This window comes from Podarcis vaucheri (genome assembly GCF_965113315.1).
Source record: "Podarcis vaucheri genome assembly, chromosome: 14".
NCBI lineage: Eukaryota > Metazoa > Chordata > Lepidosauria > Squamata > Lacertidae > Podarcis > Podarcis vaucheri.
Window position 1 is genome coordinate 6,545,094 of NC_138752.1, and position 125,596 is coordinate 6,670,689.

General features: G+C 44.6%; 1 protein-coding gene across 1 annotated transcript; it reads right to left on the reverse strand.

The window, feature by feature from the left end:
* Positions 1-53,507: 53,507 nt before the first annotated feature.
* Positions 53,508-120,149, reverse strand: MYZAP (myocardial zonula adherens protein). The gene is made up of 17 exons (XM_082199990.1): positions 119,953-120,149; positions 113,790-113,879; positions 106,250-106,408; positions 105,820-105,912; positions 104,359-104,472; positions 101,782-101,934; positions 100,836-100,961; positions 98,872-99,000; positions 95,074-95,159; positions 91,793-91,898; positions 78,167-78,250; positions 74,332-74,432; positions 71,591-71,759; positions 59,075-59,502; positions 56,885-57,556; positions 55,973-56,195; positions 53,508-54,124 (listed from the first exon to the last, which is right to left on the reverse strand). Exons 1-17 carry the CDS (start codon positions 120,034-120,036, stop codon positions 53,984-53,986), a joined length of 2,958 nt encoding a protein of 985 aa, XP_082056116.1. The 5' UTR covers positions 120,037-120,149; the 3' UTR covers positions 53,508-53,983.
* Between the last annotated feature and the right edge of the window lie 5,447 nt (positions 120,150-125,596).

Genomic DNA, 125,596 nt, shown 5'->3' on the forward strand with positions numbered 1-125,596 from the left:
GGGAGAAACGAGTCTGACCCCCCCCCCTTTGAATATTATTGCAGCTGCATTTCTTTCTTTTTAAAAAGAAAACTCTGAATTGTGGATCCAGGTCAGAGGCAAAGTTCATCCTCACCCACTGTGGCCATAAAGTTTAGCTATCAGCGAAAGTCTGAAATCATCGGCCTCTGCAGGGTGCTCAGGCAAACTCTTGCTTCTTGGAGGGAGTCCTGGATAAAGTTTTAAGAAGTGATGATTTTTATTTCCTCTCTAGATGAGTCACACAGATACGATGAAGTTAACACCCAGATCGCTTGCAGAAGAGACACCCGCCAGCTCTTTTGAGCCACAGATTCTAAGCGTGCTTGCCGGAAGGAAGCCTTAAAATCAACTGGCAGCTGCTTCCCAGAAAAGTGGCCATGGACTTCAAGTCCTGGGCTTGGTTTTCCAAGCCTACAGCCGGCTGATCAGCTTCTAAAGCCACAATGCCACAGATGTGACATAGGACTCATCCATCTTTGCTCCACATTTCCAGATCCATGTCTGACAGCTTTTTTGTTTTGTTTTTCCCAGCAAAAACCCGCTATTTACCACTGAATCAGAACAAACAGCAACCTCTGGGAAAAACCCAAACAGCCATCTGCTCTGATTTAGCAGTAAATATCGGGTTTTCCTGGAGAAACAGCAAAGCAAAAGAAAAAAAAGTGGTGGGGAGTGTTTATTTGAGTATCCCCTTGAGGGTGCAGTCCCCTTATGTGGCTCTTGCCTATTCCTATCCCTTCTTTGTAGTTGGGAGAATGCAGTTCTCCCCAATTTCCATTGCTAGGAAGGGCTTCATAAAGTGAAGCACCTGACACAAACAATCCTGCCCACTCTCCTCGACACACCATCTTCGTTCTGCCTCTGACTGTGGAATTGCATCTGCTCAGCTTCTTGGGCTGCTGTGCATGTCTTGCACCTCTTGGGCATGTTCAGGGAGGAGAAGGCTAATTATGATCGCTGTATGTGCTACCTCCAGAATCAGTGGCATTGGGCCTCTGCACATCAGCTTCTGGGTATCAGGAGTGAGGAGAGCGGTGCTGTTGCACCCAGGCCCTGCTTGCAGACTTCCTATAATGGCGGGCATCTGGTAGGGCATTGCAGGAATGGGACTTTGGACTAGAAGGGCCCCCTTGGGGCTGATCCAACTGCAAGGCTTATGTTCTTATGACTGAAAAGCATTCTGGTCCTACCTGCCATCCTCTGTTGACTTGGGAGGCCACCAAGTTAAGGGAGGGAGGTGGTGTTGTGGCTGAAGTTTTTCTTTGATTGGCTAAAATAAAAAGGGAAGGTGGGTGGGGGTTTTTTGGGGGGTTGGACACCAGTCTGCAGGGATTGCTCTTCTCATATGGGGGGTGGGAGGGCAGCCAAGGCCCCTGGAGCATTTGAAAAGGCACGTTGCGAAGCTTGAGGCGTGATTAGTCTTCCCAAAGCGGACACTTTGAAAACAAAGCCCTGGCCATTTGTTGGCGTCCCACCTAAGAACGCAGCTGAGAGAGCCAAACACCCATGAAAGAGCGTTCAAGATGTGCTGTGAGTGTTTTTAAACCCCATCCCACCCACATTTTATCATAGCTGGTCACTGGCCAGCCTGTTTCAAAACAAGAGCAGCGCTGGTGGCAGAGAGGACAGCCTCTCCCTCTTGGAAGGAGAAGTGGCAACAGAGAGGGGCCCAGCAGACTGGTCTGGACCTCCGGACCTGCCATCCCTCCCCCTGCCCAACCCCACCAGTTAGGAGCTAGAGGATCCTTTATTCCAAATTGCCAATTTCCCTTTTGCTTGTTAAAGGCGTCTTGCAACCCGGGTTCCTGTTGGCCTTCTTGGGTTCCGAGCTCTGAGCTCTCAATACCTCAGGTGACCTCCTCCAACTCTGGGCTTTCAGCTGCCGCCCAAGAGACACTCTGATCTCTGGCTGGTTTTGTCACAGACTTGATAGCCAGGCCAGCTATGAGACATGGTTCAAACAAACTAATATTTCTTATAATAGGAAATGCTGAATATAACCAAGTTCTTAGAGTGTTTGTTTTCAACAACAGTGTTTGCATAGCTTTGCATTTCAAAACATGTGCTTATAACTCCATTCCTATTCCTTACCTTATATCTGAGAAATATCTCCCTACGTAACATTTTACAGTATATCACTTAATATAAAAATCTTGTGCAGGTCAATAACAAAGACAGACACCGCAGGACCCTCCACAATGGGGAGAACTTCCCTTCACAAGGGAGTGACAGCTCCTGGTTTTGTTCGGAAAGACCCTCTCTATGGGCCTCCTTCCTCCCTGCCACACACTCTCCCTCATGGCTGCCAGCTGATCGCTTGCCAGGCAGAAATCCAACTGGGCAGGCAGGTGAGGCCAGGGCAGCTGCTCCTGTGGCCTCTCCTCCTACCCCATCGTTGGCTGAGCCAGAGGGAGGCACAGATGTACAAACTAGCAGAGCAGGGGACCATGGTGAAGAAGAGGAGGAACAGGTCCAGGGAGGTTCTTGTCTGTGGGCGCCTTGACGCCACCCTTGCTGTGCAATGTCAACACCGGAAGCAGCTGCCCCTGCTGCTGGCAGCATCCCTGGGAGCACCTTGTGGGATTTCAAGGAAAAGGATGCCTGGCAGGCTTCCCTGGGTTGAGAATTAAAGGGTCTGTGCCCCCACCCCCAGTGCTGCTTTTGTCTTATTGTTGCTATGTTGGGGAGAGGGGCACCGCTTGGCAGTGGAAAACCTGCTGTGCCTGCAGAAGGCATCACTTTCCCCCCATCCCTGGCATCTGAAGTTGGAAGAAGCAGGCTGAAGTGGCAAGGGAGCACTGTCAGCAGAGGCGGGGTAGAGCAATCTGTCCCAACTGGGCAATGCCGGATTTTAAGGTAAAGGTAAAGGGACTCCTGACCATTAGGTCCAGTCATGGCCGACTCTGGGGTTGCGGCGCTCATCTCGCTTTATTGGCCGAGGGAGCCAGCATACAGCTTCCTGGTTATGTGGCCAGCATGACTAAGTCGCTTCTGGTGAACCAGAGCAGCGCACAGAAACGCCGTTTACCTTCCCGCCAGAGCGGTATCTATTTATCTGCTTGCACTTTGACGTGCTTTCAAACTGCTAGGTTGGCAGGAGTAGGGACCGAGCAATGGGAGCTCACCCCGTCGTGGGGATTCGAACTGTCGACCTTCTGATCAGCAAGTCCTAGGCTCTCTGGTTTAACCCACAGCACCAAACGCGTCCCTTATGTGCCAGATTTACGTATAAACTAAACAAGCGATAGCTTAGGGCCCCACTCTCTTGCCCCCCCTAAATTCACTATTAATATACGTCTTCTTAATTGTATTTCAGTTCAACAACTAATTTGATAAAATACATATTTTGTTATGTGCAAATGGCTTTAGATACCTATTAGGTCCATAAATTACCATATAACACAAAAAACAGTGACAATTTGTTGTTGACAAAGGACAGCTGGACATATAAAGGGCCCCATTACCTTCAGGATCTTAGGGCCTCATCAAACCTAAATTCGGCCCTGCACCCGGGACGCATTTCCCCATGGGTAATCTGCTGGGGACCAGAGGCAGTGGGGGGGCTTTGTCTCTCTCCCCCTCCCCCTTTGTCACCTGCATGAAATCAGGCCAAGGTGTAGAAGAGGCCTCTCTGGTCTGGCAGCTCCATGCCCCCTCCATCGATAGTGTTGTCCCAGCTGCCTCTTGGCCCTTTGTGGCAGGCAAAGGCACCTTTTGGTTTGCTGACTTGACAGTGGCTTGAAAGCAAAGTGGGGGACCTCCCCTCCCCCCACAAGTTGTTGCTGGACTCCAACTGCCAGCAGCCCCAGCAGTCAGAGAGGGTGGATGTTGGGAGTCCAGCAAGATCTGGAGGGCACAGATCTCCCTCACTCTAGAATCTTAGAGGACCTAGATTCTAGAGGTCATCAGCACAGCTATCCCATGAGTGGTTCCACTATCAGGGACTGCACTTTGGAGAAGAGATCCAGGGCCCCATTCAGGAGCAGGAGGGTCCCCAAGCGCAGCAGGGCTGATATGTCACATTTTGAAGTAAGCCATTGGAAGAGGACCATGAGATCCAGAGCTTAAACCTGCTCAGAGCACCCCTGCTCAGAAGGAAGCATCTCCCACTAGGCTAAGGAGTACAAACCCCAGAGCCTATGGCTTGCTGATCAGAAGGTTGGTGGTTCGAATCCCCGTGAAGGGGTGAGCTCCCATTGCTCTGTCCCAGCTCCTGCCAACCTAGCAGTTCGAAAGCACAAAGTGCAAGTAGATAAATAGGTACCGCTCTGGCAGGAAGGTAAACAGTGTTTCTGGTTCGCCAGAAGCGGCTTAGTCATGCTGGCCACATGACCCAGAAGCTGAATGCCGGCTCCCTTGGCCAATAAAGTGAGATGAGCTCTGCAACCCCAGAGTTGGCCACAACTGGACCTAATGGTCAGGGGTCCCTTTACCTTTTTACCTTTTTTCATTAGGACTTATGTGCCACCGCCCCCCCCCCCCACCAGCCCAAGGACAAATGATCAAATATAGAAGCAGCAGAGGGGGACTCCACCACTCTGCCCCGATTCTTGCACGGCTGCCCCCACCAGTATTTTGCTGCTTGAGGCCAAGGACAAAATGGCGCCCCCTTGTTCCACCACATACAACGGAAGTGGCAGCAGAATCCAGATTCCACCCTCCTCCTGCAGCACACCTCCTCTGCCCTCAGGGCCAGCACCTGCAGCCTGAAGCAACTGTCTCCCTTGGTAGAATGGCAGAGCCGGCCCTGGATTCTTGCCAGGCCACCATGTTTGAATTGCGACAAGCCCCCTTAGTCCAGCAAGCGCTGGTCACCAAAGAGAAGCAGAGAAGACCATTCCTCTCCCCTCCGTGCAGCACAGCGCATGCAGGAATGGATCCAGGTTGAGGCCAGGCTTGGAGATATTTCCTCGGAGCACCTGGATACCTTTGAAAGGCTGTCTGGCTCAGACATGGCTTGCAGTTCCTGCTCAGCGACGGCAACATAGATAAATGGCCAAAGGAAACGTTATCCAAACATTATCTGCTTCAAAGGCTTGACTGCAAACTTGCAGAGCTTTGACTCTGTCCAATTGCCCAGCGAAAACTGTAAGCCGATCCCGACCCGGGACGGGGGACCCATGCCGCTCCCGGCCAGCCTTTCCCAGGCTCCCCTGCCAGCCCTGCGGCATTTGATGTGCTAATGGCCTGTGTGTGATCTCACTTGGCAGCAGCACATTGTGCAAGGGCTCGGCTGCTGGATCCCTCCCATCGGACAGGCGGACGCCCCTCTGGCGGCCTTGGCTGGCCATGGGAGAGTTTCTTGGAGAGCAGGCCGTGTTCCTGAAGCAGCAGCACCCGTCAACAGGAAGGGCGTGGGCAACCCACCCCGACTTCAAAACAACACAGGATTTTAAAATGTTGTTTTTGGGGGGGGAGGTGGATGTGGAGAGGGCAGAGGTTGCTTGCTGCTCTCTAGAACAGGGGTGGATAGATGCAATGTGGAGACTGTTGGGCACATTCCCTGCAGAAGGCAGCATGGTCCATGGCCTTGGGAGTTGTAGTCCAACAACATCTGAAGGGCACCAAGTTGGGGAAGGCTGTCCTGGAAGGCCACACTGGTGGCGGGGCGAGTGTCACAAGAGATGCCAGAATCTCCTCCTTCTTTTTTAAGCTTGTGATTGATAACACGGGACCTCCCATTTTTATTAAGCCTGATTAAACATTTCGGCTGGTGAGTCATTTCCTCCCCGTTAAGTACATTGGCGCATTACGGAAGTGTCAAGGCAGCACCTTTTGGGAGATGCTGAAATTGTAAAATGACTTACAGATTAATTAGCAAAAGCTGTCACTCTTTGACAGAAGGGGAGGCTGAATGGAGCTGCTATGCTCAGCCGCAGTCTATCTCTAAGTTCCAGTTGCTGGGGGCAGCAATAGAAGGAGTCAGAAAGGCTCTTGCTTTCCCACCAGGCAGCTGACTGACCTCTGTCTGAATGGTGACGCTGGGCTGCTTGGGCCTGATCCTCTTTCTCTTAAGCAAGCTGCCCTGGTCATCAAATGACGAAGAGAATGGCTCCAAGCAGAAGTACATCCTCAGTGCGCATCCTGGCCAATTAAGATCCACCCTTGCCCTATCAAACAAATAAAGTTTGAATCGGTGGAAATCAAGCCATTCAAGTTAGGGCTGGCAAACCCAGTGCGCTGTAGGTGTCATTGGATTTGAACTCTCATCAGCCCCAGCCAGGAAGGCCAGTGATGTGGGATGAAGAGAGCCGGAGCTCAGAAACATCTGGAGAGACACACGTTCGCCACTCTGGATCAAAGCAGATTGTCTTCCTACTCAGTGCAGAATAAATTGTCTTCCTTTAAGTATTGAACTGATGCAAAAGAAAGAGATCATCAGCTATATTATGCCCCAGGTCACCTTTACTCCCTGCCCTTATCCCTTACAACCTCCCCCCCCCCCGACTGCTGTTAACTGGCATGAATCTTACGTTGTGGAGGAGCTAAGGGGCCCAGATAAATCCACAATGGATGGGTCTATCAATGTCTATTAGCCATGATGGCTACATGGAACCTCCATGAACCGAGGCAGTGTACCCCTGAAGACTATTTTCTGGGGGGCAACAGCAGGAGAAGTCTCCTGCCTCCTGGATGTCCTGCCGCTCATTGGCTTCCTGGTTGCATCGGGTGGCCATTGTGAGAAGGAAGGGAGGTTGCTGGGCTCTTCAGGTGGCCTTAGGCCTCGTCTTTGGATGGGTCTCCTTGGGTTTTATTTTATAGCATGCCGCACGCATAAAGGCTACATGAGCTTTATTGAAACATTTGGTCTAATTCGACAGACACAAATTCATCCCCGGAGACTCCCCTCATGGGTTAAGCGATGGCTATCAAGAGGCGGCCAGTTATAGCTAGAAGATGAATAGATGTGCATTGCAGGGAAATGCCTCTTTTAAGGAAAAAAATATCTCTCATGGAAGGCAGTGCCATAAATCTTCTTGACTACCTTGCATGGGAGAGTGAGAAGTTAAAAGAGTGGCGTGGGGATTCAAGCTGAGTCCAGCAGGAATAACATTCACACCGGACGGAAACAGCCCCACACAGCACACTGCCTCTCTTCTTTTGAGGGCTGCGCCGTGTCCCTCGGCAAAACGGGCATAGGCCAGGTGGGCAGGGCTGGCCTAAAACATTTTGATGCCTGAGATGGAACATTGAAATGCATCTGCCCAGCCCTCACAGCTTCATGTTGGACATAAGCCACAGGGAGGTTCTCCTGCACAAGCCTCATTTCCACCAGGAGGATGTGCCGAAGACCAGCCCGCCAGATCGCGCTCTTTGTCGCTCAGAGTGGTCCAGCTCCCTCTCCCTCTCTGCAACCTTCAATGGCACCCAAAATACACGACCATTGGCAGGATTGACAGCAACAGCAGCAGGGTTTCGGACTTCCGGTTCCGGTCGCAACCAGCGAAGAAGCGCGGAAAACCCGTTCCTGGTTTTCTGGGCTCTGCAGAGGCTTGGGGAGACGTAAGGGCGAAACGTACCCCAAAAACCCTAAGGGGGGAACCCTTAGGGGAAAGATACCCAGCAGCGTGGAAGCGGTCGCGCCGTTCTCCTGAGTCCGGTACGAGGAGATAACGAAGGACCGCGAGCGCGAATTGGGGCGGTAACGACTCTGCAGGGCGACGCCTCGAGCTTCGGCTGAGAGAAGCGACGGACCGCCTAAGAAAGGAACGGAACCCCCCAGCGTTTTCAAGGCGTTTTTCTTTCTTTTATATAAAGGAAAAAAAAAGCAGTGTACAAGGCGAAAAGCTACTAATGAAGCTGGGCGGCGCCTGGAGGATTTTAGATTGTTTTTGGGAGTCCGCACGGTGGAGGATATAAGATGGCGCAGGCGGAAAGTCGATGGCGTAAGGAGCTTTTTTTTTCAGAAAGTTTGTTTGAGTAAGAATAATCTGTTGTGAGGATCAAAGAAAGGACAGTAGTGGACATAAAGGATTAACTGGACCCTGGTGTGTTTTTCAGTTCGTCTTTTTGGGGTTGTTTTTGTGGTTTTACAGGGAGAAGCACCTCCGGGTGTCCGTAGTTTACAATTGTACATTTAAGACCCGGAACGTTTAATTATCCGAGACACCTTCGGAAGGAGCTTAAGATTCATCCTGAAGGAGGAAAGACGGCGGTGGGTAAAGGTTAAGAAAGCGGCAGCAGGCACAGCAGGCGCAGGGCGAGAGGACTCTAAAGTTCCCGTATCTGCCGACATATTTTGTTACTCCTTTTTTCGCTTCCCCCCCCCCGTGCTTACCCATCCGCCCATGTGGAGGTTATTCCTGGGTGGAGGGAACTGGACAAGGGGTCTTAAAAATTAAAGAGATGACATGATGTTTAACGGGTTTCCATAATTTGACCTGGATTCCGACTGTGGAATTTGGAATTCGAATATTGGACTCTGATCATAATTTGGACTATAGTCATAATTCGAATCACATCTATAATTTACAACTACAACCTGGACTTGGACAATCAAAGGCCAAAAGCGGACTAAGCAGGACTAAACATTTTTAAGTTTCTCTACTAGACTTTTAATATTTTGCCTTTGTGACGTAGAGCGGGCTGAAGAAGCGGACTGGTAAGGAGTGAAGAAAGGGGCCCCCAGAAGTTGGGAAGGCCTGACCCCGCACTCCCCCTCCACACACCCCCCCCCCCCGCTGGACTGTACAACTTTTTGCGGTGGGCTGTTCATAGGATCTCTGCTCGGGTCACCTGAAGCTTAAGTTTGGACCCTTACCCGAGGCAGCTGCTTTATCCGGTCTGGAAACTGGTTCTCTTCTCTTTTTCCTTTCTTTTCCTTTCCTTTTCTCTTACCATTGACAAACTTCTTTTGTTTAAAATTGCGGTTAATTGGAAGGCGGAAAAGGGAAGGATACAAAGGATACAAGGGTGTGGTTGAAGCAAAATTTTAAGAGGTGATAGGAGGAAATGACGGGAAAGGACGGAAAGGATTGGAAGAGGGGGGGTGGAACCCCAGGAGAAAGAAAGCTGTCGAGACAGGAAGAAATTAAAGACTTAGACAATTTGTGGGCTAGAATAAAGGAGGAATTTAAGCAAAATACATTATATATGGAAAACAAATTGGGAGAGGTTCAGGAGAGGATTGACAAAAAAATAGAAGGAGCAGTTGGCGAACTCTCTACTAAAATTCAAGATCTTTCCGCAAAGTCCAAAATGATTGAGGAATCTAATAAAAAACTGCAGAAAGAGATGAGGGATCAAAAAAGGGAGACAATGAAGGTTAAAGAAGAGCTGGGGGAGCTGAGTAACTCCCAAGATAAGATTTGGGATAACCTAGCCATGGCAGATATGCGGTTAAAACAGCTTCATCTTAAATTTAGGGGAGTAGCGGAGGATAGGAATGAGGACATAAGAGGGAAGATGATTAAAGAACTTTCTAATTGGCTAGGTATAAGGGAGGAAGAGATGGCTGCTACTGTGGACAACGTGTTTAGAATGACTAGGCCCAAACACCTGAAAGCAAGCAAATTCCTGGGGGACTGCTTGGTGATTTTTAATTCTTTGGAAATGAAAAACTTAATTTTGAGAAAGAGCTATAATAACAGATTAAGAATTGATGGAAGGCCTATCATTATCTATAAGGAAATACCAGTGAGGCTGCTTCGTAAAAGAGAGGGTTATAAACAAGTAGCAGCAGCATTGAAAAGAAACGGGGTCCCATTTCGATGGGAATTCCCGGAAGGGATAAGCTTTTTTTACAAAGAGAAAAAGTTTAGATTGTTGGACACACAGGAGGCGGATAAGTTTCTGAGAAGATATGAAAAAGATTTGGGAAAGGTAGAGAGCAAAATAAAGAATAGGGTGGAAGAAGAGGAAGGGGAAATAAGGGGCAGACAGGGGGAAAGGGGTGGAGCGGGGAAGGGGGAAGGGGACTCAGAGGAAGATGATGATGAGGCCGTAGTGGGAGAGGAGACGGCAGAAGAGGGGGAAACCTCAGGAGACAAAGGCGTTTAGACTATAGCCCGCAAGCTCGGTTGAAGGTTTAGAAATAGACAAAGGCTAAAAATAACACATACACTAAAAATTTTATCCTGGAATGTTAATGGGTTGAACGATAAGGTTAAAAGAAATAAAGTTGAGAAAGTTGTAAAAAACAAAAAGTATGATGTAATTTGCTTTCAGGAAACACATATCGCTAAGAAACATAAACACATCCTGGTGAATAAAAGGTTAGGAGTAGACTTTATTAATTCTGATGAAGAAAAAAAAAGAGGTGTAGTAATATATGTTAAAGAGAAGTGGGAACCGACCCTGATATGCAAAGATGAGGAAGGAAGAATCCTAGGGGTTCAATTAAATTTCCGGGGGGAAAAAATCAATGTTGTGACGGTATACGCACCGAATTCAAACAGAGCAGAATTTTTCGAGAAACTAGAAAGCATGTTATTAGAGCTGGAAATTCACAAACTAGTCCTGCTTGGAGATATGAATGGCGTCCCGGCGCCGGATCTGGATAGGAGTGAAAAAAAAGGAAAATTGGCTAAGGGGAAATTGCCGAAATCTTTTGACGATATGGAAGGAAATTTAGATTTAATTGATATCTGGAGGTACAAAAATCCCTCCCTCAAACAATTTACTCACTACTCTGAACCCCATCAGAGCTGGGGTAGAATCGACCAGATCTGGACGACAAGAATACTCTCGCTAAGGGTGAAGAGTTGTAAAATTTACCCCAGGACAATATCTGATCACTGTGCCTTAGACATGGAAATAAAAAATGAAGCGAAGGGACAATACAAGTGGAGGATGAGTGAGAACCTATTGGATAATGAAGAGGTGAGGGAAAAAATTAAAGGTACCCTAAAAGAATATTTAGATTTAAATTTGAATAAAGAAACCCCTATAGACGTGGTGTGGGATGCCAGTAAGGCGGTGATGAGGGGTCTGCTAATACAACAAAACAGCTACAGAAGAAAGGTAAGGGAACGTAAGAAAGAGGATATCCTCTCCCAATTGAGAAATTACGAGAGAAAATTGGTCATAAACCCAACAGATGATGATGCTATCCGAGCCTCAAGGGTGCTTCAATCTCAATATTCGGCAATACTGAATCAGGAGATAGAATGGAAAATTAAATTTACAAAGCAAAGATATTTCGAATCGGCAAATAAAATGGGTAAACTATTAGCTTGGCAGTTAAGAAAAAGAAGGAAACAAAATGTGATAAATAAAATAATAATAGAGGATAATATCATAGAAGACCCAGAGGAGATAGAAAATAGGTTTACCCAATTTTTCGAAAAGTTGTATGAAAGAGGAAGAGAGAACAGTGTCGAAATTAAGAACTACCTGGATCAAAATGAGAGGAGATATATAACAGAGGAGGACAGGATACATCTGAATAAGGAGATCACAGTAAACGAGATAAAGGAGGCCATCGGTAGGATGAAGATGGGGAAATCCCCAGGCCCAGATGGCTTATCGGCAAAATATTATAAAACGTTAGGGGAGTACATAGCCCCAGTGCTTAAAGACGTGATCAATAATATCCTCCAGGGAGGGAAGATCCCGGACTCGTGGAAAACGGCTTATATAACCTTGATCCCAAAATCAGAGAAAGAAAAAACAGATGTAAAAAATTATAGACCAATCTCTTTACTTAATAACGATTATAAGATCTTCACCGATATCTTGGCTGGTAGACTTAAGAAGCTCTTAACAAAGTATATACACAAAGATCAAGCAGGATTTCTCCCTAACAGACACCAGAAAGAAAATGTTCGCCACATACTAAACATCATTGAATATTTAGATATGAGAATAGACGTCCCTGCAGCATTAATTTTCGTAGATGCCGAGAAGGCTTTTGATAATGTCTCCTGGGAATTTTTATTACAATGTCTGGAGAAAGCGGGTATTGAAGGCCCCTACATGAAAGGTATCAGGGCAATATATTCAGAACAGCAGGCCAGGTTGATCATAAATGATAATTTGACTAAACCCTTTAAGATTAAGAAAGGTACAAGGCAGGGCTGTCCTCTGTCCCCCTTGCTATTTATAATGATATTGGAAGTAATTGCAAATAGAATAAGAGAGGCTTTAAATGTAAGGGGGATAAAAATTGGAAAGAAAGAATTTAAGCTTAAAGCCTATGCCGACGACTTGGTCCTGTCTGTGGAGAATCCAGTAGACAGTACAAGCAGGATAATAGAACTTCTAGAGGAATTTGGTAGACTGTCGGGCTTTAGATTAAACAGGAAAAAGACAAAGATTCTAATAAAGAATATGACTGAACAGGATAAAACCCAACTAGAAGAAAAAAGTGGTATTAAAATTGTGAATAAAGTCAAATATTTGGGAATTTGGCTCTCACCAAAAAATATAAATTTGGTTGAGGATAATTATAGTAAGGCCTGGCAGGATATCAAAAAAGATATGGACACCTGGCACAGACTGAAATTATCATGGACAGGGAGAATGTCTGCTATTAAGATGTGTATCCTCCCGAGGCTATTATTTTTGTTTCAAAATATTCCGATTATTAAAGGTACCTCCTTCCTTAAGAACTGGCAAAAAACCCTGACCAAGTACATCTGGCAGGGTAAGAGAGCCAGAATAAAGTTTAAATACTTGACAGATTCAAGAGAGAGGTGTGGTTTTGCAGCCCCGAATATCAGGCTCTATTACGAAGCATCCTGCCTATGTTGGATAAAGGAGTGGGCCACCCTCCAAAATACAGATTTATTGGATTTGGAGGGTTTTAATATTAGATTCGGGTGGCACGCCTACCTTTGGCAAGAGAAAGGGGAAGCTCATAGAGGCTTCTCCAATCATATAATTAGAGGCCCATTACTAGAGGTGTGGAAGAGGTATAAAGATTTGATTGAAAAAGGCATCCCAGGGTGGCTGTCTCCAATTGATATTATTAAAAGTAAGAAAATAAATATGGATGAAGTAAAATGTACATATGAGGACCTCTTAGTGAAGACAGAAGCAGGATGGAAGGTGAAGCCCTATGAGCAGCTGAAAGACAGAATAAAAGAGTGGCTGCTTTTTCATCAGATTAATGCTCTATGGGGCGAACATAAGAGAGTGGGCTTTAGTGGAAAAAAATCAAGGTTTCAGGCGGAAATTTTGGAGAGTAATGAAAAACTTCTCTCCAAAATGTATAAACAACTATTGGAATGGGACACGAAGGAAGACCTGGTGAAGGGAGCGTTGGTAAAATGGGAAAAAGACCTTGGTCACAACATAGAGTATAAAAACTGGCAGATATTGTGGACAAAAGGTGTAAAATTCACAGCATGCGTAGCCCTTCGCGAAAATCTAGAGAAAATGATATACCGCTGGTATTTGACCCCAGTAAAGCTAGGAAAGATGTATAATAATGTTGATAACACCTGCTGGAGATGTAGGAACAAGGTCGGGACCTTTTTTCATATTTGGTGGACTTGTGATGTGGTGAAGGAATTCTGGAAGCAAATACATGATGAACTGAAAAAAATTCTGAGATATAATTTCCGTAAAACCCCTGAGTTGTTTCTTTTAGGAATGATTGGTAAAGAAATAAAGAAAATAGATCAAACCTTCGTTCAATATGCCATGGCGGCGGCGAGAATTCAAATTGCACAAAAATGGAAAACTCCTGATTTACCCACGGTTGGAGAATGGCAAATGAGGTTATACCAATATATGGAACTTGCGAGATTAACCCAAAAAATAAGACAAAACAAAACAGTTAAAATTAAAGACGAATGGAATAAATTTCTAATTTATTTTGAAAGCAGCCAGGGAATAAATAATTTATCAATTGACGATAACTAAAAGCATTGACGTATAACTTTTTAGTAATACTGCAAATTAATGTAAGATTATGTAATTCCAAAACTGAGCTGGACTGAAGTTTTGTTTTTGTATTATTGTATGATATCTGTCTTTCTCTTTTTTCCTTTTGTTATTCTTTTCTCTTTTTTATTCTTTTTCTTATTTCTTTCTATGATGGAAACTTTTATGGGTGTATATATCTGTATAGCGATGTAATGAGTGTATCTTTCTTAAATAAAAATAAAATTAATTTAAAAAAAAAAAAAACAAAATACACACCTTTAAGGGGTCGCCTTCCTTCCCCATGATAACAGAGCTGTGTGTCTGAACTCAGCTGAAGGACCACACAAGGTCTTGACATCACATGCGTCTCCGCATCAGGACTGGTTTGTTCTCAGACATTCCAGAGGAGTTCTTGGGCTGCTCCATGAACCAAGGAGCCTCCAGTCCAGTTATGACTTCTGCCATGAACTCCCCAGCTAGTCATAGCCCCCCTCCCCCACCTCTTTGGCATTCCCAGTTTCCAATCTGTAATCTGTCCTCCTTTATGAGGGCATTGCAAAAAAATCTCCATGTATGGAATTCCTTTCCACTGAACTGGCATCAAATTTCTACACTGCTGGCTTTTTGGAAGGCCCTGAAGAAGACCCCTCTCTTTTTCCATTGATCTTCTAGGTAGGATGTCTATTAGCTGGCTGGTGGGTGAATTATGGGTTTGCTGTTGTGTTTCTGGCTCTCTCTTTTTTTAAGGTGCAGTCAGTGTTCCTGTTTTCTGTAGTTTAAAGTTTTGCTTTTTTTTTTTTTGCATTACAGTGGTACCTCTGGTTGTGAATGGGATCCATTCTGGAGCCCCATTCGCAACCTGAAAGGAATGCAACCCGCGTCTGCGCACATGCGGGTCGTGATTTGCCGCTTCTGTGCATGCATATGACATCATTTTGTGCGTCTGCGCATGTGTGAGCGGCGAAACCCGGAAGTACCCCTTTCTGGTACTTCCGGGTTGCCGCAGGACGCAACCTGAAAAGACATAACCTGAACCAAATGTAACAAGAGGTATGACTGTAGTAGGTTTTTCCATCTCTCGTAGTTCTTGATTGTCAGCTGCTTTGGATGGGCAGGTGCTCAGAAAAGCCACCATTATTATTTTTATAATTTGGTGGGACTCTGAACAGTTTGTAAATGTTGTGTTGTTTTAAAGCTTTGAGCAATAACAACTGCACTAGTGGAAAGATTTTACGCTTCCACAAGTCACAGCACCCAATTTTCACTGGTTCTTCTGCTCCACTGTACTCTTCCAAAATCTGACCCTGAGATTTGGGAGACAATCTAGTACAGCACAGAGTATTTGCAGAAAGCTGAAGCAGGGTTATTGGGGATCTGAAAAATTGGGTTGCCTACATTGCAGGAGCACAAGCACTTTCAGCCCTTCGTTGGATACAAGCCAAAATGTTGACTCTGGTTACCTGTAAACTCACAAGCTTGAATCCCTGGTTCATGTTGCAGTGCAAGGTCTGAGAAGCCTGAGCTTTGCGATGACAACTAATTAAGGCGAAAGTTCATAGGCAACTAATTAAGCACTCGAGTGGTGGTGCAAATCCCCACCCTGGAGCTTAGTGTCAGCGAGAGAGAGTAACGCTGAAGAGCAGGTGTCGGAGGAGAATTCCCCTCGCCCCTTGGCAGGATGTAGATTTTTTTTTTAAAAAAAAAAGAAATTAAATTGTGCGATAGAAGGAAGAGGCATATCACCATGTTAATGTGTTTCTTCCCAAGATGAAGAGCGATTAGAAAGCACCTCTAGGAAATAATATTCTTTTTTTCCCCAGTCATGTATTTTGCAGTAAATATTGCCATTTGATTTATTTAGGTAAATCAACTTTCAACAGGAAAACCCTTAAGGAGGAAACAGAGAAGGCGAGAGAGCCGAGGTGTGGTAGGATCCAGGCCCCAGGCCTCACTGGGAGGAGGCCAGGATTCAGGTCACCTTTGGCCAAGCAGTTGGGAGTGTGCTGACTCTCGCTTGCTTGCTTGCCCTTCCCCCATCAGAGATTTAGAAACAAGTAACACGGCCAACACGCCATGCTCTCAGAGCCTCACATGGGAGGCTGGTGTTGGAGCCCCACATGGGAGGCAGGTTAATCCCAGCAAAACCACAGCTGGAACATGGATAGGTGCTGGGCAAACAAGTGCAGTTCACAAGTGTGTACAAACGCAACACAGACATCTGTCACAACAAGGATGGTTTGCACAATCTTTTTTTTTAAAAAAGCCCTAACCGTAACAGCACAATCAATGGGACTTACTCTCCAGGTAAATGTGTGTGCCCTTCTTCTCTTCCCCCATGGAACTACCATTGCCCACGGTCACCAAGTAACACTAGCATTTTATGAATTCTGTTTTGTACTGATACTTCATCACCCATTTTATCCTCACAATATCCCTGTGAGGTAGTCTAGGTGAAGGGATAGCAACTGGCCCAAGGTAAGTTTCATGGCTTGAGTGGGAGTCAAACTCAGGCCTTGCCACACTCTAAGCTGGGCTGTTAAACGGTGGGACTTGCTCCTAGAGGAGGCAGTGGCAGCTGCCAGCTTGAAGGGCTTTAGAAGACGATGACATAAATTCATGCAGGAAGAGCCTTCAGCTCCCAGCCACAGTGGCTCTGTTCTGCTTCCACTTTTGAAGGCAGTTTACCTCTGGACACCAGTTGCTAGGAAATCATAGGTAGGCAGATTACTCTTGCAGAATTCTCCCCCGACCTCCTCGTTGGCCCAAGTAGGACCAATTCAGCCAGCTAGCCCTGGGGATTATCTAATTGATTTTTGAATTTTATTGTTATTCATGTTTTTATACTGTATTTTATGCTGCTTTTATAATTGTTTCAAGGTGTTTTAAATTTGTTGTTAGCTGCCCTGAGCCTGGTTTTTGAACCGGGAAGGGTGGGGTATAAATAAAAATAATTTATTATTATTATTATTATCATTATTGTCGTCGTCGTCATCATTATCCAGCTTCTTGGTTTCTTGTTTGGGGCATCTTGCTGGCCACTGGACTAAATAGACTTCCTTGCATTCCTAGGAGGGGCAGCTTTTTCTCTGTTTTTCTCCTTTTGAATTTTGTCTCTCACCTGCCCCCCCCTTCTAATTTCCCAGTAACATTACTCTCTTTCCCTTCCTATGGACCCCAGTAGGAGGGAAATTTCCCAGTAGGAGGGAAATAGCTGGCCTCTAGAGTTGAGTTCAAAACATAACTCAAAAAGAAAAAGTATAGAGGCGACTGAGAGGAGATAGGATAAAAAGGTAAAGGGACCCCTGACCGTTAGGGTAGCCATATTCAAATAGCTAAAGGATGGAACAAGCTTGTTTTCTGCTGCTCTGGAGGATAGGAGTCAAACCAATGGCTTGAAGTTACAAGAAAGCAGATTCTGGCTGAACACCAGAAATAACGTTTGGAGAGTAAGAGCTGTTTGACAGTGGAACAGACTCCCACAAGAGGTGCTGGACTCTGCTTCTTTGGGGGTTTTTAAGCAGATGTTGGGTGTCCCTTTGTCATGTATGATCTAGTTAAGATTCCTGCATGAACCAGATGACTTCCAACTTTACAATTCTATGATTAGTCAATCAACACAAAATAGGACATGTTTTTAAATTGCTGGGTAAATATATTGCTCTACAAACAGCACTAGACCAAACTTTATTCCATGGATTCTTCATGTTAAAGTTTTTATTAATTGTATTAAAAAAAAGAAAATAAAAGTGGTCTTACTGAAAAGTCAGCCCATGTCATATAACTCTGTGGAAATTTTTTAAATTTTTTTTGGCGGGGGGGGGCGGTAATCAGGATGGTTAAGCAGGTTGCCTGGAAGAGCCTCTGTGCCCTCAATTTTGCAAAGACGCAGGCGAAGCTCACTCCTGGCCATCGTCAATACTCAGCCCAACCATGGCTGGAGACCTGGAGGAACGCATCCCAGAAAGCCCTCTAGGGGTCAAGCGGGGAAGTGCCTCGCCTGCGTGGAGGAAGAAACTAGCTGGGTGGCTGAGGAGGAATGCAGAAGGGCTGCAATCCAAGCCGCCTTACTTTACTTCGGAGGAGGAGTAAATATTGTTAGACTCGTCCCCCCTCCCAAATTCCCTCTTTGGGACCTTCAGAGTTTGCTGTTATTTATTCAGTTACAATGGTAAAATCTGTGATTTGTGATTGGAAGGCTATTCTTGCATGTGCGCACGTGCTAACCCTGACTTCTAAACACTCCCTGCAGGTGTCAACAGAGGGACTTCCTTAGCTAGGACACTTGTGGCATCCTAAACAGAAAGCATCATCGTTGTTGCTGCTTCAATTTATTTGTTGTTGTTTAGTCGTTTAGTCGTGTCCGACTCTTCGTGACCCCATGGACCAGAGCACGCCAGGTACTCCTGTCTTCCACTGCCTCCCGCAGTTTAGTCATGCTGGTAGCTTCGAGAACACTATCCAACCATCTTGTCCTCTGTTGTCCCCTTCTCCTTGCGCCCTCCATCTTTCCCAACATCAGGGTCTTTTCCAGGGAGTCTTCTCTTCTCATGAGGTGGCCAAAGTATTGGAGCCTCAGCTTCACGATCTGTCCTTCCAGTGAGCACTCAGGGCTGATTTCCTTAAGAATGGAGAGGTTTGATCTTCTTGCAGTCCATGGGACTCTCAAGAATCTCCTCCAGCACCAGAATTCAAAAGCATCCATTCTTCAGCGATCAGCCTTCTTTATGGTCCTGCTCTCACTTCCACACATCACTACTGGGAAAACCATAGCTTTTACTATATGGACCTTTGTTGGCAAGGTGATATCTCTGCTTCAATTTATATACCACCCTTTATCAAAAGACCTCAGGGTGATGTACAACATTAGAAACACATTACAAAACATTGATGATAAAACATAATAATAACATAGTAAAAAGCATGTCCAACATAGGCTGGATCTGGTCTAGAATCAGCACCTAGAGTTGTTCAGCAATTTGGTCTGCCGAGGAGAGCAGCATGGTTTGTTTACTTTGAATGTTGCGTTGGTGTGTGAACATCTGACAACCCACATCGCAACACGGCCTCCCTCAGCGGAAGGGCCATAGCTCTGTGGAAGCAGAGCACCTGTTTTTCATGGAGAAGACTCCAGTTTCATTCCCTGGCATCTCCATATACAGTGGTACCTCAGGTTAAGTACTTAATTTGTTCCGGAGGTCTGTTCTTAACCTGAAACTGTTCTTAACCTGAAGCACCAGTTTAGCTAATGGGGCCTTCTGCTGCCAGAGCACGATTTCTGTTCTCATCCTTTTCAGTGGTGGCCCCACGATTGTGGAACCAAAGACTATCACCATCTGCAATTTTCGGTATTTCATGTCCTTCTGAGCTGACTGTTTGTACTTCCCTCTCTCAAACCACACACAAACAGCATCTCAGGATAACACTGCATGCATCAGTTGCTTCTTCTTCTTTTTTGTTTTTCTTAAAGCTTTATTGAAATTTAAAAAAAAACAGCGAACAGAAATCCACCCAGAAAGAAAAAACAGTAGTAAATGATACATCAAATCACAGTAAATTCTTCTTGCTTTTATAACAACTTCCCGTCACCCCATCATGCATCTATCGCCTATTTCATCTAACGCACTATCCATTTCCTTAATTAATTTTCATTAATGACTTATTCTCCTATAAATATCCACGATATCACAGAAGTCATTCAAGGCCTGCCATTGACATCATATTATTACAATGTTGCTTAAGGTATTTTTTGTACATGTCCCATTCTTTAATAAATGTTTTTTCACTATGACCTCTCAGCTTCCCTGTCATTTTGGCCAACTCGGTGTATTCCAATAATTTACTTTGCCACTTCAGTTTAGTCGGGATTTTTTCCCCTTTCCAATTTGTAGCGATTAATATTCTTGCAGCTACCGTAGTGTACAAGAATATTTCCCTCGTTTTTTTAGGTATGCCTGTGCCTAGTACCCCCAGGAGGAAGGCTTCCGGTTTTTTAATAAAGGAAATCTTAAACATCTTTGAAAGCTCGTTATAGATAGATTACCTCCCAAAATTCCTTTGTTTTCTTACAGTTCCACCACATATGTAGCACTGAACCTTCTGCTACCCCATATCTCCAACATTTACTAGAGGTATTTTTTATACATTTTAGATAGTTTTAATGACATTAGGTACCAGCGGAATTGCATCTTCATAAATTTTCCTTCAAAGCATAACATGCGATGAACTTCGTATCTACCTTCCATAGTTTTTCCCAGGCATCCATGGTGATGTTGTAACCAAAGTCTTGAGCCCATTTAACCGTTACTGATTTTACCTCCTCCTTCTTGACTTCCCAGTCAAGGAGGAGCCGGTACATTTTAGAGAGTGTTTTCCCTTTGGAGTTGATCTGTTCTTTTTCCAGTCTGGAGGGTTCCGTTGGAAAGCCATTTCTTTTATCAAGTTTAAGTATCTCACGTAGTTGATGATATCATCATCCTCATCATCAGTTGCTTCTGCCTTCATTTCTCAGCCTTTAAGGTGCTACAAGAAACTTGATTGTTTCTTCCCAAAGAGGTTTTCTCAGCAGTACTGTATCTCTTTCATGTTTGTGTTCTTCAATAAGCTACGACTGACTATTATTGTTAACTAATGAAAGGGGAAATAAATTTTAAAAATTGTCCAATAGCACCTTGGAGACCACCTATGGTAAGTATGTTCTGGGCATGCACACTTCTTCAGATACCACTCAGGAGACAATAACTGTGCATGCACACAAAGGCTTATACTTACAGTAGTTGGTCTCTAAGATGCTACTGGACAATTTTTTTATTTATTTCGACTGCATCAGACCGACACAGCTACCTACCTGAATAATGAAAGGGGGACACGTTATGCTCCTTCTGGGGTAGCTTGTTCACCTTTGGTCCCCACCCTGCACTCAGTTCTCACCTGTGGCTCCTGAAAGCTGTCAGCAGGCAACAGCGGCTGATGGGTCTCAAACCCTTGGTGCGTTAGGGACCTCCTCTGCATGTGAAGATGGGCTCTGGTGGATTGAGCGAATGAGACCAAGAGCGGGTTCAATGGTCAAGAAGAAGGTTTCTGCATGTGCTGTAGAGGGAAGTAAGGAGCAGATGGGACTCGTCCGCCTGGCAAGGTAGCCCATCAAAGAGAAGGAAAACTCTGATCCGAAACCTCTGCTGCCATGTGAGATATCTTCAGGAGAAGAAAAGGCTAAGGAGCAAACCGTACATAAATCCAGAGTAGATTTCCTAATGAGGTTGAATGGCACACCTTGTATGCCTCCTTCTGGCAACTCCTACAGTCCATCTGGTGCCAAACACATTGCTCTGCTTTCCTTTGGGCCACATCAGTGAGGCCAAAGAGGATCTTGCCCAGGACCTCCATACACACTGCCCAGGTTTGCGACCCGGGGAGGTTACTTCAGTGCTGCTAATGCAGCAGATTGACATCATTCCTGGAGGCACACTTCATTGTCTCTTGAGACAAATGGATGCCAGCAAGAAATAAAGGGGGAGAGGTGGGCTGCAGGCGAGCATGCTACCCAGTTCACCCCAGTCCCCATATTCCTAACCCCCCCCCCCGGCCCTAATCTCTTCCCACTCCACATCCCTGTGGCCCAATTCATAAAAACATACATTTTGCTTTGAGCAGATAATACAGAATTCACTAAAGGCTGATGGGTAACATTCTTGCCTCTGAGTGTTCTGGGGTTGCAAAGATTATCTTCTTCAATCTCCATGTTGACACGTTTGACAGCTGCAATAAAAACAGTCAGCCCTCTCCATATTATTATTTTTTTTCTCCAAGTCAGCGCTCCCTCCCCCTAAAAATACATCTGTTCGGAAGTGTTAAGATCCTGCTGAAAAACCTCCACGCAGATATGGGCAGGGCGCCATATTGAAAAACAATGGAATATCCAAACATCCTCCCATGAGTTATTTCAGCATAATTCCCCAAAAAGGAATGAATCAAAAGGCACGTCACCAAATGCTCCCCCCAAGAGATGCTGATGTTGTGGGGAAGGAAGAGGTGATGCTGGGGAAGAAATGCTGGGGCTTATGGGGGGGTGGCCCATATGGGATCCCCAAATTGCACATGCAGACATGTAGATTTGAGAGGAAACAGGGCTGGCTCTTGGCATTTTGGCACCTGAGGTGAACCACAAAATTGTGCTCTGTCCCCACCACAGAAGAGGGGGTGCATGAATACCTACATCAGGAAGGTGTGTGTGTGTGAATATCTACATCAGGATCTGCTGCGCCTGTGGATCCTGCTGCCTGAGGCAGTTGCCTCACCTTGCCTCATGGGTAGGCAAGCCTTGAGTGGAACCTGCCAAGCTGCTCCACAGGGCAAATGTAGGGAGGAAGGGAGGCTTGTTTCCTGTTCTCCTCTCTCTCTCTCTCTCTCTCTCTCTCTCTCTCTCTCTCGAACCATGTAACTGACCAGATGCACGTCCAGATCAACTCCATGCCCAGACTCCATGCTTGAAGATACTTTTGTATTTTGTACTGAATAAGTTATTACCTGTGTTGCTTTTGCTGTAGCATTGAGCAATACATGAGTGAGACCTCTGATTACAGTAAGTAAAGCATTTAAACTTACTTAAATTCGTGGGCTATTTACTAGGAGAGGGGTAAAGGTGGGGGAGCACATTGTGAGTGGTTAATCCTGTGATATTCAAAAGTCTAGCAACCTATATCTCCCACATTTTGAAAATGCTGCATATATTTCAGTTTTAAACACTGCTGGGGGCTCTTTTGGCTAGCTAGCGAGTGAATCAAGCCTAGTGCTTTTTTGAATTCAGGCAGTCAGAGAGGAAGGGCTTCAGGAATTGGTGCCATTGGTTGCTAAACAGTGCTTACTATCAATAAACCTTTCCTAATGTTCTACCAAAATCTTCCCCACCCCCGGAAACTGCTAGCCCTGCTATGGGTGTACTGTAGCAGCAGCAGCAGCAGCAGCAGCAACAACAGTGAACAAGCCTCCTTGTTCATTCATACTGCTTTTTGAACTAGCATTTTCCCAACATGGTAGTGCCTTCCAGGAGTCTGTACCAGTTTTCCCATATATATCAGCCTTCACCAGCCAGGTGCCCCCCCCATCAGCCCCAGCATCATATGGCTGTGCCGGGTGTCACTGATGGGAGTTGTAACCCAGAACATGTGGAGGGTGCCATGTTGGGGAAGGCTGTCCTTGTTAATCTCCAATGATAGTCCGATATCCTCCTCGAATCAGCATAATCCGTGGTTGTGGCTGCCTCATGGCAGTGCCGCAACAATGCCCAGCATGTGACAAATAACCTCTGGCTATCAGCCTTCAGTGGGTCTCCTCGTGGGGGGGCTGCTTTGAAACAGCCACAGAAGTAGGAGAGGGAAAGGAAAGATGTAAAGGGATCCCAGTATGTCCCTGAATGGGAAAGCAGAGAAGCAGATTGCGGGAGGAAATGGCGCCACCTGCTCCCTCAGCCATGCTTGGCTGATAAAATGGTGTGAACACTGCTGCAACTGAGCTGCGGGGCCTGCAAGCCTTTGCGTCGCAACTCTGTCTTTTGGCAACAGGAAGGCCTCTCACATTTCCAAAGCACCCTCATAAAGAGACAGGAAGCTTGTGCCATGTGTGTGGCTCCAGCCCGTCTCTTGCCGTGCTCCCAGTTCGGAGCTCTGATGCAGATTCAGTGCCCACTACACTCCTCCTGACAATTTGTTGTTTAATCATTTAGTCGTGTCCGACTCTTCCTGACCCCCTGGACTAGAGCACGCCAGGCACTCCTGTCTTCCACTGCCTCCCACAGCTTGGTCAAACTCATGTTCATAGCTTCGAGAACACTGTCCAACCATCTCGTCCTCTGTCGTCCCCTTCTCCTTGTGCCCTCCATCTTTCCCAACATCAGGGTCTTTTCCTGACAATTACCTCTGTCTTTTTGGCTGAGGGTGCATTCTGCCAGTCACTTTTTGGGATGCCCAGCCTTGCCTGACCACTAGACATCCAAGAAGATACAGAAGAAAAATCAGTCAGAGATGCTGTTGCTGGACGTCCACTGCTGACAGATAAGAAGTGTTGCTGTGGAACCAGCCCATACAACTGATGACTCTCCAGCCAGGTCCTGCCAGCAGTTTCTGCTGCCCTAGAGTGATGGCAAAAGTAAGTGGTTCATGGAAGTCCCTCAATGGGCTGCCATCCAGGCCCAACTTGGGCACACAGAAGAAGAAGAAGAAGAAGAAGAGTTTGGATTTGATATCCCGCCTTTCACTCCCCTTCAGGAGTCTCAAAGCGGCTAACATTCTCCTTTCCCTTCCTCCCCCACAACAAACACTCTGTGAGGTGAGTGGGGCTGAGAGACTTCAAAGAAGTGTGACTAGCCCAAGGTCACCCAGCAGCTGCAGGTGGAGGAGCGGAGACGCGAACCCGGTTTCCCAGATTACATGACTACCGCTCTTAACCACTACACCACACAGCACCCTTGAACGGCTGGCAGGGACACAACAGGGATCCCGCTGAGCTGACACCGGCCCTACCCCCCATGTCAAGCATCTGGGTCTGGAAGCTGCCATTTTAATTCCCATGAAACATCTCTCTGCTTAAAGGTAAAGGGACCCCTGACCGTTAGGTTCAGTCGTGGATGACTCTGGGGTTCCAGCGCTCATCTTGCTCTATAGGCAGAGGAGCCGGCGTTTGTGCACAGACAGCTTCCGGGTCATGTGGCCAGCATGACTAAGCTGCTTCTGGAGAACCAGAGCAGCCCACGGAAACACCATTTACCTTCCCACCAGAGCGGTACCTATTTATCTACTTGCACTTTGACATGCTTTCAAACTGCTAGGTTGGCAGGAGCAGGGACCGAGCAACGGGAGCTCACCCCGTCGCAGGGATTCGAACCGCCGACCTTCTGATCGGCAAGCCCTACAGCAACACTGTGCCAAGAGCATTATGGGTTCAAATGAAAGTGTCAAGCTGCCCTGCTCCGATTTGCAATGCGACCTTGCCAAAGTGAGAGAATGAAGACCAGTGCACATGTTAACCAAAGAAGCACACGTAGATGATCAAGGATGTCAAGAAAGAAATTAAAAACTGGGTTGAAGATTCTGTCTAGGGCCAACAGTACCATTAGGCAAAGCACAGCAGCAGCATCTCGTGGCAGATGTTCGAGGGTGGAGTGGAGAAGAAGCAGAGCTGTGTGTGCAGCACTCTGACCTCAAGGGGTGTGCAATTGTGGGTGCATTGTCTTGTTGCCAGTGTGGAAGGTAAGCTTCAACTGCCTGCCTGTGGGTGGGGTGGGGTGGGCGGTTCTGCAGGTGAAATTGGTGGGAGGGAGTCAGGGTATCTTGTTTTCCACCTCCAGCACCAAAATGTCTTGGGCCAGCCCTAAGCATGTGGCTAGAAAAATGGAAGCTGGAAGCTGGTTAGCCGTTTGGTGGCCTGTATTCAGAGGAAGCACCTGTCGTGCACCACCCAGCATGAGGACTGGGAAAAGAGAAACCAGTGTGGTGTAGTGGTTAAGAGCAGTGGACTCGTAATCTGGGGAACCGGGTTCGCTTCCCTGCTCCTCCACATGCAGCTGCTGGGTGACCTTGGGCTAGTCACACTTCTCTGAAGTATCTCAGCCCCACTCACCTCACAGAGTGTTTGTTGCGGGGGAGGAAGGGAAAGGAGAATGTTAGCCGCTTTGAGACTCCTTCGAGTATATATAAAAGGATGTCACATAGAGGAGGGAGAAAGGTTGTTTTCTGCTGCTCCAGAGAAGCGGACACAGAGCAATGGATCCAAACTACAAGAAAGAAGATTCCACCTAAACATTAGGAAGAACTTCCTGACAGTAAGAGCTGTTCGACAGTGGAATTTGCTGCCAAGGTGTGTGGTGGAGTCTCCTACTTTGGAGGTCTTTAAGCAGAGGCTTGACAACCATATGTCAGGAGTGCTCTGATGGTGTTTCCTGCTTGGCAGGGGGTTGGACTCGATGGCCCTTGTGGTCTCTTCCAACTCTATTTCTATGATTCTATGATTCTATCATTCTATCATTCTATGATTCTATGAGTAGTGATAAAGCGGGATATCAAATCCAAACTCCTCTTCTTCTCTTCTTCTTATGGAGGAAAGGATGGCCGTCATTTTGGTCTGGTTGTTTCCACCACCCCTGCCCTGAGATGGGTTTCATGATGCCTCCTCCTCCTCGCCTTTCTGGCAAGCTCCCATCATGGACAGCCCCGGGGCAAGGACAAGTCAAGTGACAACACAGTCTATTGTGTTTTACGAACGTCAAGCCTTCCCTTGATTGTGAAGGGGACGTGGAGCCTGTTTCCTTGCACGTCACTCTCATCAGACGGTTGTGAAATCGGATTCCGGGCCTGGATGGGGGACCAACTCTGCCCCTCTTGCACTCCGGATGCTTTCCAGATGTTTCTCCATCACATAAATGCAGGTGATGAGAGCCACGGGCTGCGCATGGGCCTGCAACAGGTGGGGAATCGCTGCCACGGCAGCCTGTGGCAAATTGGAGGAGAGGGGCAAATGGATTTTTACGAAGAGGCAATGCCCAAGTCAAGGTGGACAGGGCAAAAGGGATGGTGCTTCCCTTGGCCTCCAGACAGCAAGAGGAGCAAAGAGGACAAGGCTGGCTGCACAAGACAGGATGCTAATTTTAGAGGCATCAGCAGTGATAGAAACATCCCAGCCTCCTGCGCAGGAAACCGGAGCAAACCTCTTGGCTAAGTCTTCTCCAACCTGGAAGTCATTGGACTACAACTCCCATCAGCCCGAGACAGCAAGGCTGTATCATGATGGGGCTGATGGGAGGTGTAGTCCAATACATCAGGAGGGCACCAGCTTCACAAAGGCTGTGTTAGTTCTAAGTGCTGCAGCTCCTTGAGGTAGCAAATATCTTAGGCGAGTCCCCAGACATGGAAAGGTGATGGAAAATGAGTGAGGAAAGAAGACTCAATGGACATTTCATGCTGCTGTATATTTGGTCAGATTATTGTCCACCTAGAAGGCCAACAGGCAGCATCTCTTCCGGAGTGGGGGGTTGTCTCCTGCAGAATGAAAGGTCTGCCGTCGTGAGCTAATTTTATTAAGAGGAGATGCTTCCAGGGTTGGCAAGAATTTTGGTTTTTGTAAATGCGATTTTCCTCAGAAGGGGAAATTCCAGATTGCATAGGAGGTGAGGAAAGAGACTGGCATTTTGATACCCGTGTTGTCATGTGGACACTGCAAAAAACTTGCCCATCTGGAAGCCGCCCGCTTCTCCCTTTTCACTTCAGACATTTTGGGCGCAAATTGGGAAGCAAGTAGGAGATGGGTGATTTCCAGTTCTTCTGCACAGCTCAGTGGAGTCTGTGCAGGGAGAGAGGGAGAGAGGGAGCACCCTCCCAGGATGACCGTGAGATGGAAGAAGTGGGTGTGATCTTGGGGAGGGGGTGCTGTGCAGTGTGTTGGTGCAGGCTGTTGCCGACTCCAGGGCACCCCCTCCCCGCCCCCCGCCCCTGTTAGCAGCAGCTGTCGGCTGTGAGGGGGAGGAGGACTGGAGGTGGGTGAAGCCAAGGAGATGCTGTGCAGATGTGAGGGGAGTGAAAGAGTGCAATAATATTTTTTAAAGACTGTCAGGGGGCAAAATCCCCAGCTGCACCAGATTAGCTCTTTCTCCTTTCCTCTGTTGCTGTCTTGGACTTGGAGGGGTTCGTGGTGAGGAAAATTATTTTCATTTTAAAAAGAGAGAGAAGCAAGCGCCCAGGACAGGACAGACCTCTGTACCCTGTTGCCAAAAAGCCAGTTTGTGCCCTCTCACATGAAGACTGAAATATACTCAGAGTCGAGAGTGGATTTCATGCTCTTTATTCAGCGCATAGTGGTGAGGAGGAATGGAAGTTTCCCCAAAGTATCTGCTTTATATACATTATTTACACAATGGGCCCCACGTGATTGGCTAATTCTGGAATTCTCCTGTAGGCCAATCAGGTTGTGGATTCACTTCCATCTGGAGCTGGACTGGGTGGTTCCTGCAGACCAATCATACTGCTGCATTGTTCTAGGACCAATCAGACTGCTGCATTCTGAGTCCTATTGTTCTAGGACCAATCAGACTGTTGCATTCTGAGTCCTATTGTTCTAGGACCAATCAGACTGCAGCATTTTGGATCCTATTGTTCCAGGACCAATCAGACTGCTGCATTTTGGATCATATTCAACTCAGTACATAACAAAGACGCACTTTGAGACATAGCCCTGAAAACACACAGGTGCAAACACAGGGAAACTAGCCAACGTTTGCATTAATGCCCTCATGTGGACCCAGCAGGAATGGCCTCCTCTAAGTGGCAGCTCCGCAGGCCTTTGCTCTGTAGGAGAGCCTGGGGTGTGTCCCTGCCAGCACCTAGAATACATTCCCCAAATCTCCATTTAAAACAATCTCAGGTAACAGAGCTTGAAGGACACTTGAAAGACACCTGTCTCAATCCAGTCAAAGTAGACCAGAGATGGGCAGGGGGCCTGTGACCCTCCAGATGTGGTTGGACTACAACTCCCATCACCCCTGATCGCTGGCCTGTCTGGTGGGGGCTGAGCTGGATGGACCAATGGGCTGGCTCAGAATAAGGCAGCCTGTTGTGACAGGCAAATCATTCAGAGGCCGACCCCTTCCCTCTTTGCTGATTGGCTGAGATACTAAGAGGTCATGGATTAAGCATTCTGAGCAATGAAAGAATGAGCCTTTTCAAGGGGAAATTCTCACACCCAGTTTGGATGGGGAAATCCTCCCACAAGCCACAGGGGCAGGAGGAGGAAACCCTGTCTGAAAAGTCCCTGGTGGAAATGGGCTCCAGGAAGGAGAGAAAGAAAGGGCCAAGGCTGAGCCAAAGTGCCTTTTCCAGCCCTCCTGTTGCTTCAGTTGGACTACAATGCCCATCATTCTCAGAGCATATGGCTTTGCTGGCTGGGGCTGGTGGGAATGGTAGTCCAAAACCTCTGGAGGGTACCAGGTTACACATGACTGATGCTGGAAGATGGTGGGCTTGACATATTGAAGAGAAGCTCATCAGGCCTCTACTAAGCCCCCCCCCCTTATCATTTTTTAACACACCGTTTGCTTGTGATCAACTTAAGGAGCTGTCATTGTATGAAGCAAAAGACAGATAGTCCTAGACTCCTTACCTGGAAAGCACAAATAAGTTTCTGGGGCCAAAATCTGAGCATTTAAGCCCAAAGAACTGAACCATTTAAAAAACTGCTTTAAAAACATTTTAGCAGCAAATGTGATAAAGGCATTCTTGGCAATGAAGCTGCACCGTGACCTTTCGTGAATAGTGAAGTGTGAGAGACACAGAGGAATGCGGCAAGTCTTTTGGTGTGTTCCTATGAAATTATTGCTGATTGCCAAGGCTTGCGGCTGAGCGGGGTGGGGGATGTGTGGTCGATCTTTTTTTCTTTGGGTCAGGACAGATTCTGCGCTCCCCCTTCTCCTGGGCAGTGAGTCTGGGCCACTTGTGCTGCTTTTGCAAAGGGGTTGCAGGGTGAACAAGTCTCTGGCCATGGGGTGGCAAAGCGCCTGAGACCCTGCTGCAGACGGAGTCAGTCCCAGGAGAAGTTTAGCAAAAGGTATCCTCAGAAGGCCAAAGTGGGGTCCTTGGTTTACAAGAGGGTCTAGTCCTCCGTCCTGCCAGGGCCTGTTGGCATTAGGAGATGACCCAAATTCGCCCCCCAAACCCTGATCTTCCACTTCAAAGGCTTAACCATCTATGCCATCCGCTTTCAATGGGAGGTTTGAGATGCACCACCAGGTCATGGCTTGATCTAAGGTGAGTTCAACAACAGTGCTATCACTATACAGACATCTAGGGTTACAAAAAAAAGTCAAGGATTGGTCCCCCAAGTGCATGCTTGGGTTAAAGGTGAGACGCAGTCCTGAAGAAGTTGAAGACTTCTGCGCCAGAAGATCACCTTGTCCTCCTCCCCCACCACACAGGCTGCGTAGCCTGTCAAAAGTGGTTTGTTGTTCCCAATTTGGTCAGAGGCACCAGCAGCCACATATTTTCCACCCATGTTTGACGCCTCCCAGGCATCTGTGTCGCCTGTGTTCCTGTGTCAAAATGGAATCCTCAGGAGACAAGTCACTCATTTTCACACAGTGGAGATGGATGGAGGCCTCACACCTTCTTCCATAACCATCTGATAGCTGCCAGTGTGGGAAGAAAAACCTCTCTGGATTACAGTCAAGGCCATTTGCTGTCTTAACAAGGTGCAAATGTTGTGAAGGGGTAACTGGGGGGAGGGGGCAATTCACAGCCTCCTGTACATGCCTGCCCTGAAAAGTGGAGGCAGAGTTCAAAAGAAACCCACCAGAAGTTGTTAAAAGAGACACCAGATATCAATCCCTCATTAGGCACCACTGAGGGGAAGGTTTTGGTATGAACATGGCTGTTTGCCTGATGCCCACAGAGTGTTGAGTTTGGCACCATTCAAGGCAGGATCCTGGGCCCTCAACGTCAAAGTGGCCTGAGGGGTCCCTATTTTGGTGTCCAAAGCACAGCAGGAGCTTTAACCATTTGATCCCTAGAAGACGGCTCTGCTCTATGTCCCTCATGAAAGTAGAACATTGCAATCTTGCACATGCCTACTCAGACGTATGTCCCATGTTGAGTAGAGATGTATAGGGTTGCACTGGAAATGTATTGCTGCCCCAAATGCTCACAGGGCAACTTACTGTCAAAATGAACAGGAAGATTGTAAGCTGTTGGCAGAGGTTTGGTTTTGTTCTTCATTTATTTGCACAGTATCTCTAGTGCCAGCAAAGTCAGGCACTTCAGAAATATCAAAGAGAAGCAAGTAAGTCATATTAAACTATCTCTTCAGCTCATCAGAATCCATCCTAAACTAAACCCTTTCATGTTCTATGGATGAATTCCTGATCCTGGTTTTGATAGGAGTTAACTACATGCTTAAAATTAAAATTTCTCCCCTTAGAAAGCAGTAAGGCCTGATCAAAAAGTTCTTTGAAAATGATTGTGAGAGGATTAATTGCTTGATTACTGCATTGACTCTGCACTAAACTGCAAATAAATAAACTAATCTCTTTGGAGGAGGAGGAGGAGGAGGAGGAGGAGGAGGAGGAGGAGGACACAACATTTTAACCGGGTGAAGTAATTCAACATTGCAGCTGCAAAATCAACGTGCCCAACTTCTCTAGAAAGGCTCCTATCTGATCAGTAAGAAAGAGCACAGTAGTCTGGCCAGTTAAAATCTTAGAAGAGGCATCCCAGACAGAAAGGTGATGAAAGTGATGCAACTGCCATTTTAATAAGACTATTAAAACTATTCTGCCCCTTTCAGCAGAGTTCTCATTGCCCTCGCATGAGGCAAAGCAATGCTGTCCTAGTCAAAGGAAGCTGAACCTGCCTGGTTGCTGGGAGGTTGGCAAAAACATTCCCATTTCCAAATACGTATTGCTGCCCCAATTTGGGAGAATCAACTAGCCTGGGATTGCTGGGTTTGGAGTGCTTTAGCTGGATGGTTTTGAGCAGTTGTTTCTTTGTATTGCGCTTTAGGTAAGCCACCTTCAAGATTGTTTTGGATCAAAAGACAGGGTGGAAATTAATTAAGGGACTCCACACAATGTTGCTGTCAGATCATAGCATTCCAGTTTCTTCTCTGTGGACCTTGTTTGCTTTTTTCTAGTCCTGATTTCTGGTGATTTTTAAACACAACTGAAGTACCAGCCTTTCCACTGTTGTCATGCAAATTCTTATTGAGGTTTTTAAGGAATTCTGTGTCCAAATCAGAGGCTTCCTGTTTGCAGATTCAGTCCATTTCATTGCTTTCTGTTCAACGTGACTGAAGAATTGTTTAGTTAGCTTCTGTTCCCCCGGGGAGGTCTGTGTGTAAAATTATCGTTTAACACACAAGGAACAGAAGCTGACAAAATAACAGAAAATTAAGCGACAATTCTTCATTAATCACTAGTCACACTAAACAGGAAGAACGAAAACCTGCACAACTTGCTTTTAATTAATATTGGAAAGGAGCTTTGCAGAATATGACTTATTTGTGAGTAACTATTAAAGAAGGAGCATGGCCACAGAGAAGAGCATTGGCCGTGTTATATTAGCGCTATATTAAGTGCTGTGTGAAAAATTCCACTGGTTGTAGAAAAGCTGGTTATGGAAGGATGTGGGTGGTGCTGTGGTCCAAACCACTGAGCCTTTGGGCTTGCCAATCAAAAGGTCAGCAGTTTGAATCCCCACAATGGGGTGAGCTCCTGTTGCTCGGTCCCAGCTCCTGCCAACCTAGCAGTTCAAACGCACACCAGTGCAAGTAGATAAATAGGTACTGCTCCGGCAGGAAGGTAAACGGCATTTCTGTGCGCTGCTCTGGTGTTGGTGTTCTGTTGCACCAGAAGCAACTTAGTCATGCTGGCCACATGATCCGGAAAAACTGTCTGCGGAGTGGACAAATGCCCGCTCTCTCAGCCAATAAAGCAAGATGAGTGCCACAACCCCAGAGTTGTTCTTGACTGGACTTAACTGTCAGGGGTCCTTTTAAGCTTTCACTAGCAGCAAAGAGACCCTTGTGTGGAAGTAGCCCAGGTGAGTCTTTTTTTAAAAAGTGCTTGGTTTTGTACATTTGTGGAAGACTTGAAATACGGGTCCTTCTGTTTGTTTATTTTTAAAGTACAGATTGTAATTCTGGTTTCTCTGTGTGATATTATATGCTTTATTTTCATATCTTTGTAATCTGAGGCTGCTAGGGGCGGGGTCTTCACGTAAAAATGGCATCCTGCTGGCCTCTCCTTTCTCTGGGACAGACCTGCTTCCTTGCTGTGTGTTAGCACTGCCAGCTCTGTCTGTTCAGCATAAAACTGGCCTGGGAATACAGAGTTTTCACACAGAACCGTCCCTGGTTATGTGTAGCCCTGAACGAGTTTCCTTTCTCATTTGTTAATCCAGAGCTTGTTTATTCTAGAAAACAGGAGAAGTGACAGGAGGCGATTGCTGGCATCAGAGGCTTCGGCAGTCCCTTCTATAACCGCCCCCCTCCACACACACACACACACACACACACACTGCAGCTTTTACTGTGAAGTGATAAATGATTCCTCGCCCCTCTTGGGTTAGAGGGCACCAAACTTCAAATAACTACAACATCCGATAACAAAGTTTTTTCTTCTTCCATCATTTACAATCAAAACACCGAGAACGCAGCCCTCTGGACCCTCATCCTTCTTGTTCAATTGTAAATCCCAGCAAAATGGCTTACAGGTGTCGGGATTAGAAAATATTCATTGGGAAACGAAACATCTCAGCAGCTGGATTCCTCGTTTGGGAGCTGGGCTTGCTGCTTTGTTTAGAGACTGTTGACGGGACAACTGCAAGTATTCCTTTGGGTAGAGACAGAGTTAAATAACAAGAGGGATGAGTAACCAAACAGCTGGTGAGTCTTCCTCCTCCTCCCCTTATCCACCCCCTCCCCATTAAACATACCTGTGTTTCTTGATTTATAGTAATTCTCCACCACTGCCACAATACAACTTGCATTCTGTGTATTCCACACCATTCTGCGTTTGGCGTCTGGGACTACAATAAAGAGCTCAAGCTCCAGAAATGAGGTTTGGCAGGACTTGATAGGGTCTGCATTTGCCAACTGGCTAGTCTTTATGTTTTGGGCCAAGGAAATCTGGATTGTCAGTTAACCGCACCTTTTGCGTACAAGCTACCGGAGATATTGATGTCAACACTTCATCAGTATCTGGCACATCAATATCCTGCTGGCAGTTCTTTGGGTCTCCCTCCCTCCAGGTTTCATACTTCTGGGGTTTGCAACCAGCACCAGTAGCAATACATAAAATATTGGGGGAGAGACGATGGAGCAAGTTCGGGGATGTGGGGCCAGCTCTGATGTGTCTGCACAAGCTGTTAAGGAAATGGTCTCTACACTGAGGGAAGGGGCTAGGAGTATTTTTGGAGGGGAGAGACATGCTCACACTTGACCTCTTATCTCAACCTCTATAATAACCCTACCCAGGGCTTTTTTCAGGGAGAACTCACAGGAACTCAGTTCCGGCATCTCTCAGTTGGGCAACATTGCCATTCTAAGAGAGCAGGTGTTCCGGCACCTTTTTTTTCTAGAAAAATAGCACTGGCTTAACCCTACCCTTAAATGCTCCCAACAGATATTAATGCTTCTTAAAATTTCATTTGCAGTGATTCCCAGAAACTTGTATTCAGAAGCACACCACCTCTGACTATGGAGGTGGTTCATAGCTATTGCGGCAGGTAGCCACTGACAGCAGCCTTTTTCTCCACTTACAGATCTCATTGCCTTTCAAAGCCTTCCATGGTGGTGGCTATTAGGCACTGTGGGTCAAACCACAGGGCCTAGGACTTGCCGATCAGAATCCCTGCGACGGGGTGTGCTGCCGTTGTTCGATCCCAGCTTCTGCCAACCTAGCAGTTCGAAAGCACATCAAAGTGCAAGTAGATAAATAGGTACCGCTCTGGCGGGAAGGTAAACGGTGTTTCCGTGCACTGCTCTGGTTCACCAGAAGCGACTTAGTCCTGCTGGCCACATGACCCGGAAGCTGTACGCCAGCTCCCTTGGCCAATAAAGCAAGATGAATGCCGCAACCCCAGAGTCGTCCGCGACTGGACCTAATGGCCAGGGGTCCCTTTACCTTTTTATGAGGTGTAAAGAAGAATCAACATGGAAATGCGAAAGGGGTTTCCAGGAAGTCTTCCATGCAGGTACTCAGCACACTCAGACTGGCATGGCTACAGCAACGTGGTACCCTCATGGGATGTAGAGAGGTACGTAGGCAGGAATGGGGAAGAAAATAGATTCAGTTTGCATTTCAAGGTGAACCTGCCTAATTCACTCTCCCCGAAAAATATGCAAGCTGAAACACAGATGCCCTTCAAAATTTGCACTTTTCTGAATTGCGCAATGTTGTTGGCCTGGTAACCTGTATAAAAAACATATATACTAGGATAAAGTCTGCATCATAAGCACACGACGAAAATGACATACAAGAATGATATTAGGGGAAACTGTGTTGTAAAAATATTTATATTAGGAAAAGTTGTATATAAAAAAATTATTAGAAGAAACCTGCACTAAAATGCTGATCAATTTTCATAAACTTTTTTTATTTTTATTTTATTTTTTTTAAAAAACCACTAACTGATTTGGAAATGTGAAGAACTGAACTTACAGCTGGAAAAATGAGAACCTGAAAGAAACCAGTTTGGACAGATTCGCCCATCTTTCCCACAATGTGGATCTTTATGCTTTCTCTCTTTTTGTGACCATTTTGTGTGCCCTTTGAGGGTTCACAATGTGGAAGACAGAATGGTCCTGCTCCATGAGCCTCCAGAAGACCAATGCAGCTTCATTCTCCTTCTGAATGAAGAACTAGGAGGCTTCCTCTTAAGACACAGTGATGGCAGTGCTCATCCTAATCTCTATCACAGGTTCCCTGTAGGGTTAAATAAAGAGGTGTTGAGATAATGGGCAGACAGTTGGACACTTGGAAGGGGCCTCCAAGGTCCTCTGACCCAACCCCATGCTGATGGGAGAAATCCACTGCTGCCGCCTCCCTGATAGTTGGGTCGTCCAGCCTCTGCTTAAAAACCTCCAATGAAGGAGAGTTAACCACTTCTGAGGCAAGTCTTCTCCACAGTCAAACAGCTCATCCCTTCAGTAAGTTCTTCCTTGAGTCTAAATCCTTTTTATTGTCATTTGAACCCCCTGGTTTGGGTCCTCTTGCCCTCTGGAGCAACAGAAAACCCATTTGCTCCATCATGTATGTGACAGCCATTCAAATATTTGAATAGGGGCAGGAATTTTCAAAGGCAAAATCATAGCCGGAGCCTTTCTCCCTCTTATTTTTCTCCTCCCCAGACTAAACCTGTTGTTTCACCATCATCATTCCAAGGTATGTCCTGATTGCCAGCTCTTTTATCATGCCTGTGGCATTCTTACTCACTAAACTGAAGGTTGGTAAAGCAAAACCTCTCTTCAGATTTTCTGTGTGTTTGATAAGCTCTGATACTCCAGGTAAGATAGAATTTTCACAAGGCACAGTGGCAGAAGAAGAAAAGCTCTCGGACCCAGGGGAATTAGTCAACACACAAGACAATCAACATATGGGTCAAGCAAAAGTGTGGACAAGCCTTTTGTTTCACTGCGGCCCCTTTTCACCTTCTTATTAAAAATAGACACGGCAGAAATTAAACAAAAAAGGGTATCTTGTGGATCCCAGATATTCAGTGCAAGAAAAGCTCAAGCCCAAGAAGAGGATGTTTTGGACATCTGTATTGGGCTAGAAAAGATTCTGCCAAATGGTCCCAGATTAATTTGCACAGTGGTGAGTATTCACTTGCTCGTGACAGATTGAACTTGCATTTCCTAGATCCAGGCCTTATGAAGAATTCAAAGTGCAGTGTAGGAGTGGAGCACTGGGGTCAGAGAATTCCTTACACTCATTTTGTTGGAATTCAGGTGGGTAGATTTGAATGAATGATTTGAATCCCATTTCCCAAAAGCCCCTTTCACTACCACTGACTGGGATGCGGCTGTTCCATGTCTCTTTCTGAGGTGGTTCAAAAAAGAAAAATAATACAGTGGTGCCTCAGGTTACAGACACTTCAGTTTACAGACGCTTCAAGTTACAGACTCCACTAACCCAGAAATAGTACCTCGGGTTGAGAACTTTGCTTCAGGATGAGAACAGAGGCCCCATTAGCTAAAGTGGTATCTCAGGTTAAGAACAGTTTTAGGTTAAGAACGGACCTCCGGAACGAATTAAGTTCTTAACCCGAGGTACCACTCTAATACTCCTCAGAAAATTCCAGTAGCCCAAATCATGACAGGACTTGTCTTGGAGGGGTTGGTTAAGCACATGTCATGTTCGAGAGCAGGAAACAGGGTGGCCACGAGCTCTACTTGACAGAGGACAGTCCTCTCTTCTGAAAAGCTGTCAGAGGATAGTCCTCTACTTAGAGCAGGGTTTCTCAAACTCCAGCTGTTTTTGGACTGCAACTCCCATCGACCCTAACTAGCAGGACAAGTGGCCAGGGATTATGGGAATTGTAGTCCAGAACAGCTGAAGACCCAAGCTTGGGAACCCCTGACTTCAAAGTCCACGCTGGGTTTCAAAGAGGAGGAGAACGCTTGAAGCTGCCCATCTGCAGCGCGGGGCACCTGGGTGGCAGGATGAGCAGGTGGCACATAGGCCACCTGGTGTCTTCCCCACTATGGTAGGGTGCATTGTATAGACAATAAATGCAATTTTTGCAAATTTACCATATGCAAATATTATGCAAATCGGTGCTCTCTTTTCTACAGTTTCCGCGGGCTTTCAGTGCACATCCAGCAGAATCCACTGTGGTGACTGCTGCCTCCCAGCTTACACTCCAGATTGCCTTCATTCCCTCTTCTCAGAGCCCCCGGAGCAGTTCCTTAAAATGTTTCTGAATGTTCCTTACCCTCTTTTTTTTTTTTTGTTAGCTGCAGCATGAAAACAAAACACACATATGTGGCCTAGGACCCTCGTACCTACGGGACCGCCTCTCCTGGTATGCCCTGTGGAGGACCTTAAGGTCCACAAATAACAACACTTTGGAGGTCCCAAGCCGCAAGGTGGTTAGATTGGTCTCAACTAGGGCCAGGGCCTTTTCAGTACTTTCCCCGAATTGGTGGAACGCTCTGTCACAAGAGACTAGGGCCCTGTGGGATTTGACATCCTTCCACAGGGCTTGCAAAACAGAGCCTAGCCTTTGGTTTGGACTCAGTCTGCCCCTTACGTTTCCCTCCCCTTATGGTTTTGACTTATGGGCTACTTTTAAAATGAGGCTGCATTTTAAATTGTATTTTAACCTGCATTCTAAGAAACCGGTTTCCCCGCGCCCCCATTATGTTTTATTGTAATTTTATTAGTGTAAGCCACTCTTTGAGCCCAGCTCTGGCCAGGGAGGGCGGGGTACAAATAAAAAAATTATTATTACTATTATTATTTTGTGCTTCCTTTTTCAGAAACAACAGCACTTTCAGAAAAGTGACCTGGCATCCCTCACTGACTTTCAAAATGTGCCATTGATCCAGCATTTAACTTGCTGCCGCGTACGTTTCTAACACCCATTGCAGAGTTGGGTTCACACCACGAGTGAAGAAAGAGCCCCCGCCCAATGATTACAGCTTCCTCCAGCGTCAGTGTCCTCTCATCTAGAATTTCTCCCCTTTCTGATGTGGCCCCTTTGGTTCTGGAGACATGAAGCCCTTTCTCTCTCTCCCCTCCCCCCTTTCCTCCTTCCTCTTCTTCTTCTTTTTCTGCATTTCCTTTCTGTTTGCTCACACGCTCATATTGTTTCTTAAAATAATTTGCATCTGCTGAGATCACACATCTGTAATCACTGCAAGCAACATCAGGTGGGGACTGCTTTGATTTTGACAAGGGACACTTGGTAGGGTGTTATTCTTACTTTCCATATATGCCAGGTTCTAAAGGACCGGCTCAGGCAGGAGAGTGATGGTGAAAATGGGAAGTGTTAAGCCAGGGGCCTCGGAGGCAGAAGGCAGGCGACTGGAGGCCCCTTTTGCAAGGGGACAAGGCCACACAAGGCCACCTGATCAGCAGCCCTTCTGTCAGGGGGGGGGGTTAGGGTCCCTCTTTCTTTCCAGTTTCTAGAATACACTATTTTGGCGGCGGCTGTTGTATAAAGAAAAAAGTTGTGTGTCTTCTTTGGTATCTCATCACCAGTTATAGCCAGTAAGAAGGCTTCAGGTGTTTTTTTTTGGGGGGGGGGATGTAAACTTGAAAATCTTTTTTTAACTCATTATACACCATCTCCCAATAATCTTTGGCATATTTACAGAACCACCACACGTGTATAAAAGTTCCCTCTACCTCTGAACACTTCTGGCACAATTTGGACCCTCTCTTATACATTTTGACAAGTTTACAGGGCATAAAGTACCACCTATAGAGCATCTTTTGCATGTTTTCCTTTATCAAATAACAAGCTGAAAAATTCATAGTTTTGTCCCCTTGCTTTTCCCATTCTGAAATTTCAATGTTATGTCCAATGTCTATTGGTTTCCCACTCTAATAAAATTATATATAATTTAGATATTAATTTTTTAAAAAATCTGATCCTCCTTCTACAAATGCTTTAATTTTCTGATGGACTGATGTTCACATTAATTGATAGACAATGCTAAGCAAAGTGTAAGGCATGTTCAGAGCAGCACTAATCCTGGCAACCACTTATGTTCTACACTGTGTTGTCCAACATGCATCTGAATTGCACCCCTGCATGCCATGGAAAGCCAGGCTGGTGCTGGGATCCGCCACAAGGGCTTTCTTGGCTCTGCCCATGGCATTCCCTCATTCAGCCATTACCAGCCAGCTTGGGCTGTGTTCCAGGGGAAGGGAGGCATTGTCTCCTTGAGCCTGCCCACACGGTCCCTGCAGTGTAGGAAGCATCCTCCATATTGCCTTGCTGACAGACAGAGCAGCTGCCTGCCAGTGGCTACACAGATGGGCCACTTGGGGATCAGCCAAGTGACAGGGAACGCAAACTCGCCACCAGGTGCCAACAGGCTCTGTGCATTGTCTCCCTTGCTGTCTAATGGACAGCAAAGAGCCTTGGCCAAATACTGGAGGTGTGTGTACTCCAGGCCCAAAGAACCTGCACTCTGCAACCTGCAGGATTCATGTCCTTCATAAGATCACTTGTGTTCTGCATACCTTGGTTCTCAAACGCCTTGTGACTTGAACCTTTTGGCTCCCAAACACTGCAAACCTGGAAGTACAGTGGTACCTCGCAAGATTCTCTTCTGTGATTCTCTTCGCTTAGCGGTTTTTTTGTCTTGCGAAGCAAGCCCATTGACGGATTAGAGGATTAGCGCTATTAGTGCTATTAGCGGCTATTAGCGGCTATTAGCGGCTATTAGCGGCTATTAGCGGCTTAGAAAAAGGGGGGGAAGGAGAAAAAAAACCCGCAGGAACTCGCAAGACATTTTCGTCTTGCGAAGCAAGCCCATAGGAGATTCGTTTTGCGAAGCACCTCCAAAATGGAAAACTCTTTCATCTAGCGAGTTTTCCATCTTGCGAGGCATTCGTCTTGCGGGGCACCACTGTAAGTGTTCCAGTTTGTGAACTTTTTTTGGAAGCCGAACATCCGACAGGGCTTCCACGGCTTCCAATTGAGTGCAGGAAGCTCCTGCAGCCGATCGGAAGTCGCACCTTGGTTTTTGAACGTTTTCGGAAACAGACTTCCGGATCGGATTCCGTTCAAGAACCAAGGTGTGACTGTATTTTACTTTGGTGCAAGACATGGGAGGGACTAGAAGAAGGCATTCCAAAGCCACCTTACGCCTCTGACATCCAGAAATCATATCTCCACCCTGCAGCCCTTTTGGCTTCAGAGATTTTGCTGTTGTGGCCCACATATTTAAGCACAGTAGTGCAGCCATGCGGACTAGCACTTTGCCTTTCTCAAAACCAGAAATCTGATATTATCAGAAAGCTAGAATCTTCCACATTGGGTTGTGCTTGCACTGGACCAAGACACACACACCCCTGCCCCCCCCCCAAGGTCTTGGGCGGGCCCTGCATCTTTGGGTTCTTTACTTTTAGGTCTGGGAGAGACAGCCATTCAAAGAGATGGGTGTGCTTTGTGAAATAGGATGTCCCACCAATCTGTGGCCTCACTATAGACTGCCCTCTACAGAGCCAGAGCATTGGTCCATCTGGCAGTCTTGGGCCCACCAGAGACTCTGAGAGTTTCACCTGGGAGCTTCTGTGTGCCTTTAAAGTGTGGGTTCTACCACTGATCTTCAGCCCCGCAGAGTCAATCCTATCAAGAGACATGACATTTTTCATCCGGCGAGTAAATATCAGCATCCACAGAAGCACTGCAGAGGCCACGCTGTTTTGAAAACCATTTTGCTTTTCTTCCTCTAAACCATCAATATCGCCAACTCCTGCATAAAACAAGCCTTCCATTCCAAGGGGACCGGTTGTCCCGAAACCACAAAAAGGGTGGAAATAAATTCCATAAGGCACCTTAAAATCTTCAGGCAATTATATAAACACAGCTGCATAAATGTTAGCTCCTTCTCTCTCTCTCTCTTTTTAAACCTTTGTTTTAAGCCAGGGGATTTAAAACAATTAGCACACTTCCCTGCTTTGAAAACGTCTCCTTGGCATTCTTTTCAGTTTGTTTTAGAGAAGGGGGGGGGGCATTTTGAATTGTAGGCCGGTTGGCCTTTCCCCTCCAGGACCATTTGCTCTTCTGGCACATGAATATAGATCTTTGCTGACATCCTAAAAGGTTGGAGGTATATACAGTCCCGAGCTTGCTTGGTACGGAATGCCTCGCATCAAAAGACATGAAGCTGTCACTCCTGTAATCCCGCCCACTTCCCCAGCACCGCCAAGGGGAAGAAAGCTCTTGCAGCCAAGGTCCACTTTACCGCTAATCCACACCAAGGATGAGAAAACTTTGATGGACACACAAACACTTCCACTGAGCTTATTTGATTTTACAAACTGCCCATCGTCATTATTATCCATGCCCAAGCCTCCCCTCACCCCGCTTTCTTTATTTTTGCAGGGGAGCACAATATTTCTTTCTGTTTAGACTAGTTATGTGTTGACATTCTTTTTACAAAGAAAACAATTTCACAGCAGCAGCAGTAAATGGGTTCTAGGATTTAACTGCCTTGTGCCAGGAACTGCCTCCCAAATCACCACCCGTCTCCCTTCCTCCTTAGGCCTCATGAAGCCATTGGTGCGACCGTTTCACCCCCATCGCCTGCCAAAAGGAAGCTAGACTGAGGGCACAGGCAACACACCTTGGCTCTTTGTCCCCGTCCCTGCTCCCATCTCCCTCCCCTTCCCCAGATATTCAGCACAGAAGCTTTTCTGGGCAGAGGAGGCAGGAAAGGAAGGCCTGTAGAATGAGATTGTAGACTGAAGGGCAGCGGTGCCATCTCACCCTCAGGATTGTGGGTGCCCACCGCCACAATGCGGATATGCGACATCACATGCACACACCTGCACGTAGTGTGTTTGACATCACAAGTACTACGTGCAGGCGTGTGCATGTGACATTGCACATCCGTGTTGCAGTGGCCAGCTGCAGCTCCTCTCCTCCTCTCCGCAGCCAGCAAGGCACCCTTTCCCATGGAAAGGGGCGTGGACTTGGAGGCAGAGACCCTACCTTCGCATGCAAGACCCCCCCTAAAAGGGAGCCTCACTGGCTGGCTGTGGAGGGCAGAGCTGAACTGCTTCTCTCTCGGAGGCAGCCCACCTGCCAGCTTTTCTCAATGACTTTGTGGGTGCCCAGCTCCCACAATAATATTATTGTGGATTCCCAAACACCTATGCCCCCCTGGAGTTGGCTCCTAAGGTGAGGGGTGGGGTGGGGTAGCTTCATTAGGCCCACCAGGCCATTTTTCTCAAATCACACTCACCTGCTCTACCACCTGACAACCAGCTGGGCACCAGAGCTTGTGGAGCACCTACTCAGCACAAGACCCAGCGATGAGCTGGTGCCATGTGGTGCCATGTGGGTGCACGTTTGCCTTCACAGTTGGAAATCAAACCCTGTGGGCAAAAACAGGTGACCAGTGATTGGCCAATGAACAGCCCTGCTTAGCTCTCAAACCTGGACCAGTAGGGGCAGGGGAGAGAATGGTCCTGCTTGAGGAGATTTCACCCCTCCCATACTCAGGAATCTCCTGATCATCTCCTGATGGTCTCTGCTGACTCTCCACAGAGGAGGAGGCGTGTCCTGCCTATCTACTTATTCTGCCCAGCAACATATCTGTGTGTGTGAGAGAGAGTCAGTCAGTCAGTGTATCGGAGAGAGTGAGAGTGTTGGAGATCCTAGAGATAAGATTGCTGCTAAGAGCAGCTGCAGACTCTCAGTGTAGCATTGATTTATGCTTAGAATATTCAGCTCTGTATATAGTTTTGTATCATAGTTGTAGTTACAGAATAAAAGGAAGATATTCTACAGAGCTGCTCTCCGAGTGGTTTATACTCTGCAAGACTCTGCAAAACTCTGCTGCGCAACGACTGTATTATTGAGACAGTGAATCCGGTGCTCTCAGCTCTAAGCTGTGAGTCCACAGCACTGTGACCTGTTCCTGTGAGAAAGGAGGTCTCTGGCGGTGCTACCCAGCTCGCCTAGCCCAGTCGGGGTTGAGGTACATGAGTCCAGTTGGCGCACTGGCTCTAGGGCGATGCTGACATCGCTCACCCACTGACCAAATCCCACCCCTTGCTCCTCCTGTTTTAGGGCCTTAGGGAGAAAATTAGCCTGGAAGACACAACCCATATCCCAAGAGAGGTTCTGAAGGAACAGGAGGCCACCTCCTTTCTGAAGATGAGCAGCTACCTGGATGGAAGACCTCCTGTGAAGCACCTGCATGCTGCCTTAGGTCTCATAATAGGAGAAGCAGACATTCTGAACCACTTTGAGGTTTTATTGCAAGCAGGCGATGCAGAAGGTTGTGAAATAATAATAATAGAAATGAACCACACAAGCACGTTGAGAGGCTCTTCTGATGTGTTGGGCCTTCCTCCAAGCCAATCAGATTTGTCTGTTGTGTCTTATACAATACCTCCCTTAAGGGTACCAAAAACTAGTCACTCGAAAGATCTTAACAACCGAAATCTGGTGAGGGGAAATGGGAGAGGGACAGAGAGAGGGATGGAGGGGACATGAACAAATGCAGTTGGACCTGCGTATTGGCTTTCCTGTTCAGTTTGGGGTGACACATAAAAGGCAAAGGAGCAGGGGCTTGATGGAGGAGGTGGCACTTGAGGCAGGATTTGTATATATAGTGACATGACAGCAAATGTTGACTTTGAGTGCCCTATGTGAAATATTGGCCTTGCTCTGGGATGTGGCAAAAGTCCTGCTAAGGATAGACTGATTGAAGTTAATGAACATGACTAACTTGAGTTCACTCATTTATATGGGGCTCCTCTGAGCAGGAGTAGCAGTGGACACAACCCCATGGTAGGAAAGGCAACACACATCCCCCAATGTGAGTCTTCTCTTTGGCAAACACCAAAACATGGAAAGAGAGGTGCCCCCTGCCATGAGATCTGGGGGGAGTGGGGGTAGAGCCATAGCATCTCAGCCACGGGGAGGGGGTGGAATGGGACAATCTGCTTGGAAGTTCTCCTGAGAAATCTCAGTGGAGAGTGCCCCAATATTAATTAGAAGGAAGAGGGGAGCATTGTTTGGGTTTTCCACCGCAAGCTCCAAAAAATCTCAGAGCAGTCTAGTGAGTGAATTGCAAAGTTGCCCTCCATCTCAACAAGCAGCAGGTTGTGCCTTGTTGTGGACACTGCTCCTGACTTAAAGCTGTAAAGAACCAAATCTGGGATGAGGAGATTGCAGGAGTTCTTCTGAAGGCAACTTTTTTGCACTCTCCCCTCCTCCTCCTCCTCCTCCTCCACAACCAGTTTTTGGCAAAGTTTTGACTTTACTTCCACCCCCACCCCCTCCGTTGCCTGGGAGTCTCCGTCTGCTTCCTTGCCAAAGGATTCTGCACCAGATTCTGCACCTGTTTGCTCTCTCTGTAACAACGCAGGCAGAAGAATCTTTGGGTCACAAGGCTTCTTAAAAGCACCAGCCTGCTTTAGCAGGCAGCTGGAACCTGGCAGCTACACAATGAGCACCCAAGGCTCTTCTTGAAGGGGGGAGCCGAGAGGAGCCCAGAAAAAGCACCTTGGAACCAGCTTCCTGCAGCCACAAGCAAAGGGGAACCTTCCCCTTCAACTGGGGGAGGGGGCGGCTGCACAGCTGCAGAGCCCAGTGGGGCTGAGGGAACTTCCTTCAGCCAGCAGCTGTGCAAGGAACTTTTGGCAGGCTCTGCACAGCCTTGCTGCGCCCCGCAAGGCAGGCGAGGCAGACTTCAGAAACTGTGCGTGTGCCAGCAAAGCCTGCTGGTTTGACTGTGCCTGCTCCATCCTGCGGCTGGCTGGATGTGGCCCCGGCTTCAGGAACACATAAAGGCCTTATGCCAAGACAGACCATGTCACTCCGTATTGTCTGCACTGACTGGCAGTGGGAATCTTTTCCAGGCGATGCTGTTAGGGACTGAACTGGGGGTCATCTAAGCCCAAAGTAGATGCTCCATCCCTGAGTTACAGCCTTTCCCATCACCTAGTATTCTGTCTCCTAGAGTGGGGTGCTGCGTGGCATTCTGCCATTTTAACAGCAGACTTCCTGTACTGTCTCTCCCAGGTTAAGGTGTTAAAGGTCTCCGTCTTCCCGGCAGCTCTTTACACAATGACCATGAGGGCAGAGTGTGTCCAAGACAGCACCACATGCCCATGGGATAGAACATGGGTAGGCAAACTAAGGCCCAGGGGCCGGATCCGGCCCAATCGCCTTCTAAATCTGGCCTGTGGACGGTCCAGGAATCAGCGTGTTTTTACATGAGTAGAATGTGTCCTTTTATTTAAAATGCATCTCTGGGTTATTTGTGGGGCATAGGAATTTGTTCCTTTTTTCCTTCTTCAAAATATAGTCCGGCCCCCCACAAGGTCTGAGGGACAGTGGACCGCCACCCTGCTGAAAAAGTTTGCTGGGATAGACGCTCCCCTGAGGCCACGGCCTCCTTGCTTTGCCTCTGGGAACGTTGCAGGAAGAGACAGAAGGAGAGGGGGGGATCCAGGGCTCAACGTTGTTATGCACCTGCTGAGGGAGGCCCACACCTGGGGCCGTGAGTCCCTGGTCCTGCCACAAAGCAAGCAAGCTGCCACAGAGGACTCTGAGCTGGTCTCTCAAGCAGCAAGGTCTGAGAAGAACAGCTGGATTTCTACCTCTATGGCTCTGACTTTGCTCTATGATTCAAATGCTGCCTGGCCTCCTCATACTCTCTAGTATCAGTGGGAATTAAAGATACGTGACTTAAAAAGAAGATGATGTTGTGTGTCCCAAAAGCGCAGCAGTATCACATAGGATAATAGGAAACTGAGTGAGACCCTTAGTCCACCTGGCTCAAGATTGTCAACTACCGTGGGCAGCTGTTGCTATGGAGTTTCAGGGCAGGTAACTCTCCCAGCCCTATCTGCAGATGTTGTTGTAGATTGAACTTTCAAAGGAGGTGCTCTAATGATGGAGCAGCTACTATGGCCCTTCCCCTAAAGTCTCTCTCAAGGAGAGCCAACAAAATGCATTGTGACACCTGGAAAGTTAGCAGAGTCATTGTCCTAGAAGGAGCCTTTATGGGCAAGAGTCTGCTTTGTCCAATGCATGAATGAGACAGTAAAATGGCGTGTGGCTGTGGGTACATACCTGTGGAAAAGACACACACTTTGCTTCTCTATATCTCTTCTTCTTGTTGTTGTTTAGTCATTTAGTCGTGTCTGACTCTTCCTGACCCCCTGGACCAGAGCACGCCAGGCACTCCTGTCTTCCACTGCCTCTCTCAGTTTGGTCAAACTCATGCTGGTAGCTTCGAGAACACTGTCCCACCATCTCGTCCTCTGTCGTCCCCTTCTCCTTGTGCCCTCCATCTTTCCCAACATCAGGGTCTTTTCCAGGGAGTCTTCTTTTCTCATGAGGTGGCCAAAGTATTGGAGCCTCAGCTTGAGGATCTGTCCTTCCAGGGAGCACTCATGGCTGATTTCCTTAAGAATGGATAGGTTTGATCTTCTTACAGTCCATGGGACTCTCAAGAGTCTCCTCCAACACCATAATTCAAAAGCATCCATTCTTCGGCGATCAGCCTTCTTTATGGTGCTGCTCTCACTTCCATACATCACTACTGGGAAAACTCTATCTCTCTATCTCTATCTCTATCTCTATCTCTATCTCTATCTCTATCTCTATCTATCTCTATCTCTATCTCTCTATCTCTATATCTATCTCTATATCTCTATATCTCCACACACACACAAACACACATGGCGCAATGAGGGGAAGCTGCACGGTGAGATTTTAAAGTAGCCAGGCGTCTGCTGAATGTTGAGGTGCAATATATGAGCCCCATCAATGGAAGTGAATGAGATTCACTCCTTGGGGTCATCAGTCTCACAGGCAGAGGAAGGCCTAGCCATTCTCAGGGGGCCTTCAGTGAGATTCGGTCATTGTAGGGAGAAGGGTGAGCTGTGCTGCAAAGATGGAGGAAGCCCCCCCTTGAGCCCCCCAGGTCTTCCTCCTCCCCCAGCCTGCCTTTGCAATGGATCCGTCCTTTGAATCCCACCAGAGTTTCTCTGCCGCTGACTTTTTGAAGGGTTAATTGGGTGCAATTCTAAATACATTCAAGTATATTGTAGGAGACAAGGATTAAATCCAATGATGTGAAAACATTCCCACGGTTTTGACTTACTAAAAAGAAATAAGCAAGATGTTGGCCATCGTCATATTGCATTACTTCATACTAGCCCGGAGGCAGACTTGACGGGAGGGAAATGAAGAGAGATGTAGCGAGAGGAAACCTTCAAGTCCATGTTTGCTTCAAACCCCGATTTTCTTAGGCTCAGAGATGAACGGGCACTGCAAGTGAAGCACACCACTTTATTCCTGCACGACCCCATCAAGTATCAAATGCGGGAAAAGTGTGTTGATGGGACCACATTGCAAACTCATACCTTTGCTGCCATCTTCTGGCTTAATAGGGGAAGGACAGGCTAGCCCTGCTCTTCGCGGCAGACTTCTGGAGCCAGGAGGACAGAACACCAAGTTTGCTTGTGTTATGTTCGGACCAGTTAGCTGCAAAACGGACTTCGACAGACTTGAGCAGGAGAACTTCTTATTGCTGTGCCCCATGTTAATTAGCTAGGCTAATTAGGCTTCGGGTGCTCATAGAAAGCACCAGAATTGGCCCATCTCTTGCACCAGATGCAGTTTGCCCCCATGGGATTATTGCGTTTTTAATTTAAATCACATGGCTTTAGGCACTTGGGGGAAATAGCCCTGCTCCCAGTTTGTGGATAATAGTAATTTTGTCATAATAGTGCCCTTCTCTGCCCCTCTAATCTCACCATCACATCAGCCACCTGTGTTCTCCTGAAGGTGTCCAAAATGAGGTGCCCTTGGCTCTAAGGATCACCAGTTGCTCATCTGCCATGGATGGATGCAAGCCTCCAGGTCTCGTAGCCACTGGGCTCTTTTTATTTTAATTTGAAGGTAACACATACAAGGGATTGTGTATGGGTTGTGTGTGTGTGTGTGTGTGTGTGTGTGTTTTCATTGCATCCAGTTGCAAACATTTAAAATATTAATTATCAGAGGAAAACAAAGTTGAAAGTGAAATGTTAATTGTGTTTCCAAGGGGGGTAAGCACATAGGCAGTTCAGGGGGTCGGGGGAGGGGACAGTTAAATGGCTGAACTTCGACTTAAGGTGATAACATTTGATTAAAGCAAATAAGAATCAGTATAAGTGCAACTGGAAGGAAGCTGGCTTGCTTAATCAATGACTGGATTTTAGCTTGGTTGTTACAGTCTATCAAGATGCACCAAAGAATTTGTTTCTCTGTTCTGTGCTTTTAATCTGCACTATCCTTAAAAGCTGCTACACATTTTATGGGAGTTTAAAAACAGCAGCAGCAACTGCTTGTGTTGCAAAGGCGAGGGTGGTAATTTGGTTCAATTTCAGTCACTGCACATGGGTGCTACTCTTGAGTAATAGGAACAGTGAGAGAACTTACTAACAGGAGACTGCTACAAATGTGATTTGTCAGTTGTACCCAGAAGAGCGATGCCTGCCTATTAAGAACAGATGTCAAATATATTGCAGGAAATACCCAAGCACTTAGCAAGTCTGAACATCATGCATACTGCACTGAAGGTGGGGCAGGGGAGCTTTTCCTAAGTAGTAGGGCGGCATTGTTGTCGAGCGGGTCCCTGGACCAGATGGCCGGGAGGTTGCCTGCTCTTGATGGGACAGGGATAGCCTAACGTCTGTTGTCTGTGCTCTGGTAACCTCAAGGTTAGATAACAGTAATATGTTATACTTAGGGCAGCCTCTGAAGATGGCTCAGAAACTTCAGCTGGTGAAGAATTCGGCAGCCTGGTTGCTCACTGGGACAAGACTGCTTGAGCATATTACACCTATCCTGGCCTGGCTGCACTGGCTTCCAGGCCCAATTCAAAGTGTTGGTTTTGACCTAGAAAGCCTTGAATAGCTCAGGACTGCAATACCCCAAGGACCACCTCTCTCCATATGAACTGACCTGGACCCTGCAGTCATCATGTGAGGCCCTTCTTTGTGTGCGTCCTCTGTGAGAAGTCTGGCAACATGAGAACAGGGCCTTTTCTGCAGTGGTTCCCCGTTCGTGGAATGCTCTTCATTACACACCTTTAGGCGCCAGGCAAAAATATCCTCTTCAGCCAGGTCTTTGGCTGACTAACAACCTATATCCTTTTAGATGTCAGTGTCAGCTTAGATGGAGCTCAAGGAGAAGAGGCCAGGGAGCTGCCCCCAGGAAGGCCCTTTCACAAATCACAGGACCACGAACCACAATAGCGCTTAGTCACTGCAAGAAGAGTGTGCGGCTAGATAGCCCTTTGGTCTGATCCAACAGCATGTTATATATAAAAGGTAAAGGACCGCCTGGACAGTTAAGTCCAGTAAAAGGCGACTATGGGGTTGCGTCGCTCATCTCGCTTTTCAGGCCGAGGGTGCCGGCGTTTGTCCACAGCTTTTCGGGTCATATGGCCAACAGGACTAAATCACTTCTGTTGCAACAGGACACTCTGATGGAAGCCAGAATACACAGAAAAGCCGTTTACCTTCCCACCGCAATGGTACCTATTTATCTACTAGCACCAGTGTGTTTTCGAACTGATGGATTGGCAGGAGCTGGGACAGAGCAACGGGAGCTCACCACCATTGCACAGATTTGAACCACTGACCTTCCGATCAGCAAGCCCAAGAGGCTGTTTTTCAGACGATATGTTATATGTTTATCCCTCAACTTGCAAGATATTTTAAAAACTCTCCCCTGAAGGGGTAGTGTTTCTAGAGGCGCCAGCCAATGGGACCCCTCCACTGCCAGCTTACAGTCTGCTTCATCCCATCATAGCAGGACAAAAAAACGACAAAGACCTTTTCCTGTTCTTCAAAACAGAGAAGTAATGGCACCATCCCACTGCCTCCAGTGCTTCAGAAAGTGGTTTTCCTTCACCCTTTTGCCCTAATGAGACTGGGCAAGTCACTGTAGCTATTGCTTTGGGGGCAAACAAAAGTAAATAGGATCCTATTAAAAATGGGAAGCTTAGCACAAAAGAGTGGGGGGAACCACACCAAACTCTGATTCAATAAACATCAGAAGAGGTTCTATCCATGGATAATTAACTCTGATGTCTTTCTAAAAACGAGAATAATTGAAAACAGGGGTTTAAAGTTGATTCATGGAGGCTTCCCCAAGATATTTATTATTGCAAGCTCAGAAGATCTGTCTGGGTTCTGTCACTGGGGATGGCTAAACTTGGTGTCCAGATGTTTGTTTAAGTTTCTCCCACATAGTTCTGAAGTCCGTTAGCAGGGGGTTATCAGGGAGCAGGCCCTGCGAATCTTCCTTGACTAATATTCTCATTTCTTCCGCAACTTTGATGTTTTCTTTCATTAAAATTCCTGGCCCTTTGCCACACACACCAAAAAAAAACCAGCTTGGCTTGCAAAAAGAGAGGCCTGCAGACATGACATACGACCGAAGAAAGCTAATATTTATCATCAGCTGTCATTAAAGCCTCGCTATAATTGGTGTGGTGACAATCAGAACAGCTTAAAATGGACCCCCAAAAAATTAAGGGAAAAAGAACCGAAGGTGGTGCTTAACGACACATGTCAGAAAAAGGTGTCCACCAAATTAATTGGGAGTTAGCAAATTCCTGCACTTTATTTTTTAAGGGGAAAAGAAAAAGCAAGACAAGAGTATAACTATGAAGCTGAGAGGGGGTGAATTCAGGGCGCCATTGATGGTGGATGGAGAAATCTCACTCTCAAAAACTGAGGCACAACCCGTCGTGACAACCTCCTAGGCAAGTCCCACATGAAAGAGCCTGGCTGTGGCAGGGCAGGAGTGTAGGGGTGTTGCACATGTGTGCATGCATGAGAAATGGACAGAGGTTCTCAAGCATTTTCATTGGCTAAAACATTCTTGGGGAGGGAGTTATCTGCAATTCGTAGAAACCAGCCTTATAACACAGCCTATTTCTTACTTATAAACTTTGTTATTAATTGAAAACTGTAATTCACCGAATTTGATCACAAATGCATCCATGTCGAACGGTACTGTACAGGGGGAAAGAGCCCCCATTGCAGACAGCAAACATCGTAGTCAAGAAGAGCACAAGGAGGAAACGCTGCAAAGTTAATGGGACTCCAGGAGGGTTCAGTGGAGAGCATGGAGGGCAGCAGGTAGGAAGAAGAAACAGGGTGAGGGGGGAATATGTAGGGGGTGGTGCAGCAGAATTACAGGGCAAAAGAAAGAAGGGTAAGAGGACTTATACGTCTCCCACTGTTTTGAACAGAGGTACACTTTGGGTAGGGACACTGGTGGCGCTGTGGGTTAAACCACAGAGCCTAGGACTTGCTGATCAGAAGGTCGGCGGTTCGAATCCCCGCGACAGGGTGAGCTCCCGTTGCTCGGTCCCTGCTCCTACCAACCTAGCAGTTCGAAAGCACATCAAAGTGCAAGTACATAAATAGGTACCACTCCAGCGGGAAGGTCAATGGCGTTTCCATGCCCTGCTCTGGTTCGCCAGAAGGGGCTTAGTCATGCTGGCCACATGACCCGGAAGCTGTACACCGGCTCCCTCGACCTATAGAGCGAGATGAGCGCGCAACCCCAGAGTCGGTCACGACTGGACCTAATAGTCAGGGGTCCCTTTACCTTTACACTTTGGGTGGACTAAGACGTGCCTCTCCCAAGATCCCCTGCTCTCTCAGCAGCCCAATGGCAACACTTTCACTGACTTTAAGGAGCCCAGAGTGCGCTTTTGTTGATGCATTTAAGATTTTAAACTATGTTACACCCAGAGCAGATTCCGCCACCATTAGAAAGCCTGCTAGCATTTAATATAAAGTATATCTTCAAAGGAGCGTAGTGCTACAAAATTAATCTGGTGTTCACCATTTTAGGCAAAGGTGGTGGGAAAGAAAGAACCATGTTTTCCATGTGTAATCTTTCTCTCTCACACACACACACACACATCAAGAATCTTCTCTGGACTAGATGGTGGGAAGTAGGCAGCTTTGAAGGCAACCGCATTTAAGATGTGATGAGGGTCACTCCCACAAGGCAGTGTCTCAAATGAGGCCCCTGACTGCCATTAAGACCTGACTGCCATTAAGAGGCTTGGGTGATGCAGAACAAGTCTAAGCAGAGGGCCATATCCTAACAAGTCCTACTCAGAGTAGATCCATGGGAATTAATGAGCCTAAATTACTCATGTCCATGAACTTCAATGGTTCTATTTGGAGTAGGATTAGCACTGGATTCCACTACACTGGGGACCACATGACAAACTGAGTATGTAGCTTATGCGTAAAGGGGGACAGGGACTTTTTTTTTGAAGGGCAAATGGTGGGGTGTCACAAAACCATTGTGGCATCATTGATACACAGTAGGGGGCCTGTGGGTGAGGCCAGTGAGTACAGGACTTTTAAAAATTAAATGGTCAATCCCGACCAGAGACGAATGGTTGATGAAGATGATGGGACTATGCCAGGGGTCAGCAAACTTTTTCAGCAGGGGGCTTGTCCACTGTCCCTCAGACCTTGTGGGGGGCCGGACTATTTTTTTTTGGGGGGGGGACGAATTCCTATGCCGCACAAATAACCCAGAGATGCATTTTAAATAAAAGGACACATTCTACTCATGTAAAAACACACTGATTCCCGGACCATCCGCGAGCCAGATTTAGAAGGTGATTGGGCCGCATCCAGCCCCCGGGCCTTAGTTTGCCTACCCATGGACTATGCTGAAATGGACACACACACACACATAATTAAAATTAAAAATTGGGAGTGGCTTGGGAGGTCACAAAAAACCTTTTGACCATGGTCTCACAGCAGGAGACTCAAAGCAGTAAAAAGACCTTTTAAAATTAACTTTTTTTAAAAGACAAATGGGGGTGAGGAGGTGCAAAATAACCTCTTCAGGGGGGTAGATGCACCCCATGGGCAGGTTAGCCAACCCCACACTTTAGCCAACACAGAGGAGGTTGCCTTCACTAGTGCATCTAGCTCATGACCTGCTATGCTGGCAAGCTGAGGTTCCCCAGGGCTTCAAACAGGGAGACTCACACAACCCCATGGAGATGCTGTGATTGAACCAGGATCTTCTGCATGCCAATCATGTGTACTAACACTGTGCTATGAGCCTTTGCCACAGTCCCAAGGGCTCTATCTAACCACCCCAACAGTTGCTCCATTAAAGTTTAATCAGGAGGCAGCAAAAGGAAACCTGCAGAACTGAACTGGACATACTCTGAGAAGGTGAAGGACTATGACTGATCTGCCTCTTGAGTCACTTCCTGCCTCTGAATGCCTTCATTCCACCCCAGCACGTGCGCTTCAAACCTGCAGCACTCCTAGAGACTATTGATCTGCAAAGGGTTGGATCTTCTCTTCCCCACAGCAAATATCTACAGATCAGAGATGTACACTTCTTCCCTCTTTTAACCCTGACATCACAAGGAGACACACACTGAAACATGCTGCTCCTGAATTTTAATGCCACATAGAAAAATATAGAAACACAACACTTGTATTTTTAAATAGAAAATATTTGTAATCTTTTACACAAGTTAACAAATCCTACATTTGTTTGGAATCAGTCAAAGACTAGAAGGCAGAGACTTGGCTGCTCTTGCATCCGCTGCCTCCCCCTTTTACATGGGGGGCACAGCAGACTCAGTATGCCCCTGCACAAACCCAACTGAGGCAGGCCACCGTGGACTGCTGCTTCTATGACTTCCAAGCTTTCAAAATGCACCAACTTCTTTGGCAAGCAACAGAAAAGGGAACAGGGAATCTGGAAACCTCTGCAGCACTCTGGTTAATCCAGGGCCTCCGCAGGTGAGCACTCCTAACTTCCTTGGGCAAAGATGTAGCAGCCCACAAGAGCAAAAAGCACTGCGATCCTTCTGAGTCTTCGCCCAGGCATCCGCTGCAGATTCTGCCTTGGACTCAGTCTTCAGCCGAGCTGTAGCATTCCTCGTCCCTCACTTCTCTGTAGTTGCCCAGCGTCTCCCCCTCTGGCTCATAGCTGGCCATCTGAGGGCCTAGTCTGCCTGCAAGCTTCTGGGCTGCAAGTTTGGCTAGCATTTCCTATAAAAACAGAGAAGAGAAACCATTTACTGAAAGTGAGTAAATGCTAGGGTGGTCCCTAGGCCCAACAGAAACACACCAGAGAAAGCCATATACTATGAGCTGCCCACAGAATCCCCTGGTGTCGAGGCGCAGTGCCATGCTAGAAAGAAAGGCAGTGGAGAAGAGGGGTGGGGGGAAACAAGACGGCCATTCACAGTGCTAAAGCAACTTTGACACATTGTGCTGAACACTGGGAAGTATTTGGACACACACACACACACACACACACACAGAGTTGCAGAACAAGATAGCAAAGGGGACCCTAAGGACAAAAAGCCCAGTGCAAGCAGGTAGGTGGAGAGGGAGATCCAGCCCTCTCTTTTCTCTGGCATCCTTAACCACTGAGTTTCAACACCAGTGTATTAATTCATGAACTTGAAGAAAGAAAGAGACATCATAGAGCAAACTAGCTGTTAAATGCTGGAAGTAATTGTCCTTTACAGGCGAACTGCACTTCAGGCGAAGGTGTTCAGAGAAAAAAATCAACTCTGACTGATGCTTATCTAGCTGAGTCTACAAATCCGAGATGGTTGGACCAGATATGACATTATTTGTAATTTAATTACAGACAAACCGTCCCAAGTTGTTTATTAACATCACAATAAGCAAAAGAAAACAAAGCAGAGTCTGACAAGACAGTATTAATTTAGTGCCCGATACTCTTCTGTATTCATTCCATTCTCACCTGCATTTCAATTAAATTAAGGCTTGCAAGTAAATTAAGTGGATGTGCATATGAAAAAGATTCATAACTCAAATTCAGCATGTAGAATTTCAAAGCTATGCAAAACTGGCTTATTTGCAATCTGTGTATTTTTACTTGTAAGTCAACATGAGTTAGATTGCAATCACAGACAAATGGGGAATAAATATCAAAATAAATAAGCTAAGTTTGCTCTGAACATTTCTATTCAGAACATTCCTATCCAAGTGTTTTTAGAAAGCAGCATCTTTTGGGTGAAGTTGAATACTGGTACTGCTGAGTCAGGCCACTGATCAAAGTATTGCCTCCTCTGACTGGCAATAGTTTTCCAATATCTCAGGCAGAAACAAGAACAGCCCTGAAGCAGCTGCATGAGGCCAAAAGGCGCTCATCTACTGCAGGATCCTCTCCTGAGAGTGGCCTGCCAGGCTCCCATCATGGGAAGCCACAAGAACGGAGCACAACAGCACTCGGCAGCTGGTTTGCAGAGCATACTGCCTCTAACGGGGTCTAAAACACAGCCATCTGGACTAGTAGCAATGGATAGTCTTATCCCACATGAATTAGTCTCTCTTATAGCCACCAAAATTGATAGCCACCATTACCTCTTGTGGGAGTGAATTCCATAATCTGACTGTATTTTGCATGTAGAAGTACTTTATTTTGCTTGTCTTCAACCTTCCACCCTCCAGCTACACCAGATGACCCCCACTGAGTTCTAGTATTATGGGAGAGAGAGAAGTTTCCTACCCACCTTTCCCACATGATGCACGGCACGTCTCTCCCACTTCCTCCTACCTTTCCACTGAGCCTGCACATTCTGCAGGATAAGCACCACCAAGCAATGCATTCTCCCTGATGTTGGTTTGGGGCTGGGACTGGACCTTGCGCCTCCTTTCTTTCCTCTGTCCTCCACAGTCCAAGGCAGAGCAAAAGTACTGAAGCCTCTTTGCCACCACAAGCGGTTCTAACTCTAGGGTCAAGGAGTTCCCTCCTTGGAACAAAATCCTAGCAGACACTTCTCCCCCTCCACCACCCCAATCTGCAGGTTCCCATAATATGGAACAGGAGCTCGCGCAAAGCACCAGTGCTTTCATCTATACCTCATAAGCTTCCTTTTGTTGGATCTGGATTGCTATTGAATCTTCTAGGGATAGCAGCTGCGTAGGCTCGTGATGCAGAGGGGGTAACCGAGCGGCTGTGATGTCATCCAAGTGCTTCTTATCTCTGTGGCGTCTTTCCTCTGCAGAAAGGGGAAAGGGGGGACCTCTAGGTGAAGGGATATCTGGGGAGCCACAAGACGATCCACTTGACTCAGCCAGCAATCTAGAAGAAACCAAGAGCACAGCTCATGAAATGCCTCCCGGCCCTCTGGCACATAAAGTTGCTCCTTCCCTCCACTCTTATTCCGCTCTGAAATTTCAGGTTTGGACGAGTTTGAGGCTAACATCTGATGCTCAGGGAAGCTTCCTCAGTTGTGCTTGCACAGAAGAGTGGGGCCATGAAGCAATCAAGGAATTAAAATGACCCCCATCTTGCTCTGTCCCAAGGATTATGGTTTATAAGAGGACTGAAACACTTTGTATTCTCATATAGGCCTCCACGGCAGAGAAAATGGCAGCTTTGGTCAGGTGGCAGCTGCTGCCTGGTTTCCTTCAAGTTCACCTGGCATTGGGCCAAGAGAGAATTTAGGGGTCTCTGAGTGGAAGAGACCCCTGTGGCTCTGCACTGCTTGGGCTAAGCTCCCCCTGCATTCGGGAAAGGGCCATAGCTTGGTGGTTTTGCATTGCATTGCAGGGGTTGGACTAGGCGATCCTCGGGAGTAGCTTCCACCTCTACAATTCTATGATTCTAATGTATCACAGCAAATAATAACTATTTTATAATCCTACCTTTAAAAAATATTTATTCCCCAAAATATGTATCATAAACTTCCCAGTATACATAAAAGATACCCACACTTGTGGTTATAGCAAAAGCTCTCTCTGCGAGAGCACGTTTCCTACAGTACTCACACATTAGCTTTAAATTTGCTTCTTTTTGCCACAGGGTTCTTCGCTCTCAGTTCCAGCACTTGCATGTAATGTGGAGTTTTGGGTGGTGTGTTTGGAAAGTTCTGAAAAGCGTGGCCTTTACAGTCAAAACTCTGCCCATTTTCAGAGTTCTCCCCACTCTCTCCCCCTCCAACTGAAATTCTTTCGAAGGCATCCACCAGTGCTTCACTGCTGCTGCTTGCAGATTGTGCTGGATTTTCAGCTTTGTCTAGAGAATTTCGCTTGGGAGCCTCCTGAGCATCTTTTGGAAGCCTGGCTACTGATACCTCCAAAACATTTTTGCCTCCTTGAGGAAAACTGGTGTCCTCAGGGGCTTGTCCTACTAATGCACTTCTGTTTGCTTTGCTTCTTTTCTTGGTCCAGACACTTTGCTTGTTCTGCAGAGATGATTCAATCTCATTGTAGTGACGTTCAGAAATAAGAGGTGGGTCTTGGCATGTTGACTTGTTGCTGACAACCCCTTTTTGTTTGCTAGATTTGATTGCCTCTTGTTTTTCCTGGAACTCTAATCTAACAGCAGATAGAAGCTCAGTTGTTCTCTGCAGCTCTTCCTCTTGTGCAATGGCAATCTTCAATTTCTCAACGAAGTTGGATATCTTTTTACCTTTATCCGGAAGCCTGGATACAAATTTCCTACAATAGATGTGATGAAGATACACACTAAGGTAAACAGAATTCAAGGATGAGTTCTAATTCACATTTTGAATTCCTCTAAAGCCCATTAGCAAACAGTCTGCTACTATCCCTTCTATTTGTTTGAGGTTGTCAAATGCAACAGCATGGTTTTTTCCAGAAGATTTTCTGGGGGTAATTGTTTGCGTAATAAAATCTTTTTATGTCCTAGAGAACAATCTAATTAAGCATGTTTATTTTACTTGTATTTAATAAAGAAAACTAAAAATGTTGAAACTACCAAGATTGCCATATTGTACAGTATTTGAAGTTGGCATCATAGGAACATAGGAAGCTACCTTATAGTGAATGAGACGATTCACCTATTTAGCTTGGTACTGTACTCACAGCAAGATTTCATGCTGGATTCTCACCTTCCTGCCAGGGACTGTTCTGTATGCAAAACAGATGCTTTTACCACTGAGCCACAGCCCAACCATTGATGCTGCTAATGAGATAAGGAAATGACGCCCACCCCCCAGCCTTGGCACATAAAACAGGGTAGAGGGGCACATGGGACCCTATGTGACATTTGGCCACCCTTACTTGGAGCTTTCATTTCTGGAGGGGGGGATCTTCTAACATTTCACAGGTGACAATAGGCATATCAGTGTGCCTGCGGTGTTTCTATGTTCATATCACATTCAACAACATTTAATTTTTAGATAAAACAGTTTTAGTTGAATTAAAAAACAGCAGCTCGCTGACAGTGTGCCTTTATGTGTGCAACTTATATGTGACAACCATTTCCATAGAAGCCTCTAGTGTTTCTTTTGTTATTGATGCTGCATAATTTCATTTAGTTTGTCATATCTGAGAAGGACCTAAAGCACCTGCTTCATATGCAAACATTTCAGTCCTCAGCATCTCCAACAAGGGCTGGCCCAGAATCCCACCTGAAATTCTGGAGAGCTGCTGCTCATCAGTGAAAAACACAGTGAGCCAGGCAGACCAATGGTTTTATGACTTAGCCTTTCTCCCACGTGCGTGTGTATGTGTTATTTATTGACTGTGAGGTGCTTTGAGGGGCACCAAGTAGCAGGAAACCAGCACGTAAATAACAGCTATTGATCTTCGTAGAAAAGCAGGCAAATGATACATTTCTGAAATACAATAACAGAAATGCTTTAAGAGTCCTCGTTCACGTTGGTACCAGAACAAAGGGCTGTGTAAGTTGTTTTAACTGTTCTTATAACTTATAATTGCGTTTCGATGCTGTAATCCGCCCTGGGGCTTTAGGGTGAAGGGCGGTATAATAATAATAATAATAATAATAATAATAATAATAATAATAATAATAATAATATCGTTAATACTACTACTGCCACTAATATTGTCCCGGGGTTGAAGGGGCGCCCCCGGAAGGCAAAAGCGGAGGGAGCGCCGCTCTCCAGGGGAAGGGGAGCTGCTCGCCCAGCCCCGCCCGAGCCGCGGAGGGGGGAGTCGGCCCGGCCCTCCTTCCCGTCCCCGGCCTCTCACCGGTCCCCCAGCAGCTTCTCCTGCCGACTCAGCATCTCCCGCAGCTCCGGCAGGCTCCGGCCTCGCAGCTGCTCCGGCGCCGCCGCCATGCCTCGCCCGGGGAGGGGAGGCCCGCATGGTCCCGGAGGCAGGAGGAGAGCGGGCGGGGACAGACACAGCAGCGGCACCTCCGCCGCTTCCGGCCCCCGGTGGGCGCCGCCATGTTTCCGGAAGCGCCCTACGGCTCCCCAGCCGGGCCAAAACACTTCGGTGGCGCCGTTACGCCTTCGCTCGCTTCCTAGGGAGCCGTTTCGGCAAGGAGCCAGAGAGGTGCTGCTGCAAACGCGTTCCGACGTTTTTAGGGTGCTTGGCTCCTCCTTCTTCTCCCTTATATATAAGTCGGTTCTATTTATAAAATTAATTGCAAAACGCTTTGAGCGCATGTGGAGCTAATCATTAAAACCAATTGTTAACTATACTAATTAATGCCCAATGATGGCCAATGAATCAACAGTGTGGTGCAGCAGCAGAAAGGGCTAATGCTACTCTACTCTGCATCAACAGAAGTATAGAGTCTCCGTCAAGGGAAAGAATAGTACCACTCCATTCTGCAGAATACACCTGGAGTCCTGTGTCCAGTTCTAGGCACCACAATTTAAGAAGGGTGTTGGCAAACTTACGCAGAGGAGGGCGACCAAGATGATCAAAGATCTGCAAACCAAGCCTTCTGAGGAACTGTTGAGAGGAGATATGATTGGCCACCTTCAAATATCTTAAGGGCTGTCCCATGGAGGATGGAGAAAGCTTGTTTTCTCCTGCTCTGGAGGGTAGGACTCAAACCAACTGATTCAAGTTACAAGAAAGGTGATTCTGGCTAAACATCAGGAAGAACTTTCTGAAAATAAGAGCTGTTTGACAGTGAAGCAGATTCCAACAAGAGGTGTTGGACTCTCCTTTGGAAGTTTTTAAGCAGAGGTTGGACGGCCATCTTTTACGGATGATTTACCTGTAAATCCTGCATTGCGGGGGTGGACTGGTTGACCCTTGGTGTCCCCTCCAACTCTAAAATTCTCCAAGTGGGAGCTAGAGTTTTAAGTTTTATAAGCGCATCAGAGCACATGGAGAACTATTTCCTTTGAGGTGAACTAGCATCTCCTTACTGCTGCTTTTTTAGAAAAGATACTGTTCATTAGACAGGGACGCGGGTAGCGCTGTGGGTAAAACCTCAGCACCTAGGACTTGTCGATCGCATGGTCAGTGGTTCGAATCCCCGCGGCAGGGTGAGCTCCCGCCGTTCGGTCCCAGCTCCTGCCCACCTAGCAGTTCGAAAGCACTCCTAAGTGCAAGTAGATAAATACCGTAGGTACCGCTTTCTAGCGGGAAGGTAAACGGCGTTTCCGTGTGCTGCGCTGGTGCCGGCTCGCCAGAGCAACTTCGTCACGCTAGCCACGTGACCCGGAAGTGTCTCCAGACAGCGCTGGCCCCCGGCCTCTTAAGTGAGATGGGCGCACAACCCTAGAGTCGGACACGACTGGCCTGTACGGGCAGGGGTATCTTTACCTTTACCTTTTTACTGTTCCTTAGAGCGAAGGCACAATGGTTCGCCCCCTTGGGAAGACTTAAAGGTAAAGGGACCCCTGACCATTAGGTCCGGTCGTGACCAACTCTGGGGTTGCGGGGCTCATCTCGCTTTATTTGCCAAGGGAGCCGGCGTACAGCTTCTGGGTCATGTGGCCAGAATGACTAAGCCGCTTCTGGTGAACCAGAGCAGCACACAGAAATGCCATTTACCTTCCTGCCGGAGTAGTACCTATTTATCTACTTGCACTTTGATGCGCTTTCGAACTGCTAGGTTGGCAGGAGCAGGGACTGAGTAACGGGAGCTCACCCCATCGCAGGGATTCGAACCGCCAACCTTCTGATCGGCAAGTCCTAGACTTAGGAAGCTGCTTTATACCAAGTCAGATTGTTGTCAACACTGACTGGCAGCAGCTCTCCAGTGATTCAGGCAGGGTTCCCTCCTAACCATACCTGGAGATGCTGAGGTTTGAACCTGGGACCATCTGCCTGCTGCAAAGTGGAGGCATTGCCACTGAGCTACAAGCCCTTCTATTTAGAAGGGGACATGGATGGCTTTAGATGAAGAAGTCTCAGCTCTCACAGAAATGCTGAACCCAGCCAGACTTACACCTCCCGTTTCTTCAAACACTCCCAGAGAGAGCTCACCACTTAGTGGATCTGCTTCCATCCTAAAGTCCAAGCTCCCGCTGAAATAGCCTTCCTTCCTTCCTTCCCTCTGGGATGAGGCCCATGCCACAGCCCATCCTGTTTATCAGATATTTGGCTGAACAGTAACTGCATCATCATATTTCCGTTTTCCAACTGATTGTACCGGTCTGGGCTTTCTTTTCTTTTTTCCTAAGAAGAAAAAGCCACCAAACTAGGAGGGTTTTCCTAATATTTCTTCTAAGTGAATGGGTTTCAAAAAGTTCAGATCAGCAAAAACAAAGCAGGCCACAGCCAAAAGTGTAAAATGTGCTCTGCAAAGGATATTTCTTCTTGAGAAGAAATTACAAGCACCTGATCAAAAGTGAATCCTTCTGAGTTCAGTGGACCTTACTTCTGACCTGAGCAAGCAAGCAAAATGTGAAATAGGGCATTACCACTTTGCGGTACTGTACAGTACTTGGCAAAAGTATTCTATGTGCACAGCTCCTGCGCGACAGACACATGATTTGTGGAACAGATACAGATATAGTATTTATTTATCCCACTTTTTTGAAATGTGGTAGTGTCTGAGGTTCCCACCACCCATAAATGCATGACAGTATCAAAATAGGCTCCCTAAAGTGAAAGTGGTAAGATCACTTGCCAACTACTTGATAGAACTGACGGAGCCCAATCTGAGAAGAGCGTTTACTATGGCCCGTTTCCATTCTATACCCACGGCCTTCCTCCAGGGGATTTACTCTAAGACCCCTATTACTCAGCGTCTATGTCCATGCACAATGAATGAAGTAGAGGACTTCACACATTTCTTTTTCTACTGCCCTATTTACGAGCCAATAAGATCTAAGCTCCTCCTCTTGATCCCGTCCACCATTACGTCTAAGGAAGACTGCTTGAAATCGGTTCTCGTGGACGCAAATCCCCAAATTTCACGTGGGGTGGCAATCTTCATAGTGCAGGCTCTGAAACTCAGGGCTACTCTGACAGGGTAGTGTGTCCTAGGCCTGGACCTGTTTTAATTCTTTTTATTACTTTTTATATACATCCGCATATTAGATTTCTGGCGCTGGCAACTAAATCTTTGCATTATTGTCTTAGGGTAATTTAAATGTCATTACGCCAGCAATATCGCCTTGTATTTTGCTTGGTTTTTGTCTCTAGCATTTTTGTATTGTCTTATTTTTCTATGGCTGTATGCTAATGCAATAAAGGTTTGATGATGAGTATCAAAATAAATTCTGCAAGACCAAGCCTAACAATATGAAGAATAGTAGGGGAACCCATCAAAACAAGAGAGCCAAAAGCTCCTTAAGAATTAACCCTAGTCAAACCAAAGTATTGCCTGAACAAAACGTTTTTCCCACTGTTATCCTTGCCAGGGCTAGATCAGGAGGAAGGGGGCCATCTAGTCCAGCAGCCTTGTTCTCACTGCGGCCACCCAGATGCCTTTGGGAAACAAACAAGTGGGACCCCAGCCCAAGAGCCCTCTCCCCTCCTGCAGCTGGGACTCAGAAGCATTACAGTCTCTGACTATGGAGGCAGAGCATAGCCACTGTGGCTAGTAGTCCTTGAAGGAAGGCCCACTATCTCCCCACCAGCCTCACTTTGGAACAGGGGTGCAAAACCAGTTTCAGCCCAAGAGCCACATTCCCTTTTGGACAACAGAGGTGGGGGCATTCTGGTGATGGGCAGAGCCAGATGCAAAAAAATGAATGGGGGGGTGACACTTTGTACCATAGGTATAGACTCCCCTCCCCATCTTCCATCTAGCCAAGCAAAAGCACACAATACAATAGGATAAAAACACTCAAGGGTGGGGGCATGCGGAAGGACTGGTGAGAGGCATGGCCTGGGAATGGGCCTGAGGTCCCCCCCCCCTTGCCTTTAGAAGTTGGTGGATAACATGTGAGTAAAGTGGCCTCATCAGGTGATCTCGGTAGACAAGGCAGTTTCATAGATGAGGTCTTTTTGGTGTCCTATAGGCTTGGCCTTGAGAGACACCAGCTCCATATCAAAGGGAGAAATGTTTTTTCTCTGTTGACTTACACCTAGCCAACAGTCCAAATTTGGATCATGAACTCTTTTGGGCAGGAACCTCTTTTGCTAACATTGCTCTGTAAAGTGCCATTTAAACCCTATACACAAATCTCAAAACTGAAATGCACTTAGAATCTAGTGGTTCGACTTTGGGGGAAGGTAGTTGAGTCTGCCTGGGGAAAACCCAGACTCTAGTCCTCTACTGCAGTTTCCCAAACTTGGGTCTTTAACTGTTGTTGGACTACAACTCCCATCATCCCTAGCTAGCAGGACCAGTGGTTAGAGATGGGAATTGTAGTCCAAAAACAGCTGGAGACCCAGGTTTGGGGAACCCTGCTCTATTGTATCAGGTGGTCTTTGTTTTGTATTGCTCTAAAGGTACTCAGAAGTTGAACTTATTTTAATTTAGCTAAGGACAAGATGTTGATGTGAGGGAAAAGATACAGAATTCTTAGAGAAAATAAAGCATACAGTGTATTTGTGTGACCATAACTTTAATTCAAAATCACGCGACAGACAGCATCAGCCATGTGAGGCAACCTCATTAGCACCTCCGTAGTGCCAGAGAAATTCTCTGCCCACACACTTCCAAGTTACAATTGAAGTAATTGCAGCAGTCATCATTCAGCTGCAAGAATGTGAACTACATTCCCCTCCTCGTTTCAAAGTCCACACTCATATCTGACTTGGCAAGTGTTTTCCAGTATATTTCGGGAGGTGCCCTACTTACAATATCAGTATTTAAATAGAAATAAAACTTCAGCAAAGTGAAGTCACAGAGCCAAGGTCATCTTCAGGGGTGACTTGCATATATAGCGTTGGGGTTCCCCCTGTCAAAATAGGAAGTTTCATTTCTGCCTTTGCTAAGGGGTAGCTTTTGTCCCGTTATATCCTGCTTGGTTTGCACAGTTGGAAGAGTGTTGTAGAAAATTTCCATATCCATTCATATTTCAACTCTTAACAAGTTTGTTCATCATTTTTAGGCAAGCTCACATTTATTCCTCTTCCATTGAATATGTAATGTGCAAGCTAATTTGCCAAATGTGCTATCTATCCAAGGAGATAGTACCATTTTCAATTGAATTGTTTTCATTTCATTTACAGTGGTACCTCGGGTTACACACGCTTCAGGTTACACACTCCGCTAACCCAGAAATAGTGCTTCAGCTTAAGAACTTTGCTTCAGGATAAGAACAGAAATTGGGCTCTGGCGGTGCGGCGGCAGCAGGAGGCCCATTAGCTAAAGTGGTGCTTCAGGTTAAGAACAGTTTCAGGTTAAGAACAGACCTCCAGAACGAATTAAGTACTTAACCCGAGGTACCACTGTATTTATTTCAGCCATTTATACAGTGCTTCACCCCTTAGGGTTCCATCCATTGCTAGTCCTAATCACAGTAGACCCTGAAATCTCTGAAATCTTCCTGGTAGAGCTGAACCTATGGCTCACAACACCTATGGCTTTCCCTGGACTGGGATAGCCCAGCCTTGGTCCATGCACTAGTGACCTCCCTCTTGGACAACTGCAGGACACTCTACATGAGACTGCCCTTCAATGTGTGTGTGTGTTTAGTCGTTTAGTCGTGTCCGACTCTTCGTGACCCCATGGACCAGAGCACGCCAGGCACTTCTGTCCTCCACTGCCTCCCGCAGTTTGATCAAACTCATGCTAGTAGCTTCAAGAACACCATCCAACCATCTCATTCTCTGTCGTCCCCTTCTCCTTGTGCCCTCCATCTTTCCCAACATCAGGGTCTTTTCCAGGGAGTCTTCTCTTCTCATGAGGTGGCCAAAGTATTGGAGCCTCAGCTTCACGATCTGTCCTTCCAGTGAGCGCTCAGGGCTGATTTCCTTCAGAATGGAGAGGTTTGATCTTCTTGCAGTCCATGGGACTCTCAAGAGTCTCCTCCAGCACCATAATTCAAAAGCATCAATTCTTCGGCGATCAGCCTTCTTTATGGTCCAGCTCTCACTTCCATACATCACTACTGGGAAGACCATGGCTTTTACTATACGGACCTTTGTTGGCAAGGTGATATCTCTGCTTTTTAAGATGTTGTCTAGGTTTGCCATCGCCTTTCTCCCAAGGAGCAGGCGTCTTTTAATTTCGTGACTGCTGTCACCATCTGCACTGATCATGGAGCCCAAGAAAGTAAAATCTCTCACTGCCTCCATTTCTTCCCCATCTATTTGCCAGGAGGTGATGGGCCCAGTGGCCATGATCTTCGTTTTTTTGATGTTGAGCTTCAGACCATATTTTGCGCTCTCCTCTTTCACCCTCATTAACAGGTTCTTTAATTCCTCTTCACTTTCTGCCATCAAGGTTGTGTCATCTGCATATCTGAGGTTGTTGATATTTCTTCCGGCAATCTTAATTCCGGCTTGGGATTCATCCAGCCCAGCCTTTCGCATGATGAATTCTGCATATAAGTTAAATAAGCAGGGAGACAATATACAGCCTTGCCGTACTCCTTTCCCAATTTGGAACCAATCAGTTGTTCCATATCCAGTTCTAACTGTAGCTTCTTGTCCCACATAGAGATTTCGCAGGAGACAGATGAGGTGATCAGGCACTCCCATTTCTTTAAGAACTTGCCATAGTTTGCTGTGGTCAACACAGTCAAAGGCTTTTGCATAGTCAATGAAGCAGAAGTAGATGTCTTTCTGGAACTCTCTAGCTTTCTCCATAATCCAGCGCATGTTTGCAATTTGGTCTCTGGTTCCTCTGCCTCTTCTAAATCCAGCTTGCACTTCTGGGAGTTCTCGGTCCACATACTGCTTGAGCCTTCCTTGTAGAATTTTAAGCATAACCTTGCTAGCATGTGAAATGAGTGAAATTGTGCGGTAGTTGGAGCATTCTTTGGCACTGCCTTTCTTTGGGATTGGGATGTAGACTGATCTTCTCCAATCCTCTGGCCACTGCTGAGTTTTCCAAACTTGCTGGCATATTGAGTGTAGCACCTTAACAGCATCATCTTTTAAAATTTTAAACAGTTCAGCTGGAATACCATCACTTCCACTGGCCTTGTTATTTGCAGTGCTTTCTAAGGCCCATTTGACTTCACTCTCCAGGATGTCTGGCTCAAGGTCAGCAACCACACTACCTGGGGTGTACGAGACATCCATATCTTTCTGGTATAATTCCTCTGTGTATTCTTGCCACCTCTTCTTGATGTCTTCTGCTTCAGTTAGATCTTTACCACTTTTGTCCTTTATTATGGTAATCTTTGTACGAAATGTTCCTTTCATATTTCCGATTTTCTTGAACAGATCTCTGGTTCTTCCCATTCTGTTGCTTTCCTCTATTTCTTTGCATTGCTCGTTTAAGAAGGCCTTCTTGTCTCTCCTTGCTATTCTTTGGAAATCTGCATTCAATTTCCTGTATCTTTCACTATCTCCCTCGCATTTTGCTTGCCTTCTCTCCCCCGCTATTTGTAAGGCCTCGTTGGACAGCCACTTTGCTTTCTTGCATTTCTTTTTCATTGGGATGGTTTTAGTTGCTGCCTCCTGTATAATGTTGCGAGCCTCCACCCATAGTTCTTCAGGCACTCTGTCCAGCAAATCTAAATCCTTAAACCTGTTCCTCACTTCCACTGTGTATTCATAAGGGATTTGGTTTAGATTGTATCTTACCTGTCCAGTGGTTTTTCCTACTTTCTTCAGTTTAAGCTTGAATTTTGCTATAAGGAGCTGATGATCTGAGCCACAGTCAGCTCCAGGTCTTGTTTTTGCTGACTGTATAGAGCTTCTCCATCTTTGGCTGCAGAGAATATAATCAATCTGATTTCGATGTTGCCCATCTGGGGATGTCCATGTGTAGAGTCGTCTCTTGTGTTGTTGGAAAAGCGTGTTTGTGATGACCAGCTTGTTCTCTTGACAGAACTCTATTAGCCTTTGCCCTGCTTCGTTTTGATCTCCAAGGCCAAACTTGCCAGTTGTTCCTTTTATCTCTTGATTCCCTACTTTAGCATTCCAATCCCCTATAATGAGCAGAACATCCTTCTTTGGTGTCACTTCTATAAGGTCTTGTAAGTCTTCATAGAATTGGTCAATTTCAGTTTCTTCAGCACCAGTAGTTGGTGCATAAACTTGGATTACTGTGATGTTAAAAGGTCTGCCTTGGATTCGTATCGAGATCATTCTATCATTTTTGAGACTGCATCCCAGTACAGCTTTCGCCACTCTTTTGTTGACTATGAGGGCCACTCCATTTCTCTTACGGGTTTCTTGCCCACAGTAGTAGATATGATAGTCATCCGAACTGAATTCGCCCATTCCCGTCCATTTTAGCTCACTGATGCCCAGGATGTCAATATTTATTCTTGCCATCTCATTTTTGACCACATCCAACTTACCCAGGTTCATGGTTCTTACATTCCAGGTTCCTATGCAATATTTTTCTTTACAGCATTGGACTTTCCTTTCGCTTCCATGCATATCCACAACTGAGCGTCCTTTCGGCTTTGGCCCAGCCGCTTCATCAGCTCTGGATCTACTTGTACTTGTCCTCCGCTCTTCCCCAGTAGCATGTTGGACACCTTCCGACCTGAGGGGCTCATCTTCCAGTGTCATAACTTTTATATGCCTGTTGTCTTTGTCCATGGAGTTTTCTTGGCAGGGATACTGGAGTGGCTTGCCGGTTCCTACTCCAGGTGGATCACGTTTGGTCAAAACTCTCCACTATGACCTGTTCATCTTGGGTGCCCTGCTCGGCGTAGTTCATAGCTTCTCTGAGTTCTTCAAGCCCCTTCGCCACGGCAAGGCAGTGATCCATGAAGGGGTGCCCTTCAATACTGTCCGGAAACCAGCTAGAGTAGAATGCAGTAGTTGGTGAGTGGGGCAGTCTGGTGGGATTATGTGTTTTTAGCACATAAAAACAGCCTCCTGAAATATGATTTTAACCAGGGACCTGAAACTCATCAGGGGTGGTGCCTGTCTGACTTCTAGAAGCAGGGAATTCCAAAGTTGGGCCCAGAACACTGAAGGCACAACTTCTCATTGACATAAGTCAAGCTTCTGCTCCATGGGGACCCTGTTCTCCCAGATGATCTCAGTGATCAACTTGGGATGTCTAGGGCAAGGCGGTTCTTAAGGTGTCCTGGGCTTGTACACTATTATTTATTTTTAATTTATTTATTAAATGTGTATACCACCCTTCATTCAAGGATCACAGGGCAGTTTTATATTGTAAAATGTGCAACATAGTAACAAAGAAAAATAATATCCACCCTGGCTCCTGTATAAAAGGTCATATGTTGTTTAATTAGCCAAAGGCCTAGGACAGGGGTCTGCAACCTTTAAGACAAAAAGAGCCACTTGGACCCTTTTCCGAAGGGAAAAAAAACTGGGAGCCGCAAAACTCGTCATTATAAAAATAACTTTTTTGTCACTTTTTATTATTATTTCTTCGTTTGACCCCTCAGAATTACTCCTCCTCATAGAAATAAACGTTAAATTAACAAGTTACCCTTTTTTGTGTGTGTGTTCTTCACTCCCCTTCGAAACAGTGACCAGCGTACATGCCCCCTTTCAATGCAGTGACCAGCGTACATGCCCCTTACAATGTAGCGGGCGGGCGGGAAGGTGACGTCGGGACGGTGCGTGACTAACGCATGCACCGCCCCCATGCGACGTCACAGCCAGTACAGCGCCTGCCACAGTGGGGAGTGTCGGGGCGCACAATGCGCCTCCTCCCCTTGCTAGTATCCGCCCAGGAGCCACAGCAAAGGTGTAAAAGAGCCACATGCGGCTCCGGAGCCGCGGGTTGCAGACCCCTGGCCTAGGAGAAGAGGATTTTTTTGCTTGGTGCCTAAAGGAGTCAATGTCCCCGCAGATGCAAGCAATTTTATTGTTAAAATTGCTTTGCAAACAAATCACAGCAACCTACCACCTTCTGTCACCTTCTTCTGGAGAGACTGTGAAATGTCCTGCACCACCTGGAAAAGCTCTGCTGGATGGTACAAAGAGGATGCAATGGAGATAGTAAAGTGTTCCTTCTTTGCTGCCTTCATTGCGACTAGGTAGGCTCAATGACAAGCCCTTGCCAGTGTTTGATTTCCTCCATTATGTTCAAAGAACCCTAGTGCAAGAACCCAGAATCTGGAGCAGTAGATCTAGTTCCATGGCCTGCAGAATTAGTGCATGAATTTGCTTTCCTCCCCCCCCCCTCCTGTTTCTTTTTTCTTTTGTGTCATGTCTTTTTAGATTGTGAGCTGCTCTGGGAGCTTGTTTGGGCAGAAGAGTGGGTGGAAATGCTTTAAACAAACATACTGGCACTTACTTCTGAGTAAACATGAGAGTGCTGTTTGCCGGATGTTGGACCAGAAGACCCTTTAGTCTGATTCCAGCAGCAAGACTCTGTTTCTGTTTGTAGGACTGCCCCACACATGACTCAAGATTTTTTGTCCAAAGTATATGAAGAAAAGGCAAAGCACTAAAAGAGACTGGGCCCTCAAGCCCCATATTTCTTGCCATTTTGAACCCAATCTACTTTGCTGCTATATATACCTACAGTACATATTGTCACATGGTCATTGGTTCCCCAAGTGATGAAGATTTCCAGGTGTGCAGGTGTTTCCCAAGTGCTTGCATTTTTTCGGAGGAGGGAACACTAGAGACTTGCGGCATTTTGTATTATCAGATTTATTTACAAATGGCAATAAATCAAATCTCCAGAAAGAGGCACACCCAGCTGCTTTCAACATTTCAGCTCCCTCAGCGCTGCGCTCTCTCCTTCTGTTATAGTTTGCTTCACTCAGAGACTTCAGCCTCCTCCCCATGACCGCAACAGGAACGCCACTCTTCTTCCTCAATCTCTGATGTCTCTCTCTCCATTCAGAACCTTCCAGAACAATCTCAAACTACTTCCTAGGCATTCACTCACACTGGAAACCATTAACATTACTTCATCAAATCCCAGACTCTGACCACGAATTGCCTTGGGAAGCCAAGGGCAAAGGCATGATAGTCCCACCCACAGTAACAATTTCATAACAATATAAATGGAATATATAACATCACAGGGAATATATACTTCATAGTTAGGTTTTCCCTCCATTTGTAAATGTAGAATATGTTGCCTTTGGTACAATTTGCAAAAAGTATTTATTCAAGCAGGCACACTAGAGCCAAGTGGGAAGGAACTGAGGTGGCTGGATGGTATCCTAAGCAATTAGTTCTCTTGTTGCAGTTATCCAAGTGACTCGTATGGCCTCAGACTTCCTATACAGTGTTCTTTTTTATTTACTAATTAAGTAGTGCACATACATGAAAATAACAAGAGCTCTGTTGAAAGAGTATAGTCAAATGTGAAACACAGTGACAATGGGCCAGAGTCTTTAAAAGCATGGTGCCAATCATTTTAAATCAACATTTCCCCTGTTAACTCTTACACATTGTGTATTCCTTGAGGAATAGCTAGCCCCTCCAGCACTGATGTTAAATGACATTAAAATACAACATAGCATATTATAAAAATGCATGTACAGTGAGTTAGTCAAATGTGGCTTAAACTTCAATACAAAGGATTTTTAACCATATTTCAGTGGAACAGCATTCAGGGATTTTCAATATACAAAATAATAGGCTTTGTTAAACAGGGTTATAAATAGACACGTAAGTATTTCCAGGTATTAATATACATGAAGAACCAATGCTATATTTCCTGGAGACAGATGAGAGGTGGGTATGAAAGACTGAAAAAGTCCCTTTGAAAAGAAACTGTGGATCTCAGAAATAAACTTGGTAGTTAACAGATTAGAAAGCTATGTGCCTTGTTGCAGAAACCCAACAAATTTCATTCCTTTCCACAAAGCTCACAAGAGCACCCCTGGCACGCTTCCTTGGTGGTGGTCCCTGCCTCCCTCTTCAGGAGCGCCGTGGTCCCATTCAGGGTTTTCAGAATCAGCATCTTAAAGAGCTAAAAAAGCAGAGACCCAAGCAAACTGCCAATATATCTTTGGCTGTAACTACCACTTTTCCAAAAAGGAAAAGAGTAACATTGAAATTAATGCTCTTTTCAAGTAAAGAAAATGGCACTTCTGTGAAGTAGAATTAGATGAAAGTTCAAACGAGAAATGAGTTTCCATGTGCAGTTAGGATTGCTGTCCAGCAGCCTCTCCTTCAGGTGTGCTCAAAACGTGGCAGGTGACTTTGCATACTCCTTCCTCTAAAAAAGGAACAGGGGCAGAGGTTTTGCTCACCTTTGGTTCCCTTGCAAATAAATACAGGGCAGCTTCATGAACAAAGTGTCTGAAAGGCTTCTCTGCCTCATCAGTCCTTCAAGCTGCAGAGTTTCAAGACGCTGGAACATGTGTGAGGAGTTCCTGGGCCTGGAATGATGGCAGTTGTGCTGCGCTTTGACGAATACTCCAAGACTCTCTTGAATGGAGTGTATGTCCTGGCAGGCTTTGATGTCTCGGAAGATGTGCCGCTGTTCTCAGTGCTAGGAATGAAAACCAACAGCACAAAATGTTAGACACTTGAGAAATCAACCAATACTGTTTGGCTGATCAAAACCAGTGAAAAGGAATCCATAACAAATATAACTCTTTCCTTGAGCCAGTAGAGTGAGGAAAGTCCTTCATGGAGCACAGCTGGTAACCAGAAACAAATCTTCTACATGTTTTAGAAAATTGTTTGATGGTTCGTTATAGAGTCTGTTCAATATTTGGAGACCTTAAAATATCAAAACCAAATTTTGCATGATGCTTCCTGAGACCAAGGAGCAAGTCTTGATCTATCTTTGGATACATCTGGATGCCATTTTGAATCAAAATGTTGGACTGAACCTTTCAAAACTGCACTGGTTTTTGGTTTCTTGGAATTCCCAAGCAACACTGGGTATGAGGCTGCTAGTTCTTTATTTTTTAAAAAAGACACAGCATGTTGGAAGAATTGCATCTAACATGCAACTTGCAGTAACATGGCAGCCCACTGCAGTCCACCTTTAGTCTCCAGACACTGAACTGGAAAAGTGGGGAGGACAGTGATGCATGCTGGGAATAGCTCTGCTCCCTAAACCCCAGGGGCAGGTAATTTGACTCTCAAAGTTTTTACACTGCAACACCCACAGGAATTGACAGTAACTGGCTTACAAAAGGCTGACCTAGTGAGCCCCACAAAAGATGACTTCAATCACCCCCCTCCCAAAGTGTAGGTAGAAAATCTACCTATCATGCAAAATCAAGGTAAACAATAACATTTGGTTCATATGTGGGTTATTATGTACCTGGGCAAATAAGACAATACTTGTATCATACTTCCTGAGGAACCAGCATAAAAACATCACACCTGAGGCACAATAGCAATCTCAAGCAGAGCTTCAAATGATTTTTTAACTAATAAGGGTAGGGAAAGCTCAGCCTTTGTCTCCTTTCTCCTCTTCTCTTCCAGCCATTCTTTTGAAACCAGACTCCAAAAAAAGAGAACAGATTCTGGCACATGCTTGGAACTTCTTTCTGCACACACCCACCATTCTCCTCTGCTTCCCACTGCAGTCTTATTCAGAGCAACTGAATGTCAGAGCTTGTGGGTCCCAAGAGCTGAAAAATCGTAAGAGTACCTGAAGCAGAGGAACTCTGGCCTGGATGCTTGGCCCTAGAATCAACACCCACCCACACCCACTAGTCATTTAGTCATTTGCAACTGCAGGAACTCCTCTGATTCCCAACCCTTTAAATCTACTTTAGTTAGCAACCTCTCTCTCTTTCTCTGTTCTCCACTGGAGATCTCTTTCTCCACTTTGGGGGTTAGAGTGCAGTAGATTATTGGGGGGGGAGCCCAAGGAACACACTATTTAGTGTGTAATTGAATTTCCTTTCCCCACCCTACCTTAATATATCTTGTACTTCAGCATTCAACTCAAGCTCTTGGTGTGAATTCCTGGAACCTGGAACCATGTGCCAGAGTGGCACACAATCAACCCACAGAAAGCATGCCCCTCTCACAAGTCTGTTTAAGGGTCACATGTGAAGTACATGCAAGTCCCCAGAGACACATGCATTCAGACTTCAGCATTCAAACTGGAATCTGGTTAAGAACTTTCCCCCCAGGAACTAGAAATTATTATTTATGTATAAGAACTTGCAAAAGACTTTATTTAAACAGATGTTTTACCAGTGATCCATAGTTGTTGGTATTAATTGCTACTTAACACTTTTGCACATGGTTGAAAACTTATTATTAGTATAATATAGGTTGTATTTGGATATTATTGGGTCTCTTTATTTCGTTGTGCAGAAAATACATTAAGCCTATGCCTGATGAATGGCAATTAGCTATTCATAAACAGCGTGAAAAAATCCTCTTCCTGGTTTGTTTGTTTTACTGGCATTTGCCAAGTTGCTACAAACTGAGGAACATCTGCCACGTTCCCCATACACATTCTTTTGGTTTAGGGCCTTAAGAGCTTTCCTCAAGCCATAAAAAATCATTAATTCTTATTTACTTATAAAAATTAAACAGGAAAAATAAAGGGCTCCATAAAGCTAAGCAGAGTAAAGGTCAATGATAAATTTCCAAATGAACCACGTATAGATGCTTTGGCACCTTGAGGGTCCCCAGGAAGCATCACATAAATAGCTGTCACACGGCCTGGAAATTTCTTAACTTGTCTTATTATCGCCGCCTCTAGGCTGAAGCTCTGGAAACCAGCGTAGCTGGTTGTTAATGTCAGAAGGGCAAAATCATAACTGAGTAATCTTATTAGTGCTTCATTAAACTGCTCTAGTGAAATGACTTATTCAGCGTGCCGCTAAGACTTCAGGCTCCTCTGGCAAGCTGAAACACAGCAAGCATATAAAAGTTTATTACGCGTGACAAATCACTGTTCCTCATTTGGCCTTGAAGAAGCACCATTTCACCCACGGAAATGCCCACCTGCCCACGTTCCCCCTCCAAAAATAACTTCACAATTCCATGAATTTGCAAAGGGGTGGCAGCTGCTTTAGTTGTCTCAGTCTCTCAACGAAGTGGGCTAAAAAGGATTCCCCCTGAATGGATTCAAGCCCAGATACCTCAGTGGAAGGTCACATCCTACTCCAACATCCCTGGTTTCTACATCAGTCCTTGACTGTGACTCCATCAAGTAATCCAAACGGTCTTGTAATTCTTTATTCTGAAACAGACAAAGTTGACAACTCAATTCTTCAGTTCAACTCCAAGCACGCCTGGAGGAAACGGACCATTTGGATCCCTTCCAGTCGGGATTCAGGCCTCACCATGGGACTGAAACTGCCTTGCTCGTGCTGGTTGATGATCTCCGGCGGGCTAGGGACAAAGGTGAGAGCTGTTTCCTAGTTCTGCTGGATCTCTCAGCGGCCTTTGACACCATTGACCATAACATCCTTCTGGACCATCTAGAGGGGCTGGGAGCTGGGGGCACTGTCATACAGTGGTTCCGCTCCCTCCTGGGCCGTGTCCAGAAAGTGGTGGTGGGGGATGAGTGTTCAGACCCCTGGGCTCTCACTTGTGGGGTGCCTCAGGTTTCTGTCCTGGGAGAGATCATCAGGGGGTTTGGACTGGGTGTTCATCAGTATGCAGTATGCAGATGACACCCAGCTCTACCTCTCCTTTAAATCAGAACCAGTGAGGGCAGTGAAGGTCCTGTGTGAGTGCCTGGTGGCGGTTGGAGGATGGATGGCGGCTAACAGATTGAGGTTGAATCCTGACAAGACAGAAGTACTGTTTTTGGGGGACAGGGAGCGGGTTGGTGTGGGGGATTCCCTGGTCTTGAATGGGGTAACTGTGCCCCTGAAGGACCAGGTGCGCAGCCTGGGAGTCATTTTGGACTCACAGCTGTCCATGGAGGTGCAGGTTAACTCTGTGTCGAGGGCAGCTGTCTACCAGCTCCACCTGGTACGCAGGCTAAGACCCTACCTGCCCGCGAACTGTCTCGCCAGAGTGGTGCATGCTCTAGTTATCTCACGCTTGGGCTACTGCAACGCGCTCTACGTGGGGCTACCTTTGAAGGTGACCCGGAAACTGCAATTAATCCAGAATGCGGCAGCTAGACTGGTGACTGGGAGTGGCCGCCAGGACCACATAACACCGGTTCTGAGAGATCTGCATTGGCTCCCAGTACGTTTCCGAGCACAATTCAAAGTGTTGGTGCTGACCTTTAAAGCCCTAAACGGCCTCAGTCCTGTATACCTGAAGGAGCGTCTCCACCCCCATCATTCAGCCCGGACACTGAGATCCAGCGCCGAGAGCCTTCTGGCGGTTCCCTCATTGCGAGAAGTGAGGCTACAGGGAACCAGACAGAGGGCCTTCTCGGTAGTGGCGCCCGCCCTGTGGAATGGCCTCCCATCAGATGTCAAAGAGATAAATAATTACCTGACATTCAGAAGACATCTTAAGGCAGCCCTGTTCAGGGAAGTTTTTAATATGTAACGCTGTACTGTTTTTAACACTAATTGGGAGCCGCCCAGAGTGGCTGGGGAAACTCAGCCAGATGGGCGGGGTATATATAATAAAGTATTATTATTATTATTATTATATCCCAGCAGGCCCTGCAATTAATTGTTACACATGCATACTGTAAAGCAATGAAGAAATTTTCTTCATGAGTATCTTTTTTAATTTTTGAGAGAAGCTCATGATAGTGTACATGACTCATCCTGCTCCAGGCCCCACCCCTGTTGCTGAACCCTGTTAGCCGTAGAGATGGTGACCAGTCCCAAGATCACCCAGGGAGGGCCTCGAACCAGAGTCTCCTCCCCTGTCCTAAGTCAACACTCTTAACCACTGCCACTGCATAGCCTATCATTTAATCTCTTTAGATTAAGAGAGGCTTGCTTTATTTATTTTTACCATTGAAGGAGAACATTAAGACAACAGAGGTGGGGGAGCAGGAGGTGTTTAAAAGGAAGCTTATAGGGAATTTCTTAAACTGGAGGTGCAGAAAGTGAGAAAGGAAAAAGATGAAAGCTGGCATGGGAAAGGAGTGGAGAGTGTTGGACTTAGGACTCATCCTTACTGTCATTCAGTGTGGATAGTAAGCTTCCTGTACTTCCATTAATTCTCTGTTGTTCATATGACATTCCCCTCCAATAACTGCCTTCCCACACATTCTCCTCTCTCAATCTGGATTTTCTCTTACCCTCTCCTTTTTTGAGTGATTTGGAGGAGAGCGTCCTATGGACAGGGGAGACTTACCCAGTGCTTCGCTCCCTTTCATGTCACAGCTCCTATGGGTCCCGTTTTGCAAGCGGGAGCAATGAGATGCTAACACTCTGGTCTAGCTTCCAGGGTTTTCCTGGAAAAGCTGTCGCTCAGCAGTAGAGCCTCTGCTTTGCATGCAGAAGTAGGGCTGGGTGAAACCTCTTTCTGAAATCCTGTTGAACTGATGTTAGTCAATGTAGAGTGTAGACCAGTGGTTCCCAATTGGTGGTCCACAGATCACTGGGCAGTCCGCGTAACTGACCCAGGGGGTCCGTGGCACCATTCATGTAACACAAACTACCATAGTCAAAAACATGGAGTCCATGGATCGGTTTTTGAAAAACAGGAGGTCCACAAAACTTAACCAATTGGGAACCATTGGTGTAGTAGACAATACTGAGCTAGATGGAGGAATGGTTTGACTCTGCAAACGGCAACTTCCTGTGTTTTCCCCTCCCAAATCTAACCACAAATGTGAAAATACGTTTCTATTAATTTTCACAGGCTTCTCTTTACATCTTACTGCTCATCTGTGCAAAATACAAATATAATTTTTTTTATTTGTTGAGTGCCTGAAAAATAGGTGTTTCACAGAACATGTAGGAAGATAGGTGCTGCCTAAGTAGACTTGCTATCTAATACAAACCACAAAACCAACCTACAAGTTAATCCAAAAGTAGAAGGCAGCACACACCATAATTAAAATCTAACAAAATTAGTTGTGATATAGTGTCTAGGAATATTTTAGCTAGACATTGGAAAAATATTTCATGGTAAACATAGATTATTCGTACAAAAGTGTATGGAACATTGGCCTAGTGGAAAAACTAACTAATAAATTATGGTTGTTGAAGGAGCAGAAACAAAAGGATAACTTCACAACAGTTTGGCTTAATTTATTATGTATGCAAGTCTTTCAGACTATAATCAATCCCCCTTATAACATATAGCTCTACATGGTTACAAGAGTGGCGTGCGGCAACATATTTTGTAGGAGAACAGTTAGGGCCAGAGGCGCCAGCATGCGAGGGCGATGTGGCAATGCCGTACACGTGAGCATCACACCTCCCTCCCTAAGCTGGGCAGAAGCTTCCTGGGCTTTGGGAAGGAGGCTTTAATACTTTAATTTAATCAGAACATTTAGGGGACTAGTCTAGTCCCCTAACAGTCCATTGACTGCACACCACTGGGCTACAGTGATCCTATAAAAGGAAAAAGTATTGGATTTCCATTTCCTCTGCCCTTCCCCTCACATTCACATTCACACAAACACATCCTGGTCTGCAGGAAGCACTTAGTTCATTATCATCCCTGCTCCTGACTCACTCACATCTCTAGACTGCCACTCAAATACAGCTGACGAGTATACTCAATTAATAGTGTATTGTTTTCTGTTTATAGATTTTCTATGGTTCCCCCCTCTTTTTCCTTCTATGCTGTTGACACTTGATTCTTAATATTATGCTGCCTTGATCAGAAGTGTTTCATATTTGCTTTTGAATTTTCCAGATTGAGAGTATATAAATGTTCTGCATTGTTAAACTTTTATATTATTAAATTTGTATTTATATTTGCACTGAGCTAACGGAACTAGCAGAGATTTGAGGCCTTTTTACACTGGGAAAGATAATCGGCTAAGTATCAGTTAACAACAATAACTTTCAGTAATTAGCCAAATATAATCCTTACCTCTCCTTCAAGGAATGATATTTTTTCTAAAAGTTGTAATATAAACAGTTCCTTTTGCTTCATCTTTCGCTTTTGCAGCTCAATCTATGAAGAAAAGAAAGAAACAATGTGAATGCAGACAGGAGGGAGAAGCTCTGTCACTAAGTAAATTCCCTACCGGAAATTAGATTGTACATATCCATAGGAATGATTTCCAGAGGGATAGCTGTGTATCAGTCTGTTGTGCGGCAGCAAAAACAAGACCTATGAAATACTCCATTCATTGGAACATGAAATTACTCATTTCAAACTTTATAGCTTAGCCTGAATGTTTGTACAGAATGCAAACAGGTCAAACTGTGATTGCCGAACACATAAAAATGTAACAAATGGCAACGGTGAATAAGTTTCAGGGTTCAGAGCACTAATGTTACTTTTTATTTTATTTATTTAAAATATTTTTATTCCACCCTTCCGTCATTACCATATTCAGTGATGTATAAAAATCAAAACTATCATGAGATAAATCCTAATAATAAAACTGAACTCTCTCACACCTACAGAGTTGTTGTATAGATGTGTGGTAGCCGCATATATGCTGTCTTGATCTCCTTGTGGGAAGGGGGCAAATACAAACATGCTTATATCTCATGCACAAGCACCCCCCCTCTCACCCCAAGAAATCCATTTGTTATACCCATGTTGTGCTGATGACAGATTATACCCCGTGTCTGCACAAACTAACCATGTGCTCGTGGGCATAGCCATGGGGGGCAGGGGGGACAGCTGCCCCCCAATCAATAGGAATAAATACAAATCTGAGGTTCTGCCCCCTAACAAAAGCCTGCCCCTCCCAAAAAAAAACCCATGCATGTGTTGCTACTGCACAATGTGAGACTACGCCATGGCTCCTAAGTCTTCCTTTTCATTTGTGCTGCTCTGCCACTGCAGATGTTTTCTTTCACTTCTCTGCCGGGCAAAAAGTTGAAGGGGAGACCTAGCAGCAGAGAGGGAACTAAAGGCTACTAAGATGATGCAGAGGCAACGGGCAGAGGGGAGAGGTCATGATGGTGGGCAACAGGGACACCCCAAGTTATTTTAGTGCCTGCATCAGCAGAGAAACCAAATGGCACCCTCACGACTCACTAACAATGATTACACCGTGAATTTTTAAATGAAGTCAGGACATAATTGAATAAAAACCCCACACAACCAGTGAAATGAGCAGGAGTTGCACAACGGCACTGCTCTGCTCCCGTGCATTTCAACTGAGCTCACGTCTTGGTGGTTTCCACCTCAAGGCTCTGTCTGGCACTCCCTACTAACATAGAAATCGCTAGGAAACAGGGAAAGCCCTGAAAATGTCCAGGAAAATGACATTCTAGGGAATTAGACAAAGGAGGAAGGGTGTGTGTGTGTGTGTGTGTGTGTGTGTGTGTGTTTGTGTGTTTAAGTCCCTGGAGAACTGCATCAGTGTATGAAGACAGGAGAGGCAGGCAGCATGGCAGGAAATGCGTCTGCACATGGAAGGAGGCAATCAAACAAGATAGTGCCTCTTGTCGATACCTGTTAGGGCTGGTACACAACATACCAGGATGGGTCCGGAAAACCATACCATGGATGACTAGACAGTAATTATCTTATTTCATTTAGATTAAAGGCAATTCAGGGCAGCTAGGTACAATTCCTTATTTGCTCCCACGACATTACAGTCATCACTGTATTTGTTTACCTCCAATCACAAACAACTATTTATATACCTAAGCAAGCAAGCAAATAAAACCAAACAAATAATAGGATGAAAATCAACAGAACTTTAAAAAGAATCCACACTAAATGCCAAAATATTTAAACTCTAAATTAACTGAAGATAAACTGACCTGATTCGAAAATTGTAGCATTCCAATAGCAGCAAATGCTTAGCAAGTTTAAAGTCTGGGTGAATAAAATTGTATTTACCTGACAGCTAGAGCTAAGAGGAGGCACTAGGATTGTGGACCAAGGAGGTGTTCCAAAGAAGGGTGCCAACACTAAAAAGACCCAGTCCCTGGTCACCACCTATCTAACTGTAGGAGACCACTGCAGGCAACTATTTGGAACTCGGGGTTGGGGGTGGGGTGGAATACTTCCTTTATATCTGAGAGGCCTATTTAGTATTTTCTTTATATTTCAGAAACATTGGCCAGTCCAAAGCCAAGAAGCATATCCAGGGTTCAGCTGCTGAAGTATGTTTAAACAATGGAATTCATTCTCACAAGATGTAATGATGGCCACAAACTTGGATGGCCTTAAAACAGGATTAGATAAATTCATGGAGGACAGAAGCGATGTCAGTGGCTACTAGTCATGATGGCTGCTGTAGTGCTTGTTTGCTTCCTAGAGGTATCTGTTTGGCCACTGTGAGAACAGGATGTTGGGAGTAGATTGGTGCTGGGTCTGATCCAACAGGACTTAAGTTCTGGGATTTTTACAGCAAATGCCTTAAATTGCCAACAGAAGATGCAGAATTAAGAACAGGAGGACTGGTTAGACACCCTATGAGCACAAATGACAGATATAAGCACACTGCACACCTTTTTTATCCTGTAATGATTATCCTAATTTTTTATCCTTTAGTGATAGTATTTTCTATGTTTTTAGCTTTTTCTAGTTTACCTGTGTAAACCACCTAGCATCCCAGACTGGGAAAAAGGCAGGAAATATTAATAATAATAATAATAATAATAATAATAATAATAATAATAATGGCACATTAGCAGACTATGTGCTTTATGTACCATCTGCCACTCGTATTGAATGTGAGGTAACAAAGACAAGTGCACCTATAAACTTCCCTGTTTGGGCAAATAAATTCAACAACAGGGACTGTGAGCCAAAGAAAATCATAATAAATAGCTTTTACTACGTCACTGTATGAGAATGGTAAAATAAAATCACAGCAATATAAACAGGAATTTTCTATAAAACGTACACCTAATTAAAAAGATTTCTGAATGGCACTCACCTTTGCTTATTAAATATTTTTTAAATAAATAAGATAAACTGCAGCGAAGGGATTGTTTATTTTAATTAGCTCTTGAGAAATTTTGGTTTCTTATTCAAAATAAACCAAATTCCCATCTAAAACTATCACTACACTTACACCCACATGCATAAAATGTGTTTAGAATGCTATGATTGTGTAACTAATCTTTTATTCAAGTTAATACTTTTAAAATAGATGTTTAACAAGTCCACTGTTTACAGATGTATATATAACAAAAAGTTTGAGCCAAATGAGAAAAGAAGAAATGTAACAAGAAGGACATTGATAAAATGAGAGTATTTTTCAAGCAAAATTTTCTATCAGCATTGTTGCTTCTAGAAACCTAAAGGGAACTACCACTCATATGCGTTTATCAGCTACCACTGAAATGCACTTACAGAAGATCAACTGCTGAAGCATTATGTATATAATGTGTGCTATTTACCCATTTCTTCTCAAACAGCAGAGCTTAAAGCAACATACAAGCAGCCACTGAAATACGATGAACGTGATCCAGCAAAAGTTGAGCACTTTTAGAAGTCCTCCTGATTTTATTTGGAGAGTCAAGGATTTACCGTACCTAGCCCCAATGATATCATTTTTATTGTGAATTCATAATTATTTTTGCTCATGATGGCATTGGGACAGTTATATGTGATCCCACTTTCAAAATACTCTTTGTGAACACGAAATTTCAGAGTGGACAGGCTGCTTTGTTTCAATTTGGTGAATGTCTCATAGCTTCCTGCCGAAATTCTGTAACTTTTTATACCACAAAATTCAGATTTAATTTTTGACCTGTTTTTGTTGTCAAAAGCGCCCTTCCAGACAGCAACAATGTAATAACATTGGGGAAACATCACAGAACAAATAATAAAGCAGAATGATGCACCACTGATGCTCTATAATGGGATCATTGACATGTTGCAGAATATAATGCCCGAAACAAAACCTGGACGGACCCTTAAATATTTGGGAGGATCATACCCAATGGAACCAGTGTAAAATCTCATGGCTACAGATTGAAGAACGTTAATACAATTCATAGAATCATGGAAGAATTGCAAATAAACATATTGGGAAACATCCAGTGATGTTAGTGCAAGAGCAAAAATCATGCCGTGTGCAAGAAAAGGGTTATATTCTGTTAGTGTTAAGGTCAGCTAGCCAAGAGGGTGATGGGGGAGGTGTTACTTAGCAACTAGGCAGAGTGGCATGATGCCCTAATTGGCTGTGTAGTTCTGAGGGAGTTTTTCTCTATATGTTTGGTTGACGTTCTCCCTGTTATGTACTAGGCCTGACCTAAGAAGTCAAAACCTTTCTGTTTATTTCTTCAAATTCATCAGGAATTCTTTTCTTTCTTGATTTTGCCAACATTATTTAAGTGACCTTGCTAACAGTCCACCACTTGTGCAACAGTGGACATCTAGTTTCTATTCTCCCCTCTACAGCCTCCAGATGCCCCCAAAATTTGCTCTGAGTGGTCCCCTAGTTCTCCAAAGCAGATTTTGGGGATGCAGGGGGAGGAGAGAAAGGAGAGGGCCCATTGGGTGAGCTGATGCCGTCTTGGGCCATGTTGGATGGACCTCACCTTCTGTGATTGGGAATCCCTTTTACAGTGTGATAACAACTAATGGAATAGTAATTGTCTAAAGCATTGTGCACCAGAACCTGTCACTCGACCAGGGGATGTGTTCAAAGAGATGGCAACATAGCACCAAAGTCAGCTAAGAAGGATTGTTTCTCAGCCTCACAGAAACACACTTTGCCTTCCCAAAAATGACACATAGCCTGGGTTTTAAAAAGAAAGAAAATGAAGCAGTTTAAAAGTATTATAAAACATTTATTAAAATTTGTACTCTTCTAACACAAAATGTTGCTGCTACATAATAGTATTTTTATGCAGTTAACACTGCATAAAATAAAAGTGCACTGGCTGATAAGGTTATTGGCTCATCCTTGCATTGTTTTGATAAAGCATTTTAAAAACCAGATTAATACTTAAAACATTTAAAGGAGCTTGACACTTTGCAAGATCTATTAAAGTGAAACAACCAATCCATATTCCTAACACATGAAAAGATAATGCTGCATTTAAGTTCTATCGACAAGAATAAACACCAGCAATGGCAGGAGAGAGTGCTATTGGGCACTTCACATAACTGGGCTCCAGAGATCTCAAGCCATTCACCACCAGCATCGACTATGTGCCTTCAGTGATTCAATTGAGCATATGGTACCATCAAGCACATTTCACAGTATAATATGAAACAGGGCCAATGTTCAGGATTAATAGAAAAATGGGGTTGCTGCCATTAGAAGAGTGGTGTGTGAAATTATGTCCATGTAACTTGTAAGAAGAAACAAAAGCTAATTAAAAAATGAAAATGATTTCACTTCTATGTCCTCCCCTCAAAACACATCATTTTTCATGACAATACTTCCTTATCATTCATTCCCATCATCTCCTGTTATTTCAATACCTCTCTTGGACAATCTCTAATCCTCCTTTCCCTTTAAGGCCAGAAGTCCCTGTTCTTCAGTATGTTGTCCATAGGCATTTCCTATAGACATTTCCTCCTTCTGGTTATTCCAGGAATTATAAAGCAATATCATTGTCATCATACACTATGCAGTGTAACAGAGACAAACAATATTGGCTTTCATAGAAGAGGAGCATAGATGAAGCTGCCTTATACTTATATACTTATATAGAGGCTTTCCAGGGTCTTATAGGCAGAAACAAACCCAGTACAGTATTTCATACAGAGATCATTTTAACTGAAGATGTCAGGAACTGAACCTGGGGCTCTCTACACACTGTATCGCTAAGCCAAGGCCCTCCACCACATTGTTCATTTGCTTTTTGTGTGAATATGATGTTAGATATAAAAGACACCAGAAACCATGATTGTATGCAAGAGACAGAAAGTGCAGTTACAGAATGGACAAATTATATGCAAGAAAGATCAGGTTTCAACCTAAATACATTCCATTGTTTATTAAATCCAGTAAAATAAGGCTGACTCAAAAGTAGGCTTTTAAACAGTGGAGCCTTGGAGTCTAAATGTTTCTGTTTGTGCCTACTCAAAAGCTGTCTAGAGTCTAACCTAACCAAACTGGAGTGGAGTTTCCCCAAGAGATTCACAAAATTCTCATTGCCCAAACTTTCCCACTGAGATTTATGATTAGAGTTTAACTCCCTCTTATGCCCTTTGAAAATTCCAGTCCATTACTAATATTATTATTTACTCTACATAAACTTTCAGTAAAATTGACATTTTGCTGAGTTTGTTTTTACAGATACTATAATTCCAGTCAATTATACAACAAGTTAGTGCTCTACTGTAAGTACCTAAGTAATTGGTTTTGGGAATATATTGCACAAGCGTTGGACTGGAATTAGCAGCTGGTAAAATTCTGAAATTTGCTTTTGTTCCTGCATTACAGGTGCTTAGAATTGACATCCCTGCCACAACGTAACTGTTGTAGTTTATGGCACACATTTCTCAGATCCACCAAAAAGTTGAGCCCATGACCTCTTTGGTTCATTGTCTTCTTTTTTTAGTAGTTCAAGTAACTTTTGTGGGATGGAAAAATATGCAACATCGCACAGCTTGCAAAAGTTTGAGTTTGTATGAACAGGGCATTTAAGAATTGCTTCTTTTACAGCTGGGTTTTCAAGTGCCTGCTAAACAAACATTGTCATCATACCACACTGGAGTTTTCGAAGTAACTACAGGAATCAAGATTCAGTTTGGCCTGGGTATATAGGGTAACTTTACAGAACAGATCAGAGATTATTCCTTGGTTGTGGTGCATCCATGTTATTTCTCTCCATCGTTTTGTTTCAGGTAGTCACCATTTATCATCTTCCAATGAATCTGAGACTAAATGTGGAGAACAGCTCATGTGCCATGACCTAGAGACAGTTCAATTCAGTTGGTTAGGGGAATGTCACTCTAAATCTGTATTCTGCAAACAGCTCCTTAACCAAGGGATATATTTCCTTTTTAAAAAAACAAACAACCCCACTCCTTTTTGGCTCATTCTGTAAATTCCCATCTATCAATCAGCACTGCTTTGACAATTACCCTCTTCCTATGATGAGAGAGAATAGATGGCTTACTAATGAGGGTGTTAAATGTGGTTCTATGTAATCAGCAAAATAGTGACTTTTTTTGCTCTTCTCCTTTCTATGCTATTTTGTTGCACATGATTTCTCAAACTAAAAATGTACTTTTGTTGCTTGGTCAAATTAGCTTTTTACTTAATGGTTTGTTTTACTCCCATTTATTTTGCATGGGCTTGGATAAATCTTGATTAACACATTTGCCAAGAAATAGCAAGAGAACAATGCTGTCTTTTTCTATTAGAAGTATATTTCTGAGCTCTCCAAGGGAACTAAGTACAGGAGTGGTCTGGCAGGGTCACCAACACCAAATCCTGAAAGAGCCTATCACTTTGCTATCCTATTCTAAATCTCCACTCATCTTCCTGATCCTTCCAAGGAAAATATGAATACAGCTGGGCTCCCAACTAACTACTAATCAGGATGCTCATATTTTAAACAGCTGTTTCTATATGAATTTCTGTAGAGTTAATGTAAAGTGTATGAACAAAAGAATCATATTTGTGTAGCTTGGCAGTGGCTCCATTAATTTCCAGATGCTGTATGTGCAGGCAACACAAAACAATTACCACAAATTATACCATGAAAATAAAATGTTTGGCCACAGTAGAGGGGAAACAGCATTTCTCACGCTTAGAGCTTGTTCTTAACAGAGCAGTTGCTACTTCTCTGTAGTTCCTACCTATATCGTTTCAGTAATGTCTGAACTAGGGAGGTCACACAGATGAGATGTATTATGTCATTACTTTCCAGCCTTCCAAGAGGTTGGCAGGGAGAGACAAAGAGTTAGTACTGGCACTGCAAGTAACAACGTTATTTGATCTCTGCATGTCTCATATCCAAACCTTCTGGAATGGTGTAGGAAAGTAACTATGATAAACTGCACCTTCACTATAGGGGCTGGTCATTCCCTGAAATGGAACTTCTTGAAGATTGGGCCATAAATGACATTTCTTCAAGGAACACAGACCAAATAAATACTCTGAATTTCTCTTTTTAAGGTCTGTCAGATCTGTTTCATCATCATCTGTTTCTTCACCCATCCATTAATTCCTTATTATTCACAAGTGGCAGGTTACAACAACATTTCCTACAGTGAACTAAAACATTTCTATCCCTGTTAAATATCACACATTCAAACATACAATTATTTTTTCTAGTCTTGGCATAGTGCATGGGTAGGCAAACTAAGGCCCGGGGGCTGGATCCAGTCCAATCGCCTTCTAAATCTGGCCCGCGGACGGTCCGGGAATCAGCGTGTTTTTACATGAGTAGAATGTGTGCTTTTATTTAAAATGCATCTCTGGTTGAAACATGTTTTAAAATACCACATGGAGTCTATGAGAAAGAGGCTGATTTGTTGAAAAGGGTCAAAAACACTGCCAAGCTGGAGTTCCCATGAGTGAAAGGAAAATATGAAGAAGAGCTGTGGAAGGGACATGGAAGAGATTTGAAGGCCTCGGATATAAGATCACCAGGTTAATGTGCCAGACTAATGGGATAAAAAGGACTGACAATCCCGGGACCGGGGGGAGGGGACGCTGGAAGAAGATTGAATTGTTTTTATTCTCTTTTTTATCATCAGAAATGTTTTATGAACGTTGCAAAAATGTTGAAATGAAATTACTTGGCTCTTGTAAGAATGTTTAAAGAATTAGGTAAAAAGGTAATGGTTATGAGAAGCTGGTAAAAATAAGATTTAAGTTTTAAGGTTTTTTATAAGATAAGATGAAAATAGAGCAAGGTAATGTAATGACAGAATATTATGAATTATGGAAAGGATTTGCTGTGACAATTATTAATCAAGATACAAGAGATGGGAGGAGGAGGAGGTAATGGAAAGAAGGTAATGAAAGTGGAGAATTTGAAAATGATGGTTTTATTTTTTCTTTTTTTCTGTTTTTCTTTTTTCTCTGTAATTTTGTCTTTTTTTTCTTTGTAATTTTAAAAATTCTTTTTTCAATAAATATCATTATAAAAAAAATAAAAATAAAATGCATCTCTGGGTTATTTGTGGGGCAATTCATTCATTTTTATTTATTTATTTTCAAAATATAGTCCGGCCCCCCACAAGGTCTGAGAGACAGTGGACCAGCCCCCTGCTGAAAAAGTTTGCTGACCCCTGGCATAGTGCATGCAGCTTAATTCACTCCCTTCCTCTTCTATGCTACTTGGCTTTCTTCGTTTTAGAATGTAACTGACAGCAACACCTGCCAGAAACCCTAAGAGATTTTACATATAAATTAGTTCCTATAAACTAGTTTTTCAAATTTGTTATTTGTTTGATTCTACTTACATATTTACAGTGCTGTACAAGCATTAATTATACACAACTGTTCAACATAAAGACAAAGCTGATGCAAATTATAAATCACCTAATATCGTTAGGAGGTAAACAAAAATGCTAGGAAATGAAACTTGGAGCACAAAAGTGAAGAAAGGGGTAATCACAAATGTCAAGGGTTACAATACTTTAGTTTAGAAAAAAAGTGGGAATAAAGTGGGGCATCATAGATGTGTATAAGATTATGTACGGTGTGAAGAATGTGAACAAAGAAAAAAAAACTACCCTCTCTCATAATACTGAGCTCATAGTACTCTAATAATACCTGAGTTCTAACTCAGGGCCATCCAGTGAAGCTGACGGCTGGAAGATTCAGGGCAGAAAAAAGGAAGCACTTCTTCACACAGCAAATTCACTTCTCCAATGGCCACAAAGTTCAATGATTTAAAGGGAGATTAGACAAATTAATGGAGGGTTTTCAGGCTATCAGTGGCAACTGGTCATGATGGTTGTGTAGCCACATTCCATGAAGTTGGTGATTCTTTCATTTTAAAGGCAAACCCCTCCTGTGCTACCAAATAATGAGAGAGAAGGAGAGAGGGAGAGGTTGTAGAGTTGCTGGTACATGAAGAACTCACATCAGCATCTGATGCCATTTTTTTAATGCAAAGTGTGGTATAACTGACTTCATTTCCTCAAACCATCCTGAGAGGTAGAGTATTAACATTCTCATTTAGCAGATACTGCAAGGCTCAGGGCAAAACTAGGCATGACATTAACTGCATGAATGTTATCAGTGCTTTATCAGTGTGGCTTTTATTATTTAAATAGCATGACCATGGAGGTTGGGGAAGGTTCTGCTGAAATAAAAATAGCAGCTTCAGAAAGTCATTTTTTTGTTGGGACTGTGGCATGGAAGAGAACGAGCTTGCTCAAGCTTCTCTGGGGCTGCTATATACTATTTACTTCTACTTGATCTCTCAGCGGCTTTTGATACCATTGGCCATGGGCTTGTAAACCGCTGTGATATATTTTTTATGATACAGCAGCATATAAATATTTTTAAAATAAATAAACCGCAAAAACAATGTATTAACTGAATCTATACAATTAACATAATGCAGTGGTTTTCAACCAGTGTGCCTTGGCACCCTGGGGTGCCTTGAATGATGGTTAGAGGTGCTGTGGACAACACTGTCCTCTGTCCCTTCTCTGATGCCCTCTCGCATCTCTGCCTCCCCAAGGCTTCCACAGCTGTTTGTTGAAGCCCTGGCTACAAGCTCACAGGGCAAATGCTGCCTCTGGGGCTGGTCAGGGGGTGCTGGTTGCCAGGAACTGAAGTGGCCTCGAGGTAAGCAAGCAAGCGGGCAAGGGAACCCAGCCAGCCAGTCCACCAGCCCTTGCTGTTGGGAATAGACAGACAGGCCCTGTGGGGCAGTGTAAGGAGGCACCTCTCTTTGGGGCAGGGAGGGCAGCTCAGAGACAAGGGATGGCAGCACCAGCTGCTTGAAGGACTCCCAAGGAGAGGAGAGAGAAGAGGAGGCTGAGGGAACACTGCACAAGGGAGGGTGTTCGAGAAAGGGTGAGAGGCTGCCAGCTCTTCTGGCAAGGGGTGGCATAACTGGGCTCCTGAGCCCCACAGGGGTGCCACAGAAAGAATGTAGTTGGTCAACGGAGCCATGGACTCAAAAAGGTTGAAAACCACTGCCATAATGTATATTTTGGCCCTCAAATAAGCATAATGGCTTGCACAAAGCCAGGCTCAGTTAAGATTAAAATCTGCTGGACCGTATCAGCTTTCAATATTTTGAACGTGCATTTCTGGGAGGGTGGGGGATGAAGGTGGATGAACCACTTTCATAATAATAATAATAATAATAATTTATTATTTGTACCCCGCCCATCTGGCTGGGTTTCCCCAGCCACTCTGGGCGGCTTCCACAGAAACCAAAAAACACTAAAATATCATACATTAAAAGCTTCCCTGAATAGGGCCGCCTTAAGATGTTTTCTGAATGTCAGGTAGTTGTCCATCACCTTGACATCCGATGGGAGGGCATTCCACAGGGCGGGCGCCACCACCGAAAAGGCCCTCTGCCTGGTTCCCTGTAGCTTCGCTTCTCGCAATGAGGGAACCGCCAGAAGGCCCTCGGCGCTGGACCTCAGTGTCCGGGCAGAACGATGGGGGTGGAGACGCTCCTTCAGGTATACTGGGCCGAAGCCGTTTAGGGCTTTAAAGGTCAACACCAACACTTTGAATTGTGCTCGGAAACGTACTGGGAGCCAATGTAGGTCTTTCAAGACCGGTGTTATGTGGTCTCGGCGGCCGCCCCCAGTCACCAGTCTAGCTGCCGCATTCTGGATTAGTTGTAGTTTCCGAGTCACCTTCAAAGGTAGCCCCACGTAGAGCGCATTGCAGTAGTCCAAGCGGGAGATAACTAGAGCATGCACCACTCTGGCCAGACAGTCTGCGGGCAGGTTGGGTCTCAGCCTGCGTACCAGGTGGAGTTGGTAGACAGCTGCCCTGGATACAGAATTGACCTGTGCCTCCATGGACAGCTGTGAGTCCAAAATGACTCCCAGGCTACGCACCTGGTCCTTCAGGGGCACAGTTACCCCATTCAGGACCAGGGAGTCCTCCACACCAGCCCGCACCCTGTCCCCCAAAAACAGTACTTCTGTCTTGTCAGGATTCAACTTCAATCCATTAGCCGCCATCATGTGTGGCTGGGCTTGATATGTTAGAGCAGAAGCGACGGTGGAGAAATACACTGTATTCCAGGTGGTTTCATGGGACCAGGAGGATTTCGGAGTCTTTGGGTCCAAGCCACTTTGTGGAACACCCAACATGCCCCCTTTATGGCCCTGCTGACTGATGCTGGGTGGGCCAAGGCGCACCTTGGTGACTAGATCCAATCCTATTTTGAATCTTGGCACATCCTCCAGGGACCATAAGATTGTGCCACTGTTGTATTTTGCAATATTTGTCAGTGTCCAATATTTATATGTTGTGTGAATTAATTTTATTTGCACTTTTGTACATCACCCTATAACATTTTAATGAAGGGTGGTTAAGCAATATTTTAAATAAATAAAAATGCATTTCATGTTTATTATGAACCAGAGTTAGCCACAATCTCTGAATGAGGTTGCTAATCACACTAGGATTATATAACAGGACAGGATGCATAAAGTAGATAAAATTAACTCTGGTTTAAATCTAATCCAAAGAATACTTGTTTGAAAAAGAGAAAAAGTAATGACTAGTTGGACACTACTTTGTGCTGGCATTTCTTATCCAAAAACCCACCAATGCAGAGATCCCAAATTGCTGCCTACTTAGACCCATTAGAGGTCAGTTTGGCTCTCACAAACAACCATGTCAATTCAGAGAAAATGGACACAGAAAAAACCATGATGCACAACATGAGGTACATTTTCAGTGGCAGGGAGTATGCCAACCCTTTCAAAGACAAGCACAAAGAAGCCTCTACAGCAGGAAGCAAAGGGAGGTGGGAAGCTGATTTGCTTATACTAGTATTTTTGAATATGGCAGATAACGGGCTTACAAATAGGAGAATGTAACAAGCAGATATCTTTCAGTTGCTTTACAATCCTCCATAAAGCTGTGTGAGCCTTAAATGTACCTTTGTAGCTGTGTGATTTGTGCTCAAACTGTATTGTGATGGCCATTGGCTATAAACAATAAAATCTACTGACATTACCTTCATTAGCTAGAAATTATGTTTGCATTTCATGTTCCAACTGCCACATTGGCCAAGAACATTAAGAAAACGTCAATATTTTTAATAATAAATAGTGATGGTGATAATGATGATGATGATGATAAGAGGAAGAGGTGGAGGACAAGAAGGAGAAAGAGAAGGAGGAGGAGGAGGAGGAGGAGGAGAAGGAGGAGGAGGAGAAGAAGAAGAAGAAGAAGAAGAAGAAGAAGAAGAAGAAGAAGAAGAAGAAGAAGAATTTCACAGATTCTTCTGTCTGATTTCTGGTATAACTGTGATGGGTCAAAGTGAAATTCTAAATTAACATTTTAAAAACATTTTAACATGTTTGTTCTTGGAAAAAAATATTTATGATCATTACATCTATTTGATAATATGTTTCCAATCTCTGCCTTAAGAAAATCTTCACATTAGAATATTAGGTTATTCAGAGTAAAAAATAAATAAAAATGCCACAACTTACTTCCTCAACCATGTGCTTGACTTTCTTCTGTTGGCAAAGAACCATGTCATCCAGATGTTTGATTCGTTCTCGCAGACTAGCTGTAACCTCCTCTAACTGATGTGACCTAACAAAAGATGTGAATACTAAATTAGTAAATTTTAATTAGTAAGAAATAAATCTGTAGGACAGTTGCTTCCCCAACACTGTATCAAATACTTTAAGAAAAAAAGGTCTGTCAATGATAAAACCAATGACACATAAATGGGAAGTACAGAATCATAGAGTTGGAAGGGTCCCAAAGGTCATCTAGTCCAATTCGCAACATATATCTACAAATTCATAATTGTCTTCAGTAAGCCAACTACCACCTGCCTTAGATGATCTTTACCTTATAGAAAGGAAACTTTTCATCAGTTGCAAAGTAATCTATTTTAGAGTATGAATTAGAGGAGGTGGAAGATTGAGAAGCAATTTAATTTGAAAAATTGGTGGAGATTTTAGAATTTAATTTTAGAAAATAATTTGTTAAATGTATGCCTGGTACATTTTATCTCGCTTTATTGACCGAGGGAGCCAGCGTACAGCTTCCGGGTCATGTGGCCAGCATGACTAAGCTGCTTCTGGCGAACCAGAGCAGCGCATGGAAATGCCGTTTACCTTCCCGCTGGAGCGGTACCTATTTATCTACTTGCACTTTGTGCTTTCGAACTGCTAGGTTGGCAGAAGCAGGGACCGAGCAACGGGAGCTCACCCCGTCATGGGGATTCGAACTGCCGACCTTCTGATCGGCAAGTCCTAGGCTCTGTGGTTTAACCCACAGCGCCACCCGCATCCCCTGGTACATTTTATACTTGGCCACAATCCCTGGAAGGTTTTAAGTGGGACATATCAATAATCCTATCCATCAGCATTTCATTTGGGGACAAAACAAACTTCACTCCAAGTGGAAGTTCTAACTTATGTATGTACAACAAGGCCAGCCTAGGACATTTGCTGCTTGATGCAAAACAGAAAATGCCCCCCCTACCTACACCTTTTTCCTGCTTGAGGCAACTGGAGACAGCCCAGGGAAGCCCTGGCATGCTGAAGGCAGCAAGGGAGAAAAAAGGAGGCTGGAGAGGAACAAGTGGTAGTGGTGGGGAGTGGCAGTGGAGGAGGAGCTGATGTACATAAGAACATCAGAAGAGCTTGTATGCAGCTGAACAGGTTAAAGGACCTGTCTAGCATTCTCTTCTCACAGTGGCCAACCAGATGCTCATTATGGGAAGCCCATATAATCTGAGTGTAACAGCAACATCATTTGTTGTCAGCCACATTTTGTTGACATGCCTTTCCTGTTCAGAGGTGTATGTGTCCAATTTTAACAGAAAAGTGACCATACAAATGAGGGAAACTGAACCCTCCCCACTTTGCCAAAGGCCTTTCAGTCAGTCATTTTTCTCTCAGCACAACTCATTTCTAGTGCTGGAGCCTGGCCCAATGATAGGGAGATGGAAGATGGGCAGGTGTGGCTAGGGAGAGTTGGACTTCCCACCCACCCCACTTGCATACCCCTTTTAATGTTAAAATTAGACCAGTCTATCTATGAATGGGGCAGACGTGGCTGTCACCATCATGTATGCTTTGGGCCAGCGCTGCAGCTTTTCAAATCTTGTCTTGCCTGCCCTTTGAGTACATTCTGGAGTGTCTTGACAGTAGGGCTGGGCGACGTCAGCTTTTCAACACTGCAATGTATCACCAGTCAAACATTGCAATCTGGCGATACACCACAAAGTTGAAACAACAAGCTGCATTGGTCCCAACCCACAATGCATGGGGTGAAACTGCTTTGGCTCTCACCACAGGAGCTGAGGCGCTTTCATGAGGCACCCCATGAGGTGCTGGGGACCACACAGATTGTTTGTGCTGCTCAACTGGGGGTGGGGGTGGGAAGGCTCCTGCCCCCCAGCTGAGCGAACCCCAAAGTCCCTCCTGCTTGCCTGCAAGCAAGCGTGTGGAACCTTAGAGCTTCTTTGTATAGCTCGGCTGGAGAGTGAGAAGGCTTCACCCAGCAGTATATCACAGGTGAACCAGCCACTGCTCCTGAGTCCCTCTGCTACCAGCGGCCCAATGTTGAAAGCGGCACTGGTGGCAGAAGGACTCAGCAGCGGCACTGGTTTCTCCTGCAATATACTGCCGAGTGAAGTTGCCATCATGGTCTGCCCCTCATACCGGTCCTGGGCGATACATCAACACATTGTCCAGGCCTGCTTGACACAGTTATGTAAAACTGTACTCAGTTCAAATTTCCTCACAGATTTTCTCCCCGTGACAGATTAGGTGCTCCTCATACAACAAATGCCTCTGTGCCCACCTGGAGGGGCTCCTGAATGAAAGGCCCCTTCAACATGTGGATGCACAGACAGACTGGATCCCTAGGGACTTTGGTGTGTCTGATCCAGCTCTTCTTATCTTCCCATTATAAATATTTCCTGTCAAATAATTTTCCTGACTGGAAGGCACACCTCTGCATAGTTTTCTTAATTGCCCTTCTCTTTCTCCATGTTTTCCAGGACTTGAGCTCCTAATTGTTATCGTCACCATAAAAGCTGTTGGGCAAAGAAAGTATAAATGGTTCTCAGAAAATAGCCCACAAGGTATCAAAGAAAATCTGGATTTTTAGGGAAGAAAGAATGTACATAAAATTCTCAAAGGAAATACTAATGTTAGTGATGCTCTTCTGCTCAGTAATGAACATTCTCCAAATGAGAAGATGACCTTTAGTCGGGTCCTGTACACAAGTGAAATGCCTGAGACATTTTAATGCCTTGAAGAAAACTTTAAGGTCTTCCACACAAAGACGACTAAAGGAACTTTTTTTTTACAACTGAGAATCCATGCATGCATATTACCAGTAATAGTAGGTGGGGTGGAGCCACAAAGACCCCCCCACACCATCAACATCACTACAGCTTACCTGGATGGCACTGGGGGATGGCAGTAAGGTCAGTGATGCACAGCAAGAGCACTGGATTTTCTTTACAACATAACCTCAACTTTGCAGCCACCCTCCTCCCCACTAGCCCTGTCCAGGTACACAGCAGTGATGACCCCACCATACCAATCACCACTGCAAATTACTATGGAATAATTGTACAGGGCTCCTTCTCTATAGAGAATGCAGATAGTAGCAGTATATATGGCATGCTGGGGTTTTTTTAAAAAAAAATTCTAACATTATATCATCCAAAGTTAATTATCAACTACAGTTAGGGATAGTTTATGAGCATCAAGAATCCTAGAAAGAATCAAGACCTCACCTTTGTCTGCCTGACTGACTGTGAAGGTTTGCTCCGTTAAGTTGTATTTCATATTCTATGAGTTGCTTTTGTAGTTGATGGCGTTCCTGTGTGGGAAAATACATTTTTATATATTTCTGTCTTTTAACATGTAAGAAATCAACTACAGTATACAAAACACTTTTCATTGGAATGTACACACTGCTCATAGAGATCCAAACACGTAGACTAAAAAAAAACAAGGTCTATTCACTCCTGAGCCAAGTTCTTAGTGCTCGTGCTTTACCTTTAAAGCTGTAAATGGTTGGCACAGGGGAGGTGGGGCTTTCAGCAGCACAGTAGAGACAACACAGATAAGGCTTCAGTTGGTGCTAAGGGCTGGTAGAGACAACTGCTAGTAGAACTACCATAGCAAGACCCTGGGAGTTCTCCACGATCCTAGACTCCTGTCATGGCCTTTTGAAAGGACACCATCAAGCTTCCCCCAACAGCCCCAAATTCTCACAGAACAGGACACCTTTATGAATGGCTATTTTTCATCCAGCCCCTCCAAACCGATGAAAACCATCAGAAAAGGTTGTTCTAGTTTCAACACTGTTACTTCTACCTCCTACTTGGGTTGCCCAGTCATTCATGCCTTCTTTCCCTCTGCACTAAACACTGTACCTGGATACAGGTAGTTGCTTAGCCTCAAAATTCATATTGAAGAATGAGACCTGGTCTACATATGCATCAGAATGAGGTGATAAGAGTGGATTGTACCATTCCAGACTACAAGTGGGGGATATAATTTTTGAATAATCCCTTACATAAACACCTCCTGGCACTGCCACCTTATCCTCACATCAGGGCCAAATTAGAAATGGAACCAAAATAGAGTCCAGGAGGAAAAGCTATCCATACACTTAGAGAGCCTTTGAGATCTTTGAATGAACTGATGTATTTCGGTCTGACCAGAGTGCAAACATATACAACAACAGAGAGCATACAGATAATAATAGATTAAAATTAAGTTTTATGAGCTGATACACGATAAATAATTCAGATACAAAACAGCTACAATATTTAAGTTAAAACCTTAACCACTAATTTAAAACATATCAAGACACTGGCTGTTAGATTCATTCAAAGCTTATCCCCTTAATTTTACAGCAGCAGCACAAAATTTAGCCACTTTTAAGGTAATCTCTGGTTCCCTATCCTCTATTAAGTATTTTAAGTAGCAATCATCAGTTCTGCTTGCGGTTTGCTACATGATTGGAGTCATAAATATAGAACATACAGTATAGCTTTGTAATAATGACAATGTAGTAGGGCATGAGTAGCAGTTTTGACTTCCTTCAAACCATATAGGCATATTTGCTCTGAATATGGTTTGCCTTCAAATATGCCCTGCAGTAATGCAGATGGAATGACATTGAATCTGGCAAGGGTAAAAGTCTTCTTCATTCTCTCTTTAAGTTGTTATTATGTCATAATTTTCAAAAACTGCACACTGCCAATGCACATTAATGGATCAGGTATATAGGCATATGTTACCAGCATAAGGTGGGTGTTTCCCCCTCTCAGCTATGTGAGCACTAATCTTCTCTTCTACGGAAGAAAATTCCTATGCTCATATTAATTGCCACTGTGGTGTTCCAATATTAATTAAATCCTTTGCTTGATGAGTTCCACACCCACACCCTGCATCTAATTGGAATTGTAAACTAGTCTTCCAACAGCAAAGAAGTCGTGTTTCAGAATGTGATCCTCGGCAACAACTTCAGGCTATAACCCCCCCCAGCTTGGAGTGAATTGTACAATACATCGATGAAAATGGATGAATTGCACTGACCACGAGGATCTTCTTCATCTTCCTCCACCATCAGAGATGCAGCAGCTGACCACAAAGGAAAGGAACTTTTCCATTGTGGACTCTGAACTGTGCAATTATCTCCTTAGAGAGGCGTGCCCTCCCCCATCACTGCCTGCTTTTAGACAGGCAGTGAATAGTGTACTTTCTAGAGAGTTTTTTTTTAGAATTGTTGCCTCCTTGAAAGATATTAGCTTGCGGCAATTTGTTCATTTTGATATTGGCCTGGTTTGCACATAATGCTAACTCAAACCATGGTAACTCAAACCAAATGCTAGCTCAAACCAAGCCCCACCTCACTATATATAAGGGTCTGGTGACTTCTGTTTCAGTGTATCTGATGAAGTGTGCATGCACACGAAAGCTCATACCGAGAACAAACTTACTTGGTCTCTAAGGTGCTACTGGACAATTTTTTTATATATTTTGACTGCGTCAGACCAACACGGCTACCTACCTGAATCTAGAACCATGGTTTAGAATGAACAAGCAAATGTGTGGGCTCCTGGAAAGGAAACTGCAGCTGCTTTGCTCCTTCCCAGTTATGTTGTGGTGCTATGACATGGCTTGATTGAGCATGTCCTCCAAAACTGAGCTCATGATTGAGACAGCTCTAGCCAACCAGGAGTTGTAACCAAGGCTTTCCTATGGTTTACTAATCATGGTTTGCCTGGAAAGCTAAACCACAAGCTTGGGTTCAAGCAATACATTATGGCAGACCACAACTTAGTGCACCACCAAAACAACTGGGGAGAAACAAAGTGGTTGCAATCCTGTCTCTGCGTGGCCACACCTTTTGTCATTCATGCTAAGACATAGTTTGGCTTAGCAGCATGCATGAACGCTTTATCTTATCTATTATAAGTATGTACAAAAAGGTGTGTGTCTCAATCAATAAATTAAACTAAACTTTCAAAAATATGGTCACATATGGGAATGTGCAAGTCTTATAAACAGGTTTGGCATTGGGAGGATCAATAAATTCAAAATAAAATCTTGTTAAATCACATTGAGATATAGCCATCGTCTCAAAACTAGCATGACATTCACCCAGGGCAAAGTCCATGAAAAGAAAAGGGCAGGGCAGGAGACACAAGGAAGCAAGAGGAAATCTGCCACAACTTGTTCAACAGCAGTACTATGAATGTCACAAGAGGTATGTGGGCAGCAGGCTTGCTGCAGTCGCTTGTAAAAACATATTTGATGCTTGGCTGTGATTTTCAACAAACAAACTGAATATTGAGCCAGTTGCCCTGTGGCTGCAGAAGTAGAAGGAAGGGCACCCTAACCCCTCTGATGGGCATCCTATGGCTCTGCAGGTTCTTGGACTCCAGATTCTTTAATCTCTCACCATTAGCCATGCAGGCTCGCTGCAGCTGATGGGAGCTCAGAGTCCAACAGCATCTGGAGGGCTACAGAACTTTCCTCCCCCTACTCTACCCTCTGCCATTGACTTGGAGGACTATGGGCCACTCAAAGGCTGTGCCTCCCCCTTGCTCTCTTAAGAAAATTGCCACAGAAAGAGGAAGGCTGGTCTAGACTCAGACAAAGGCCAGGGAATGAGTAGATGTAGGAAGCCTGCTTCTTCCGCTCTCTGCCACAACGGAACTGTGTCAATTGCCCTATGACAGCCACTGGAAGAAGAAAGTTGACACGATGGCCAAAGGAGCAAAGGGCCTCAGCATTGGGGGTGGTATTAATGTGCTGCAAGTTGCTTTGGATAACATTTAATCAAATAGTGGTATATACAACTTTATTTATTTATTTTTTAAAAAATTATCTGTGCACACAGAAATAGAGGATAAGTGTAAAAACAACTGTCCCTAATTGCTATTTTATATACAAAATACTCTCTGTACCACAAAAACTGAGGAAACTTAAACAATCTTTGTATTTTTGTAAAATGGATGAAGCAAGCACACAGACAATTTACTGTATTGAGAAATTTTAGTGTACACACTTACATCTTCCATGCGCAAAATAAACTGATCCAGCTCGCCAATTCTTTGGTCTTTTTCTTGTAGACTCATCTCAGTAAGTCTCATCTTCTTATTTGCATCTTCAATGGCTGTAAGTAGTCTATTTGTTTCAGACTGTGAAGAAAAGGTTAAAATAGGCAGGATCAGCAATACTCTGTATAAGCAGGGTAATGTCCTAAAGCAATGTTCTATCAGGAATATATCTCTGCTTCCAATTCTCTTGTCAGCCTCATCCCCACCCTGAAAATCTTCTCTCCCAGACCCTGGAGAAAGCTTGGAGCACAGGAAGCTGCTCTATCCTGACTCAGACCATTGGTTCACATAGTTCAGCACTGCCTACTCTGGCAGTAGTTCTCCAGGGTTTCCAGCAAGAGTCTTGCCCAGCCCTACCTAAAGATGCCAGGGATTGAACCTGGGAGCCTTCTGCATGCAAAGCAGGAGCACCTTCACTGGTCTACAACTCTTCCCCTGAAGGGCAGTAAGCATCAGCTACCAGAGTTCATTTTGCAGTCACATAGTCCCCCCATGATCCCCAGAAAATCCAACTACAGTGGTGCCCCGCAAGACGAATGCCTCGCAAGACGGAAAACCCGCTAGACGAAAGGGTTTTCAAGTTTTTGAGCTGCTTCGCAAGACGGTTTTCCCTATGGGCTTGCTTTGCAAGATGAAAACGTCTTGCAAGTGTTCCGATTTTTTTCTGCTCCCCCCCCCCTTTTTCTAAGCCGCTAATAGCCTTTTAGCCACTGATCCGCTAATCCTTTAATAGCCGCTAAGCCTTTAATAGCGCTAATCCGCTAATAGGGTTGCTTTGCAAGACGAAAAAACCGCTAGACGAAGAGATTAGACGAAGAGACGGATTAATTTCGTCTTGCGAGGCACCACTGTATATGAAAAGCTATAGCTACAACAAACACACCCACTTTGTTCCTTCTGACCCTAGAACTACAGGCATTGAAAGATTAATGACAGTAAGCACTTTGGAAATAACATTATTAACTTACTTTTTCTTAGCAAAGTCAAACAAATTATCTTAAAAGCAACCTATTATAACCCAATCTTGTACTTGTTTATATGGAAGTAGAGATGAAGGAGAAATTAAAATCAGTTCACACATTTAAAGCCAAATCTATCAAATTTGCATGTTCCCAGACAATATGAAAACCAAAATGCAGACATCCTTCAAAATTTGCACATCCAAATTTTGTGATATAGTTCTCCAAATAACCAACATTTACAATAATGCAGTGGAAAGTGTGCATAAAAATGAATATAATAGTGAAATATTCATTATATTAGGAGAAATTGCTTGCAAAAATATGTACATTAGTCAAACTACATACAAAAATATATTTATTAGGAGAAATTCACACTAAAATCTGAAACAATTTCATGTGGGCTTTTTAATGGCAAACTGCTGCAAAAATGTTGAGAATTGATTTTAAGATTGGAAAAATGAGAAACTGAGAGAACCAGTATTAACAAATCCTTCCATCCCTATTTGGACTCAAGTTCTGCTGAGTTAAATGGAATTAAATTCCAAGTAAATGTGCACAAGACTAAAGGCATTTCAATTTTCTTCCTTTGAAATGTTTAGGTTTATTTTTTTCCTTTTTATTGATTTTACAACATATCCTCACACCACAGTGTACAATGGAAGATGACTTGGCTTCCTGATACTACACTAGTTGGTAAACTAGTCTGTACATATCACAAACATGTTCAGTTGAAATCAAAACAAAACAAAAACTATAAAACAAAGAATGTGTCCATCACTCAGCCTTGAAGCAACCCATCAAAACCATTTCCTCTTTACAAGCGGATGGACTAGGCACCGCTACTCAGCAAGAGGCCTGCTGAAACTCACAGCCTGGGGTTTCCATGTTCTGTTTAGCGTAAGACTCTCCCACCACCACAATAATACACAACACAGGAAAAAGCTTCCCACGTACTATTAGAGTTTCTTTCTCAAGTTTATGTTTTTGTTCTTCTTCTTGTAACTTCTCTTCATATTGACTGTATAGTTTTCTGGTCATCTCTCTCATTACTTCTGCATTTGCTTCCTGTGAACATTCTACCTATTAAAAAAATGAGGACATTTCTCACAGCCAAATGAAACATGTAAGGCAGAAAGTGAAAGGAATATATTGGCAGAAGAAAATCAGATGCCATAAAGCAGAAGCTCAAGAAGTTGTCCTAAGACATTTTATGCCTGAAGCTGAAAATCCAAACCCCCTCCACCCCCCAGCCTTTCAACTGAGGTTGGTTGGCCATCCGTCATGGATGCTTTACTTGAAATCCTGCACTGCAGGAGATTGGACTAGATGACCCTCAGGGTCCCTCCCAAATCTATGATTCTATGATCCACCATAGGACACAATCCTGAAACCACCAGAGAGTTGCCTGGCACAGGCCTCTTTCAAATTAAAGGGACCTATGAAGGAACACAGCTCCTGGTCACTTCAATGGGACTGGCACCATATATATATTACATTTTACCTCATATTACATTTTACCGTACTTTTCGGCAGAAAAAAGGCTCCCAGACCAGCTTACAAATACCAAGACTATATATACTAGGCTTTCACTCTCCGCTTTGGCAGCCTACACAGCTGTTCCCCAGCATAATAGAAAACAGAGTTGCAACTAAAATTCATGAACACTACCAACAAAAACAAGGGGCAGGAGAATAGGCAAGTTTTGAGGTAAACACATCCTGAATTCTGTGTCAATAAATGAGTAATGATATAACATTCCACAGATACTGCCTTTCCAACCAGTCACTGTTTTGAAAAGATTATCACGTTCCTCATGCTGTGAGGCACTGCAATTTCCTTTTCTAGGCGTCATCAGCAGTAGGATCCTCCACCACCCATGAATTGTATTGCCTCAGCTTACCTTGAGTTTGAGCAGCTCGTTTTCAACTCTGGCAGTTTCCAGCTGTTTCTGCTTTTCCTTCAGTTTTTCCATAGACTGTTCATGTGTTTGTTTCAGATTTTTTATTTGGTCTCGTATAACTGTATTCTCCACAGTAACATCAACTAAAGTTTTCTGTGAACATATTTTTAAAAATACAAAATTAATTCAGTTGCTTGAAAAACTGGGGAAACTTGGAAAAAAAGCTTCCTGTTTTTTTCTCCCAGCATTCCCTCCCCACCCCGTTACTCCTTTGGGAGGGATGCAAGGACCAGACATATTGAACAAACTTTAAGATCAGACTTACCAAGTTTGTGCTGTACAAGAGACCCACAAATACAACAGATTATTTGTAGGACCCAGTTCTATGTAAAATTTCTGAGAGCATGGGTGGAGAACCTTCAGCCTCTCCATTTAGCCAGCAAAACCATTTTGGCCAAGCCATACCCCTCTGACCTAGGCTTGATGTCATATATGACGTCAGGTTTGAAACAAGTGAAGCCCTGGCTCAGCCTAAAGGTGTTTGCAAGCACCACACACCAGCAGGGCTGGGCGATATCTGGTTTACAACCTCATAATATATCGCCAGCTAAACATCATGATGTAGTGATATATCACGGTGTCTGGAAAGAAGGAAGAATGGGGAGATAAGGCAGGGAAGGGAAAAGCAAGCAGCCAGCGTTAATTCCTGGATGTGAACTTCAAAGCGGTTTGAACTGGCTCAGTAGGCAGCCCTTCGTAGGCAGCCACACAGGTGATCAGTGACACTGTTCACAGGTTCTGCCACTTCATGGCAAGGTTAGGCAGGCAGAGTGTAACTGTCAGGGTGCTGCAAGGCGCCATACATGCCGAGTAGCCACAGGGCACTGCTGGCCTTCTGGGGCACCAGCCTCCCTGAAACCGAGGCCATTCGCAGCACAGCCTCTCTCCAAAGCCGGTCCGGGGCTGCTATCAGCTCTGGCTCATATTGATGGCCCCTCCAGAGCGTTGGCTCATGCTGTGCAAGGCGCCAGAAGTGGCTCCATTCTGCCTTAGTGCTAAGGTGCGGTTCCCAGCTGCAGCAATCACAGCTACCAGCACATGCCAAGCACACAGCATCAGAGGCAAGGAAGAGAAGCCACGGCTGCTTTCCATGTGCTCTTACCACTGCAGGCAAGCAGGTGGGTGAGTGAGTGAGCACACACAAGAGGTGGGCACAGGTATAGCTGCCGCCCCCAGACCCACTCAAGTATCTTGGGAGGGACCTTCAGCAAAACACTGGTGACGCCCAGGAGTGAAAGGCACGGTGCTGGCATTCACAATTTATTGCTAGGTCAGAAATTCCAAAACTGTTACCGCAATAGTGACTTCAAACTGGTTTTGTGTGATGTATTGATAAATCGCCTAGCCCTACCCACCAGTTTGGAACACTCCTTACAAAGCACTCCTTGAGACTTGCAGAGTGCTTTGATAGGGGCTTTGCATGCTGTGCATTTGCCCACATGGTTTGGTTTCAAGCCCTCTCAACAAAAAGGGTTCTCTGATGTCATTTTGATATCAGGAGATTGAAAGGTATGTGGTCCCTATCCACTTGTCAAACTTTGCCCACAGAAAGTGGGGGAATCCAGTAAACTTTCTCCACCCCTACCCTAGGATTACTAGTGAATAGGGCATAGTGATGGAGAGGAGAATCTTCTGGTGCAAATCCATCCAAAAATAAACCAAGAAGCATTGTAGATTACTGTGAAATAGCAGACCACCAAGCATGAAATACTGGCTTTAAGACCAAAAAACAATAAATTACAACACAATACATTACAACACAGTACTTGAATACAGTGGGCTCACCACTTACACGAGGGTTAGGCTCCCGGGGGCAACATGCAAAGGCAATATTGTACAAAGTCAGGAACCCCTTAAACTGCCTCCCTGGGAGACAGAGGACTGCTTACTGGGCTCTGGAAAAGCTTCCAGAGCACTCTGGGACACTCCCAAAGTCCTCAAACAGCCCAGGCTCAGAGGTGCGAGGGAGGTTCCCAAAGCCCTCACACCTCCTTACCAAAGCCTGATAAATGAGGTGGAAAGCTGCTCACCAGGCTCTAGGAAGGAGGCACATGGGCTTTGACAGCTTCCCAGGACCCTCCTGCAAGCTTCTCAGATCCCTGTAAGCAAGGAAAAGCCATTGGGTGTGCAAGTGGGTGGAGAAATAAATAAATGGATAGCAGCGAACATCGAGTTTCCCCTGCTCTTCATTCATTTATTTATCCCCCACCCTCACACCCACACATAAGGTTGCAGTAGCATAATTAAAGCAAACTTAAGTTGTGGGCCCACTGCATTTAATATTAATTTATCTTGCAGAAAATGACGTAAGCACTTAACTCTAAAATGTACCTAAGTTATGTGTTTTAATTCACAATGCTTTTCTACCACTGGATATTTAAATGAACAGAGTCCTATCTCTAAATGTTTAACTAATTGTCATTTTGGCCTACCGATGCTTTATACAACTGACGCAAGAGCAGTGATGTTTGCCAACATAATCATGTATCTATGGTGACCATACTATCAGCAATTTACCTGCAACTCAATTGAGGCTGAGGTCAACGAGTTATTCATTTCACTGAAGCTATTCAGAGCTGCAGAGTGCACTTCTATGTGATTGTCCAATGATTCTTGTTGAGCACTTGATACCTGGAGAAATATAAGCAAGATTTCCCCCTTAACTTAAGATAGCAGGAACTGCAAGCTTACCAGTTGTTTTGTATTAAGGTTACCTGTTTATACAATGTGTTTTACAGGCATCTATGGAAATACATGTGCTCCATCATTACTTGCCACAGTTCACACTTTTGCAAGGGCAAGTCAAGTTGTGTTCCATGCTTGGCAATGATATATGTCCTGGCTGCCGTTAAGAGTCCACTAAAGCTGTCCCAATGCACCTTCCTCAAAAGAAGCGCCAAAGGCATGAATCATCTTTGACTTCTTGGTTCCTGCAGAGCAGTATCCCATGTTGTATGGCAAAAGACACTTGAAACTTACAAAGCTTCAGAAATGATGTGTAATAATGCATTAGTGGGTGGCTGTCCTAGAGGCCACATTCAAACAATATTTGCACTTAATACAGCTCTCTGGACTGCGGCCCTTATATGTATTTTTATAATATTCCTGTAAAAATGCCCCACAGTTGTTAAAATATTGATCACAAGGTGCATTAAGCACCTGACCCAGAATATCTTCAGGGTAAAATACAAAATGGCACTATCCTGACATTGCAGCCAGATATACACTAGCATAGATGTAGAGAGAGAGACTAGATAAGGAATCCAGGTGGCCTGTGCTTAATGCTTTGAAGGGAAAAAAACGACAAATCCAAGACAAGAGTGAATGTAGAGATCTGCTTCACTGAAACAGAAGGAAGGGAGGATATTGCATACAGCAGCAAAATCTGAGAGAGGGATACAGCACACTGACCGGCATGTGTAATTTTGATCACAAAAACACACTACCGGAAAACCCCACAGTAATACAAACAATGCCCAGTAAGATGAAAGATCTAGACTTGCCAACATCCAATGAGAGCCATGTCTAGATGAAATGTGCATGGACTGGGGGCGCTCCTCCATAAATATGTGAATTATTCCACAAAAAGCTTACTAGCCAGTGGCAACTAGGCCAGCAGGGTGTACTTTGGAGACACATGCAGGACAGAGAACCAGAGAAACACAGACAGATTTTAAAGGGTGGACAAAGAAAATGGAAGCATGAAAGCACCCTGTATTTCCACGCTAAGCTAAAAAGAGTGAAGGAACAGTAGCTACATTAGGCAGAGACACACTGGTTGTAGAAGTAGTCCTTGCTTCTGACTTATTCATGTTTTATAAACATAACCATCTTTGAGCATCAGACCAATGTTGTATCCAATTTTGATGGGAATAAAATACTCTTATTCATTCCACCCTAAACAGTATCAATGTACTGAGAATTCAGTAATTATTAAGCTTATCACTTTTGCCATCTTTAAAGTACATGAGTACTTACTGCCAGTTCATTTGTAAGCTCTTGGATTTTGCGTTTCATTTCATCATATTCGCCATACATTTTCTTTCTTACTTTTTCCAATGTTAATCTTACCTAAGAAAATAAAATAAAATATATAAATCAAAATATTGAATCTTGCTTCCAATTCTGTGTACATTATCTTTCCACAGCCCAAACATATTGATCTATTTATAGTGATAGCCAGTGCTTTTTTTCTGGGGGGATGCAGGGGAGATGCACACCCCTAAACATTTTGTGAATCTAAGTTTGGTCTCATTGAGGGGCAGTATTTCAATATAAGTAGGAAAATGAGAGTACCCCTAAACATTTTTTTAGAAAAAAGCACTAGTGATAACCAACTAAATCCAATACAGCAGAATCCTATTTTTATTTTTAATGAACAGCATCCTGTACAGAAAATTCAACTCACATCTCTTATATATTTCATTTCTTCTTTCAGCTGTTGAGTTGACCATCCATAAACCACCATTTCTTTGTTATGATTATCATCAGATCTACGCACCACACCATACACCACACCGTGTGATAAGTTCCCTGCAGACAATCCATTGGGAACCTGGTAGAGTTGCTATATAAAAATAAACAGACTTGTGTTACAGTCACTCTGAATTTCAAAATATTTTAACAAATCTGGAGCAGCTAACAATTCCCAAATACTAGATGCTTTCCTTCACCATTGTGAACTCAATTAAGAATAGTTATGTGTATATTTTCAAGTAAATGCTTTTAGAATTCTATTTTTAGGGTTCCGAAAATCCCATGAAAAATAGAGATGGAGACTACAAAGGTCAATTAAGCTTGGTACTGATCATCTATCTAAATAACCAGTAACTTCTTGAAGCCCTTGCGCTAAATGGTTCACATCCACAGAGGCATTTTAAAACCAATTTAAGTATATAGCCTAAAGTGTCAAATAATTACATAAAGTCACATTGTAATACATGTGTATGACCAGACTGCCTCAGAATTCTGACTCATCAATAAAAATACATTGTTTTGATTTGAAAGGAGGGGGAGCAAGCATATGCAATTTGAAATGGGTGTGTCGCCACACTGAAAAACAGTTTTTCATTTCCTGGGTTAAATATTTCCTTTGTTGCTTTGGTATCAGCCACTCCCCTACCCTCATTATTCGCATTGAAACATTCAATAATTATTTCTGTGAAATACCAAAGAGCAAAGTAGTTTGAACTGGGAACAACTGTTTTAGAAGTATGTACTCTTCCAAGGACTTGAAGACTGCACACAGAACAAGAAGTTCTGGCAGAATTCTAAGTATCGCATTCTCCCCACGTGCACAAAATGGGGGGGGATGCTCTATATTAGTACAGTGGTACGTTGGTTTAAAGGGACACGGGTGGCGCTGTGGGTTAAACCACAGAGCCTAGGACTTGCCAATCAGAAGGTCGGCGGTTCGAATCCCCATGATGGGGTGAGCTCTCGTTGCTCGGTCCCTGCGACTGCCAACCTAGCAGTTCGAAAGCACGTCAAAGTGCAAGTAGATAAATAGGTACTGCTCCGGCGGGAAGGTAAACGGCGTTTCCGTGCACTGCTCTGGTTCGCCAGAAGCAGTTTAGTCATGCTGGCCACATGACCCGGAAGCTGTACGCCGGCTCCCTTGGCCAAAAAAACGAGATGAGCGTCGCAACCCCAGAGTCAGCCACAACTGGACCTAATGGTCAGAGGTCCCTTTACCTTGGTTTATGAACTTAATCCGTTCTTAAACCAAAGCATTCTTAAACCAAGGCGTGCTTTCCCATAGCAGCGGGGGACTCAATTTACAAATGGAACACACTCAACAGGAAGCAAAACATGTTCTTATTCCAAGGCAAAGTTCACAAACCAAAATACCTACTTCCGGGTTTGCAGCGTTCTTAATCCAAGTTGTTCATAAACTAAGCTGTTCCTAAACCAAGGTATCACTTTACTGTCATGAAGAGTTTTCACCTTCTACAGTCGTACCTCGGAAGTCGAACAGAATCCCTTCTGGAAGTCCGTTCAACTTCCAAAACGTTTGGAAGCCCAAGCACGGCTTCTGATTGGCTAAAGGAAGCTCCTTCCACTCTGCAGTTTTAATCTGAAATCTTAGGCGCAGTACTGCACTCAGAGCTCAGAAACTGCTCACGCTAATGAAATTCCCTGTTGCAAAATGCAACTAGAACAATGGGAGTTTTGAACAATGACAGGGAGTAACAAACAGGGGGAAATCTGTCAGGAAATAACTTCCAAGGATGTGTGTGCTAAATCAAACACAGACATATTTCTTGCACAGCGCACCTTAGAAATCATACTTTTCCATGTCGAAACCCTAGGTTTTGCAAAAGTTCAGTAGACTGTCATTTATCCTCCTTAAAGCTGCAATCCTTATGGGCAATAACCTTGGAGTAAGTCATTGAACTCAAAGGTAGTACCCCTTTGAGGGGTACCCATTGCTTGCACAATGACATTTGGTTATGCAAAGGAAACTTCGCTTTCCCCTCCTCTCCCCATAGCCCCTATATCTGTTCTGGGGGTTATTCCAACCCTCCGGAGGGGATCTGGAGAGGTGGGGGAAACATGAAGAGGAGAGGAAGGGGAAGTGCCATTGTGCAAGAAAATCAATGTGCTACCAGATATATCTACTTGGATTCTGCCCAATAGGACTTACTATTGAGTAGACATGTATAAGATTGTACTACAGGTCCCTTCTCTTTCCAAAGAAGTTGGTGAAAACTGAAGATATTCAGCCCAGCACAATGGCTACCTCACTACAATCCTGACTTTAGATCATTTCTAAGTTGAATAGCACTGGCCTTAGCACAAAGATCCCATGGGAACTCTGCTGTTTACTTCCCTCCATTGTGAAATGTGCCTGTTTATTCCTATCCTGCACTTCCTGTTCTTGCAACATCTGCCATTTCTTCTCTTCTCTCCCCTCCCCACATTTTGTTTACCATCTAGGCTGATTAAGAGTTCTGGAAAACTTGAAACTTGCAAACTTTTCTGTAACGTTTTGATTGATTTAATAAAAGTATTGCCCAAATGTGGATTTGCGAGTTTTTCCAATGAGCCAACACTGATCCTTTCCCCTTTTGTATATTTTAAACTAGTTACTGATCCCTCAGAGGACTTTCACTGCTGCCCTGACTGCTAAATGTTTCTTCCAGTAGCACCTTAAAAACCAACTAAGTTAGTTCTTGGTATGAGCTTTCGTGTGCATGCATACTTCTTCAGATACACTGAAACAGAAGTTGCCAGATCCTTCTATATAGTGAGAAGGTGGAGAGGGGTATTACTCAGAAGGGTGGTGGGAATGGGAGATTGGCAGATAGCTGAGATGAGCCTGTTGACGACTCTTAACGACTGTAATAGGTCTTACAGGAAAAGGCAAGGGGTGAGAAGGTGAGAAATGGCTTAGTCATGTATAATGAGATAAGAATCCAATGTCTCTGTTCAGACCAGGTCTCTCCATGGTTTTAAGTTTGGTAATGAGTTGCAATTCAGCAGCTTCTCTTTCCAGTCTATTTCTGAAATTCCTTTGTAGTAAAACAGCTACTTTGAGATCTTGTATAGAATGTCCTGGGAGATTGAAGTGTTCTCCTACTGGTTTCTCTGTTTTGTGATTCTTGATGTTAGATTTATGTCCGTTTATCACAAAACAGAGAAAGCTCCTACCAAGAACTAACTTAGTTGGTCTTTAAGGTGCTACTGGAAGGAATTTTTTTATTTTGACTATGGCAGACCAACACGGCTACCTATCTGTTGCTAAATGTTTGACAGTCTCCTGGTTCACACATAATGCTAACCCATGGTTTGTTAAGCCAAAATGTGGTTAGTTTTAACATTAACAAAATGTGGTTTGTTTCCGAACCCAACAGCATTCCTTAACCATGGCTTGTTTGTCCACCTCATCTCAGACACTCACCAAGTTACAAAAGCATGAGACACCAGTAGCTGGAAAACCAGGCAGATGGCCTTCTTGGTAGTGGCGCCCTCCCTGTGGAACTGTCAAGCTCCCTTCAGATGTCAGGGAGATAAAGAATTAAACAACTTTTAGAAGACATCTGAAGGTAGCCCTGTTTCGGGAGGTTTTTAACACTTGATGTTTTATGTTTTTAGATATGCTCTAAGGTGCCCTGAATGGCTGGGGAAACCCAGCCAGATGAATGGGGTATTGTTGTTGTTCTTGTTGTTGAAACAAACCAGTTTGCCTATGAGATGACTTATAGGTTATTGAATAAACAATGGCTAAAAGAAACCATGGTTTATATGCAAATACAGCCAGTAGTCCATAAGGGCCATTGTGAAAGCTTTCCAACCATGCCTGTTAGCTTACATCTACATTTTAAAAATCATGCTGGCCCGGAGCCAAAGAAGCAAGAAAGGAAGATCCGCATCCAAAGTTAACATTTTTCTTTATCACTCTTATAGACACGACACAATGCCACATCACAAACAGAGTTTTCAGATACCTACAAATATAAAGGCAGCTGAGCTGCAGCTTGGAAAAATACGCAAAAGCCTTGTTCTATGCTTACAATCACTGACATACAAAAAGCTAATCAATGGAAGAGGGTTAGCTTTCAAGCCACAAGCTTTGAAATGAGGCATATAAGCTTTAGAACATTTGTGAACATGTACTTGGCAATAACTGAAACAGGTTTTAGAGGAAGCTTCCCAGCCTTGCCTTATTAAAAAACTAAATCCTTCCAGAGCAGATATTAAGCAGAGCAAAGGTATATCTTTTTATGCGCTGGTAACTGCCAATGCACTTTCCTTAGCAATGTCACACTAAGCATACATTAAAAAATGGCATCTTTCTCTGCCCTTTTTGTTACCTCTCTATTGCTTTTCTCCCAGAAACAGAAATAAGTGTCCTGTCCCGTCCCCAACCCATGAAACGGAACAAAACCTTCCCCCTTTCCTTCCTTAGCACTTTGCAATCTTATTCATTTTATATTTAAACCACCCTTTATTAAAAATCACAGATGTTCTTCCAGCTTAGCAGCATCCCCAGAAATGGGTTATTAATTAACAAGATTTTCAATTCATTTTTTAAAGAACCATGCTCTACAAAGTGCCTCACAACATATATAAAATATAAAGACACATCCAAATATTGGGGAGAAGACCAGTGAGAATATTCCTAGATGCAACTGAGCACAAAAAGGTAAGACAAGGGCAGGGGCAAGTTTCACCCAGATCAAAGATCTAGCTTGGTGCGCGTGCACAAACACACCCACATCACACCCACTTGCACACACATAGATACAGGCTCGGAGCCTCAATGACGCCGCTATGGAGGCTTCACCTGGGGCAAAAATTATGGCTAGCCCCCCCCTCCCCCAGCTATGGCTCTACCTCCCACACATTCAATTTCATATTAAAAGCAAACGACACATAAACCCTTCATATGTTCACAGGACAGACTAGTGGATAACAATGTTGCTGCCTCATCACATTTAGCTTGGCCGATGTGGCTTTTTAGTAACTTCTTGCCCATGGCAAATAAGAATTGGTGACAAGCATAGAGAAAGAAAGCTGGTTCTTTTTTGTTCTGGCTGTTGTTGTAACACATTTACATGGACAGACAAGCTAGTCATTGTTTTATCTGAGCTAGTAGTTTCTGCGAACTTATTTGCAAGGCTGTCTTCCATCACAGACAACTCTGGCATCTCACAAAACACATTTAGTCATGAAGACAATGAGGCATGTAATGGTTAAATAAAATGTGCTGATCAGCTTACAACAGTTGTTTGGCAGGGTCATCCAGTTGGTGCCACTGAACCACCAGCCTGACACTGTGCCTCAAAAGAATGAAGCCCAGCCCCATTTCAAAACCTACCTTGGCATTTATGGAGCACAGCTATTTCCATACGGCCTCGTGAAATTGTGGGTGTGATGATAATAGAGCTATTACTAAGCTTTTGAAATTGCTTCACCTCTTTGTGAGCCTCACTTTGCAATGAAGGCCATGGGGGCAGGGAGAGAAGTGTGTCACCTGTGCCTTGCACATTCAGCACCATACCCAATTCTGCATATAAAAGTTCTTATACGCAAGTTCCCACACTGGATCTATGAGTGTAGGATTAACTCTTTCCTTCATGCACCCCAGTTTCAATTACACCCCTCCAGCTACTATTTTTTTCATCGTAGGAAAATGCATACAGGTGCATATGGACACCTGCATGTTTCTTCCCATGGGGCAAAGGACAGATGGAGAGGATTTAAACCAGGAAAGCACCACAAGGAATAAAAGTAGGGGTAGGAACCAAAAACCTCCCCCAGATCCAATCGGGGCTCCCACAGGAAATCCTAATTACCAAGATCCTAATTACATATTTTCTGAGTTGCAATTAGTTGTGCCCAAAAAGTCAGAAGATGCTGACTGAAAATTTATGCTACAGTACTAACCCTGGTCAGGGCCCTAACTGAAAACTCTGAGGATTTACAGCTGTCAACTAGCCAACAGCATCACCAACAGAAGGTGTAGCACAGCACTTGTCTGACAACACAGCACTGCAGCCACATCTGAAGAGGAATCGTGGAATTCACAGCTTTTAATTAATGTTTAGAGACAACACAGATACGGGAGGGAATTTTAAAATTGCTGACTGAGCTGGGGGCACAGATTGGCTTTTCTGAGGAGTTAAGTAGATGGCTTTTATCAGAATATTGTTTATTATGAAGATTTTATATTTTGCTGTAGAATATTATGGATTGTTATATTTAATTCTGGATCATTGTATTACTATTTATCAGTGTAAATAATAATACTTCATGCTCATGTAACATATTAACATTCTGTAATATTTACAACAGTCCTATACTATAGAATTATTATCCCCACATTACTAATCAGGGACTGGTGCGGAGAGAACAATAGCTCCCTAAGGTCACTAGTAGATTCATGAATTAACCACATTTGAACTGGCGGTGACTCAAATCCCACTATTAAGACAGCCATAACACTTCTGAATGCTAGGTCTTAAAACCAACTACCCTTGCTCCCTTGCTCTTTCATATGCCTAGAATTGCTCCCATTACACAGGTGTAAGTAAGAAAGATACCTCTTACTTACTTCACATTCCTCCTTAAAACCCACTATTTCCGTTGGCATAACCACCTACCGTATTTTTCGCCCTATAAGACGCACTTTTTCCCCTCCAAAAATGAAGGGGAAATGTGTGTGCGTCCTATGGAGCGAATGCAGGCTTTCGCTGAAGCCTGGAGAGCGAGGGGGGTCGGTGCACACCGACCCCTCTCGCTCTCCAGGCTTCAGGAAGCTATCCGCTAGCCGTGGGAGATCCAGCTCTCCCAGGGCTAGCAGAGACCTTGCCGGCACCCAGAAGCTTGGGGCGTGCTGAGCTCTGCACGCCCCAAGCTTCGGGATTAGCGCAGTGCTCCGCTAGCCGTGGGAGAGCCGCGTGAAGTCGCGCGGCTCTCCCACGGCTAGCGGAGACCTTGCTGGCACCCAGAAGCTTGGGGCGCACTGAGCTCCGCACGCCCCAAGCTTCGGGCTTAGCACAGCGCACCTGGGGGGAAATAAATTTTTTCCCCTTTATTTCCCCCCAAAAAAACTAGGTGCGTCCTATGGGCCGGTGCGTCCTATGGGGCGAAAAATACGGTAGTTCCCATGACCTGCTGCAGCTCTGCTTGCTTTTCCTTCAGAATAAAGTTGGCCAGCTTATGCATGCTTTTTAAAAAGAGTCAACAATGTAATATGGATATGCACTTTGGTCTTAGTTTTTCCCAAAAAGGAAACGGGGGGGGGGGGGCATGCCTTCCAATAAAACAATTGGTAATTTTGTAAACCACCAAAATTTACTCCATTTGCAAAATCTGTGATGTGTAGTGCAGATTTCTAGAACTTTTTTTCAGTGCATACCAACAGACTCATCTGATTTTTTTTTAGATGGATTAATATTTACAGGGGTGAAGCAAACATCAGCAAAATTTCATTAACATACCTTTTTTGTCCTTTCAGTCTTATTTTTAATTTCCTGAGAAAGCGAGTTTTCTTCAGGGGGCAGGGTCAAGCGTAGCCGACACACGTTTGCCTAGAAGAAAGACAAAGCTCTTCTTTCAGTATATTAAAAACATGACTGTCTTTGTGAAAAGAATGAAAAGTAACTTTCTAAGAGATAGCTTGTTTACTTCAGGGGACAAGAAAAACAGATGTTTTTATAACAGAAATTATTAAATACTGTTGAAAGACAAGGGAGGGTCAAAAGCAGGGCTATCTACAAGCAAGTTTTCTCCATAAGTCAAACTCATTCCATGGCAAATGGAATTATTACTATAACAATATTCTCATGGACAACAGGTATTTGCAAATTTATTTTAAAAATTGAATAAATTTTATTAGATTTTATAAAGAGTGATACAAATATATTTATCAAATCCCCTTTTCTCCAAACTAAAAAGTAAAATAAAAACATAGATCCAGAGGAAAAGAAGAGGAAAAGATGGAAAGAAAAGGAAAAAATAAGAGAGAAAGAGAGATAGAAGAATTAAAACAGAGAAAGAGAAAAATACTTTCTATAAACTGCAGCCTTTAAACCCAAATGTCATTATTTCTTTTTCACGCAAAAAGTCTATGAGAGGGTTCCAGTCTTTAGTAAATGTTAACAATGACTTTTTTCTGATTAAACATGTCAATTTCGCTATCTCAGCTAAGTCTGATAATTTTAATAACCATTCCTCCATTGTTGGTAATGAGTCTTTCATCTTTTATAAATAGAGACTGAACTAGGTGGGGGGAAAGTTAATTACAGCATACCAGAGAAAATACATTAAAAATCACACAGCAGTGCTGGAAGGAAGAGCCTTACTCCTCTGAAAAACTTTGTTTCTCACTGCTTTCATTTTGGTGAGCAAACATTTTGAAATGGTTTTCAGTATATTTTTTCAAGACACAATAAAATAAACTGAGAACACGTACTGTGATACTGTAACACATGGGTAGGCAAACTAAGGCCAGGGGCCCAGATCCGGCCCAATCGCCTTCTAAATCCAGCCTGCGGATGGTCCAGGAATCAGCGTGTTTTTACATGAGTAGAATGTGTCCTTTTATTTAAAATGCATCTCTGGGTTATTTGTGGGGCATAGGAATTCGTTCTTATATTTTTTTCAAAATATAGTCTGTTCCCCCCCCCCCCCAAGGTCTGAAGGGCAGTGGACCTGCCCCCTGCTGAAAAGGTTTGCTGGCCCCTGCTGTAATATTTACAGATGGCATAAAATAACATGTTAAGATAGGGGTGAAGGAACTTTTTCATACTGACAGCTAAATTCCCTTCTAGACAGCCTCCCAGTGGCAACATGCCAGTGGTGGGTGAGACCAGAAGCAAAAGTGGGAAGAGCAATGAATGGAAATTTTACCACTGTGCTGTAAGGTAGTTTCCACATACATTCACAAAGCTCACTCTGTCCTCCATCCAAATAAGCAAGAGGCATTTTGAGAGTTCAAGGACATATTCCAGGCAAAGACATTAAAGGGCAGCGCAAAGTAGGGCCATTGAGTGGTGTGGACTGGAGAGAGGGGACTATAGATAATGTAGAGGAGAAAGAATTGCAAGAGCTGAATTGGAAGGCCTGAAGGGCCACATTTGGCCCCTAGGTCTGGGTTTTCTTGCCCCACTATTAAGGCTTCTTGGGATCAAATTTTGCTTGACATTATGTTACTGCATGAGACGTGTTAACATTCCACTATTTTTATTAAAATTGAACCTATGAGTGTTGCTTTGCTACATGAATAGAGATAGCAAGTGTTCCAAAACATAATAATGGCTTTGTAATAGCAAGTGTTATCAGCTGATCTCAGTTTTCTGTCCCCTACAGCATACAAAGAATGTGCATCCTGGAATGATAACAGCCTACACTATCAAATTAGTGGAAAAGCTATTTAGGAGGATGACTGTTTTAACAGCCCTTTCATTAGATCTACCAGTGTTTTAACACAGCATTAAAGAGTCACGATCTTAATCTGGTTTATGAAACATTTCAGAAATAATTTACATAGTTTTAGTTAATGTTTCGAAGTGATAATTGCCAGTATCCAAGATAGCAGCAACATCATCCTTGTTGCCTCATTCCTTTAGGGCCATTTCATTCATTAAGCAGCAGCAAACCTGGGTTTATTTCTGGAAGCACACTTCACAAAGAGCTACAACCAAGCCTAGATTCCTGAGTGTGCAAACACATGATACACTTTTAAGCCAACACAAGTTTTATCCCTCTAGTTCCTGCTTGTTTCCACTTCAAACTTCTTAGGTACACACTTAAAAAAACCCATAATGTATGAATAACAACATTCTTGGTGAAGGAACCAAGCTCTTAGTAGCTAAATCTAATGCATCTATGCTGACCATTCTCTGTTAATATCAATCTTACAACCAACTTCTCTTCAGACTCAGGAAAATACTGTACGTATTTTGGACCAGACTAAAAATAATAAACTGATGCTTCAGCAAAACAAATGTGTTGTACCTGGCACACTTCATAAGCACACATTCTAAAGCATACAGGTACAAATTAAATCCAATCAGGTTTAAAAATGTGCTGTGAACCCAACACTTCTGCATTTCTAGTCACATTAAGTCAGGGGCGGGGTGGGGGTGGGGTAATAGGATTGCAGCTGTGGCCAGGTTACCTTGATATGAATCCAGAAGTATGGATGCATAATGGAGGAATGAGTAACTCTGGAGAAAATTTACAATAGTCAAAGTACTTTTAACTAACAATTTATTTTACATTTGCTTTACTGAACAGGTGCATTTTGGGTAACTTCTCTCAGAAGCCTAAAGGCAGCCCTCCAAATTCTTTGACCAAGACAGTAAAAGAGACACGCAGATTAAGACATGTGTGGTGGAATTTATCACGGCAAGATGGGTCACTGGTTTAGGCTATGTTCACATTTGACCTTAAAATGCAGCAAAGTTGTTCCCCCTTGCTGCATTTCAAGTTGTATTTTTATTTGCAGAACACACCATTACCTGTTTTGTTACTTACACACACACCAAACTCCTATTCAGTAAAGCCATAATCTGTGCATGTGCTGTCATCTGTGCATGTGCAATGGATGTCTGAAATGTACACACCTCATCTTAACAGGAGTTTACATTTTCAAATCAGATGGAAGTTGGTTTGAGGGAATTGAGGGAAAATGTATCAAACAGCAATATTTCTCAACAAGCTATACGAAGCCTATGCATTGTGACTACAGTAATGTCATACGTACTCAGATTCAAACATTAGCATTGGGAGCACACTGGAGCCAGAGAAAGCAGTCATGTGTTCACAGCCTAAGACAACTTGAAAATGGGCTTAGACAATTACATAAAGGAAAGCTCAATCAATGGCTACTAGTAACACTGGGTTCATGCCTTTCAGGGTGGAACTAAAAATGTAACTACAGTACTCCTTTTCATTATTACTTTTTAAATCAATTCTTTCACCAAAGGGCCTAAGATGGAGAGCACATGTTATCTTCACACCAGTCCTCTGAGATAGCTGAGATAGGTAAAAGTAAGAAAGCACATAACTGGCCTAAGGGCACCCAGTGAGCTTCATCAACAAACAGGGATTCCAGCATAGGTCTCCACTACCAAAGTCCAGCACATAATCCACTACAACACAGATTAATAAAATATTTGCATGGCACCAGGTTGGCCCAATCACATCAGCTGCTCAAAGCAACACTTTGGAATAGCACAGAATCAGACTCTCGAATCCAAACATCTTCAGTGATGCTGCAAGAGATCCTGGAGTGCAGCCACTTAGCAGGTTTCTCAAGCCAACTCACATGCATTCATGTATATTTCCTTAGATATATGCTGACCTTGGTGGTTAATCCTCTTCAATGATACACCCATGCCAACCATAGTAAATTACTTTCTCTACAAACACATAGTTTACACCTTCTACATTTTAGGGGAGGTTGCCAACAAGCCAAAATTTTACAGGAATGGCTATTATTTTGTTTCTTTGCCAGAATAAATGTAGAGAGAGAATGCAAAATTCTGAGTTTGATGTTTTTATTGTTATTTCTTTAAAATGACACCTTTCGGCAGAAGGCAGAGCAGTCTGCACATGCTCAGAAACAGACATGATGGATGAGACCGTGGTGAATCCAGAAGTCTTGTCCAGCATCCTGCTTCCTACAACAGCCAACTGGATGCCTCAAGGAAACCCACCAGCACAGCATGAAGACAACAATGCTCCCCTACTGTTGCTCCCTTGTATTTGGTAATCAGTGGTAGACTGATTCAAGTTTGGAGGCTCCAAAAGGTCATCCATCTATTATTAATTTACAAAGCCCTAAACAACTTAGGTCCAGGTTACCTCAGGGATCACCTGAACCCTTATATCCCAGCTCGATCATTGAGATCACCTACAGGAGCACCGTTGTCAACGCTCAGTTGACAAGAAGAGAAATCGAGCCTTTGGTGTCACAGGCCCAACCCTGTGGAACACTCTACAAGAGAGTTTCAGCAGACACCTTCTGTGCCAACTTCTAAACGCCTGCTGAAAACTTTTCTATTCCTCCAGGCCTACACAAACAGTTAAGAATGCCTCTCTCTGCAATGGCTAATTGATCTCTGTTTTTAACGTTTTAATATGGTTTTTATTGTACGACTTTGTTTTACTGGTGTAAACCACTTTGGGCTTTGGTTTGGTTTTTCACATAGTGGTATATAAATATTTCTATAAATAAATAAATAGGCATTTCCTCCTAAGCCTCTGTGAATTTGCCAAATTGCCCTTCAAAGCCATCTGAGCCACAGACCATCAGCACACCTTATGACAGCGTCCTGCTCTGCATGTCATATAAAATACAGTTTAAAACAAGCTATAGACCGTTTAATGTGAAACAGCAGAGTTCTGGTGCCAGCTTCTCAGAAGTCCTAAGACTTCACACTGCTCAACCCCAGAAACTAAAAGAAGCCAGAGCCTGGTTTGTGCCATCTGAGGCAAGGTGTGTCTTGAAAGAGAGGGGGAAACTTGTCTGTATCCACTTTCTCCACAAAAGGCATAACATATCATACACCAATATCCATATTTCCATCTTAAAGCTGTTGTGAGGGACCAATACATGCTACTACTTCTTTTCTTTTTTTGAAAGTAAGTATATTATGATGCAGGATAATTCAATCCGTAGAGCATGAGACACTTAATCTCAGACTTGTGGGTTCTAGCCCCACATTGGACAAAATATTCCTGTGTTTCAGGGGGTTGGACTACATGACCCTCGTGGTCCCTGGCGCTGTGGTCTAAACCACTGAACCTCTTGGGCCGGCCGATCGGAAAGTCAACAGTTCGAATCTGCACGATGGTGGTGAGCTCCCCACTGCTCTGCCCCAGCTTCTGCCAACCTAGCAGTTCAAAAGCACACAAGTGCAAGTAGAAAAATAGGTACCACTGTGGCAAGAAGGTAAACAGTATTTCCATGCACTCTGGCACTCGTCACGGTGTCCCGTTGCACCAGAAGCGGCTTAGTCCTGCTGGCCACATTACCCGGAAAGCTGTCTGCGGACAAACACCGGCTCCCTCAGCCCAAAAGTGAGATGAGCGCTGCACCCCATAGTCGCCTTTGACTGGACTTAACCATCCTGGGGTAATTTACATTTTACCTTGCCATACCATTCTATGATTCTATGGTAAAGCAAGATTATCCCTTTTATGGAGCAAGGGCATCTTGGCGCAGGTAAGGGGTACAGAACAAAGCCACCTTGGCCTGCCCTTCCTCAACCTGTAGCCCTCCAGATGTTGCAGGACCCCACCACCCCATGAGCCATACTGGGTGGGGCTGATGGGCGTTGGAGTCCAGCAACCCCTAGAGGGAAGGGGTTCTTCAAGGCATCCAAGCCCAAAACAGCGCTAAGGAAGGCATGCGGAGAGCCGCGGCTGAGGCGGCTCCCATTTCCCCCGAGGTTTCGCCTCGACGCCCTTCCCTCCTTTTTTCGCCCCTGAGGGAACTCGCTTCGCGCATGCGCCTCCTGTTCCTGAGGTAAGTTGCGCCCCTGCCTCCGACACCTCAAAGAGACCGGCTCGGGGCCGCCGCTTTGGGGTCTCTGCGCCCGAGGGTGCTCCCTTTATCGCCGTGCGCTGCTTCGTTGCCCCGTCCCCGCTCACCTTTCTCTGAGCAGGGCCGCCCTGGCCGTCGGGCTTCTTCGGCGTGGTGGTGGTGAGGGTCAAGCCCGAGCTGTAGCGCAACATCTCGGCCGCCTTGGACTCGTCCCGCTCGGCGCGGAGTTGTGCCTCGCTCCTCTCTCCGCCGCACACGCCCCGCGCCGCCTCCCTCCCGCAATGGCCACGGGCCACTGACAGCCTCCTCCTGACCCGGCGGGCGTGGCGGGCAGCCGCCCGGCCCGGCCAGCCTCTTCCCCGCCTCCAGCCCGCCCGCCTGCTCGGACGGACGGAGCGGAGTGAGGAGGCGCGCTCGCTCGCTCGGGCGGCCGAAGGGCCCCCGGGGGAAGGAGAGGCGAGTCGACGGCGCCTCAAAGCGGCTCCCGAAGGAAATCCTTCCTACGAGGCGGAGGCGCCTCAGGCCTCCTGCTGAAACGGGGACAGAGGGGGGGGGCGTGATCAGTATTGGGTTCGATAAATCGGGTTTTTCAACTTTTCATTCCTCTTAAAACGGAGCCTCGCGCTTCATGACAAACCTAGAGCTCTGGGGGAAAAACCAGGAGTGGAATTCCTCGGTGAGATTCCAGAAAAACATGAGTTTTGTGATGCGACGCAGCTGAGAAATTTTAATCGACTCAAAAAGTTGCTTGCCCATTAATCAGGCAGGAGATTTGTGTTGTTGTTGTTGTTGTACAAGCTAATAGGTTAAAAGATCTGTAAAAACATAACACTCACAAACAGCAATTTAAATAACTTCTCCCAAATATTCATGAAATAACTATTATTTTTAATCATTCCTGTTGGTAGCCAACAGGAATACATGGTCAGCATAATTCCACCCTTATTCTCTGCACATTTTTGACCTTGCCTGGCCAGGCTGAATGCGTTAAGGGAGCTCTCACAAATGTTGCTCCTCTACTAGATTTTAAGAAGCATTTAAATTTGGTTTCAGAGCCTCAAATAAGGGGGGCATAAAAGGATCTATAAGTACTTTAATAAAGCTGCAGTCCAGGAGCAGTGGGGCAAGATAGCTACCTCGGCATCCAAAGCCCTATGACAGGGATCACTAACCTATTTCAGCCGTGGGCCCGTCCACCATCCCTCAGACCATGTGGGGGGAGCAGACTATATTTTTTTAAAAAACAAAAAAATGAATTCCTATGCCCCACGAATAACCCAGAGATGCATTTTAAATAAAAGGACACATTCTGCTCATGTAAAAACATGCTGATTCCCAGACCATCCGCAAGCCTGACTGAGAAGGCGATTGGGCCGCATCCAGCCCCTGGGCCTTAGGTTGCCTATCCATGCCCTATAGCTCCTGACCAGAGCGGAACCGGGGGGCAATAAAACTGATTTTGGGCAAATCTTGGCTCACTAACCTTTTTAGAGTTATTTGAGAGTGCCAGGTGATCTCATTGACATTACCTGGACTTACAAAATGGTTTTGACAAAGTACGTCACCAAAGACTTTTGAGTAAAATTAGCAGTCATGGAATAAGAAGTCCTCTTGTGGGTCAGGAATTGGTTAAAGAAGTAGGAACCAGAGATAGGAAATCATTTTCCAGGGGATGAGGGTGGGGAGGAATGGGTGTGCACCAGAAAAGGTAACAAATACATTGGTACCTTTGGATGCCATGTTGAGGACCCCAGCCCCAACTGAAAGGGGTTCTTGGTTTCAGAAAAATGGAAAAGACTGAAGATCATAAATCCAATCAGATTAGTCAAAATGAGACAAGCAACAAGATCCTTGAATTGGTGTACAAACAGTCTTTTGATTTCCAGTCTAATATTTTCTGCAGCCAAATTGCTCTGAATAAAGCTCTATGATAAATGCAAGAAAAGCATTGTGTTTCTAGGGGTCTTATCATTCTTCTCCAATCTTTGCCAATAAAGTAAATAGACAAGCAACCCTAATTCCTTTTGTTTGGTGCTCATTGTGACTTTATAGATTTCGTTCTAGTGTTACCAGATCAATTTTTTTCTCTTTTTGATGTTCCACACACTGCTTTTTTATAGGGGTTAGAAATGTCTTCTTCCTCAACTCTGTTCTGGCACAAATCCAACATTTACTCAAAAAACTTCACAATACGCAGAGGCAGATTGCTTAAACATATGCACGTGTCATTTAACAATGTGCAGTACAGGAATAGCAGCATTGCTGCATGAGGGTTAAGATTCACGCTTACAATATACATTGAGTAATTAAGCCAGATGAAAGAACAGAACATGGCACACCCTGTATCACAGTTAACAGTGTGTGTAACAAATGAAACGGATGTCAATCATTTAGGGCTATGATTTCCTATTCTATCAAATCCAAAATGTGATGACCAATTACTGTTGAGGAATGAGAGGAAATTGCAGAAGAATAAGAGATCTGAAGTCTGATGGTTCTGTAGGGCACATCAGAGTATATCTTGGATGAGACACAGTCAATATCAAACCACTTTAGTGCTTAGTTGCAGATTATATAATCAGTTGAAGGGGATAGATTGTGGATTAAAATATTCATTATTAATAATACTTTTAATTGGACAAAAATATTATTATTATTAATACTGTCTCAATCTGAAACTTTCAAATTTGCTTCAGATGGACACATTCAGAACTTATACATGCTCATTTCAATAACACTAAAGGTGCTTCCTGGTTGGAGTGTGTGACACTGATCCAGTTTTTCTTTGTGTACACATGACAAATTAGCTGTCATACATTTCTGCTTACTTCAGTCATGGATATTCATTTTTGCTCTGCAGCTTCTGTCCACAGTAGTGGATGGGACTTGATGAAATGAATTTGTAGGTTTCTTTGTATTTCAACCCCACAAACACTTCTTCCACACCCTCCACTTTTTTCTTTTCTGGGTATATACCTGTGTACATGAACAGTGCCAGATCTGTACTAATGTTTGCTATAGGGGGTAAAACTCTGCCCTGCTGCTCACTCTACCTGGTTGTGAACTCCAAGCAACAAAGAATTTTATATAAATCCTCCTCCCATGAATTTGACTCCCATTGATCCTTTTAAAATCTATTTGAGCTAGAGGGCATCATCATCACATCCTTTGGCAGTGAATTCTGTTAGCTAATTGCACAGCTTGTGGATAAATTATTTAATTTGTATACTGCCCTTAGGAGTATATGGGGCCTTAGGGGAGGGGTAGTACTCCTGGTGGGCACATGTTGTGCTCCTTCTAGGGTAGTTTGCCCATCTTTGGTCCCCAACCTGCACTCAGCTCTCACCTGTGGCTTCTATAAGTTGTCAGCATGTGACAGCGGCCGCACCCTGGGAAATGGCTTTGACTGGCCACTAAACCAGGTGAGAGTAGCCAATGGATCTCAAACCCTTGGTGCGTTAGGGACTTCCCATGCATGCTAAGAGAGGCTCCAGCGGATTGAGTGGACGAGACCAAGGTGGGTCTAACAGTCAAAAAAGCAGTTTCTGCATGTGCTGTAGAGGAAAGTGAGGGGCAGATTGGGCTCGTCAACGTGGGAGGGTAGCCCATCTAGGAGAATGAAAAAACTGATCCGAAACCTCTGCTGCCTTATGAGATATCTTCAGGATAGGAAAAGGCTAAGGAGTAAATTCAACACAAATCGGAGTGGAGTCCCTAAGATGCTTGGATGGTACGTTGTATGTCTCCTTCCAGCAACACCTGCAGTCAAGCTGGTGCCAAGCTCTGTTTTCCATTGGATCACATCTGCAAGGCTGAGAGGGGGGGGGTTTTGTCATCTGGCAGCCCAGGGCCTCCATACACACTTCCGAGGCTTGTGCAGTGGGGAGGTCACTGGTGCTGCTAACAGTGCTTTGACCTCATCCCTGGAGGCGCACTCTTGAGACAGACGGATGCCAACCAATACCGCCCTTCATCCGAAGTTCACAGGGTGGTTCGCTTCTGTTTGGGACCTATTGCCTATTAACTTAATTGGGTGACCTTGAATTTTAATAGTGTAAGAGTGCAAGAGAAATGTGTGCACTCCCTTCTATTAAAAAATTATTTCTAACGACTGAATATCAGCATGGAGAATATGCTTAGAAGGAAGAACTAGAGATCTGGTGACCAAGTGACTTACAATTATTCCAATAGGAGGGATCATTTTGTGATAAGTTCTATAGTATGTAGCAGCACCCATCATTTAATGAGCGGTCCTACCCTGGAGAAAACATGGAAACACACCCAGATTTCTTAGTTAGGTGACCTCCTGAGTAGCTCTTCCTAGTATTTTCAAGTATCATCCATTCTGTTCTACAGTTCAGTAACAACCAATATTCTCTTGCATGTGAGCTCTTTAGTAGTAGTAAACGGAAATTTACTCCTGTAATTTCCACGGAAATAGGCTATTTCACATAGATCTGATTCACATACCAAGTTAAACGGTCAGACGAAAAGCAATCATATAACCAGCCTAACAAGATTTTCCGATTTAAATATGTCGGAGAGATGCTAAGATCCAGATAATTTTCAGACTTAAGCTTTCAGAGTTTGAGACAGACCTTCCAAAGCAGATACAGGCAGCTATGTCTTCCCATGGTTAAATTGAAATGTGTTAACTGAAATCAAGAGGTCCAGCATCAGCCTACTATTCACACAACACGGATCCATCGTTCTAGCCACTAGTGTTGGCTTCATTTTTTAAAAAAAACACACTATGAGTCCAGGTTCAGTCATAACAATGTTAAACCATGACTTAACGCTCAACGGAGCAGCAACATATACAATCTTATTTCCCGGAGACCACACATTTGTCACGGTATGGCTTAGTGTGATGTGTTAAAGGCCATGTATCATTTTTAGGAACTGGCCACAAGTCAGGCTATGAAACTTATTCCAAGTGAGGTTGCACACCATGCTTTGACTGTGGTGTAGTGGTTAAGAGCGGTAGTCACGTAATCTGGGGAACCGGGTTCGCGTCTCCGCTCCTCCACATGCAGCTGCTGGGTGACCTTGGGCCAGTCACACTTCTCTGAAGTCTCTCAGCCCCACTCACCTCACAGAGTGTTTGTTGTGGGGGAGGAAGGGAAAGGAGAATGTTAGCCGCTTTGAGACTCCTGAAGGGGAGTGAAAGGCGGGGTATCAAATCCAAACTCTTCTTCTCTTCTTAACCATGGTTATGTTACCACATAAATTGTATGTCCTATGAGGGTGGAAGCCTTCAACAACTGTAGCTTATCCTGATTTCAAGCATCCTTATTTCTTTTAACAATATTTTTTATTAGTTTTTAATTACAATAATCCAATGATAGCCTCATTATAACAATGCCAAATTATGATACAATTACTAATCCCACTCATTCAAATGCCAAATTACCGGTATATAATTTAGGTGGCCTGCGTGCTAGCATTGATGGTTTGATTATTTACTTTGTTTCTGCATTCCAAAATCTTATTCATCTCAATTACATTTCAGTCAAAATAACAATCCCTTATACGACAACTGCAATGTTAACGACATCCATTCGCCTTGACACATTAAGTGGTTTATAAATCTATAGGTGAAGCATTCAAACTATCTTCATTCCTCTTGTGTGTGACAATTATTCTGGCCATAGTGTTCCTTCCTGTCCTTGTAAAATGTTTTATCAATCTTTTCCCAGCCATTGCTGCCCTCCATCATGCCTTGGGCAGAGCTAATATCCCATTGTTTCA

Excerpts from the sequence above, each read along its gene's own strand:
- MYZAP (XM_082199990.1), bottom strand. The coding sequence starts at position 120,036 with ATGTTGCGCTACAGCTCGGGCTTGACCCTCACCACCACCACGCCGAAG. Across the intron at positions 105,913-106,249 it reads AAATGAAATATATAAGAGAT|GTAAGATTAACATTGGAAAA; the intron begins GTGAGTTGAATT and ends TTATTTTCTTAG. Across the intron at positions 71,760-74,331 it reads GGATGTGACCTTCCACTGAG|CACTGAGAACAGCGGCACAT; the intron begins GTATCTGGGCTT and ends TTTCATTCCTAG.